This window comes from Schistocerca americana, chromosome 1, assembly GCF_021461395.2.
Source record: "Schistocerca americana isolate TAMUIC-IGC-003095 chromosome 1, iqSchAmer2.1, whole genome shotgun sequence".
Lineage (NCBI taxonomy): Eukaryota > Metazoa > Arthropoda > Insecta > Orthoptera > Acrididae > Schistocerca > Schistocerca americana.
The window spans coordinates 139,849,846-139,983,811 of record NC_060119.1 but is presented as its reverse complement, the minus strand read 5'-3'; the positions used below and the strand labels follow the sequence as shown (position 1 = coordinate 139,983,811).

Here is a 133,966-nt window from a genome sequence, read left to right as displayed (position 1 = left end):
TTCGTTTGCATTTTAAGCGCAAAAAAACGTTTTTCTGGAAGGTTTTTGAAGCGTACCACTTCTGTACTTTAAACTTGTGCGAATGGGTTCAAACTTTGCATGTGGGTAGACAAATCGATAAAGTCATAACGAATTTTTTTTCTATCCAATAATCTTTATCCATTGTCGAGATAGGATGATTAAAGGTTGATCTAATTGTAGCACCAAAATTAGTTCTTGCGTGAATTGAATGTGCTGAAATTGTTTAAAGAGAATCAAAGAAATAAAAATTGTATTCCTACGATAAACCTGAAAACTCGCTTTCAAAAATCTAGCTTGTTGTGGGTGAACTTAGGATATAATTTTATAGCAAGAACACAACACTTTTAATAATAGCGATCTTCTTCCTGTAATATCTAAAAGATGATTCATAGCAACAACAAAATATTCATAGAGTAAAATCATGGAGAATAAAAGAAACTCTTAGGAGCAAAGAAATTCACAACAGAGAACCAAGGACCACCATAGGAGAGGAGAGGAAACACAGTTCCGATTTTTTACTTTAACACTTCCCCCCAATCAAACTGTGGTGCACGGAACAACTTTTAAATCAAAATAAGAAGTCAAAACACATTAGTTACGAAGTCCTACCTTGGTACACACTTCTTTAATTTTTTTTGATTTTAAAGGCTTTGTAAACATGTTACCAAGTTGATTTTCAGAACATACACATTGAATATTGATATCCCCGTTATTATAATTCCCACACAAAATAATACCGTACTTCGAGGTGCTTAGAATGTGTGTGAAACTCTACGTTTTTTCACTAATTTAATGGCACTTGCATTGCCAATGAGCAATAGAGTCGCATTTCTTTTTTCATTGATCTCCAACAGCAGTCTGTTGAGCCATACTAACTCCTTGGCATCTTCACTTGCAACAATGATCTCCATTACAATGGTGGATAGTGCAACAGATTTCTGCAGTTAAGATGTCCGTGATACAGCCGCATCGCCAATCATTGCAACAAAACCATTTGTTGATCATCTTTTTTTAGTGTTGCCAGCAAAGTCAGCATCAACACAGGCACAAAGTTTACCGCCAGATGAAGTATAGAAGAGACATAAGTCTGAAGAACCACGACGATTTCTGAAAATACGTTTTACACCGTTCCAGTCAAAAGAAGTGGGTTTAGCCATAGATTGAGCAACTTTTGAAACAGCATAAGCGAGATCTGGACGAGTAGAGCATGCCAGGTACATTAATGATCCCACAGCCGAACAATAAGGAACGTTGTTGTCAAGAGTATTGCTATATTCATTGTCTAATTGTTCGTTATCGCATGGAGTCTTTTGTGGTTTTGAATCAGCCATGTTAAAACGATGTAGACTCTTCTCTGTGTACGCTCGCTGTGAAATAAACAAGCCAGACTCGCGTTGCTCTATTTGCATACCTAAAAATGAGTCTAAGGATCCCGCTGTTATTTTAAAATCAGACTTTAACGTATCTAAAAATGAATTCACTGCACTTTCAGTTGTTTCTGCCATAAGTCCATCATCGACATAAATAACAATCAGCAATTTTCTGTGTTGCTTTGTCGAACTAATAAAGTCATTTTTTGTCATGAATGAATTAAAGTTATTACTCCAGCAATGAGGTGACTGCTTCAGTCCATACAATGATTTCTTGAGGCGACAAACACGACCTGACCTGTCACCGAAACCTCCTGGCTGCACCATGTATATTTCTGTATCCAAGTCACCAAAATAAATGTTCTAACGTCGAATTGATCAAGTTTCAAATTATCTTCTGTTGCAATCGCTATTACAGCACGAATAGCATCATAACGAGCAACTGGACTAAAAGTTCCATCATACTCAAGTCCCGCAAGTGAAACATTCCGCACACAACCAAACGATCAATCGATCCATCAGGTTTATATTTAATACGAATTACTCATAGATTAACAATAACACGTTTTCCTGTAGGCAGTTCTACCAAGTCCCAGGTATCATTTTCTTCAAATGCCTTCATTTCTTCTTTCATCGGATTAAACCATTCATTGAAATTACTGCTTTCCATAGCTTCGTTGAAGTTTGTTGGTGCAAGCTCGTCATGGATGCTTTTGTCAGGTAAACTAATGCATCTGCTTCTTGAGAGTGGTGAGGCTGGTATCCTAATTCGTAGTCACTAAATTTTACTAGGGAACGTATTTCACGAACTGGACGTCGATTTCGTAACTCATTCGAATATTCTTGGGCACTAGTTTCAATCTGATCAACAGTAGATTCACTTTTCTCTCCTGTTTCTTCAAGTACGGAATTAAACTCCAATTCAAACGAATTTCTAGTTGTACATAGCTTTTCTGGTTGAAAATCAACATTGCGTGATTTCGTTACACGATGTTTTGATGGAATCCACACTTTGTAACCATCTTTGTCATTTACGTAGCCAATTAAATGACCAGGTATAGCCTTTTCATCAAACTTAGAACAAAATTTCTTTGACAAATTTTGACCCAAATATTCGTAGAAGCTAAAACTGTTCAACACTTTGCCAGTCCCCAATTTGAAAGATGTTTTACCTCCAAAACTTGACTTCCCAGTACGAATGAGTAGAAAAACGGCTGTGTCACATGCATGAGCCCAAAATGATTTAAGTAACTTGCTAGACGTTGACATTGAGCGAGCTACTTCAACTATATGTCGATTTGCTTGTTCAGCAACACCATTTTGCTCAGGAGTGACTGGTCACGTAAAGCGAAACTCAATACCACGGTCCCGTAGCACAGCAACTACCGTGTTACAATTAAACCCTCCTCCACCGTCAGACCGAAATACTTTTACCTTATGACCAACAGCATCACTCTTGTTCATAAATGTTTTCGAATTGTTAGTCACTTCAGATTTATTTCGCATGAAATCTATCCGAACGAAACGAGAAAAATCTCTTTGAAAATCACATAGCAACGAAAACCATTTGTAGAGTTAACAAACATGACTCCATTAACATTTGCATTGATCAACTGGCGACAGTTTGTGGCCGATCTCTGCGGTGGCTAAATGGTTCACAGTGGGATTTGCCAAGTACACATCCATCACAAAACGATGTAGTATCAGGGCAGGTAAGTGATGTGTCGAAACGAGAGAGCACATCTCGTACACGACGTTTATCTAGATGACCGAGTCTCTCATGCCAATATTGTAGTTGTTCTTCTGAAGTTAAGTTAATCATTACTTGTGAATCCGGAGGACAAACTCGCATGTTCATAATGTATACTGAACCAACTAGTCTGCCTGTTGCGACTATTTCACTACGTCGCCGAATGATAACACTTTTGTCGTCATAAGTCACATTCTATCCACGTTGTGTAGCTTGACGGACAGAGAAAAAGTTGGTGTCTTACATCAGGTACATTCCAGACATCTTCAAGCAAAGCAGGTGTCCTTCTTTTGTTTATGAATATTTCAATGTGAATAGTGCCAGTCCCATGTGCAAAAATAACTTCTTTGCCAGCTGTCTGCACACATTTTTTAATCAGAAACTTTTCGAATGTAGCGATATGTCGTTTATTTGGTGAAATATGATGTGTAGTGCCATAGTCCGAAATACAGGCATCTGCACTATCAGAATTGTCATGAGACAACAAACTAGTGGCTAGAAATGAATTTGGTTTGTTGCTCACTTTTAAAGTGGAATTCGAATTACAGGGTGTCCGAAAAGACTTTCCCTGATTACATAAATTGATAACTCAGGCAAGAAGTAAGTTACAAATATGAAACTTGTGTCGAATTGTTTACAACTATCAAAGTTTTTTTCTGTTTTAGGTTCGCAGTACGTAAGTAGTGGATGAGGTGCAGTGCCCAAGAACCCATGTTAACCAATCAGGAGAAGGCACAGTGTGTCCTGTGGTACTATGAGACATGATCACCAACCGCAATGCAGAGACACTTCCAGACAACATTTGGAAGGAATTCACCTGATGTCAAGAGCATTAAAGCCTGGTAAGAGAAGTTCAAGATCACAGGATCGGTTGCTGACCTTCTGAGGTTTGGTCGACCAAGAACCTCAGCAGACAGGGTGGAAGCTGTAAGGCAGTCTTTTCTGCGAAGTCCGAAGAAATAGGTGCACAGGGCCCCACGTGAATTACAGATGCCAAAAAGCTCTCTCCCTGACATTTTACACAAACGTTTATTGTTTCGTGCATACAAAGTGCAAATCGTTCAGGTCATGTTGCCATTACACGTCGATATGACTTTGCGGTCGAAATGCTACCACGTATTGAGGACGATGATGGTTATCTCAAACGAATCGCCTTTTCCGACGAAGCGACCTTTTTTGTCAGTGGAGTAGTGAATCGCCATAATGTGCGCATTTGGGTTCACAACCCCCTGGCGAGGTCATGGAGTGCACCAGAGGCAGTCCAAAGATGAATGTTTTGTGCGCGCTATTGCACGATCGAATTATCGGGCCATTCTTCTTCGCTGAGGCTACCATCACATCTACAGTGTATCTGGACATGTTGCAACTGTATGCTGTTCCTCAGCTGCTTCAGTATCACTCCGATGTCTTGTTTCAGCAAGACGGTGCACCACCTCATTGGGGCTTGGACGTCCGTGCCTATCTCGATATGATCTTTTCTGGGCGATGGATTGGTCGTGATGGGCCAACGGTTTGGCCTCCACGCTCTCCTGATATAACCCCATTAGACTTCTTCTTATGGGGTTATGTCAAGGACGAGGTCTGCAGAACACGTGTACCAGATCTTGAAACCCTGCGGCAACGGATAACCACAGTCATTGAATCAATCCCTCCAGTGATGTTGGCTAATGTGTGGACAGAAATTGAATATCGCCTAGATGTGCTACATGCTACCAAGGGTGCTCATGTGGAAGTTTACTGATGTGTGAAAAAAACTTTGATAGTTTGTAAACTATTAAACACCAGTTTCATATTTGTATCTTACATCTAGCCTGAGTTATCAATTTATGGAATCAGGGAAAGACTTTTCGGACACCCTGTATTATTGTTGGTAGCTGTGGCTTTTGCTTCTTCTGCGACCATGCGCTTTCGGCAGTTTGCTATATGTCCAGCTTTCATGCAATATGGATACATACGAGTTTCCTTCTTCTTTGACTTACTCCCCTCTGTTTTTGATGTTGCTCCTTCGATTTTGATTTTGCATAGAAAGCACCAGCTGCCTGTATAGCTATCGAATTCTCAATAGAACGCAGATTCTCAATTAGAAGCTGTGTCATCTGCTCAAGTTCAGGGCCACAATACCAGATCGACATGTAAAACTGATATTCGGGTCCTAATGTTTTGAAAATACGATGGTGGAGCAGCGATAGTGGCAAGATAGCAATTGGATTAATTTTGTTCAGTTCACTGCACAAGTCATGGGAAATGTTCGCAGGTAGCGGCGTGTGTTTTGTAATAAACGTGACATCATCTTTTGACGTTTCAGAGAAACAATTGAACAACGTATATAATCGCTGCAATGAAGATTGTTCATACACTGACATAAGGGTATCCCAAAAAATTTTTGCGTCAGTCTTCTTTCTCACATAAATAGCAGGTTCCTCATCAAGCGCCGTTCCTATGATATGAGCTGTGCAGACATTGTCCCGTTGCCAGCGCCGATATGCGTCGGACGGTTCTTCTCCTTCCGCTAATGACGGACACTGACGTGTACCACCTATAATCGGATAAATAGAATGTTCCTTTAAATAAAGTTGAATCTGCCATTTCCGTATTTCCCACTGATTTTCATTTGACAATTGAATGTTTGTGCGACTAATATTGTCACTCAACTGAAGCGCTGTGATCGCCATTCCAAAAATTTTGCATTCTCACGAATATCCTAGTAAATGGAAACATAGACTGGCGAACGAATACTATAATTCTCAGAGCGTGAAGCGTTCAAACCTGTTGTGGGTGAACTTATTATACAATTTTATAGCAAGAACACAACACTTTTAGGAATAGTGATATTCTTCCTTTAATATCTAAAAGATGACTCATAGCAACAACAGAGACTTCACAGAGTAAAATCATGGTGAATAAATGAAACTCTTAGAAGCAAAGAAATTCACAACACAGAACCAAGCACCACCGTAGGAGAGGAGAGGAAACACAGTTCTGATTTTTTACTTTAACATAACTTCCTTCGGATTTTACGTGCAAAAGATACGTTTTTTATGAGGTTTTTACATGCGTCACTTCTATGTTTCACACTTGTGCAAATCGGTTCAAATTCTGTAAAAATGTGGACAAATACAGATAATTAATGGTCGTCCTGTTGTTTTGTGAAAGCTTTATCCATTCCCACGATATAGCGGTCTATAGTTGCACATAAAATGCATTTAAAATCCGGTTTACGCGAATCCCACATGCTGAGACGGTTTAAAGTAATACAGTTGATAGCAAAAAATATTCCTACAGTAGTTATAAGAAGCATTTGCAAAAATGTTTCACAGTCCACATTTTATGTGCAAAAAATCACGCATTTCCATATTAAACTATGTTTCGTTAAATGTGCTGCTTTTTAAGTTCTGCATGTGGGTAGAATTTAAAAAAACGGTTATTGCAGTTGATTATCGTTTAGTTGGTTATACATTAAATATTTTATTTGCCAGTGGCTCAAAAGCATCGCGAAATCTTTGGACTTGCAAAACAATGCATGTACCAAACCAGAATTATGCCCAGCCCTGAACAAAATTATATACTATCTAACTGATCATTTAAAGCTTTATCTATAACCATACAGAAAACTAAATAGCCCAAAAATCGCTATAAAAATAACTCTCGGAAAGAGGGTATCTTATTTCCAATCAATAAAAAAATGTTTTACTGTGTTTTCTTCAGAAACTAACATGCTATCTTGTAGAAAATTTATTTTCAGAAAAACATGCTTAAATACTCCACTTCTCGTACAGGACTAAAAATTTGATAGCATTTTGTCATGCATACATTGACTCACAGCTGTTCTGCTTATTTTAGCTAATTACACTCATACTTAGTTCGGGCTTGTTGTTGCAGTATTTTGTGCCAAAACTGTTCACATCAGTTTTTTTACCAGTAGTTTCTTAATTTTCAATTTTTATTATAGAATACTTTAAACAAACAATACAAGAATTTTAAATTAAGAAATAATAACAAGGTATACGACTTGCATGAGTTTATAACTAAATGTATTCCAAAACTAAGGTCTGGTGAGCAGTATTTAACTGATGGAAGTCCTGAATGAAGTTTCAGATATGCAGTGCTGTCTATCGAATCTTTAGAAAATTTGATTCAGTAGTCATTAGGAAAGTTGATTAAGTAGTCGTTTGCCAGCAGGTCACAATGGCCAAGACAATCATAGCTCCCACCAGCTATGAAGTATGTGGTGTGATTAGATTTTTACTGGCAAAAGGACCTTCAGTTGCTGAAAGCCATCGTGAGTTATGCCTAGTGTATGAACCCAAAATAGTGGGTGACTAACAAGTTCGAAAATGGTGTCGAGAATTTCAAAATTGCTGCACAAATGTTCACGATGAATAGAAAAGTGGCAGGCTCAGTAGTTAGACTTACAACATTGTTGATCAAGTGAACGAAAAATGGCTAATGAATTCCAAAATTTTGCTCGAACCTCAGTTTCCAGGATTTTCACTGAACAGCTTGGACATGCTGGATTCCAAAAATGCTCACTGATCGGCACAAAGGGCAAAGAATGCATAGTCCATGACAATTTTTGGAATGCTCTAGACAAGAAGGAGATGATTTGTTTTCTCACATTGTTAAAAGTGACGGGACGTGGATATTGTACACCAGCACAGAATCGAAATAACAGTCGACATCTACTAACACCATTCAAGTTCACCCAAACCAAAAAAAATTTAAGCCAGCTCCGTTCTCGAATCGATAAATGATGGCGACTGGTTTGTGGAATGAATATGATGTCCTTTTGATTGATTTCATGGACTGAGGGTCAACAATTACAGCTGACTTATAATTATAAGTGAAACATTTACCAAACTGAGGTGTAAAAAAGAAGTTTTTCTGAGGGCACATAATTTCTAGGGTTTGATTTGCTACTGGAGCGACACAAAACCAATTTTTTGATTTCTAGGTGGGTGGGGCTTGATTTTTTCCCACAAGGGGACCATTTCTCCCCCCAGATTCACCTCCTGTTACATGTATTATGAGGGGTGTAAGAACAAACAGACACAAATTTATATGCTTATAGAGTATGGGATGCATCTATAATACAGAGTATCTGAGTGGTGGAGTAAATCTATGACAGGAAGAAACCTACAGTGTGGATCCATGCATGCTAAACTTTAATGACACATTGTGTAAGATTGCCATACTGGATGACATGTGCATGGATACAACATGACATCATGTATCACATTAAATTATTTCCCTAGTGCCTTATATCAAAAGACAACAAGCAAAAAAAGAATGAAAATGCCTATGTGTCAAAATACTTTGATCTAAATGTCTTTGAAGCTGCCAGATCCACATCTACATCTACATCTATACTTTGCAAACCACGGAGAGGTGCATAGCAGAGGGATGTCCTATTGTATCAGATATTAGGATTTCTTCCCATTCCATTCATGCATGGAGTGTGGGAAGAATGCTTATATGGGCCCAAAACACTTGAGCAATATTCTAGAACCGATCACATTAGTGATTTGTAAGCAATCTTCTTTGTAGACTGATTGCACTTCCCCAATATTTTACCAATAAGCCTACCACTTGGTTTACCCAGATAAATCGAAAAGCTATTTCCTTCTTTTACATCCCTAACTCTCTGCAAGAGAAGCATTTTTCATTCTGGTCTTATATATTTAATCAAATTATGACACCATAGGAGTAACAGATCTTTATGGAAAGTTAAGTACAGGATATACAACAATCAAAGGACTGAGGACGAAATTGGAGAAGCAATGCCAGAGGAAATGGAATATGGGATACCACAGCTGTAACATATTTGCATGAGTGATTCTTAAAGAGAGGTACCTGGGTCACTTTTTATAGTTTTGTGAAAAACAAAATAAACTTATTTTTTCTTATGTGGTATTAAATACTGTTTTGGTAAAATTACAAATTAAAAATGTACATAGGCCTACAATTAGGCACATTTTCGACGTGTAATGCCCAACAGGAAATCTTATTAACTTAGCGACCTTTCAACACTCAACTAAATTTAAAGTATGGTTTTGCTGCAAATAATGCAGGTTTTTATTAAATAATAAGTAATATCTGCTATCTGTTACCTCATAATATAGACGCAAATCTTTAACAGTCGATGGATATTATTACTTTACAAAGACTTGTTTTACTGAACATAATTCATTATTGTCAAGAGAAACTGAAACTACTGGCCACTGTGAAAGTTAATCAAAAAAGCCTTTCAGTTTTCTATAGACATAACTTTCTTTTGCTATTTTAGATGGGCATTCTTCCTTGTGTATAATCTTTGTAACTGGGTAAAGATAATACACTAGTGTTCTTCAGAGTAAAGGTATTCAGGGTTAGAAAACCACCTAATCTATGTCTTCACTTGTTTTTATAAGACCTTTATGTTTATAATATCTTTATATTTTTATGTCCACGAGAGTACTCCAGATAATGATATTTGTAAATACTAAATTGCAATCTTTCATTTCTTGGAAGGTATCTGGCTACAATGAATAGATCTCCAAGTAGAAGACCTGATGATCAAGTCAGTCTTGGCTGGCGTTATTGTCCCTGGATTTTTTTTCAGCATTAGTTATAAGATCACTACTTCATGAGGAGTGTAGATAGTGTCACATTTCCTAATGGGACATTCTATTATGCTGAATTTGTAAACATGTCCATTTAAAGGGAAAAACTGTTTAATCGTCTTAAACCCACAAATATCAGTAAGATCAACACAAACTCTTGACAATGTATGGTACTTGCTTTGTCCAGGACAATTATCTGAAAATAGGTGTTACTAAGTAAATGTCTGAGGCACATGGTTTTTATGAACTCCAACAAGAATAAAGCAAATTCAACAGGTCCTTTGTGGACCTGACTGTCATGGTAGATGTACTAATGGGCTAAATCTGTTTTAGTGTTGAAAAGACAACAAAAAAAGTCACTAAGTAATAAATTTCCTGAACAGGAATCTTCAACAAACTTACATGTTGCATATAATCAAATACAAGACCTAAGATATTTTCATTTTCTTTACTCTTTTTAGTCATTTCATTAAGGGCATATTTGAAATGTTTAACTCACATCTTTGCAAAATAAATTTTGTAGTCTCAATTCTTTTTGCAGTATCCCGAAAACGAGGACTATGCATTCACACCCTTTTTTCCTTAAAAAAACCAACATGTGGCAGTTTGTGGTTTTTGATCTTTAAGTTAAAATTTTCTTTGAAATATACACTCCTGGAAATTGAAATAAGAACACCGTGAATTCATTGTCCCAGGAAGGGGAAACTTTATTGACACATTCCTGGGGTCAGATACATCACATGATCACACTGACAGAACCACAGGCACATAGACACAGGCAACAGAGCATGCACAATGTCGGCACTAGTACAGTGTATATCCACCTTTCGCAGCAATGCAGGCTGCTATTCTCCCATGGAGACGATCGTAGAGATGCTGGATGTAGTCCTGTGGAACGGCTTGCCATGCCATTTCCACCTGGCGCCTCAGTTGGACCAGCGTTCGTGCTGGACGTGCAGACCGCGTGAGACGACGCTTCATCCAGTCCCAAACATGCTCAATGGGGGACAGATCCGGAGATCTTGCTGGCCAGGGTAGTTGACTTACACCTTCTAGATCACGTTGGGTGGCACGGGATACATGCGGACGTGCATTGTCCTGTTGGAACAGCAAGTTCCCTTGCCGGTCTAGGAATGGTAGAACGATGGGTTCGATGACGGTTTGGATGTACCGTGCACTATTCAGTGTCCCCTCGACGATCACCAGTGGTGTACGGCCAGTGTAGGAGATCGCTCCCCACACCATGATGCCGGGTGTTGGCCCTGTGTGCCTCGGTCGTATACAGTCCTGATTGTGGCGCTCACCTGCACGGCGCCAAACACGCATACGACCATCATTGGCACCAAGGCAGAAGCGACTCTCATCGCTGAAGACGACACGTCTCCATTCGTCCCTCCATTCACGCCTGTCGCGACACCACTGGAGGCGGGCTGCACGATGTTGGGGCGTGAGCGGAAGACGGCCTAACGGTGTGCGGGACCGTAGCCCAGCTTCATGGAGACGGTTGCGAATGGTCCTCGCCGATACCCCAGGAGCAACAGTGTCCCTAATTTGCTGGGAAGTGGCGGTGCGGTCCCCTACGGCACTGCGTAGGATCCTACGGTCTTGGCGTGCATCCGTGCGTCGCTGCGGTCCAGTCCTAGGTCGACGGGCACGTGCACCTTCCGCCGACCACTGGCGACAACATCGATGTACTGTGGAGACCTCACGCCCCACGTGTTGAGCAATTCGGCGGTACGTCCACCCGGCCTCCCGCATGCCCACTATACGCCCTCGCTCAAAGTCCGTCAACTGCACGTACGGTTCACGTCCACGCTGTCGCAGCATGCTACCAGTGTTAAAGACTGCGATGGAGCTCCGTATGCCACGGCAAACTGGCTGACACTGACGGCGGCGGTGCACAAATGCTGCGCAGCTAGCGCCATTCGACGGCCAATACCGCGGTTCCAGGTGTGTCCGCTGTGCAGTGCGTGTGATCATTGCTTGTACAGCCCTCTCGCAGTGTCCGGAGCAAGTATGGTGGGTCTGACACACCGGTGTCAATGTGTTCTTTTTTCCATTTCCAGGAGTGTACATTAAAAAACTCATACTTGGTATCTGAAACAGGATGTTTTACCTCATACAAGTCATACGTTTTTTGACAGTCAGTTCAGATGACAAACATGTAAAGTTTGTATAAGATTCATAGTGCATTTTGTACCCAGGAAATGAGCTTATATATTCACATATCCTCAAAAGTTCATTTGGGCCAATTTTTCTTGCATGGGAATGACTGTCATAATTGTCATGTGGTAACGTCCTCCCAGACATAACTGTCTCATATGTTTAATACGAGTCTCAGTCACATCATAGAGCTTAAAAAAAGCCCGCCCCACTCAACAAACTTTTATCTTTGTTTCATGAAGAATTAAGGGAGGATAGTACACAGTAACAAAAAATTACATTACTGATAATTTTGTAGAAATTATTTCTTATGGTACAAAATGTTTGTCTTTGTTTAAAAGAACAGTTTGCTGCCTACATTTTTGAATAAAAAATACTTTGGCAACTAATTAACAAATGAATTTATCGTTTTAGTAAATGATGCTGCATAGTACACAGTGAAACAGTTATGATTTCTTACATTATCAATATCTGAATGGCTTAGATCACACACTAAACAATAATATAAATATTAAATGTAATTATGACCATTAGGATACAATACATTTTGCTGAGCGAAAATATCAAATTTACCAAAAGTGATTGGACATAATTTCGTCATCTCTTGGTAACCATAGGCAACACTGAAGGCAAAATCATCATAATGTTCTTGTGTGATATACAAACTATTTCTTCTGCTTCTGGGAACACAGAAACAGTTATGTCTTTTACTTTTTTGAATTATGAGACTTCATATTTATCACCAGCAAGTAGCTTCAACACTTTAGCAACAAAAATAGAATCAACTATACTCACCTCTCACATTATGGTTCAAATACAAAAGATGTAGTGATAAATTCTCCTCTGATTCATTGGATGACACATCATCCCAATTTCTTTGTTCATCACTTTTGTTGGAGCCCCTTTCACTTTCACATTGCTTAGTTTTCTGCTTGTTGGCTCTCTTCACATTTCTTTTCTCTTTTCCTTCTAACTTTATCCTTTCCCTTAAAGCTTGTTTTCCTTCATTTGCAGCCTTCTCATGTGTTAAAGTCAATATGATGCTTCCTCCTTGTGGAGTTCCCAATTGTTTTCTTAGCTGGAGCTTTTGGGAAATCATGAAACTCCATCAGTCAGATATATGATTTGCTGGTGCTAGTATTATCAGAGTATAAACTTTTACTGAGTGATTCAGCATTTTGCACATCATTTTCCTGAGTGTTTGTCAGGGCACATGACTATCTAAATCCAATAGTTCTACTGGATTAGACACACAATCAGAATGTAGAGCGTTGTCTGAAACTGCAATATAAGGAAAACCAACTCACTGAAAAAATGGCTCTGAGCACTATGGGACTTAACTTCTGAGGTCATCAGTCCCCTAGAACTAAGAACTACTTAAACCTAACTAACCTAAGGACATCACACACATCCATGCCCGAGGCAGGATTGGAACCTGCGACTGTAGCAGCACCGCGGTTCCAGACTGAAGAACTCACTGAAGATCTTGGCATAAATGGATAAATTCCACATTTTCTAAACCCAGAAGTTTCATTTGTTGGTGTCACTGCCTTAAGATAGTTTTCGCCAGCACATTTTTTTAACTTCATAAACTGTCATAAGCCTGAATTTCTCAGTGTCCATGACTGTGCACTGTTTCACTGTGTATTGTAGCAAACAAGTGTTTCACTGTGTACTAAAAACACTGTAAACTAAAAAAATTTGTTGAGATTCATAACCTACATATCTACCGCATCTAAAACTCATTAGTATATAATTAAATGCGTATATTTGGACCCAATAGAGAAAATCCCTCTTTGCTGCAAGTATTATGGAAAATATAAAACTTTTAAAGGACGTTAACAATAATTTCTGACTGGCAGAAAGATACAATAACATACACACCATTACAATCAAAGATGTCTCTCATAAACGTTAACACCAAGGAGGTGTGGTCAACACATTGTGATACCAACATGAAGCAAAAATATTACTAGAAGCAGCTTAAACGGGATTTCACTGTGTAACATGTTTCACTGTGCACTACTCTCCCCTACATGGTTTTAAAGAAGCACCATAATTCCTCATATGATGTAGCTTGACATGTGTTACTTCTGTCATCCATCCAAAACTTGTTTATCTTTAGATTGCGAATCAGCATGTAAAGAGTTGTATACCAAGGCTTTATCTATGTCTGAAACTTTGTAAATCAGTTTCTTTTTCCTCTAAAACGAAATAAAGAGATATTTAAGTTTAGGTAATGAATAAGATGTAAGTGAGATGTGATTATTTTTGTTCCCAGTAGTAAACAAACACCCACATAGCTATAGACATTTACCACAAAAGACAATTTTCTGTCTCCATACTAACCTGTTTATTGGGATAAACCACCTATTAGCCTATCACCCAATCATTTATCGCCACAACAAACAAAAGAAGCAAAAAGAACCAGCAGCAAAAAACAATTTGCATTGTAACCAACTCTTGAGAGTTGAAAGGGACCAGAGTCACTGACAGTTGTTGCTTATGAAACTTACTTCAGAAAACCCCGTGGATGTAGCATGTAAAAAGAAAGCTTGACTGAGGAGCGTTTCGACAGTCGAACGTGTGTAAACCCCAACAGATAGCGAAAATGATCTCAAAAAAAGTATGACTTAGTTATCTTTTAACAAATACCCACTCATTTGTCTGTCTCCATGACCATTCCCAAATATCTACATCTACATTTATACTCGGCAAGCCACCCAATGGTATGTGTCGCCAGTCGTTATGCCCTGTAACCTGCAAAGTAAATTAATATGTGAAAACTACCATCGCTTAACGAGCTACTGTCTCGACCATTTGGATCGTTTTTCCTGCCCCTTACAGAATGTTTGCAGTTTTCTTTTGCAAGGCTTATGGTGAACACAGGTCACGGAATAAGTCTCTACGATGAGTTAATGTGCTGAGCTCAAATATTCTTTGAGCGACCGAAGCCGCTTGTCGCTAAAATTTCTTTCCTAGTCCGATCTATGGCGGGTCAGCAGTGAATAGAAACTGTGTCGGGCGAAGGCACGAGATTTAGTTGAGTTATTGCATACACGGACATTTGCGCCAATGCTTAGATAGTTTCCTCAGCAGGGTTAAGGCCGACTGCCTGTCGTGTCGTCGTAAAAACATACTTAAATGTTCTGCGTGTATTTGAGGTACTGGTAAATATTGTCATTGTATTATGATGAAAAATCTTGTAACATTGTAAGATGATCCCTGGTTAATTCAATAAGATATCTGTGCAGACAGATCGTTGCGCGTGGACCGGCTCCACTTTACACCATCCCACACATACGTTTACATTCTGAGGACGAAGGATTTAATGCCCGTATAATGACTTCCTAAACGGGTAGTCGTAGACAAATTGTTACTTTAAAAAAGTTCGTTTAAAGAGTGTTAGCGTGGGTAACACCATTCCTTTCCTCTCATGTAACATATTTTATAGTGATTCTATCCGTTTCCCAGCTTTCACATGACAACTTACAATTTGCCAGGGTGGTATTATCTAATTCGTTGCCTGTGACCAAGATTGGCTGCCCTGCATAAGCAAAACAAAAGCGAAAATGTCATCGAAGTACTTGAAAGGCAAAAATCTCTGAAGGACCTGTGGGATATGACGGCGTAACAATATGAGAATTGTTTATTTACGGTAGTTCTTGAACAGTTACTGAAAATGAAGACCAGATTTAGTACGTTCGATATCGTATCAATTGCCACTGAACTTCAAAGGTAGTTTCGTCGTTTTGTGTATTAATTTGTGTGTGACAGTATTCCAGTTTAGGACGTATTGATACAGTTTTATCCGCAAATTTTGTGTTTTAGGTTGATTGGCATGCGTGTGGCACAGGTATATGATATAGATAACAAGACATTTCTTATCAAGCTGCAAAGACCCGAGGAAAAATGTGTTCTGCTTTTGGAATCTGGGAACCGTATACATACGACGGGCTTCGAGTGGCCAAAAAATGTAGCTCCTTCGGGTTTCAGCATGAAGGTAGTGTTCACTTTAAATTACTTTGTTCCTTCACGCCCCGCCTCCCTCTCTCTTCCCAATAAACAAGTGAAATGGCTTAATTTTTCTTCAGATGCGCAAGCACCTGCGCAACAAGAGACTAGAACATTTGAAACAACTTGGCATGGACAGAATACTGGATCTTCAGTTTGGAACAGAACAAGCAGCGTACCATATCATACTTGAAATGTATGACCGAGGCAATATCGTGTTAACAGACTGCGACATGACAATTTTGTACATTCTACGACGTCATGTGGAGAATGAAGATGTGAAGTAAGAGTTATATCTGAACTACCACTTCTTTTAGAATCATAGATAGTTTTACTTTTAAGATATTCATATTAAGCTAGACCCTTTACACTCTGAAGGCGGCTTTTGGATATGTTTTAGCAGTATTTTTATACCTGTGTATAAGCGTTTTTCACAGTGCATTTGATATACTAAAACCAGTTTGTGTATGCTTGGTTAGCATTTATTACTGAGTTTTTCTCAAATCGAAGTAAGATGTGTAATTCATGAGAATTATTTCAGTAGAAAATCACAACGATTGTTTTAATTTCTGTAAGACTTTTACACAAAACTAATGAATGCTATAGAAGAGTTGTTATAAATTCTGTTGTACATTGTGTAGCAGTGGGTTCAGATCGGATACATTTTGGATTAGACTGTAGAATTGGCTCTTTCCTCATTTGTTGCCCCTAGACTACACTAGTTCATGCCAGAACACATCACTTTGTTGTATGCTTGTTGTGCTTGTTTGATGATTTAAGGCATCATTACTACTAACAAACTATAACTTGACATCTCATTTGTGGGGAGAGGCGAGGGTGCATAGAATTTCCTGTGGGAAGAGGGAGAGGTAGGTAATAAGCTCTGCCTCCATGCACTCCAGGTACGCAGTGTAGATAACATAAAGATGTGTTTGGAGCTTCCACAAGCTCCTGTAAATCGCCATTCTTTTCCAAACCGGAGTAGGAGGTAACCCCTCGTTGGACCAGCAACCACATCACCACCACTCACTTTCGAAGAAATCACAATGAAAATATCGCCATGAAACGCAGACAGCACAGCTCAGCAGCAAATATGATGACACTGCTGTCAACACTGGCTAAATGTGCTGCACAGTTGGCAACGAACATCTGCAAATACCTACAGCACCAAGTCTCCCAACATCTACTGTTGGGAGTCCATATGCCAATTTATAGTTCCCACATAGTGCTCTTATGTATTGTGATTACTATCTTTGCTCACTTTTGTGTTGTCGCTCATTGTTTACATTCTGTGTAGTATTATACGCAACCCATGCTCGAGTATTAATGTAAAGGCTCATTTGAAGAATGTGGATGAACCACCTATTGTACTGATAAAAAGTGTTTCGTGAGGTGTAGTAAATACTGTAGGTGCTAACAGTATAGACAAACTTGAATAGAAGATCCCATGTAACATACGTCCAATTTTTGTTAGAATGTACCCAAACAATTACAGAAGGTGTTAAGGAGAGGAAAATTATTAAGTTCAAAATTGTTTTTCTTAAATTTCACATCTAATTTCAATGCACTATAGATTTCTCATAACAACTCCACGTGTGTCCGCGGCTCGTGGTCTAGTGGCTAGTGTCACTGCCTCTGTATCACGGGGTCCCAGGTTCGATTCCCGGCCGGGTTGGGGATTTTCTCTCCCCGGGGACTGGGTGTTTGTCTTATCCTCATCATTTCATCCTCATCATCATCATTTGTGACAGTGGCAGATTGGAGTGTGTAAAATTTGATACTCTTTACGGGCGCTAATGATCTCGCATGCGAGCGCCTCGCGAACCAGATATCATCACAACTCCATGTATAGCTCATCTGAAGTCATTTGATGTTCTTTTATGAAGGCACCACTATTAATAATCTGAATGATCAGTTCTTCTCTTGTTTTATTTTTTCTTTGTAGACTTCACTTTTCAGCCACCTCCACTGGCAAATCCCTCTAGAGGGTTGAGGTACAGGACCTTAGTGGTCAAGAAAAGTGACCATTTCTGCCAATCTCTCTCTCAGAGAATGTTAGAAGTACATGATATGTCACTTGATGACTAGAATATGCAGGGCCCCCAGATTTTAGATTAGATTAAATTCAGTTTTCATTCCATAGACCCAAAAAAAAAATGAAATGATTCTCATAGGTGTGGAACATATTGGACAGGATAACATAAAAACATAAAACACTTGAATATAATACTTGATACCCTGATCATTTGTCATTAGATTGTCGAAATAGGTGAATACAATGAGGTAAACTGGAACAGCTAATATTTGTGGAACTAACATGCTGTCAGAATGAAACACTGTTACACACTATTAATAAATTTATCATACGCAAAATACCTGCTCTTGACTGTTGTGACCAAGTGCTGTCATCAAAAAGTCTTTTGAACTCCGTCTAAACCACACTTTATCTTTTACTGAAAGAGCATATCCATACTTGTAGCCAAAAAGAACTCTTCCAATAGCCTGTAAGAATGTGGTAGCTAAAAGGGTCCCCTGTAATATGATGCAGTAACATAGCAGGTCCAATGGACTGATGGTGTATCACACCACTCTAAACCTTTACTAGGAACCATTATTGAAAAAGTTTTATGGGTTTTTGTCAGACCACCAATGTGATCTATTAGTGTTACTGATTCAGTCACAACTGATTGTCGCTTCATTAGTAAATAATATTAATGACATTACTCAGTGATTTGCATTTAGACAACAACAAAATTACAATGGTGCACTTGCATCTTCTTTGGTAGGTGTTGAATATTCTGTAAATGACAAGGGAGAGGGGAAATACGGAAGTGTCCGATCCCGCCCGTCTGCTTTGACCCATGACGTCACAAATATGGTGGAAACAAAAACACTAACGGGACAAGCGCGGGAAATGGGGTGTTTTGGGTGGGGGGCAAACGAAATATAAACAAATTTAGACGCCTTGCGTAGCTACAACGTGTAAGTGAAGACAGCCATGCATGAATACCCACCCACCTCCCCAGGGGTCATAACCCCTGCAACCCATAGAAGATAAAGGTGCTTCAGTAGCTGATTAGTGTTTTTTGTCTTTAAAAAAATCTCACGGTATAGAACGAACAGATCAGAAAGATAAATTTAATAAACTAAAACAGAAATTGGAGGAAACAGATAATTAAAATAAGTAATAAGTGTTTTTAAATTAAAAAAAGAAATCTCACGAGATAGAACGAACAGATCAGAAAAGTAAATAAAATAAAACAGAACTGGAGACAGCCACACTCAAACCAAACTCCGCGCCGTCATGACGTCACACACGACAGCACCCTTACGTCACGGGTCAAAGCCGATGCGTGGGATCGGACGCTTCTGTCGACCCGGGAGAGGACCATGCACATGTTACATAATCTATGTTCTTGTATGTGAAACACAGATACCTGTAGAAATTCTGCATGTGTTTGTTGAAGAAATGAGTCCTACCAACTGAATAATGTCTTCTACTTCATTCATACTCTATTCATTTGCATGTGCAGATGAAATGTCTGCTGGGTACTGCACTAGCCACACAATTTAATGAAAACACCGGCTTACACTCTTGAATCTGGTACTCTGTGGTTAGGAAATTGTCTACCATATTGTATATAAGCAGCTACATAGTTTCCATTACAAACCCTATACAGAAATACTATTTCTGCATTTGTAAATATGTGTGGCACACTTAAATGATACAGCATATTGGCCAGCAAACCGCGATCACAGTTGATAAATTCAGCTATGTAAACTCCATCACAACTTCACTGCTTGAACTTCAGAACAAAAATGACAGTTGATAAGTACACCCATAACAACTGAAATGAAAATATCTCTCTTACCAGTAAAATGATATGCTATGTGGAGTCTTTTATTTAAATTAGCATTTACTACCATATCCTAAAATATTTAATTTTTCTACTGAAACACACTGTATATGTTTAAGAATGATCGCTAGATACATCATTCAATTTAAATCATAATTCACTTCTCTGAGATTTATGAGGCTGTCAACATCATTTGAAATTTTGATCATAGTATTAACTTTTATTTATTTATTTATTTTTAATCTTTCTACATATTTATATAAGGTCAACTCTGTGTCTATATGCACTATTACTGATACACAATTTTGTAGAGAATTTTTATCATGTGATTACCATTATTCAATATATTCCGATGTTATGATTGCAAAGTGTGGAAGAAATGAGCTCTTCGCAGCTCACAAACTGCTATGCAGAGAAAAGCAGTGTGGGTTGGAGGGGGAAGGAGTGGCGGCGGCAGGAATAAGCTCTGCTCACCTCAGACAGTGCTGATTCTACTGTTGGGCTGTGTGTTTCATACACATTTCACTCTGCAAACCATTGTGAAGTGCCTGGCAGAATGTACTTTCCATTGTACTATTTATTAAGCCTTTTTGCCATTCCATTTACATATAGAGCACAAGAACAATGATTGCCTTTGTTGCATGCTGTTAGTTTAATATGGTCTTCACAGTCCCTATGGCAGCAATGTAGGGGGTCGTACAAAAGTAGAATTGATACACAGTAGTGATGAATGACTGTTGACATGCTTATTCTACATGATGATACTAACTATGTAGGGAAAAGATAAATCACTACTTACCATAAAGATGACACATTAAGTTGCAGACACCACAGTTAAGACACTTACACATAAGCTTTTGGCCACAGCTTTTGTCATAAAAAGAAAGTGAAACAAACACCATTCATTCACACGACCGAGCACAGCTCATGCACACATGACCAGCAACTCCTGGTAGCTTGGGCCCAGGCTGCTGGAGATAGCTGTCGTGTGTGTGTGTGTGTGTGTGTGTGTGTGTGTGTGTGTGTGTGTGTATGTGTATGTGTGTGTGTGTGTGTTCCCCTGTTGAAGACTGTAGTGTGTGTAAGAGTCTTTTAATTGTGCCTGTCTGCAACTTAACATGTTACCTTTATAGCATGTGACAATCTGTCTTTTTCCTACAGTGCTGATATTTCTGCCAGGAATTTCGATTGTTTAATGGTACTAATTGTTGGAGATTTCATGTCCTCATAAACAGCATTTGGTTGCATTGTTAATTATTTGGGTCTTGTGAACAACCCCAGTAGTCAGTATGTTCTTTGAAATTTGGCGTCATATTTTACACAGAGGGAGCTGAGATATTTTTTGTTTCTAAGTTTCAGATGTAGATGTTGGTCTGATGTTATGTTTATAATATTTCTTTTATGTCTTGTAGGCAGTAGCTTAGATGGTTGTGTTTACTAGATAAATATAGCTCAATGGAGATGATGATCCATTGAGGAGGAACATTCTTTTGAATAGTGTGGTATACTAGACCTATACGTGTTGGTCCTTTTTTTTGTGAGGTTGTGGAGACAGACTGAACTGTAGCATTGCCCAAGATCTAAGTAGGATTGGAAGGAAGTAGGTTTGGAAGTTGGTTATGAATTTGCAACACCAGTGAATGTGTTATGACTGCATTTTATATACATCGCACATTTCAGTTACATTTGTATCCTTGAAAAACCTCATTTTCACACTGTGATCTGATCTTCAAAAGTTTTTAATATGTTTGAGGCATTAATAACAACAAAATTCCCATCTCAAAATCCACTAATCCCTTGGGGGCCATATTAAGAAGTTATCAGACATTATTTTGCTAATATTTTTGTGTGGTTTGTGACATCATCCGTTGGTCATTTCTTAAGGCTAATATCTCCACCGTGATCATGAGATCATTACTCTATCAGCATGGTGTCAAGTTATTGCTTATCCCAATTATTTTCATAGCTTCGGTGATGTATCTTTACTTCTAACTCTGCCTTATCTCTCTACTGAAAGTAGGTAGTTTTTATCAATGTACAATTACTGATCTACTCTCTCTGATGTCCCCCTTCGTCTTCGTCTAACCTCATCCTAGTTACACGTTGATCTCTATCATTCTGAGTGACTTGCCCTTCATTTTTAACTTTACCCAATCTATCCCTCTCTGCTCCATGATGAAGAAACTGTTAGTTTCAAAAAAAAGATAATCTGTATCTTTTACATGGAGCTATCAGTAGTAGTACATGTTTCACCTCCTGAAAGTATGTGTCGCCACTAAAACTGTTTCATAATTTACTTACTGATCTTTCCTCCTCTTTTGTTCAAGCATCTTACCCCATTACCCCCATTTCTGATTTCGTTAAATATAAGTGTTGCCATTTCCTTACGTAAGTACACCAGAAAAACAGTTTTTTTCTGGAAGCTGAGTGTGTGATATTATGCATGAAATATTTGCTCTCATGTACAATTTACACTGGTCAAAGCAATTAGGCAAGCACTCAGGAGTTCATCAAATGTTTTGGGAAGAATAGTAGAGTCACTTTGTATGAAAAACACAGAGCTGGTCACCAAAATAAGTGGCTTGTGAGAGTTTGTTGATTACTGGTGATTAAAATGATGACGACTTTTGACAGTTCTGCACAGAGGAAGCGTTGGGAGGCACTTAAGCTGGCACATGCCAAAGGTTCCTCACTGACTTTTGGTGCATAGTGGTTAATGGATCATCAGTGAAGCATTGTTAAATAGTAAATGAATGACAATACTGACCAGAGCACTGCAGTCAGTAACTATTTTTATAAATGCTCAAGTTAATGCCATAAGTGGCATGATTCCTAGGTAAGGGTTATCGGGTCTACGGAAGCGTCCGATTCCACCCATCTGCTTTGGCCCATGACATAATGGTGTTGTGGTGTGTGACGTCATTACGGCGCAGAGTTTACGAGTTGCTTGTGTTTGTAAATGTTGTCTTGTTGTGTTTGATGATGACCCCTTTCTCTCTCTCTCTCTCTCTCTCTCTCTCTCTCTCTCTCTCTCTCTCTCTCTGTGTGCGTGTGTGTGTGTGTGTGTGTGTGTGTGTGTGTGTGTGTGTGTGTGTGTGTGTGTGTGTTTGTTTTGTTTTCCGTAGTTGTAGGTGTTAGTTTTTTCGTATCAATAATTATGGTTGACCTGTACAGGTCAAGGAAAATGACCGATTCCAGTTTTTGTAGTTTTATATGTAAGTATTGGTGTCCATAGGCGCCATATTGGAGACACTTAGAATAGCCATTTCTGCCATATTGACGTCGTCATGGGTCAAAGCTGACAGTTGGAATTGGACACTTCCATAATCCTGGATCATCACTAACCTCTTGTTCGGAGACAAACCTGGCCGGTGCTGGAGCTGGTGTTGACATTCACGGATACATGTTTCATCAACTGTGTTCTTTGTATGGCTACTATGAGGCATCGTATGTAATAGCTTCTTCCATCAGCATTTCCTCCTCATTAACATTAAACTGCATGTTTAGTTATTGTTCTTTGCCACATAACTTTTCACCAAGGCCCATCTAATAGGACTGAAATGGGTGTGGTATGGAGGAAGCCTGATTATGCTACATTCCTTTGCTGTAACCAGTTCGTCAACGTATAACGTGGCGTTTTTGGCTTGTACAGCTTTACGAGTTGCATCACTTCTGCCTTATTCGTATGACCTTCAGTTTTCTCAAGTGGAATATTTCTGTGTATATAGAGAAAAATACCTGCTTTCCTCCTGTGCATTATCAGAACTTTGTTCAGCACAACACTGTGGTATAGCACATTGTCTATTACTATTGTTGAATTTGGATAAATATTTTGTAGCAGCAAATTGGAAAACAACCCTGTGAAATCTGTGGTGTTTATTCCCTCATGACAGTAACTCTTTCTTCTGGAATGAAACAGCAATAAAGAGCTTGGAACAATGACACGAGCCGAGCCAGCGTGAAGGACGATTATGCTGCCATCCTTTCATATCGTTGCTTTTGTTTTGTCTTCGGCTGTGTGGTCTTTCCAGACTTTTGACAATGTGACTTGCATTAGCTCATGTCTCCAAAAGCCACACAATGTCATTTGATTTAAATGCAGATATCGATGTCTGCAGGCCATTGTGTCACTTCTTTTGATGATAAGCATCTGAGATGAGTACTTTTCATGCCGGATGTCAAGCTTGTAGAGACAGTTTCAAAGAGACAACTTACTGTCATGAAATAAATCTTCTTTGATACTAGCAATATGATATGCCTCTAAATGAGATTTGTCATAAAAATGGTCATATGAGAACACATTCAGTGCTTTAAAGGTATCAATGGTTGGAATGGGAATTTCAATTTGCAGACAAGGCCACAATTTGTGGCTTTCTGTCTGTTGTAACTTCTTTTCTTTCCATTTCCAGGAAAGAATAACTTGATGCTGCTTCATCATTCTTGTCTTCCTTCTTTTCTTTCTCCTTTCCATTTTACAGCACCTTAGACCTAACAATTTTAAATGTAGTGGCTTTTCTATCCATCACTCTTGAAACATCTAAACCTTTGCACTCCATGTCAAAGCACTGTGTACAGAGCACACAAATTGTGGCCTTGTCTGCAAATTGAAATTCCCCTTCCAACCATTGATACCTTTAAAGCACTGAATGTGTTCTCATATGACCACTATTGTGACAAATCTCATTTAGAGGCATATCATATTGCTACTACAGAAACTCTAATACACACATTCACAGAAAGCTTTGACAAGGTTGAAACACCCCAACAAACAAAGAAGAAAATAAAAAAGAAAAGAACCACCACACTTCACAACAAGAGGAGAGGAAAACAGAAGCAACTGATGTTTAACTTCACAGAATGCACTATATATGCCGATCTGTTACTAGCATAGGAGGGAAAATGGGCTCATCATTGGTGTCAACTGGGCAACAGCTTTGTGTCGCTTCCACCAGACCAAACTGCCACAAGTCACTAGTTATTTTAGTCAACAATAACTATGGCTTGTCTACTGCATCACATTACCCCTTCATTGACAGCGTTATAAACTGATTTCAATCATCTTGTATTCTGTAACATCATGAGCCATTAGTTGGTTAAATACTGGTCAGTTACCATGTGGCATGGAAAATGGCATTTGACAGTATCATAGCATGATTTCATGAATGTAGACTTGATTTCAAGAAAACTGAGGTAAAAAAAGGTAGAATCTGTGAGCAACTTCTTGAAATAAAGGACTGAGTTCAGGATGTTACATCTGATCATCAGTTGAGATCAAGTACAACTTTGTATAAGACAGGAATGTTATAGAATTTTTGTCAGAGCCTATTAGAAGACATCCTTCATTGAAAAAAAAAGATTTACTAAGTTTAGCTCAACATGGGTTCAGAAGCAACAAATCTACTGAAACTGCAGTATATGATTGCATAAATACGCTATTAGAACTGTTAGATAGAAAACAACCCATAACAGGCATATTTCTGGATCTGTCAAAGGCTTTTGACACTGTTGATCACAAAATATTACTGGAAAAATTAGAACACTATGGTATCAGAGGAATTGCAAACAACTGGATTGCTACATTCCTAGCCAATCGGATGCAGGGAGTCAGCATGAAATATACTGATAGACAAAGCAACTCAATAACCGAAATACTATCAAGTAATAAAACTGTAAAGCAAGGTGTTCCACAGGGCTCAGTATTGGGACCCCTACTTTCCCTCCTGTATATTAATGACTTGAGCCTGAATGTTGATGCACACAAAACAATAATATTTGCTGGTGACACAACTGTACTGCTCAAAGGGGAGAATACAGAGGCTGTCCAAAAAGCTGTGAACTTGGCCACTGAACAACTCAGCAACTGGGCTAAAATCAACAGATTAACTATCAACACCAAAAAGACAGCTTCCATGAACTTTCACACAACACAAAATGCAAATTCCTCTCAGCCATTTGTCACTGTAAATAACCAGTCAATAGATACCGACACTGTTTTCAAATTCCTGGGTCTGTGGGTTCAAGATAACCTTAAATGGAATTCACATACAGGAAAGGTAAATACCAGGATTTGTACTGGCTGTTATGCATTGAGTGTACTGAAAACATGTGCTAGCCTGAAAACATTAACCAGTGCGTACTACGCTTACATACAAGCCCACCTAAAATATGGTGTAATATTCTGGGGAAATTCTCCAACTGCTCTGAGCACATTCAGAATCCAGAAGAGAGCAATGAGGATTGTTACTGGGAGCAAACCCAGAGACTCCTGCAAACCCATCTTCAGAAAGTTGGAAATCCTAACACTGCTTTGCCTCTACATTCTTGAGACTCTAAAATTTTTCAGAAACCACACAGTGCCAACTGACCCCAGAGTTGTAAAAAATAATGAAATACGTGAACACACCACCAGGAAAAATGCAAACCTGCATGTTATATGTACAAACACTCAACTGTGTAAAAAGGGAGCGTTCCACATAGGCCTCCAACTGTTCAACAATCTTCCCACCAGTATTAAGTCCATCGAAGACAACATAAAATCTAGCAAAGCCGTGAAGTCATATTTGTTGTCACTGTTTTTACTCTGTAAATGAATACTTAGAACAGTAATCTTGCTGTTTGTGTTAAATTGAAAACATTGAGCAATATAATACATTAGGATACTATAGGCCTATGTTAATATATGTTAACAATGATAAATGATATTTTCCGATATCTGCAACACACTGTGTACCATCATATCACATGGAATAAATAAATAAATTAAATAAATAAATCCTCCTGACTCATCTTATATGATTAGATTAGATTCAGTTTTCGTTCCATAGACCCAAGAAATGAGATGATTCTCGTGGTGTGGAACATGTCAGAAAGTATAACATAAAACATTTCAATATAATACTTACTCCATTGCTCTGTTCACCGAACCTGATAACCCCAAGATGTTAGTAACAGAAATGAAGTAGTTGTTTAAGAGGTTTGCAACACTAACTGTACTTGTTACCAAAGTTTCATTTATTTTTAGAGCTATCTGTTACTCTTCCTTTTTGGCCCCACTTGTCTCTGTCTTCACAATATCCCATACAGTTTTTACTTTGTTACCTGATGTAATTACATTTTTCTCATAATAAAACTGCTTCGATTTCTGAATTGCTTGCTTCAATATTTTACAGTAGTGTTTGTAATGCATTACAATTCTAACCTCAGAGCTGTTCCTAGATAGTAAATAGTCTCCTTTTTGTCCCACGTGATATCTTTATTCCTTGTATAATCCACAGTTAATTTTTTGACTTGTGTGTGAGTTGAGTTACCTATAGGGGAAAACAATTCTCAAAAGTGGAGGCAACTTTATTAAAGAATGCTTTGTATTTTCCATTTGAGTCAGATGTATTGTAAACAACTATCCAGTCCATGTCTTTGAGCAATTTCCTGAATCTCTTAATTTTTGACTTATTTATTACCCTCCTGTACTCAGATTTAATAGATTTTTTTATCCTGATAAGTTTCAACATTTAACGCAAGATGCTGCATGTCATGATCAAATAGCCCATTTACTATTGGTTTTGTGATATGACTTTTTTCCCTAGATTTGTCTACAAAGATATTATCAGTAGCAGTCTCAGAGCATTTACATATTGTTATAACGTCAAGTTTAACACACACATTTCAGAACGACACAACACATAGCCTATAAGTCACTGAGAAAGTTGACAGAGCAAGACATGTGAACAAGGTAACATTCGAATGAACACTGAGTCCCAGTCTAGCGGCCGCTGCTCGGCTGGCCGCTTAGGTGGCGCAGCTGCTGCATGGCTGGTCGACAGGGCCACACATAGAGGATGCGCGTAATTGCGCAGCGGCGCTTTGGATGATCGGCGAGTCACAACACTTTTCCCCCCCTTTGAAATTGTTGCACTGGTCTTGATGGAGGTGTCCTGGAGATGGCTAATGTCCATGGGCGTTGTTTGACTCACCGTAAAGTCTCGAGGAGGAGGCTTCCCGTACGGACGGAAGTGTCCCCGATGATAACGGGTCGAGATGACAGGAGACGTAGGGGTCGAATCTGCTGGGGCCCCATGCACCAATCTGCCCATTGCGGCAAGTCCAGTTGATATGACAGGAGACATGGGCGATGTGTCGGCGTCCGTTGGAGGAGGAGGCGAGTAGATTTGCTCTGACAGAGGATGGTCATCTGGTTCCTGCATGGGCACGTCTCCTGGTGGCGTCCGTTCTTGTGCTGGCATCGCAATGACGGTGAGAGGGCTGCGTTGTGAGTATTGAGAGATACCAAGATCACGAGCGTCAGGTAGAGCCAAAGGTGGTGTAGCGGCATTTGGAACAGGTGTTGCTGGCACACGAGGCCGAAGCTGGTCCAAATGACGCACTGCAACACCCGTGTCCATCTGGATTTCATACAGGCATCTGCAACGGTGTCTTAAGATGCGGCCCGGGCTCCATTTTGGCCACCTGCCATATCCCCGTACCCAGACGAGGTCGTCGGCAGTGAACCGGCCACGTGAAGGCACCTGCGGCTGTGAGGTGGAAGGCCGCAGAAGATAAAGTAGCGTGCGGGGCTGTCGGCCATGTAAGAGCTCAGCCGGGCTGTGATCGCCCATGGGGGTGAAACGGTAAGATGCCAGAAACTGGAGAAGCGTGTCATCAGCAGCAGAAGAAGTCAGAAGTTTCCGCATCTGAGCCTTAAATGTGCGGACCAGTCGTTCAGCCTCACCGTTGGATTGTGGATGGAACGGCGGGGCCGTGACATGCCTAACACCGTGACGAGCACAAAAATCTGCAAATTCGGAAGAGGCAAATTGCGGACCATTATCAGTAACAAGAGTAGAGGGGAGGCCTTCCAAAGGAAAATGCGGGCGAGAGCACTGGTGGTTGCCGCGGTGGTAGGCGACGTGCAACGGACAATGAAAGGAAAGTTAGAGTAGGCGTCAATTACGAGGAGCCAATAAGGACCTAAAAAGGGTCCCGCAAAGTCATCATGAATGCGCTCCCAGGGCTTCTCAGGCGAAGGCCACGGTGACAAAGATGACTTCGGGGCAGCGGCCTGTGGCGCACAAGGGCCACAGGCAGCGACCATGTGTGCTATTTCAGAGTCGATACCAGGCCAGTACACATGACGGCGCGCCAGAGATTTTGTGCGAGACACACCCCAGTGCCCTTGGTGAAGGAGGCGCAAGACCGAAGCACGCAAAGATGCGGGTACCACAACACGCGGCGAAGCATTGTCAGTGGAGAGGAGGATAACACCATCCCTAGCCGTGATGTGGTAGCGCAAAGCGTAGTAGTTCCGCAACGGATCAGAAGTCTTAGCGGACGGGCGATCTGGCCAACCCTTCTGAATACAGCGTAAAACCTAGGAGAGGGTAGGGTCAGAACCCGTAGCAGCCGCCAGCCTGTCCCCAGTGATGGGGATCCCGTCCACAACCCGCTGCTTGGCAACCTCCAGGTGGAAACACAAAAGTTCGTCCCTATCAAATGCCTGATCAAGACCCATGGGAAGGCGAGACAGAGCATCAGCATTTGCATGTTGAGCCGTTGGCCGGAAATGAATCTCATAATTGAAACGAGACAAGTAAAGAGCCCAACGCTGGAGGCGGTGTGCAGCCTTGTCGGGAAGTGACGTTGATGGATGAAACAAGGAAACAAGTGGTTTGTGATCCGTAACAAGATGAAATTTTGAACCATAGAGAAAAACAAACTTATGAAGAGGATAAATAATGGCCAAAGCTTCTTTCTCAATTTGAGAATACTTTTGTTGGGCATCCGTGAGCGTTTTGGAGGCATAAGCAATGGGTTGTTCCAAACCGTCAGAAAAACGGTGCGCAAGGACTGCATCGACCCCGTATTGAGAGGCGTCTGTGGCAAGAACAAGATGCTGGCCAGGTCGATAAGTAGCCTGGCACGGGACCTGTTTCAGCAGAGTCTTCAATTTCTGGAAACCCGCTTCGCATGACGCGGACCAGTGAAAAGGCACGTTTTTATGCAACAGGCGATGCAACGGCTGAGCCACTGAAGCTGCAGATGGTAAAAACTTTTGATAGTATGCTATTTTCCCGAAGAAGGCCTGCAGTTCCTTAACAGATGTAGGGCAAGGAAGGGCATCGATCACAGCGACAGTTTGCTGAAGTGGACCAATACCATCCCGAGAGAGTTGAAACTCCAAGTATGTGATAGATGCCTGAAAAAATTGTGATTTCTGAAGATTACACTTAAGATCGGCAGTCTGTAAGACATGAAAAAGTGTGCGGAGATTTTGAAGATGTTCTTCAGTGGTGGAGCCAGTGACAACAATGTCGTCCATGTAATTGATACACCCAGGGACAGGGAGCAATAATCGCTGAATCGCTGAAAGAGAGCAGGGGCACTAGCAACCCCGAATGGCAAGCGTTGGTATTGATAGAGGCCGAAAGGCGTGTTAAGGACCAGAAACTGCCGGGAAGCAGCGTCGAGAGGAAGTTGATGATAAGCTTCTGACAGGTCAATTTTAGAAAAATACTGGCCTTCAGCAAGTTTAGTGAACAGTTCTTCAGGACGGGGCATAGGGTAAGTGTCGATGAGGCATTGAGCATTTACAGTGGCTTCGAAATCGCCACAGAGACGAATATCGCCATTTGGCTTAGTAACGACAACGACAGGAGAGGACCACTCACTGGAAGTGACAGGAAGCAAGACCCCTGAAGTAGTGAGACAATCCAACTCCTGTTTTACCCGATCACGAAGGGCCACAGGAATGGGCCGAGCCCGAAAAAACTTAGGCCGAGCAGTGGGTTTGAGCGTGATATGAGCTTCAAAGTCCTTTGCACGGCCTAACCCAGGAGAAAAAAGGGACGAAAATGTCGTCGACAAGGAATCCAGTTGAGCATAAGGAATAGCATCAGAGACAATATTGACAGTCATATCTATGGAGAACCCAAAAACGCGAAAGGCATCGAAACCAAAAAGATTTTCTGCGTTGCTCTGGTCGACCACAAATATGGGAACAGTGGGAACGACGGATTTGTAAGATACCTCAGCATTAAACTGTCCCAAGAGAGAAATCTTCTGTTTATTGTACGTCCGTAATTGCCGAGTGACAGGTGACAGGAGCGGAGAACCCAACTAAAGATATGTCTGAGAATTAATTATAGTGGCAGCAGAACCGGTATCCACTTGCATGCGAACATCTCGACCAAGGATTTGGACAGTGAGGAATAACTTTCCTGAAAGTGAAGAAGTGCAATTGACAGACAACACAGAATCAGAATCAGCGTCATGTTCAGGAACATCATGTATGCGGTCGGATTTGCAAACGGAAGACACATGACCTTTCTTTTTGCAATTGTGACACACAGCCCAACGTTGGGGACAATCCTCTCGTGAATGTTTCGTAAAACACCGCGGACGTGAAGGAAGTTGCCGGGGGTTTTGCTGCAGTTTCTTAGCGGGTTGTTTACGCTAGGCCGAGGCTGCACGTGGGAGCGGGCGACGTCGGCCGGCGGGGACGCGCCGCACGCGTCGTCAACAGTGCACAGAGGTTGTATTTCCCCGACATCACCCCACGCCTCTATTTGCATCCCAGCGGTGCGAGAAATTTCAAAAGACTGCGCAATGGAAAGAACTTCATGTAGAGTCGGATTCGCCAACTGAAGGTCACGTTGCCAAACTTCTTTGTCGGGCACCGACCGATAATAGCATCCCATACCGTGGAATCAGCATAGGATTCTTTGTGAACGTCAGTAACAAATTGACCCTTTCGACTGAGGCCGTGAAGTTCAGCAGCCCAAGTGTGATAGGATTGATTCGGTTGTTTGTGACAACGATAAAAGGCAACACGAGAGGCTACCACATGCGTTTGCTTTTGAAAATAGACAGACAGAAGTGAGCACATTTCAGCAAAGGACAAAGACGCAGGATCCTTCAAAGGAGCCAATTGCGACAACAACCGATACCTTTGAGGTGAAATCCAGGAAAGGAACAGAGACTTACATGGTTGTTCGTCCGTGACATGAAATGCCAAGAAGTGCTGTCGAAGACGTTTTTCATAATCAGACCAGTCTTCCGCTGTCTCGTCGTAAGGAGGAAAAGGGGGTATAGCCAACAACGAGAAATGCCCCGCATTTGATTTTGCAATAGTTGCCCGACAGTAGCCATGGAACCCTGTGGGTCAACGGTGAAAAGGAAAAATTCACTACCTCATCGCCAATTGTTATAACGTCAAGTTTAACACATATATTTCAGAACAACACAACACATATAAGTCACTGAGCAAGTTGACAGAGCAAGACATGTGAACAAGGTAACATTCGAATGAACACAGAGTCCCAGTCTAGCGGCCGCTGCTCGGCTGGCCGCTTAGGTGGCGCAGCTGCTGCGTGGCTGGCCGACAGCGCCGCACGTAGAGAACGCGCATAATTGCGTGGCGGCGCTTTGAATGATCGGCGATTCACAACACATATCCTAGTAGCAAAGTTCACAGTAGGAACTAAATTGAATGATAGTGTTACTGACTGCAATAATTGTTCACTGGCAGAGCTTGTCAATAAATCTACATTAAAATCCCCAGCAAGTACTATTTCCTTGTTTTTTGCTACGAGATGGGGCAGCAGAGCTTCTAGACTTTTTATAAAGAGGTTAAAATTCCCTGAAGGAGATGTGCATATACCTACTATTATAAAGGACTTATTATGAAATACTACTTCTGTAGCACAAGCTTCTAAGTGCTGCTCTGAGCAAAATTTATTAATATCAATATTCTTGAAACCAAAACAGTTTCTGACAAATACAGGAACTCCTCCTTTCTCCATATTTCCTCTACAGAAATAAGAAGCTAACTTGAATCCTGTAACATTTAACATATCTATACCAGTGGTCACGTGATGTTCAGAGAGGCAGATTATATCAGCTCGTTTGCTCAACTCCAATTCTTCAACGCAAATAAGCACCTCATTAAGCTTACCACTTAGTCCTCAGATATTCTGATGCAATAGTGATAGCTGATTTTGTGCACTGGCTTAATTACAACTGGATGAACCTACAGCAGGCCTAAATGTGGATGACAGAGGTACATTTGAACACATTTCTTTCCCCATATGAATCATTTTTCGTGGCCACCATGCCACATAAACTGTAATGTACAGAAATAATTTATCACATTTATGGTAATATAGATCTTGAATCTTTTTCACACCCCTGTATGAGAGTACCCCTTCATTTTAGGATCTGCAAAACTCAGTATGTGAATGACTGAATGAAATGTGCTGCACTTAGTGACACAAAAGGATCAGTGCTTAATATTTTTAAATATTGTTTGGAAAAAATAATAAATATTTATTTTGATGTCTTCAGATATTTATATTAAATTTCCAACTATCCTATTTACCTACATTGACAAAAAGAAAAGGTAGAATCGCCTGTGAGCAGCTTTTTGAAATAATGGACTAAGTTTAAGATGTTACATCTCATCACAATTCGAGATCACGTAGAACCTTGTATAAGACAGGTGATTTGGTGTGGCTATAACAAAGGTGCCTACCACTGACATGCCGCTCACAGTCAAGTAGACAATTGCTAGGGATCCTGTTCTCATAGAGGAGACAGCATCTGTGGCAGAGGATAGTATTTGAGGTACCTTTAGTGAATGTGGTATGTGTATACAGGTAGCTCTCCCAGCACACTCATTCGCTGCAGCTCTCTGTCGTTTGGCAGCAGTCCAGATGATTTCCAGCTGCATGCAGACAGCATATAACTCATTTGTAGTGATATGAAATGAAGTCATAAGTACAGCAGGTAGTAGACCAGTTCATTGGTAAGGTACAGGAAAAATAAAATAAGTCTCCAAAATATACTGCTTTCCTCAAGTGTGTGAGACTCATACCAAATAGGACTATAGTACTCTGCACATAAGAAAGCAGATAATGGGGCGATGCACAGTGCAAGGACCAGTGCATCACGTAATGATCCAGCCAGTAGCATCATTCTGCCACATCTGTCCATAGCATTTACTTCGGGGTGTGTGTAGAGTATTAGCATTGATTTTAGTTTGGGTGTGTCTATAACAAAGGTTATTAAATGTATAAAAAAGGGCAGCACAAATGGTCACTGGTTTGACCTAAGGAGAGGGTGTGCTACTACATTTGGGAATCCACGGAGGGAAGATGGCACTCTTTTCATGGGACACTGTGAAGAAAATTTAGAGAACTGGCATTTGAAACTGACTGCAGAGCGATTCTACTGCTGCCAGTGCACATTTCATGCAAGGAACACCAAGATAAGAGAAATTAGGACTAGTATGGAGCCATAAAGATAGTTGTTTTTCTCTTGCTCTGTTTGTGAGTGGAAAAGAAAAGAAAATGACTATTAGTTGTATAAGGTACCATCCACCGTGCTCCATAAGGTGGCTTGTGGAGTATGTATGCAGATGTAGGTACATCAAACGCCACTGATATTTTCTGCGACGTGAATTGTGGGGTCCTGCCCACTCGTCTCGTGTAGGGTGCCTAAAGGATGCTGTGCACTCGGAATGCTGTACAACAATTCAAGCAAATCACGTTAATAGTTTTTATTACAATAAAGAAGATAGGCCTAGACAATACTTAACTCTGTATTACAAGAACGTGTCGCAAGCGATGGGCGACAGGCAGACAGACAGTGTCTTTCTCGGTATACTGTGTTCATACAAGCAATGGATATCAATAAGTAATAACTGCTATTGTAGTGCTCTCCTAGTGCAGGTCTAGTAGTGTGCAGCCGATGCTGGCACTAGCGGTGCTCATATTCCCTTCTTGTAGAGGCCGCTCCTGTCGTGGTGCGGCCCTTGTAAGCGGGCTACTGGCTGACGTCGTCTCACAGCCTTCTCTGCTCTTGCATTCTTCGTCATTGTGCAGGCGCTTGTGGTTACACCGGTACATGAATAACAATGCCATTTTAAGAAAACTGTAATGTAGTCACAAGTAATGATGCAAAATGATTCAAGTCAAGTTGCTCTAACAGGAAACAAAGAGTAATAGTATGGAAAACCCATGAACGAAGCTGTCAGCAGTTGTCAGTCAGTTCAAAATGGTATTGTTGCATCAAACAATGAAAACTATAGGACGGAAAGTTAACAATGTAGAAAAAAGATAGGTTGCTATTTAGCATAAAGATGAGACATTAAGTTGCAGGCAGGCACAATTAAAAGACACTTACATGTAAACTTTAGGCCACAGAAAGAGAAAGAAAGGAGATGCATCAATTTATCTTAACCTATGTTAAAGATTTTCCGAGGTCACAAATGTTTTTGTCCCCCCTCATTGAATTAAATAGTTAATAACACATGCACCAAATACTGGGAAGTGCTGTTTGACTTAATAGTTTTAGAAGTTTTATGTGATGACCAACATTTGATGTGACACACACATTACACCCAAAGTGTTTCCTTAAATGACTCAAAAGACTTTTGTGGGCATTTCCTGCATACTTTAAAGCAAACAGCACATTGTGTATACCAATACTGTTCTTATACGTAGAACAGTTAGATGAAACAGCAAAGAAGGTACAAGAGGAATTTTGTTGCAGATGATGATTTCAGAATATAAAGAAATGTAAGCACTGAGTGACTTAGGTATAAAAAAACGTTAAATCTGGAGATGCTCTTTTCAGTAACTGACACATCACAGCAGTTTGAACTAACAGTATTTCCTCTGGAAAGTTTTACTAGGAGGGGGAATGTTCTTTGCAGTTGACAAACATTTTCTCTCTATTGAGGTCGAAGTGGGAGTGTGACAATGAAGTTATCGCGTCGTGTATAACAGTTTGAGGTGAAACTAAGTTAATTGTTGGATATTTTTACCTGCCACCTGATTCTGCTGTGACAATTCTAAAGTCATTCAAAGGAAGTCTGTGGTCAGTAGCATGTAAATGTCCAGATCATGCACTACTAGTTGGCGGCTACTTTAACCTATCTAGTATAGACTGGAATATCTGTAGATACATTGCAGGAGCAGATAGTCGTGCAAAGTACTTTTGAACACGTTTTCTTATAGCTGTCTTGAGCAGCTAGTTCAGCAGCCCACATGCAATGGAAATATCTGAGACCTCGTCGCTTTCAATAGGCCAGATCTTATCGACAAAGTCAGTATAGAAATGGGAATTAGCAATCATGGTGTCATTATTGCAACTATTGTTACAAAAGTTAATGAATCAGTTAAGAAGGCTAGGACAGTGTTTCTGCTAGAAAGAACAGATAAGCAGTCGTTAGCATCCCACTTAGACAGTGAATTGACATTACTTAGTTCCAGTAAGGTGAACATAGAGGAACTGTGGGCAAAGTTTAAGGAGCATTATGTGCCTAGTAAGTGAATTAAGGACAGAAAAGATCCACCATGGCTTAATAAAGTGAGGAAGCAAAGGCTACTGCAGTCTCAGTTCAAAAGAGAACACGCAGATGACAAGCAGCAAAGATTAGTAGAGATTCATGCATCTGTGAAATGATGTGTACGAAGCATACAACTGCTACCACCATCATACCTTAGCAAAAGATGTGGCAGAAAACACGAGAAAATTCTGGTCCTATGTAAGATTGCTAATTGAGTCTAAGGCTTCCATCTAGTTACTTGTTGACCAGTCTAGCGTGGTAACTGAAGGTAGTAAAACAAAAGCTGAAGTTTCAAATTTCACATTCAAGAAATTGTTTACACGGGAGAAGCATACAAACAAACCGTTGTTAGACCATAAAACAGACTCCTGTATGGACGACATAGTAATAAGCATCCCTGGTGTAGAGAAACAGCTGGAGAAGTTGAAAACAAATGTCATCAGGTCCAGATGGCATCTAAGTTCAGTTTTTCAAAGAGTAATGTATAGCACTGGACCCTTGTTTAGCTTGCATTTATCATGAATGTCTCACCCAGCACAAAGTCCCAAGCAACTGGAAAAAAAAAAAAGCGCACGGACTCTTGTGTGTAAGAAGGATGAAAGAACACACCCACAAAATTACAGACCAATATCTGTAACATTGGTTTGCAGCAGTATTCTTGAACATATTCCAGTTCGATTGTAATAAATTTTTGTGAGATTTAGAAACTTACATCCACAAATCAACATGGTTTTAGAAAACATTGCTCATGCAAAACTCAGCTTTCCCTTTTCTCACCTGATATACTGTGAACTGTGGATGAAGGATAACAGGCAGATTCCATATTTCTAGATTTCTGGATAGTGATTGACACTGTGCCCTATTGCAGGCTTTTAAAGAAGGTACGAGCATATGGAATAGGTTCACAGATATGTGAGTGGCCCGAAGACTTCTTAAGTTATAGAATTCAGTATGTTGTCCTTGATGGCAAGTGTTCATCAGAGACAAGGGTATTGTTAAGAGTGCCCCAAGGAAGTGTGATAGGACCACTGTTTTTCTCTACATACATAAATGATTTGACAGACAGGGTGGACAGCAATCTGGGGTTATTTGCCGATGATGCTGTGGTGTACGGTAAGATGTCAAAGTTGTGTGACTGTTGGAGTATACAACATGATTTGGACACAATTTCTAGTTGGTATGATGAGTGGTAGTTAGCTCTAAATGTAGAAAACTAAGTTAATGCAACTGAGGAGGAAAAACAAACCCATAATGGTTGGATATAGCATTAGTAGTGTCTTGCTTGACACAATCACATCGTTTAAATATCTGCATGTAACATTGCATAGTGGTATGAAATGGAACGAGTGTGTGAGGATTGTGGTAGGAAAGGTGAATGGTCGACTTTGGTTTATTGGGAGGATTCTAGGAAAGTAGGCTCATTATGGCTCGATTGTTTGGGATCCGTACCAGGTCAGATTAAAGAAAGACATCAAAGCAGTTCAGAGGCAGGCTGCTAGATTTGTTAATGGTATGTTCAAACGACATGCAAGTGTTATGAAGAAGCTTTGAGGAATCCCCGGAAGAAAGACGATATCCTTTTCAAGGAACACTATTGAGAAAATGTAGGTAACCCAGCATTTGAAGCTGACTACAAAACAATTCTGTTGGCTCCACCATACATTGCACATAAGGACCACAAAGATAAGATACGAGAAATCAGGGCTATATAGACAGGCATATAGATAGTTGTTATTGCCTCATTCTATTTGCTAGTGGGACAGGAAAGAAAATGACTAATAGTGGTATGGGGTACCATTTTCCATGCTTCGTAAGGTGCATTGCAGAATATTGATGTAGATGTACCCTTGTGGATAAACAGCAGTGATTTCCTACCAAACCAATTCTTTGAAATTAACTCATGCTGCTGGCACTGTTCATAATTTTGATTTGAAATGTGCACCTATAAACTCCTGCAAATATTAGATATTTGGTGGCCTGATCATCTGACAATAAATTCTAAATTAATTTATCATCATCGTAAATTCTTTTGATTATTTGAATTAGTGTTAGTTTCTGTACTCACTTCTGCAATTTCATACTCTTGGTTGGCCTCTTAGGGACTTCACTATCATGTATGTTTGTATCTTAACTATGTAATTGTTTTCATGCACTTTCAACTTTTACTTTTTCTCAAACATTTTGCAGATTTGCGATAAAGGAAAAATACCCAATGAACAGGGCACGAACTCATGAAGGAGCACCATCTCTAGAAAAACTTCAGTCAGTATTTGCATCAGCCAAAGAGGGTGATAATCTAAAAAAGATATTGAACACAAACCTTGGTAAGTATTACATAAATGTGGTAATGATTCTATAATGAGGGTGTTGGTAGGAACTATCAGTTCCAAAATTTTGTTATATGTTTATGTGAAAGAAATATAATTTTGACAAGTTTCAGACACTTGCAAAGATTTTTGCAATTTAATAGTGTTTCACATTACATATTTCATAATAAATTAGTGTTATGATTTACAGTTACTGTAAATAAGTAACATATCCTGTCATATTAGTTCTCTTATTTATTTGGATTGCGTATTGTTTGCTTTTATCATAAATTAATGCTACTCTCAAATTTTCTTTGTGACTATAACCTGAAAAATGCTAAGGAGAAACAGTAAAACTTGTACCAACTTTTTGCCATCATAATAGATATCTCATTTTTGGTTATAAATCACTTACATTCCAAAAAACTACTGGTAATATTTGAAGCATATCAAACTAGTAAATTTAAAGAGAATCAGCAAACTCAGTATAAAGGTATTTGTTTTTTGTTGTGTTAAATACTGTTCCAGGCATAAGTTGTTTGTTGACTGATATGTAAAATATTGTACCAGTTATAATGCAGCCCCAGTGTGTTTGCTGTTCTCAGGCAGGAGATGAGTTGGTTGCTGTTTGTGAGCAGCTAGAAATCGCCCTGACTTCCTATCATGCAACTTTCTGGCAGATTAAAACTGTGTGCCGGACCGAGACTCGAACTCGGGACCTTTGCCTTTCGCGGGCAAGTGCTCTACCAACTGAGCTACCCAAGCACGACTCACGCCCCGTCCTCACAGCTTTAATTCCGCCAGTACCTCGTCTCCTACCTTCCAGACATGCAGTTTAGAGACTGTTGTGAATGGGTGTGTTGGTAGTGAAAATGGCAACATTAAGTTTCTCAATAAGATCCTGAATGTGGGCTTTCCACAACAGTCTTCTGTGATCTGGACACCTAGAAATTTGAACTGTTCAGTTTCACTAAGCACATGACCATTCTGTGAAATTAAAACATCGGGTTTTGTTGAATTGTGTGTTAGAAACTGTAAAAACTGGGTCTTATTATGATTTAGCATTAGTTTATTTTCTACAGGCTATGAACTTATGTCCTGAACAGCACTATTTGAAACAGTACCATTGTTGTGCCCAACATCCTTTACTACCAAGCTAGTGTCATCGGCAAACAGAAATAGTTTAGAATCACCTGTAATACTAGAGGGCATATCATTTATATAAATAAGGAAGAGGAGTTGCCCCAGCACTGATCTCGGGGGCACCCCCCCCCCCCCCCCCCCCATTTGACTGTGCCCCACTCAGACCTCACATAATAGCCATTCTCAACACTGTGAATAATGACCTTTTGCTGTCTGTTGTTAAAGTAAGAGGCAAACCAATTGTGAGTTACTCCCCGTATTCTACAATGGTCCAACAACAAGATGCTTAGCATTTGAAACCTTTTGTTTAATCCACCCAGTACCTCACAGAGAAAAGAGAATATAGCATTTTCAATTGTTAAACCACTTTTAAAACCGAACTGTACAGTTGATAGCAAATTATGTGACATAAAATGATCGATTATCCTAACATACACAGCCTTTAGCAAACACTGATGGCATAGAAATAGGTCTAAAATTGTCTACATTATCCCTTTTTCCCTTTTTATAAAGCAGCTTTACTACTGTGTACTTTAGTTGTTCAGGAAACTGACCATTCTTAAAGGAAAAATTACAAATATGGTCAAGTAAGGGCAAACATGTGCAGCATAGTACTTTAATATTCTGCTAGGCTCTCCATCATATGAATGAGAGTCTGTAGTCTCCAGTGATTTAATTATTGACGCAGTCTCCTCCTTTTTTGTATCAAAGAGGAGTATTTCAGACATCAATCTCAGAAAGGCTTTTCCAAGAGAGTTGTACGATTTCCTGTAGAAACAAAGTTTTTGTTTAATTCACCAGCAATGCTCAGAAAGTGATTGTTAAATACTATACATGTATCTGACTTATCAGTAACAGAAATATATTTACTACAAGCTGACTTTATATCGCCGGCCAGGGTGGCCGAGTGGTTCTAGGCGCTTCAGTCTGGAACAGCGCGACCACCACGGTCGCAGGTTCGAATCCTGCCTCGGGCGTGGATGTGTGTGATGTCCTAAGGTTAGTTAGCTTTAAGTAGCTCTAAGTTCTAGGGGACTGATGACCTGAGATGTTAAGTCTCATAGTGCTCAGAGCCATTTGAACCATTTTTGACTTAATATCGTCAACTTTGTGGTGCAGACCAGACACTTCCCCCACGACTGACCATACAGCCATAAGTTTCCTAATCGTATTGTAATCATTGGAAGAGACTTTAATCATGCAATGATCAATTGAGATTATTATAATTTTGTTAGTGGTGGGTATGACAGGACATCCTGTGGAACAGTACTAAATGCCTTAAGAAAACTACCTATTACAGGTAGTTCCGAACCCCACTCATGATGGAAATATAGTAAATCTAATGGCAACAAACAGACCTGACCTCTTAGCAGAAGTCCACATCGAAACTGTTATCAGTGATGGTGAGTCAGTTGTAGCTACAATGAATACCACAGTACAAAGGGGCAACTAAAACAAACAGAAATGTGTATATTTTCAGCAAACTAGACCGAGAAGCAGAAATGTCATATCTCACTGAGGGACTTGAAACTTTTAGCTTATGACAGGAGCTTGTAGAGGAACTATGGCTCAAAAGGGGGGGGGGGGGGGGGATCAAGGTCATTAGTAGAAACGGAGCCCGGAGCCGGAGCCCAACCTTAGATTCAGTAAAGATGGAGAAGGAAATCAGCCACGTCTTCTCAAAGAAACCATCCCAGCATTTACCATAAGTGATTTAGAGAAATCGTGGGAAGCCTAAATCAGGATGGCTGGATGTGGGTTTGAACTGTCATCTTCCCGAACATGAGTCCAGTGAGCTACCCACTGCACTACCCTGCTTAAAGAAACAGAAACTACTGCATAATAGATATAAAACAAAACATAGAGCAGTAGCTAGACAGATGGTGAATGAAATGCATGTGGCAGCCAAGGGAACAATGTGTGAAACTTTCAATGACTTCTGTATACATTAGTGTCAAAAGATCTTCCACAAGAACCAAAGAAATTCTGCACATATGTAAAGGCTGCTAGTTGCTCCAAATTTAGTGTCCAGTCACTCATGGACAAGGTAGTAACTCAAAATTGAGAGCAGTAAAGCAAAAGTAGAAATGCTTAACATTTTTTTTAAATGTTCCTTTACAAAGGAAAACCCAGGAGTACTGCTGCAGATTAATTCTCGTGCCACTAAAAGGTGAATGAAATAGAAATTAGTGTCAGTGAGAAATATCTGAAATCATAAAAACTGAACAAAGCCCCAAAGCCCGATGGACGCCCTATTGGATATTACACCCAATTTGCAGCTGAGTTAGCCCCTTTGTTAACTATGATCTACTGTAAATCCTTCAAACAGAAAACCATGCTCAGTTGCTGGAAGAAAGCACAGGTCACACTTGCCTATAAGAAGGGTAGCAGAAGGGATCAAATATCCTTGACATCCGTTTGTTGTTGAATCTTAGAACATATTCTGAACTAAAACAAAATGAGAAATATCAGACAGAATGACCTCCATGCCAACCAGCATGGTTTTCAAAAGTATAGGTCATGTGTAACCCAACTCATGTTTTTCTAACATGATTTCCTGAAAGTCATCAATCAAGGAAGTCAGGTAGATGCAGAGTTTCTCAGTTTCCGAAAATCATTTGACTTAGTACCACACCAACACTGATTATCAAAAGTGCGATAGTATGGGGTATCAAATGAAACTTGTGATTGGTTTGAGCATTTATTGGTAGGATGCAGCATGTTATCCTGGATGGAGGGTCACCGACAGATGTTGACGTAACTGTCCCCAGGGATGTGTGTTGGGTCCCCCTGCTGTTCGTGTTGTATATTATTGATCTTGTGGACAATATTAATAGTAACGCCAGACTTCTCGCAGATGATGCAGTTATCTACAATGAAATGCAGTCTGAATGAAATGGTACAGATATTCATTCAGATTTTGATAAGATTTCAAAGAGCTGCAAAGATTGGCAACTTGCTTTAAATATTCAGAAATGTAAAATTCTCCATTTCAGAAAATAAAAGAAACATGGTATCCTAAGAATGTAGTATGTGAGTCGCAGTTGGAATCTTTAAACTCATTCAAATACCTGGGTATAACACTTTATAGGGATATGAAATGGAATTAGCATGTAGGCTCAGTCTTCCGTAAAGCAGGTATCAAACTTCAGTTTATTGATAGAATATTACGGAAATGCAATCAGTCTATAAAGGAAAACTAAACTCCGTCTGAACAGGCCATGAAGGCCCAATGGTACCGGCCAGCCGGTGTGCCATTCCCTCAGCACACAGGTGTCACTGGATGCGGATATGGGATGGGGGGGGGGGGGAGTGGGCACGTGGTCACGTGGTCAGCATACTGCTCTCCTAGCTGTATGTCAGTTTACGAGACTGGAGCCACTACTTCTCAATCAAGTAGTTCTTCAGTTTGCCTCACAAGTGTTGAGTGCACCCCACTTGCCATCAGCTCTAGGCAGACCAGATGGTCACCCATCGAAGTGCTAGCCCAGCCCAACAGCACTTAACTTCAGTGATCCGACAGCAAGGTCGTAGGCAATTTATACACAAGATTGCTTACAAACCACTCGTGTGACCCACGATAGACTATTGCTCAAGTATGTGGGACCTGTACCAAATAGTACTAGCAGGGGATTTTGAATGTATACAGAAAAGGGCATCACAGGTTTGTTTGACCTGCAAGAGAGTGTCATAGAGATGATGAAGAAAGTGAACTGGCAGGCTCTTGAAGATGGATGGAAACTATCCCGAACAAAATTTCAAGAATTTGCTTTAAATGAGTAGGAATATACTACAACCCTCTCCATATCACTCCCATAGGGACCATGAGGAAAAGATTGGATTACTTACGGCATATACAGTCGTCGAACAATGATTCTTTCTGTGCTCCAAATGTGAATGGAATGGGAAAAAGCCCTAAAAACTAGTAAAGAGGGACATAACCTCTGCCATGCACTTCACAGTGTGTGGATATAGTTGTAGATGGCAATATTTGCAGAAACTAACTTCATTTCCTTTTTGTGACCATTAAAGTAAACATAACATGAGATTGAACTGGGGAAGGTGATAAACCAAATGAAAACCCATCTTCTAGTGCAGTGCTCAGATATTATCTTCAATTTATGCAATGTTAGTGGTGATATTCACCCTAGCTTTTGTTATTCAGCTGCCTTGTGATGGTTGTGCATTGGCACATTCAGTATTGATAGAAAGTGTTGTTGACAGTGTTCACTATGTGTATGATATCCATATGACTTTTCTTTCTAGAGGTTTTTGTGTGTCATGTAAGTTGTACTGAATAATAGGAAATTTAAAACATCTGTGAGACTTGCTTCTGCTCTTACAACCCAGTATTAAGTGGCTCACCAACACATACTGGTCTGTTAGCAGAGAACAAGGTGACACATAGGCTAGGGCACTGGATTGACATTTGGAAGGAGCAGTGTTAACACCATGGCCATTTGATTATTTAGATTTAGGTTTTCCTGGGTTTACTTAAACTGATGTAGGTGAATTCAGCATATTTCTTTGGAAAACAGCCTTGCCGATTACCTCCCAATTCGTTCTTATCTGAGATTGTGTGTCATCTGTAGAAGACTGCACAACATTAAAACGTAGTCTTTTTTCCTTTTTAGCCTGTTACCTTCCACTTGGTTTTAATTGATGCTCCTCTTTGTTCGTGGTTTCTCTTCCACAGCATTTCTGCCCCCAGTGTTCTGTAAGGATTCTGCATTATAAATCTCTCCCTCCCTCCATGCGTGTGTGGAGGAGGGACGCTGCGCATTATAATCTGCTATTTTATCCCTTTTTTAACCCTAATTTCTTTTTATGTCCTTTTTACCCCTAACTATCTATCAATGTTCCCCAAATTTTTACAGTTTTCTATTGTTTTTATTTCTACCTGTCTGCCTCCATAGCCAAGTGGTCACTGTGACAGACTGTCTTGTGGGGGACCCAAATTTGATTCCTAGTACTGCCAGGGATTTTTCCTTTGTGAAAGGACTGGACTGGGCTGAACTTAGCCTCGTGATGCCAATTGAGGCCCTACCTGATTGAGAGGTAACAGCCCACCTTTTTTTTCCTATCTTCTTGAACTACAGACCTTCCCACATCCAATTAACAGTCTCTGCACCATGTCAAGCCACACATTCAGGGATATATGGCATATACAAGTGGAGATGCAATGTCTCCGTATCCTGTACTTCTCTCCCAACCCTCCTGAGTGAGCCAACAGAAAGAATCAAATTTATTTCAAATGGTTCATCTGCATAGAGGCTTACAGATTTGGGCATTCCAACAGATGTACCCTGGATGTTATACAAATTTAGCTCCATTGCTATCAGTGTCATTGTGAAGCAGAAATACAAAACACAAAAAAATATTAAAGCTCACTCATCCACTTGGTTAGTCTAAAACATGCTGTAAAGTATACTGACATCAGGCATCCTTCTCATTCATTATACCGTACTTCTGCTCCATATGTAGATCAGAACTATTCACAGAGAGGTGATAGCATGAGATTTGCTGTCCAAAAGCTCCTTGCTAATAGAACAATACGTGTTGGTGAACCAGTTCACATCTCGTAAATTCGAATGCTAAAAGTGCATATATACCCTCACAAAATTTGTCATTAGCACTTCTGTCAAGGCAGTTTGCAGTACCACGTAGGAAATTATGTCCAGTCTTCAGTGCATCAGCAAATTGTGTTACAGAAGTAAATTGTGCAGCTGCAGCTATCTGGCTACGTACTTGTTAAAGTGATAGTAAAAATAATTTAAAAGTAATAATTTCACATCACTTTAGCTCGATAGATGTATTCAGTACCTGTATAGAAGTTAAAATTAAATACATTTGCATGTTTCTCAAAGTAAGTTTGATCTTGTCATTAAGACAATTCCTGTGTCAGTCTTTTCTTTGATAATAGAATCCATATGATTGAAGTAGTGTTTGTTTGAACTATAACTTTCAAAATAATCATCATGTATTTGTTTAGAATATGGACCAGCAGTCATTGAGCATGTACTACTTAGAGGTGGCTTTCCCAGTGGATGTAAATTTGGGAAAAATTTCAGTGTGACAGAGGATTTGCCAAAGCTTTGTGAAGCACTCACTGAAGCTGAAAAGCTTATGGAAAATGCTGCTAGGCAAGTTTCAAAGGTAGAACTGATTTTTCATTCTTGCTTTGATTATTTTGAATTCACAGAATTTTCAAAATTTGTTTTTCCATGAAGTGGTGTTTCTATATGTATTATTTACAACTGTGCAGGGATACATTCTTCAAAAGAAAGAAAAACGTCCACTACCAGATGGAGGCGAAGAGGACTTTTTTACAAATATAGAATTTCATCCAGTGATATTTGAGCAGCATAGTAATCAGCTGCATAAGGAATTTCCTACCTTTGATGCTGCAGTTGATGAATTTTTCTCTACACTGGAAGGTCAAAAGATTGATATGAAAGCTTTGCAGATGGTGAGAATGTTGTCTGAATCTTATTAGTGTTTTTTGAAATTATTTAAGTTTGCACAATAAACATGAAACAATTTGTTGATGCTATAACCCTGTATGTAAATACTTGGCTAAGTACAGTTGTACCAGGTCCCCAACACACTACACTTCAAATATTTTACAAATGGCATTTGCACAGGCTAGCCACCAGAGGCGTCCTGTGTGGGCCACTTGACTTGTGCACACAGCACATCATCTGCTACACCATCTACCGGAGGTCTCCTCTTTATAAGCACAGTGCAGCAGGCACTCGTTCTTATATTGTGTTCACACTTATTGTCAGCAACTGCTTGTATCAGTACTGTGATTGTTTCTGTGTTTGTATTCTGAGCTGCAGTTTGCTTGTAAGTGGAAGAAGAATAAACTTAGATTCTTTGTGGTCATGCTGTTGTTTGTGACTTACAGTATGATAATGTTGATAGGAGAATATGACTGCATACCTTACCATGAAGTAAGCTGGGTATTATGTGAATACTGTTAAATTTTATGCACTGTTCTGAGGTTGAGTATTTAAGAAATTCATAGTTATATTGATACTCATAGTGCTCTTTTGAACCCCAAAGCAAATTGGTATATCTGATGCAGGTTGGTAATTGTGTGAGTGTATTATTCTGTCTTTATGTTTCTACTTTAATTCTCTTGCAACTTTTTTTTTTTAATGTATATTATTGTTCACAGTAATTGATACACCACTTCTGTACCCCCGTTACCCACTCCTGCTGACGTGACTACTTAGGCCAATAGGAGAGAGTTGGAGAGAACGGTGACTGTGTGTGTGTGTGTGTGTGTGTGTGTGTGTGTGTGTGTGTGTGTGTGTAGGTGGGGGGGGGGGGGGGGGGATTTTTTTTATTTCTTCTGACAAAGGACTTTAGAACCTTCTCCTAAAGCTAAACATCCAATAATCTACTATTAAATGTGCCTGTCTACTGCTCAGTGCTACCTCTATGTGCTGAGTAATATTCTATCCTAATTCATCACAAGTTATTCCTCCTTGGGTTTCCATTGTTTTATTTTGCCTAGTAGTTTCTCTACCATCTTACAACCCAGTACTCTTTCCCTTTATTTCTGTTCGCTGTTCTGTTACATTACTCATTGTCTGTCTTTTATTAGTTGTAATTTTTAAGACAGTTCTAAGTGTTTTTTATCCTCCACTATAAATCCCTGCTCCTGCCATCTGTGGCAATACTGATCCTGCATTATTGCCTCACTTGTGGAATCCCTCCCAAATAGCCTTACCACAAAATTACCCAGCTCCATCTGCAATCCATCCTTCCATGATGACCACAACCTTTTTAAATTCCATCAGACTATAACCCTCACCAACCTGGTCATGCAAAACCAATTACTAGAACCCAGCCTTCTTGCACTACCCCTGCTCCATCTGTAAAATCCTCCTCTGATCACTGCCTCCATCCAACCTCCCTCACACTCCTTCATAGTCACCAAATGCTGTGTTACTGACCTCCTACATTTGCCACACTCTCAGAAACTTCTTCCTGTCACACTACAAAACCCAGAGCCCAAACTGATCCATAAACAATTATGAACCTGTCTTCCAAAAGCCTAAGTATCAGTCCTTTCCAAAGGCCTCAACCTTTTCTGCCCCTGCTCCAAAGTCCAATCATAATGGGCATATTAAAGATCCTCTCTTCTTCTCCTGATCTCTGCAATGGAAACACTTTTCCGTCACCAATCCTACCATTCAGATTCGTCCCAAAACCAGCCCTGCTGTAATCAGTTTATTCCATCAGCCAACTGTGATCCACCCTGCTGCCACTGAACCATCAATTGATAACTTTCCAGAATTTCCAAACCTCAAATATTACCTTGTCATCATTCCCCCAAAACCCTCAACATGAAAACTAGCCTCACACCCACAGAAAGAACCACAATCCACCACATTAAAACTTATTACAACCTTACAATCCTTCCTGCTAACAAAGGCTCCACCACTGTTGCGAACTGCAGGGATTACATAGTTGAGCCCCCCTGCGGGTTCGGGGGTAAGAATAGGCCCGCGGTATTCCTGCCTGTCGTAAGAGGCGACTAAAAGGAGTCTCAAACGTTTTGGCCTTAATGTGATGGTCCCAATTAGGGTTGGACCTCCATTTTTCCAAATTCCACAGAAGTACGAGCCTTTTGGGGAAGGACACCTTACGTGGTGCACCATCAGTCCTCTGTGCCCTACGACCTTGGCACTCTTGATCGTCTTGGCGTCGTACCTGCACCCTCCATCCCTCATTTTGGGCATAGACGCCTGATGTATTGTGTAAGTACCGCCCTTAGTGCGTCACCACCAGCACCCACGATCACTATGGACTACCCATGGCACCCAAAATCCAGCACGGTAGCCAGCCCGTTGTGGTGGGGTCGTCATGTCCCCTCTAGGTTGTAGCCCCCTGACAACACAGGGATCGTACTGCCGATGCCTGAGTTGACACCTCCCCACGTAAGCCAAGGAGTAGATGCTCGTCTCTCTGGGGCATCGTGACTCCCGGCAACGGCCATCCTGCCAGGTGGCCTTTGCTGTGGCTGGGTGGCGCCCGTGGGGAGAGCCCCTGGTCGGAGTGGGTGGCATCGGGGCGGATGCCCCGCAATGAAGCGGGTGAAATCTCAATCTGGTGGTCGTCCGACTGCCACTGTCTCTAAGCGTGGTAAGGTGGAATTTAATGCTGTGACATATAACCCGAAGTCGTTCCCTTCCCTAGCCACACCATGGGAGGAACGTAGGGCTGCAGACAGACAGGAGCCGTATTCGCCACGATACCTTGTATGCAGCAGAACTGATGGGGATTCGTTTTTGGGGACTAAGCCTCTTTTCTTCGTGCACAATCTCGAAGATAAGTTTGGGGAAGTGGCGTCTCTTTCCAAAATGGGGAGCGGGGCCATTTTGATACAAGCAGCTTCATCTGCGCAGTCCCAGGCGTTACTCGCCTGTGAGAAGCTCGGTGACATCCCCGTTACTGTCACTCCCCATAAGTCCTTAAATTTGGTCCAGGGGATTATTTTTCATAAAGATCTTCTGCTACAGTCTGATGACGAGCTCCGTGAGAACCTGGCACGACGAGGTGTACACTTTGTCCGTCGTGTCTTTAGGGGGCCGAAGGATAATAGGGTCGCTACCGGTGCTTTCATCCTGGCCTTTGAGGGCGACTGCTTGCCTGAGAAAGTCAAGGTCATGATATACCGGTGCGATGTCAAGCCGTATGTCCTGCCCCCTATGCGATGCTTCCAGTGCTGGAAATTCGGACACATGTCCTCCAGGTGCACTTCCAGCCCCACGTGTCGTGATTGTGGACAACCTCCACATCCTAATGCTCCATGTGCTCCGCCTCCCACCTGCGTTAACTGTGGGGAGCATCATTCTCCCTGCTCACCAGACTGTACAGTCTATCAACGAGAGCGGAAGATACAAGAAATTAAGACCTTGGACCGTTTAAGTTACCAAGAGGCAAAGAAGAAATTGGAACGACTCACCCCTACACCTCTGTTGAGGAGTTATGCTACCGTCACACTGCCGCCACCAGCTCCTGCACAGACTACCTTCTCTGTTGGCCCACAGAGAAATCAAGTAACGTCTGCCCCACCGTTGGGACAAGCCGCTCTCTCTTCCACTGCTCCCAAAACACCGAGTTTGGGAGCAGTGCGCCCCAAGCAACCGGGGACGTTAGTCCCCAACTCTCAGCCGGAGCGGCGACAGCCCTCTCCAGCTCCTCAGCCGGGGAAGCGACAGCTGTCTCCGGCTGCTCAGCCGGAGACGCAACAGCCTCCTCCGGCCTCACTTGTTCGGAAGGGATCCCTTGGGGGAGTCCCTTCCAAGGACTTCCCCAGTGCCTCACAAGACACTAGCCAGTGGCTGAAGAAGCCACCAGCTGCTGGTCGAAGGGCTTCACACTCTTCCTCTGTTCCTGATAATGCATCAGGAAAGGCCTCCCAGCATGCCAACCCTCCTCCCAAAGACAAGAGAGAGAAGAGGAAGCTCTCCAAGAAGAATAAGGACCCAGTGGTTCCCGCACCAACGCTCCCTGTCAGCTCGGCCTCTGAGGACGAGGTCGAGCTCTTTGCGTCCCCTGATGACCTGGATCTCGCCGTCTCCTCGGAAACGATGGCCGTAGTGACGTCCGTCGCTCAGTTGGTGGCAGCATGTGACCCTGCCAAGTAATTTGCCTTTTCAGTGCCTGAATGCCCCTACCAGACACGCTTTGCACAATCCTCCAGTGGAATTGTGGCGGTTATTTTAGCCATCTCCCTGAGCTACGGCAGCTTCTAAGCCTGACACCTGCTTTCTGCATTGCCCTCCAGGAAACCTGGTTCCCGGCAATGCGGACCCCTGTCCTTCGTGGATACAGGGGCTATTACTGCAACCGTAGCACTTACAATTGTGTGTCAGGTGGAGCCTGCGTGTATGTCCTTACCTCTGTATATAGTGCTCCTGTGCACCTTCGAACATCATTGGAAGCTGTGGCTGTCCGTGTAAGGACTACCCAAGACATAACCGTCTGCAGTGTCTATCTCCCTCCAGGTGGTACAGTCTCCCTGACCGAATTGGCTGCACTTGTCGCCCAACTCCCCACGCCTTTCCTTCTCCTGGGGGATTTTAACGCCCACAATCCCCTGTGGGGTGGAACGAAGGTTACTGGCCGAGGCAGGGAGGTCGAGAATCTCATCTCCCAACTCGACCTCTGCCTCTTAAACACTGGCGCTGCCACACATTTCAGTGTGGGGCATGGCACGTTCTCGGCCATAGATCTGTCGTTGTGCAGCCCAGGGCTTGTACCATCGGTCCACTGGAGAGTCCACGAGGACTTGTGTGGTAGTGACCATTTTCCGATCTTCCTTTCACTACCACAGCGTCGCTCCCTTGCGCGCTCGCCTAGATGGGCATTTAGCAAGGCAAACTGGGACACGTTCTCCTCTGCTGCCACTGTTGACTCTCTCCCCCATGGTACCATCGATGTGGCTGTTGAGACACTGACTGCAGCGATTGTTTCCACTGCGGAACGTACCATTCCTCGTTCGTTAGGCTGCCCCCGGCGAAAGTCGGTGCCTTGGTGGTCTCCAGAGGTCGCTGACGCCATTAAAGAACGTCGGCGGGCGCTTCAGCGACATAAGCGGCACCCGTCTTTGGAGAACCTCATTTTATTCAAACGTCTCCGTGCTCAGGTACGGAGGCTTATCAAACGGCGGAAACAGGAGTGTTGGCAGAGGTACATTTCCGACATTGGTTCCCGTACTTCCCCCACCCAGGTGTGGCTGAAGATTCGGCGCATCTTTGGATTGCAGTACTCTACAGGTGTCACAGGGCTTACTATAAATGGGGCGCTATCCACCGATGCCGATGCAATCGCCGAGCATTTCGCACAGCACTATGTTCGGGCCTCTGCGTCGGGGAATTACCCGCCTGCGTTTCGCGCGCTCAAACGCCGGGAGGAATGCAAACGGCTTTCTTTTGCTTCTCGCTGCCCTGAGGCGTATAACACCCCATTTAGTTTGTGGGAACTCCAAAGCGCCCTGGCAGAGTGCCCCGATACAGCCTCTGGGCCAGATGGCGTCCACAATCGGATGCTCAAACACCTGTCCCCGGACTGTCAGCGATGTGTTCTTGCCATCTTCAACCGCCTATGGGGTGATGGTGTCTTTCCGTCGCAGTGGCGAGAAAGTACCATCATTCCGGTGCTGAAGCCTGGTAAGGACCCGCTTACTGTGGATAGTTATCGGCCCATCAGCTTAACAAATACTCTGTGTAAGCTGCTGGAACGCATGGTGAGTCGACGGCTGTGTTGGCTGCTCGAGTCTCGGGGTCTTCTGGCTCCATGCCAGAGCGGCTTCCGTCAGGGCCGTTCCACCGCCGATACTTTGGTCTTCCTTGAGTCTGCAATCCGCACTGCTTTTTCCAGGCGCCAACACCTCGTCTCCGTCTTTTTCGACCTCTCCAGAGCATATGACACGACGTGGCGGCACCATATTCTCGCCACGTTGCACGGGTGGGGTCTCCGGGGCTCTCTCCCCATTTTTATTCAGAATTTTTTATCTGTTCGGACATTCCGCGTTTTAATTGGCACATCCCATAGTTCACTTCATATCCAGGAGAACGGCGTTCCACAGGGCTCTGTATTGAGCGTGCCACTTTTCCTTGTGGCCATTAATGGCCTTGCAGCAGCAGTAGAGTCGTCTGTCTCACCCACGTTATATGCTGACGATTTCTGCATCTTTTTCAGCTCCTCCACCATTGGTGTTGCAGAACGTCGGTTGCAGGGAGCCATACGCAAGGCGCAGGCGTGGGCCCTAGCCCATGGGTTTCAGTTTTCTCCTGCGAAGACTTGTGTTATGCACTTTTGTCGGCGTCGCACTGTCCATCCCCACCCTGAGCTCTATCTTCAGGATGCTAAGCTCAGGGTTGTTGACACTTACCGTTTTCTGGGATTGCTATTCGATGCCCGGCTTACTTGGCTTCCACATATTCGTGAGCTCAAGCGTCAGTGCTGGCAGCATCTGAATGCCCTCCGCTGCCTCAGCAACACAACTTGGGGTGCAGACCGTAACACGCTGCTGCAGCTCTACAAAGCCCTTGTGCTGTCCCGACTGGATTATGGGAGTGTGGCGTATGGCTCAGCGTCGCCCTCAGCGTTGCAACTGCTGGACCCCGTTCACCACTGTGGGGTTCGACAGGCGACAGGAGCATTCCGCACCAGTCCTGTTAATAGCCTACTTGCTGAGGCTGGGGTTCCTCCGCTCCACATTCGGCGTCAACAACTCTTAGCCAACTATGCTGCCCATGTCCGTTGTTCTCCCCATCACCCTAACTACCGTCTCCTTTTCGCCGATGCGGCAGTCCATCTTCCACGCCGGCGGCCACGATCAGGCCACGCAATTGGGATCCGTGTTCGGTCACTCCTTAGTGAACTCGAGTCTTTGCCTCTTCCATCTACTTTTCAGGTCCGCCCACATACACCACCTTGGTGTATCCGTCGGCCGCAGCTTCAGCTGGACCTCTCCCAATGGCAAAAAGATTCAGTTCCTCCTGCAGTCTTGCGCCGCCAATTTCTTGCTCTCCTCGACGCATCCCGTGACTCGGAGGTTATCTATACCGATGGCTCGATGGTTGATGGCCGTGTGGGGTACGCTTACGCTCATGCGGACTATGTCGACCAGCGCTCCTTGCCGGACGGCTGCAGTGTTTACACCGCAGAGCTAACAGCTATTTTTCGTGCCCTTGAGCGTGTTCGTACCAGCACTGGCGAATCTTTTGTCATTTGCAGTGACTCTCTCAGTAGTCTCCAGGCTCTTGACCAGTGCTACCCACGCCATCCCATTGTTGTTGCCATCCAGGAGTCCGTTCATGCTCTTGAACAACGTGGCCGTTCAGTGGTGTTGATATGGACCCCGGGACACGTTGGGATCGCGGGAAACGAACTCGCCGACAAGTTAGCCAAAGAGGCTACCCGCAAACTGCCATTGGAAATCGGCCTCCCGGAAACTGATCTCAGAACCGTTTTGCACCGTCGGGTCTTTGGGTTGTGGGGAGACGAATGGCGCACTCTGTCTGCACCCAACAAGCTGCGGCAGGTAAAGGAGACAACGACTGTGTGGGGTTCCTCCATGCGGGCCTCTCGCAGGGATTCTGTTGTTCTGTGTAGGCTCCGCATTGGCCACTCTTGGCTGACGCATGGTCATCTGCTGCGTCGAGAGGACCCCCCTCATTGTCGCTGTGGTGCAAATATGACGGTGGCCCATATATTGTTGGACTGTCCTCTTTTAACAGCCCTCAGGCGAACTTTTAATCTCCAGGGTGCTTTATCACCTCTTTTAGGTGACAATGTCTCTATGGCAGATCGGGTTTTAAGTTTTATTCGCGCAAGTGGCTTTTATAGGTCCATTTAACTTTTGTAACATCACCCTCTTTTGAGCTGTCTCTTTTAGTTAGTTTTGTGTTGTAATTCGACTCCACCCTACACTGTTAGGCTGGAGGTTTTAACGTGTTGCAGTGTGGCTGGCTCATCCTATTATTTTCGTGATCGGCCAGCCACAGTCCTCTGCTGTGCAGCTTTCGTTCCTTCTGCCTTTGTTCTCTATGTTGTTTTTGTTGCTGTGCTCTGTTTTCCGTGTTGTCTTACAATGGACCATGGGGCTTTTCTCCCCCTGGAGTTTTTCTTTTAGTGCTTCGCTTGACTGGTGGATAGTTTCCCTGTGCTCTGTGTTTTTATGAAACAAGGGACCTTTGTAGTTTGGTCCCTTTAATCTTTAACCCAACCAACCAACATAGTTGAGGACCCACATCAGCTGTTGGACAGATCCACCTACGTGCCCTCCTATAGTGGCCCCATTCCGGAAATCCAGCATAATATCCAGTCCCTCTTCAAAACTGTAAGTCCCCTCTCCCATGATTTTCTCCCACTCCTCATCCCTGCTCTCATGCTTCCTAAAATACACAAACCCAACCACCCAGCATACCCCATTACAGATGGGTAGTACCCCTACAGAGAGAATCTTTGTGTTGTGGATCAGCACCTTCAGCCTATTAACTATAGCCATTCTGCTGTATAAAAGATACCAACAATTTACTGTACTGACTCTCCACAGTTCCTGTTCCTTTACCACTTGGCACTCTGCTCACCACTCTCTATGCCCCCTCCTGGTTCTACGGAAGAGTGTTGAAAACTATGTGGAATGATAAGGTAGAGAAATGAAGTAGTACTCCAGAGAATTGGCGAGGAAAGGAATATATGGAAAAAACTGGCAAGAAGGTTAGTAGGTACAGAATAACTTCCATCGTACGAGAGGGAACTGTAGAGGGTAAAAACTGTAGAGGAAGATAGAAAATCCAGCAAATAATTGAGGAAGTGTTGCATGGCCTCACCACCATTGAACACTATCTTTCTCAGTGCCCGACAGAGTCCAAACCAACTTGCTGGTCATCATGGCCAGCTATGTCTTCACCCATAATTACTTCTTCCTTGAAGGCATCACCTACAAACATTTGGGAACCCGCTTGACACCATCCTGTCCCAACTTATTTATGGACCATTTAGAGGAAACCTTCCTAGCCACACAGAATCCCAGACCCCCACACATGCTTCGGGCACACTGATATGTTCATTATCTGCACCTAGGGCAAGGATGGCCTATCCATATTCCTCCAAAATCTCAGTACCTTCTCTCCCAGTCATTTCACCTGGGCCTTGTCAGCTTAATAATCCACCTTTCTCACTGTCGATATACATGTTTCGGAGGGCTCCATCTATACCGCTATCCACATCAAACTTAACAACCACCTACAATACCTCCTTTTCGACAAATTCTAACAATTCCACGCCAAGAAGACCCTTCCATACAGCCCCACCCATCATCATCAATGACCAGTCACAAAGGCAAAGGAGTACCCCTTCATGACTTGGCGTCACCCAGGGCTGGAGCAACTGAATCACATTCTCTGCTAGTGTTTTGACTACCTCTCTTTGTGCCCCGAAATGAGGCATGTGCTCCCACAGTGTTGTTCTGCCATGCACTGTGAACCTACACAGTATTCTGGTTCTGGTCCATCCCTGTTTCATTCTTCCTGCCAACCCCTTTAACTATGGCCCTTGTCCTTACAAAAGACCGAAATACAAGACCTTAGCAATACATCCTCACACTACCATCTATTACATTCCTGTCCTAGAAATTTCCTACAAGGCAAAGTCACTTGTGAAAGCAGGCACTTAGTCTACCAACTTATCTGCAGACACTGTGCAGTTTTCTCTTGGACATGAAGAAGAGGCTGTGTGTTCTCATGAATGGCCAATGCCAAACAGTGGCAAAAAAACAGCTTGACCACCAGTTGCCGAGCATGCCATGCAACACGATGTGGTTGAGTTCAATGACTGCATCACATCTGAAGCCATCACCTTTTCTAAATGGCAGGAGTTCTCTCTGGAATGTATCCTTTGTTCCCATGACCCCCTGGCCTCAACCTTCGCAAATGATGATAGAGTTTAGGCTCATTCTGTGCACCTAAATCGCATATTCTGCAACAGTCAGCGAACATTCAGTATTATTCTGAGCAGTCTGCTCAAATGAAGCCAGTGCAAGCATTAAGCTTGATAATTGAGAGTTACATTGTGAATTTTTATTCCATTTGTAGCAACTTGTCATTGCTGATGGTGATAGTAAGTGACAAATTGTACATAAGTAAGCAAGAGATGTAATTTGGAAGATACATGCTTTCTTCAAGTGCAAAGCATTTGTATTTGTGTACTGCAACTGTCATTTGTAGCTGGCAACACTGTATCCCCATCTGTGCCTTGGCCTGTGTAAACCACCATTGTTTGTGAAACTGGCTATAGTCCCTCTTCTCCACTCTGCCAGCCTCTATCCCCTTCCCTGCTTCTGCTTCAGCCTTAATCAAGCCTCCTATTCACCTCCCCCCCCCCCCTCCCACCCCAGTGCACCTCCATTGCCCTTCTCCCTTCCTCCTTCTCTGCTTGTCTTTTCTGCTCCCCCCCCCCCCCCCTGCCCCCTCCATAGCCAAGCACAGCCTCATGATGCTGAAACTAACAGCTTACTATCCTGCCCCAATCACGTTACCTCTTCCCTGCATGCTCCTACAGGCAGCACTGTGCGCGTGCGTGCATGTGTTCATCTGACAAAAGACTTTGTGTCAAAGCCAAATAACATCCAAAGCCTATTTTCAAATATGTTTGTCACTACTCGGCGCCTCATCAGTGTGGTTGGTAATAATCTGTCCCAATTCATATTAAAAGTTGATTAAGGAAGGACTATTCATGTTTACTAAACTTCTAATCAGCATTGTCTAGGATATAGATAACATTGCTGACACATCCCTCCTGTCCCTTCCCCCCTCCCCCCACCCAACCCCATACCATCACACACCCCCACTGCTATTCTTTCCAGTTTTTGCAATATTCTGAAAGTTTAGATTTTTTTATTCCATAGGGTCATTATAACAAAGTCATATTATAACAGATTGTATAAAAACATTAGATGAAAAACGATGTAATACACTTAATATATAATACACCAAATGCAAATTGCTGATAATGAGTAAGGAATGGAAATGTGACACCCATAGCTTGTCATAAAGAACCATTGCAGTATTTAGGAAAACTAAATTTGGGTTGGGTGGATCAGGTAACAATTCTGAGTCACTGCTGTATGTATGATCCTTCTGAAATCTCAGTTAAATAAATCTTAAGAATCCCTGCAGACAATAGAAGGGGTATGGCAGGGGAAAACCATGTAATTGTCCTTGAAAATACAAGGTTTCTTTCTGACTATCTTCAGTTCTTTGCAAAAACCTCATAAAATACTTTTCAGAGTAATAGAGAAGAGAGTGTTACTCACAGGTAGATGATTTCTGTGTCTTGTGTTCACTGAGTGCCGCAGCTGCTTGTTAAATAGTGGTTTACACCACGTTTTTCATAAAGGAAGACTGTTGATGGCATTGTTTTTGAGGAGGCTGCAAACAACATAAGTGGGAACTTCCTGGCAGATTAAAACTGTGACCGAGTGAGGTGGCGCAGTGGTTAGCACACTGGACTCGCATTCGGGAGGACAACGGTTCAATCCCGCCTCCGGCCATCCTGATTTAGGTTTTCCGTGATTTCCCTAAATCGCTTCAGGCAAATGCCGGGATGGTTCCTTTGAAAGGGCACGGCCAATTTCCTTCCCCATCCTTCCCTCACCAGAGCTTGCACTCCGTCTCTAATGACCTCGTTGTCGATGGGACGTTAAACACTAATCACCTCCTCCTCCTTAAAACTGTGTGTCGGACCGAGACTTGAACTCGGGACCTTTGCCTTTCGCGGGCAAGTGCTCTGCCAACTGAGCTACCCAAGCATGGCCCAGGACTTGTCTTCACAGCTTTACTTCCGCCAGTACCTCATCTCCTATTTTGCGAACTTTCTTCCAGGAGTACTAGTTCTGCAAGATTCGCAGGAGAGCTTATGTGAAGTTTGGAAGGTAGGAGATGAGTTAGTGGTAGAAGTAAAGCTGTGACAATGGGTCGTGAGTCGTGCTTGGGTAGCTCAGTTGGCAGAGCACTTGCCCGCAAAGGCAAAGGTCCCAAGTTCGATTCTTGGTCCAGAACACAGTTTTAATTTGCCAGGAAGTTTCATATCAGAACACACACTGCTGCAGAGTGAAAATTTTGTTCTGGAACATAAGTGGGATCTGTTTTTTGGTTTTATGCTAACACCTTTCCATGTTAAGTAGGAGACAGAGTTGATAAGTGCTTTACATTATGGAAACTGAAATTTCTTCTGCAAGGAACAGCTGTCTGTAGTGTCTGTAATGGAGCAGAACTCACTTTCATGTAACTCACTACAAACCAGCACAGAACATTGTGTTCAATAATTACGCTTTGTCAGCCTCATTTACACTATACTACTGTTGAATAATTTGGTGGCAGTAATGCTTATGGTCCAAAGTCTTTTTAATTTTTTACTCCAGAAAGAAGGAATGCAAAAAAGTGAGTAGATGGTGCATACTATGTTAATAAATTGTGCTGTAAATGCAACACACTTTCTCATTTGAGCTTAAAATTTATGAGGGTATCAATTGCAGGAGCGAGAAGCTATGAAGAAACTAGCAAATGTAAGAAAGGACCATGATCAGAGACTTCAAGCGCTTGAGCAAACACAAGAACTTGATAAGCAGCGGGCTGAGCTGATAACCCGCAACCAACAGTTGGTTGATGATGCTATCATGGCTATTCGTGCCGCACTGGCCAATCAGATGTCGTGGCCAGACATACAGGCCATGGTAACAGAACTCCAAAACCGTCAGCATCCTGTTGCATGTGCAATTAAAGGACTCAAACTTCAAATTAATCATATCACACTGCATCTCAGGTAAACTAAAAATATTTCAATATATTTATTGTTTTTCTGTTACTGTTGAATATGGTCCATAAAAATTAAACATTTTGCCAGTGAACTTTTTTTAAATATCTGTTCTAATGTCCTTTAAATTTTTAATTCTGTTGACATTGTGCTTTCAGTGATCCGTATGCAGATGAGGATTACTCAGATGATGAAAGTAGGGATGAAGTTCTTAAACCAATGACAATTGATGTTGATTTGGATCTGTCTGCGTATTCCAATGCAAGGAGGTGACAATAAACATTCTTATGGTTTGTAACAGATATGTAAGATGAAACTGCTTATTTGAATCACAAAATTCCCATTTTACAGGTACTACGAACAGAAAAGAAATGCTGCCAAAAAGCAACAGAAAACCATTGAGTCTCATAGCAAGGCCCTGAAGTCTGCTGAGAGGAAAACAAAACAAACTCTTAAGGAAGTTCAAGCAATGGTAAACATCAGTAAAGCACGAAAAGTGTATTGGTTTGAAAAATTCCACTGGTTTATTAGCTCCGAGAACTATTTGGGTAAGTGACGTAGAGGGAATATTACAATAAGAGAAATTCCAGGCCAGAAACAATAAAGAAAAATGAGGAAAGACAACACTTACTTGTAGGTGACTGATGTTCATCATGCAGATACACTTAAGGTAGAAAATCTGTAACATTCTTGTAATATCTTAAATGACAAAAAAGCATCAAAATTAGTGTGTAACATACATCTTCAGTATTTTTCCAAGACTTACTTTAGTACTGTAATTGTTTTGGGTGGTACTGTTTGACTGCAGTTCTTATAAAGTACAGGATGAGTCGCTAACTATTGTCACCAAGAATAACTCTGAAAGTATGATAGGAACTGAAAAGTTGTGGGACAAAAGTTGCATGGGACAATGGGGGCCACAATATGATGTTGGTTTTTTGTTGGTAGGTGGGGTCACTTCAGAGATATGAAGGTCAACTTTGTTTTTTTAAACGAGGTGCTATAGTTTGGTACTTATTTTCTGATAACAGCTATCGAGATGAACCCAATGATGTGTCTTGGAAGGTCATCGAAGGTCACAAAGGGGGTATGAATGTCCATGTACAGAAATTGTTCGAAGTGATGACCATTGGTATGAATGCAGTGCTGCAATCTTCTTATTATGGATTGAGTGGTATTCCTTATCACATCGGCACTTATCAAAGCACATGCTCTGACAATTGTCTCTCGCATATCTTCAGGTGTAGTTGGAACGTCTTTATAAACAATGTCTTTTATGAATCCCCACTAGAAAAATTCCAGAGGCATCAAGTCTGGCGAACGAGCCGGCCACGACAAATCTCCTCCATGTCCAATCCAACGATTTGGGAATTGTCTTTGCAATCATTTCTAGTCATCAGTGAAAAAGGTGCTGGACACCCATTGTGTTGATACCACATTCTGTTCCTTGTTCCTAAAGGTATTTCTTCCAATGACAGATCTAATGTTTCTTGCAGTAATGTGGTGTACTTCCTACCATTAAGATTTCCTTCGATGAAATAGGGACCTATAATTCTATCCTCCAGAATCCCACACCATACATTCACCAACGACGGTTTTTGGTGTGCAACTTGCTGCAACCAACATGGATTTTCAGTTGCCCAATAATGCATGTTATGCAAATAAACATTTCCATGGTTCGTGAATGTAGCCTCGCCAGTAAATAAAATCAAATTAATAAATGTGTCACCCCTCTGAATCTGAAGTTGAGCCCATCAGCGGAATTCAGTGTGACACATACAATCCATACCAGTTAATAGTAGGTGGAGACTGATATGGTAAAGAATATATATGGGGTACAGAATATGAACAACACTACTCTGGCTCATGCCAGATTCCCTTGCGATTTGATGCGAACTAACTCAAGGATATTGAACCAAGTGGCAAGAGTACCAATTTCTGTTTCCTTGTTAGTAACTTTCCTTTGCCGGATGTGTTTCCAATGTGTTAAAGATCCAGTTGTTCTCAATTTATTGTACACATATTTTATGTGTAGGGTGAGTATGTTGAGGATATCTTTCAGCTTATGAGTTTCTAGCTCTCACTGAATTTCATTGGCATTCTCCATAAACGAGAAGCATGTCGACCTGCTCCTCGAAGGAATACATCATTCACATTCGCCTGATTCAACAATACTAGTCCTACTGTTCCTATTAGTGTTGTATTGCAAAACCGCCAAATGAAGTTTACATGTCAATGGCACATTAGATGGATATGCCGTATTCAGCAAATATTTACTATTCGCATGATATACAAGAGAGAATTGTCTGAGCATGTGCTTTGACAAGTGCCGATGTGATAAGGAGTACCACTCAATCCATGATAGGAAAATTGCAGCACTGCATCGATACCAATAGTCATCACTTCGAACACCTTCTGTAAATGGACATTCATGCCACCTTTTTGACCTTTGTTGACCTTGAAAGATCTTACTGCTACACATCATTGGACTCACCTCTATAGCTGCTATCAGAAAATTAAAAAAAAAAAAAAAAGTTGACCTTCATATCTCTGATGCGACCCCACCTAGCAACAAAAACCGTCATATTATAGCCCCCATTGTCCCATACAACATTTGTGCCACAAATTTTTCAGTTACTATGATACTTTCGGAGATGTCCTAGGTGGCAATAGTTAGTGACTCACCCTGTATAGCAACACCCTGAAGAACTAGATATAGTAAGAATGTGCTTCAGCCTCCTGGTTATCTGGTTATCCAGTTCTTGTGTTTGCTCATGCACACAGCATCTCTAATTGTGGTACTTTTTTGCTAATTTCTTCATAGCTTCTTGCTCCTGCAAGATATAATAAGAGAGTGCCAACTTAGATGTAGTTACACTGACAAGGCCATCTAGTAGTAATCTTAGTCAAATAAAGTGAAGCTCCTTCGCTGTTGCCACCAGAAAATTACATAAAAGACGGTGATTTATGGTTCCAGCAGAATCCTTTAAAACATCTATCTTGGCATAACCCACTAAACAAAAGAAAGGTCTTGCAACTGTGGGAGGAATAAAATCTCGAAGGTACTGGAGAGAGATGTACCCATTGTCACTGTGTGACAATTATGAGGAACTTTGGATGGACAGGGGAAACTGGAGGAGACTCATATATGAGGTCTGTTCAAAAAATACTGGAAAATTCGTAATTTCGTGCCAATGGAGTGTTGGAGTGAAATGCGGTTTGCATCCCTGCACACGCCTGTGTTTGATAAATAACTGCCAGAAGTTTCATTGTTGTATGTGTGTGAGTTATTGTTCAGTGCTGTATTGAGTAGGACGTTGCATTACACAGCAAATTTCGAGATGGCGGAGGTTGAGGAGCAACGCTTGTGCGTTAAATTTTGTGTGAAACTCAAAAAAACCTTTAAGAGACACACCAAATTATGCAGGGAGTTTATGGTGATGAGTGCTGAAGCCATACTTGTTGTAACAAATGGTTCACACAGTTTAAAAATGGCCAGATGGAAGTTAAAGATGATTCTCGTTCAGGATGCCCTTCGACATCTACTGCCAATGCTCATGTCTGCAACATCATCAAAACTGTGTGTACCAATTGAAGACTGACTGACTGAGAGATTGCAGATGAATGTAACTTTTCAGTTGGATCACGTCATGAAATCTTGACACAGCATCTTGAAATGCATCGTGTTGCCGCCAAGTTCATCCCATGGCTCATGAGTCAGAACCAGAAAGACCCTTGCCTCACATTCTGTGGAGAGCTTTTGGATCACGCAAATGAGAATGAGATGTTCCTTAAGAGAATCATAACTGGTGATGAGATGTGGGTCTACGCTTATGATGTTGAGACCAAGGTTCAATCTTTACAGTGGGTCGGGAAAGGTTCTCCAAGACTGGAAAATGCTCGTCAAGTCAGGTCAAATGTCAAGGCCATGCTGATAGTTTTCTTTCACTTTGAAAGATTAGTTCATCATGAATTAGTGCCACAGGGACAAACTGTTAAACGATGGTACTATCGGGATGTGTTTCAATGCCTGCAGGAAAATGGTCTAGAATGTGGTGAAACAATTCATTCCTCTTGCACCATGATAATACATCCATACATTCCTCCCTCTTGGTTCATGACTACTGCACAAAAATTGAAATCACTGTGCTGCCTCATCCTCCGTACTCTCCAGACCTGGCCCCAGTGAATTCTTTTTATGTCCAGAGTTAAAAATGCCATTGAAAGAGCAAAGATTTGCAATGATAGATGAGATAAAAGAAAATTGGCAGATGGCACTTTGCACAAACCGGCAAGAGGTGTACCAAGATTGCTTCCAGAAGAGGAAATAGTGTTGAGAGTGGTGTGTCAATTGTGGAGGAGAGTATTTTTAAAGAGACCATGCACAAGAAGTAAAAGGTAGCCATAGAAATATTTTGTGATCAAAGTTCCAGAATTTTTACAATAGACCTCATACATCATCTCCCAGTTTTCTGGGGGTGTAGACTGATGATAAACAACATAGTGGAAACGAGGGTTCTGCGAAGTATACGGACAGTTGTATTAGTTTTTCTGACATCTTCCACATCCTAGATAATTTCCACTCTTCGGATCTGTGAAACAGTGTACCTAATCTAAAAGAACTACTGTAGAGTACCATATGGATCTGCAGATCAGTTTATACACAAATCTTGCCTTGACACGGTATCAATACTGCCTAAAATCCTTCTAACTTCAGGTACACTTGATAGACCTTAAAATATCCTTAATGGTATCAAAGTTCCCAGTGGCTTTAATGCATATAAGCCAGTCCACACTGTAAATATGGTGCTCTGCACAATACCAGATAGCCCAACCCGAATTCACTGAAAAGCATATGGTTTCATGGGAAGGGCTACCTTTGACAGCATTTGAGTGATATTTTTAAAGGCCTGTGTGTTTTGTGTGCCAGGTGAGGTGGCTCAATGGTTAAGGCATTGGACATGCATTCAGGAGACTCAGAGTTCAAATCCTCCACCTGGCCATACGGTACACATTTTCTGTGGTTTCCTGAAACTGATTAAGGAAAATGTTGGGATGGTTCCTTTGGAAAGGCCACCACATTTTCCTTCACCAATTCAAGTTTTTGTTCTGTCACTAAAGACCTTTATCCCCTTTCCCCCCTCTGTGTGTGTGTGTGTGTGGGGGGGGGGGTTACATTTACTGTGGGGACTGTGCCAGAATGAAGTGTTACCTCGTGTGAACTGTGGGTGTACTTGGATAAAATTTCACCATCACTGTTAATCCTTATTAATGCTGACTTTCAGCCTTTTTTTTGTGAGTGATCTGAATGACTGTGCATTTCCTTTTCATTGCAAACATCTTGACTTTTGCATTTTCTTCTGTGCTAGTTGATGAGATGTTTTCTTCATCTGCTAAATGATCTAAACCATTTCTCCAGAAACATTCATTTATTGACTCTTATTTATAACCAGAAAATATTTCATAACAATTCTTGTTAATAGATGAACTCTGTAGTTCCCATGACATGATGCCGATTGTCACGGTACTTATTGCTCTGTGGCAAACAACGCATCTGCGAAGTGGGACACACTGCACAGTATAAATCAGCAGCTACAGCAAAGCTTGATAAAGCAGCTATCGTCATCCTGTCTTTCAGAAATGCTGCATCCATCTGCACAAGATTTTGTGCACAAATGAGATAAGATTCCCAAATAGTAGGCAAGTGTAAATTGACTATTTAAACTAAAGAATCATCATTTTTTTGTTACAATATACGTTGTGCAACATGTCAGTTTACCAGAGTGATAAGTTACACCGCAGTGTGTTGTGTGTTGTGTGTGTGTGTGTGTGTGTGTGTGTGTGTGTGTGTGTGTGTGTGTGTGTGAGAGAGAGAGAGAGAGAGAGAGAGAGAGAGAGATTGTTGGAAGCACCGCTGGAGTTAAAACATTGTCATTGCAACTACAGTCTCCTTTTTTGCCAATATTAGTGACTTGCCCTGGCTTTGCAAGGGTGGCACTAAGAAACAGTGGCCTGATGACGTGTAAAAATAATAATTGTTATTATTGTAAATTATATATACAAACCTTCCCTTTGAATCTAACTGTCTACCCGGAAAAATAGTTGAAAATCCCTACAGTTGTTCCTGAGGTTAGTCTTCACATAGACAAACAAAAGCAGCAGGGGACTTTAGCAAAGTGTATAGATACCATAATTGTACGCAGGTGAGTAGGATGGGTAAATAAACAATGACCATGTTTCTTCACCCACTGGACAATAGTATCTTCTTTTGAGAAGATTGCTGCTTCATTGTAGGATCGGAACAATACATCCACATTTCTTTGGCTGTTCTGATTCTGCACATTAAGTTTGACTCACTTTGAATTACTTGTTGTGCTCTTCAAAAGAAAGGATATACTTTTTCTCATGCTCTTTTTATGTACTTGAAACCATTGACATCTACCATACGATAGTTCAAAGATACTATGTATTTCACAGACTGCCTGCCCTAAGTCTTCACAGGTAACTTCTATTGTGATTATTGCGCCCTGTGCATATTTGTTTGAAAATTTTTTTGAAGTGGTTAATCTACATATATGTTATCCCTTGACCTAAAGATGCCTCACCAAGATCCAACAGTAGTTATCTTCAGCTTGAACACCTTCTTCAGCTTGAACACCTTCAGCTTGAACACCTTTAGTACAGATCCATTTCTTAGGTGAAGCAACACTTGGCGACAGGTGCCTATTGGCAAAAGTTAGTACCACCACCAGTTGAGGCATATTATTTAGATTCACGTAAATGCCTAATAACACCTGTTTAATGCAGCCAGTCATCACCACCTACTTTAATATTGTCGTAATACAAGCTGTTACTTGTGCCTCTACTCCCTTCCTGTTTCATTCATGGCGTCCCACTGATCTTTGACACCATTTTGATGGCTGCCTCTTTCTCCTTCACCTCTTCCTGTGCACAGTTGTCTAGGTATATGTTACTTTTTTACTTTTCAACCATTCCTAAAAAGCGGAATTTTGTGTGTATATCCCACAAAAAACTCCTTTATGTGGAAAGTACAGAAAGTGAGACATTTAGCTGTCACATTAGGAAAGATTTATTTGTTATAGCATTAACCTGCTCATAAAAATGTCATTGTCCTTTTGATTTTACAGTTGGAAAACTACTTATAAAGTTTATTTAATTACGACAAAAAGTTCTCTTTCTCAATCCTGTATGGCAGAAAACTCTGCACAAGCAGACAAAAAGAATAATTTGACTGAAAACTAAGATAATCCAGTTTCTTTTCTCTTTCTCTCTTATTTCAGTCATTGGAGGTCGTGATCCAAAGCAGAATGAACTGATTGTGAAACGTTATATGAGACAAGGTGACATATATGTTCATGCAGATGTGCAGGGAGCAAGTAGTATTGTTATCAAAAATCCATCTGGACAGCCAGTGCCCCCGAAAACCCTCAATGAGGCTGGCGTCATGGCAATGTGCTACAGGTAAGTGGACAGTCCTGTCATAGTTTATTTTGTTGTAATTTCAGAATAAGAATAGTAAATCAATACAGCTTGTCACACATTATGGATAATGTTGTAAAAATGAACATTTTATATGTCAAATAATAGTTGTAATGTTTTAAATATTTAATAAGGAAACATACACATTTATGATTTCTACTAGGGAAGCATTGACCCAGCAATCAAAAATGTGTAGCAATGTGACTGTCAGAATTGGAGAAAGAAATGTAGTTTTTTTTTCTTAATCTTCAAAATTGTTACTGTAGAAAATTGAGCCTTGATTGTATACATGATAAGAAAACTTAATATGAAGCTAGGGGACAAAAGTTGGTTGTTCAGTTCTGTGGAAAGCACAGTTGTTTGCCTACCAAAAGTATGGGAATAAATAAAATCTTGAAATAAAAAATAATTGTATGCAAACAGTTTCAGAGCCAGCGTAGCAGTTTTTCAATGCAGTACATGACAGAAAAGAAACTTAGGTAACAAGACAATGTTCATCCATTCACTACAGAAATTGTTCTACTCAAAAATTGTTCACCTTCGTTGGTTTTATACTGCAATAAGTGCTGGCAGATCTCCACACTTTTGTATTTGTTCTCTGCTGTGAACTCAGAACTAAAGATTCAATCATGAATCCATAGAAAACAGCATATTCACTTTGAACTTTATTGATTCATATGCACCATCTATCAAGCTTGTTGAATCTTCCTATTAGCATGGGATGTTGACGACCATCCTAGTACATTGTCATTTATAAAGTGACTTTTTAGTTTCTTTTTTCTTTTCCACTCATTCACAGTTCTGTGAAATAGAACAAAGTTCCTGTATTGTTTAAAGCTTTGAAAGCATTTGTCTTAATTTTTTAGTAACATAGGAATCAGTTTTTACCTTAAATTTATATTTCACTATAGACTTATACTAGGGTTATGATTTTCTCTCTCCGTTGTAATATTTTTTCATTTACTTATCTTCCTATGTTGTCTCAGGTAATTCTTCTAGGTCATTATTTATTTAAAATCAAAGATGATGTAACTTAGCAAACGAAAGCGTTGGTATGTTGATATACACACAAATAAACACAAACACACACACAAAATTCAAGCTTTCGCAACCAAGGGTTGCTTCATCAGGAAAGAGGAAAGGAGAGGGAAAGACAAAAGGATGTGGGTTTTAAGGAGAGGGTAAGGAGTCATTCCAATCCCGGGAACGGAAAGACTTACCTTAGAGGGAAAAAGGGACAGGTATACACTCGCGCGCACACACACATATCCATCCGCACATATACAGACACCGATGGATATGTGTGTGTGTGTGTGTGTGTGTGTGTGTGTGTGTGTGTGTGTGTGTGTGTGTGTGTGTGCGTGTGTGCGCGAGTGTATACCTGTCCCTTTTTCCCTCTAAGGTAAGTCTTTCCGCTCCCAGGATTGGAATGACTCCTTACCCTCTCCCTTAAAACCCACATCCTTTCGTCTTTCCCTCTCCTTTCCTCTTTCCTGATGAAACAACCTTTGGTTGCGAAAGCTTGAATTTTGTGTGTGTGTTTGTGTTTATTTGTGTGTCTGTCAACATACCAATGCTTTCATGTGGTAAGTTACATCATCTTTGATTTTAGATATATTTTCCCCACGTGGAATGTTTCCCTCTATTATATTCATTGTTTATTTATTTATTTATTTTGAATAATCCTTTTGGGGGGTACGATAAATCAGCGTTGTTTCTACTTTTGTTTTTAGCTGCAGTTGGGCTTTTATTATACTTACGCTTATGATGTGCTTAATATTTCTCCATTATATGTGATTGTATTTTGCTTTTAAGAGGGGGACGGGGGGCTCTTTGCCCACTTATATTGTTTTCAATGTAGCCTGGCAGTGACCTATTCTGTTTCTCTTATAGTAAACTTATGCACATTTGTTAGTATGCACTTATTGAGTGTATGGGGAGGTATTATTCGTAACATGATGTACCGTATCTGTTATATTCCTTTTGGTTTCAAATATGTGCTAAGATTCATCTACTTTGAGAAAGATTTTGACTCAGTTTATACAAAATTGGTGCTAATATACTAACAGTCCATGAAAAATAAGGTACGGATTCAACCTTTGTTAGTATAGTGAAGAACAAAATTGGTGCTAATATACTAACAGTCCATGAAAAATAAGGTACTGATTCAACCTTTGTTAGTATAGTGAAGAACATACACATCAGTGGTACATTACAACTTGTCTTATACTTAATCGGCTTAGTGAGACATTAGTAATCTAAAGACGACTGAGGCAAGAAGGTTTGGTATCACCAGAACTATTCTCAGTGGTCCTAGAGAAATTTTTGGATGCTTAAACTGGAAACAAGAATGTATAAACTCCCGTGCAGTGTCAGGGATCAGAGTGGACCCACAGTTATTCCTTGGATGTCATGGGACGTGACTAAAAGGAGTCTTCTGCATAGTCAAGCTCTTACATTGATGACTTGGCTGTTTTAGGACACCTGTCAGCCTTAGCTCACCTTGCAACTTTTCCCTCAACCTTGTTGGCTATTCTACTTATGGACCACTTTAGATGTCTGACCTCCATTTTTCTAAATATTACATAAGTGCAGGCTGTTCAGGGAAGGGCACTTTCTGGTACACAGTCTATCCGTTGTGTGCTGTGATCTTCTGCACTTACTACAAGAGTGGATTTATGTTCACACTCTGAATCCAATGCAGTTGCCAATCCATCATTGAGGGGTTGTCATGTACCATGATGATGGTAGCTCTCTGACAGTGCAGGTATCAAACTATTGAAGGAATTTGATGATGATGATTTTCGGTTGTGGGGTGTTCATCGACCTGGTTATCAGCACCCATACAAATTCCCAGTCTTGTCACTGTCCAGTCGTGCCATTTTCCCATGATAATGAAATGATGAGGACAACACAAACACCCAGTCCCCAGGATGAGAAAATCTCCAACCCGACTGGGAATTAAACTTGGTACCCCGTAATCGAAAGGCAGCAACACTAACCACTATAACACAAGCTGCAGAAGGAATAGGTGCCTGTCCAATCTGGGGCTCAGGCCAACAGCTATTATCCCAGGTACCCGTTGCCATGGTGGGGCATTGCCCACGGGGAGAGCGTTCAGTTGGAGTGGGGACATCAGGGGTGACAGTCCGCAATGAAATGGATTAAACTCACCCATACTAGTGGCCTTGCCAACATGCCCATCTCATTAGGCAGAAAGCAAGATTTTGATGCAGAAGCTTATAACCTGTGAAGTTCCACTGCACCTGAATTGTGATATTGACTAGCGAGGTAAATCCTGCTTGATAGCAGTGATTTCCTGTTATCCAGTTTTGCTCACCTTGTTATTTCTTCACAGTCCCTATATCTCATCATCAGACCTTTTCTTGAAATGCAGCACTTTCTGCTGGAAGGTAAGACTACAGTCCAACATCTAGATTTTCAAAATAAATATGGTGCTTCTCATAAACTAAGTGTCATATATTGTACTCTCATTTACAATGACCTGTGTAATGAAGTTGTTTCTTTATTCAAAGCATCACAAATACATTAATACAGATTATGCCCAAAACAGTCGTAGTTAAGTTACCAATTGAATATACAGATAGCAGTTTTTCTCTTGGCCCTGTAACATCATTGGAATTGCTATGACAATTTTTTGTCCATGGCTTGCATCATACCTCTAGGGCAGAGCCATCAATTTTACAATCAGCAGCCTGAGCATCTCTCTCCCTCTCCTCTTTTCCACCTCCCCTCCCTCCCTCCCCGCCCCCAACCTACCACCTAATGGAACATAAACCACATTGGTCACTTTGGAAGGCCAACTGTTTTCACTTTCAAAACAACTTTTGAAATCAGTCAAGAGAAGGACATTGGAGGAGTGGTATGAGATGATATTGACGCTATTATAAATACTGTGGCAGCAATGATATCATTTTGTTCGGGTCCTTCGCATTGAATACATGTGCCATGATGGTCTGAAGTAATACTGCAGCTATCAGAGAGCGTAAAAGGGCACTTCAGTCACACAAACATTATCCTTCTGCAGAGCATTTAACAGCATTGAAGATGTGGTTTCAATAGCTACAATGCCACAACGTAGGTGCACTCTGCTAGGTTGACACTACGACACCGACGACAGCGCCCTCTAGCCGTCGCTGTGCAGCTCTATGAGTGCCTCTCCAGATTCAGCCCATTTGATTCCAAGTAGACGACCAAGCAACATTGTTTCTATTTCATAGTTGGCGAGCCACTACAGATTTTGCTTTTGTAACTTGATGTACAGCTTTGCACCTATGTGCTCATCTCAGCCAAAGTTAAGTACAATTGATGTATTCAAATTATTGTGTGGTGATACAGTAAAACCACTTTTAATTGCAGTACCAAGTGTTCTACCTCACCTGCTCCTCCTAGCTTCCTACATTCGGCCTACCCTTCAGTTTTCAGGAGCAGACCCATGCGCCGCCTCCAGGCGGGATGCAAAACAAGAAACTTTGAGGGAATGCACAGATTTTAATAAAGAAAAGGAAGCAGAAGAGTGAGAAGAGTACATACCATCTTTGAGAGTGCTCACCCCATCATCTCAAATATGGACTAAACTCTGCTGCATTTTGTCCACATTAGCTTCTGACACATCCCTCATTGGCAACATCTGTTCTTTTCCCACGGTCATTGGTAAATGTTTTACAGTACACTTCACCAAAGTATCTGCATTCAGTAACTGCCATACTAATTTCCTGAGGCACACACACCTCGTGGAGTGAAACTACTTATCGTTCTACGTACAAGGCCCTGAATCTTGCAGTGTTCCATTAAGTGAATGGGAATTTCACAACACTTCAGCAGAGTACCACAAGACTGCCCCTGGTCTCTGTAAAATCCGTAATCAAATGCTTAAACACCTTAACAAGAACAGCATACAACACATCCTTTGGTTTTTCAATCTCATTTGGCAGGAAGGGGAGTCCTCCTCCTCCTCCCTCCCCCCCCCACCCCCACCCCCCCCCCACCCCATGCCCAATGGTAGGAGTGTATTATTATTCTTACCAGAAACCAGGAGAAAACACACATATTGATTAATTGTAAACTGTGTAAATTATTTGAGAGAATGGTTAACAGATGACTTTATTGGGGCCTGGAAGCCAGAGGATATTATTGAAATTTCAACATGGCTTTCAGGCATTTCGATGCAACTCAAACCCGTTAATTCATCTAGGATCTGCAATATGCAATGCTTTTGCACATCGTCATCATCTGATTGCCATGTTCTTTGATCTGTAAAAGGTGTACGATAACACTTGACGCCAATACATTTTGTCTATTCTGCGCAAGTAGGGCTTCCAGTGCTGCTTACCGATTTTTATCCAGAATTTCCCATCTCCCTATGACTGTTTTGGGTCCAGATAGGTTCAGCCCTCAGCAGCCAATGCATACAGGAAATTGGGGTCTCTCGGGGCTCAGTTTTGAGTGCTACCTTCTATGCCCTCACTATGATTTGGTATCGTAACTGTAGTGGGATCCACAGTTTCACTATCACTACATGTGGGCAATCTTTGCCTGTTATGGCCCTACATTGTTGTGCACTGCAGAATGTCAACTTCAGGGGGCCGTACAAAAAGCAAATAACTGGGTCCTGAATCAAGAATATCAGTTTTCTCCCACTAAGACTCGCATCATGCACTTTTGTAGACTGAGGATTCTGCACTCACACCCAAAACTTTATCTCTGTAACAAGTTTGGGTCACTTATTTGACAATAAGTTAACATGAATACCACAGATACGCCAGCTCAAGACTTCTTGCGCGAGGAAATTTAATGCCCTCAGATTTCTCAGCAGCACCTTCTGGGCACAGACCACACAGATATTCAGTGATTCTACAAAGCTTTGATTTTATCCTGCCTAGGCTAAGGATTTGTCACTTATGTGTCAGCAGCACTATCAGTATTGAGCTTGTGCTCTACAGTGGTGAGTGGTCAGCAACTGGAAATTTCCATGTTAGTTCTGTATACAGCCTACTGGTGGAAGCTTGTACCCCACCACTGGGGGTCAAATACCAGCAACTCTTGACGAACTACGTGGTCACAGTCTGTCACGGGTTTACCCATGTGTTGTTACACGATTCTGTTTCACAACCAATTGCTCAGACTGTTCATAAATCTCCCAGAAATTGTTAGACCAGCTGGGATATGGTTGAAACTCTGTACAAGGGCCTCCAACTGCCCACTTCTTCCTGTGTTCATGGAGTTCCCTTTAAGTACCTTCCCCCTCCCTCTCTCCCCCCTACCCAGTCCAATAATTCAGTTGGACCGCTTCTGTAGCACTAAGAAAAATGCTGATCCCACTATTATCAGACACATGTTCTGTTCAGTTCTCCATGACTACCCATATTCCACATGCGTCTACATAGGCGGATCAGTGACATAGTTGGTTATGCATTTGCACACACGAGGGGCACGAACACTGCAGAGTTGGTGACCTTATCACAGCCTTTCCAGTACATTAATCTCACCGCAAACATATTCCTGGTTTGTAGCGACTCCATGAGCTGCTTACAGGGTATATCTCAGTGCTACCCCATAAATGTTTTGGTTTCTGACATCCAAGACTTCTTAGTTGACCTCCACAGCTCTGGTATGGCAGAAACATTCATCTGGACACTGAGCCACTTGAGTATTCTGAGTAATGAACTTTCTGACAAATTTAGCTAAAGAAGCAACCACAGGAAACAAACATGAACATGGAGTGCAGTGTGCAGACCTATGATTTCAACTGTGGCATCAAATTTGAAAACCTCGGATACTGAATGGTAGGCTACACAAACCTTATCAAGCTGAGAGCTATTAAATGGACCAAGAAGGCCTTCTCTCCAGGTCTGTTAGGAAGATGCCAGCGTACCGTGCTGTATGCGTATCGGCCACTCTAGACATACCCACGAGTTTCTTGTGCGTCAAGAGGAGTCCAGTTAATGCATCTGTGGTGATCAACTCATGACAGCCCATCTTCTTACAGAGAGCACCCAGCTGGCTTACCTTAGACAAGTCACCAACCAGTCTACCTCCCCACCCAGATACTTGCAGACAGTGAGACAGCAGCTAACAAAGTCATATGTTTCTTGAGGGAAAGTGGATTTACCAATAAAATTTAATGCCTCTCAATATTCAATATCGGGGGTGGATGTGGAGGGACATCTGTCTTTCCTGCATGTGTCCTGAGCGGCCTCTAACTACGTCCTACCCATGCACTGTCATGCATCCTAAAATTTTTCTGTACTTATTTTATTTATCTCACTGTTTGAAGACTGTACAGATTAGAGAACTAATTAGCTTATGTTCCCCATCCACTTTTAGTAGTACGGACTTTAGTGACCTTCCTTGGGGTGTCCTCGCAACGACCGGCTTCAATTTTTAGCTGTCTGGGTTTTATCTCACTTTTAACCATCTGACTTCAGCAACTGTCAAGCTAATTTTTAATCATGGCAATATGGTCACCAGCCCTGGAGCTGTCAGTTCTCCTTTTCTTGTTCCACACAATTTCATGTGCAATGAGAGACTGACAACAAAGATGTTTAATCCCTTTAAATCCATATCATCATTATTATCTGAAAGATATCATATTAGTGATGTTGTAACTTTCTTTGCACACTTTGTGGTTCTTTAGTGGATACAGGAGTGAGAAACAGATCCAGTTCATTGACAGAGAATGCAAATATTAATTTAATCTACATCTAATATCAAATTGTGAAAGTAATAACTAACTTTGTTTGCTTTAGTTGTAACGTCAGTTGTTAACAGTAGATTTGAATGTTGAAATATATACAGATACGAAGGTTTACAATTCAGTCAGTATTCAATACAATGAATATTCCATAGATGATGAACGCTGACCGCAATGAAAGTCTGTAACTGTTATGAAATGGCAAACACACAAAAAAAGAGATCTTTGCATCGATGTTTGAACTTAAGTAGACCCACTGCTAGAGCTCAGAAGAGGGGATGCTTGCACATTATTTGTAGCAGTGCAAGCGTTCATAGCAGCACCCCATGCTGTGGTGGCAGCCGTAGAAAACATGGCGGCCTGACTGGCGGTGGGCGTTTTAAAGTGCAGCCGATGGATGGTGGCTGATACTGCAAATGGAACAATTTAACTGCCTTTGTTATACCCTAGTGCAGATGAACTTTGCAAACAAATTGAAGAATTTAATACAGCAAGTTTGAAAGACGGACTAAAAATAAATTATAAAATAATCTGCAATCAAAACATCAGAAAGAAAACAGCGTGCATTGGCACTGAAGTCATAGAATCAGTTGAGAGTTTTTGTATTTAGGGCAGTTAAAGGCAACTGAATGGACAGTAGAGTAAAAAAGACCAAGGGTGAGTACGGTTAACTAAACAGGGTTTTTAAAATTAAGCGTCCAGTGTCTCTGAAACAAAGTTCATTACAATCAGCGTAGATTCCAGCACCAGTATCCATTTTTGGCAGTGAGACATGAACACACTGTTTGTTCAGTTATCATTCAAGAGATGTGAATTGAAAATTACTAGAAGAGACAGGAAAACAGTCAAATGGATCAGGGAGCAATCTGGAATGCAAGCAGTAATAGCATAACAACTGTAACAAAAATTAAACAGAAATATTTGGAACAAGTACTTAGATGAATGGATGGAAAATAGTCCAAGGAAATACTTTACTGGGTTCGAAGAGACAAGGGAAGACAGAGACAGTGATATGATGAAAGGTATGTAAATGTTATAATAATAATAATAATAATAATAATTCAGAATTAATGTGACTGAGTGTAACTGAAAACTACAATGTATGGAAAAATCCAGTGGAGTCATTTATTTAGCAGTATACATCAAATGGCTGATGATGATAAATACAATGATGCTATTAATTTAAAAGCAAATACTATTTGCATTGATATTTCAGTGAATGACAACAATGTTTGGCAATGAAATTTACCTGCAGTCCCACCTCCCAAAATGTTTATGCCATTCCTGTGACAATGAACTCTAGTGCTCTCACTGTTAAGTGCTAAACAATAGTCAGATAAATTATATTTAAAATAGGAAGTAGCTGCAGTGGAAAGGAGAGAAACTATTTTTAGCTGTGGATCACTCATGCCTTTGTGTAGGTACATCTGAATTGTTTTATCATCCATTTTGTTAAAGACGTAAGGTCATGCCCTAAGTTTTATTTCTTGTTCTTTAGTGTAGCATGGGATGCAAAGGTTGTGACCAGTGCTTGGTGGGTACATAGTGACCAAGTTTCTAAAACAGCACCAACTGGAGAATATCTGACGACTGGAGCCTTCATGATACGTGGAAAGAAGAACTTCTTGCCACCTTCCCATCTTATCATGGGCTTTAGCTTCCTTTTTAAACTTGAAGACGATTCCATACAACGGTACAGTATAAAATAATTAATATTTTATTCAACTTTTGAATCTGATGTTAATAATTGGAATGTGTAGTTTACTCTTCAGTTGTGTAAGATGTTTGTTGTAGTAATATACAAAAATGAGGAAAACCAACCATTCATGCACATTATTATGCACACACAAAGATAATACAGGGTGAGTCAGTTGCTCCTACTGTTTTATGCAATGCACAATACTACATCTGGCCTTCAGAAACCAGGCACGAGATTTTCATATTCTTTCGCTTGCTACATCCAGCCCATGTCCTACAGAAAAAAATGAACAGGACCTTATTCTTTGGGGGTTGTAATGGGATACGTTTTCTCTAGGGGCTATAGTTTTCGAGTTATTCAAGCCTTATAACAAACCCCTATTCCCATAGTCAGCCCCCACCAGTCGGCATTTCTAGCATGCTGTTCACGGCATTCCCTCCTACCACTGTACAAAAATTTGTTACTGCATTAATTATTTCCCACCTTCAACCTCTTTTGCTCTTCATAGATTGGCCTTATTATGACACCAGCCTAGTCAAGCACTTACAAACTGTAAAACTGACATTTGTGTAAATTTTGCCCAACAGTTTTGTGAATTTTAACAGAATAAAATACATAATTACCTCATTGTATTCATGAGGCCTTCTGGCTACAAAACTACTGCGCTTGTAAGATTTAAGTTTGGATAAAATTATCATTGTGATTAGTTTTAGCATAACATTTACAAAAGTTGTTTTTCTTTCATTACCTTAGGGGCATATTTAAATTAATTATGTTAACAAAATAGCTGGCTGTGCAGGGCAGCATAATAGCCCAATCAGTTAGAGACAAAAAAATGTCATATATCGGGAATAGTTCGTGTAGTTGAAAATTTTTGTGCTGTGGTTGGAGGGAGTGCTACAAACAACATACTAGAAATCCTGACTGATGAGGGATGATTGTGGGAATGGAGATATGTTTGAAGGTCATTTTTATATTTTTTTCCTGAATAATTCGAAAACTGTGGCCTGCAGCAAAAACATATCTCAGTATAAAATTTAACTAAATTGCATTTCGTACAAAAATATCCTGCTCTTTTTTTCTGTAGGACTAGTAGTTTGGGCGTAGTGAGCAAGAAAATATGAAAATTACGAACGTCAAGTTTCAGTGCCAAGTACAACATTACAGGTTGCATAAAACCTGTAGGGGTAGCTAAGTCACCCAGCGTAAGCCAACTGGCTTTCAAGTTTTTGTTTAGTTTTGCTCCCCCCCCCCCCCCCCCCCCCCCCACACACACATACATATGAGTTGGCGTAGCACTGATTGTTGTTGTACATATTGCCACAGCAGACAGTAGGAAGAGGAGAAGGAGAAAGGGGTTGTGGCAAGGTTAGGGGGATGTATGCAGTGACAGAATGAGAGGGAGTCTTTGTGTAAAATGCAAGAGGGAAAAGAATGATTGCAAAGTAGAGTGGTGGGGTTATGGAACAGAGAAGCAGGTGACCAAGAATTAAGGCCAGCATTGGTTTATGCCAAGGGCCACTCATTATTTATCTACACATGAATGTTTGCCGTGCCTCATTTTTCTTACATTGGAATTTTCATGATTGTAGTTTTTTGTGGTATGTTATTTTCCTTCTCCCATTTCTTCTTGACTAGTACAGTTTCAATCATATGTTAATTTCATTTGAAAGTATCCATTACTTGATGTAGAAATACTTCCACAGTAGAGGCAGGCGACCATTCAGATTTGGAACAACTTTGAAATATAGAAAGGTCTTGATCGCACAATTCTTTACTAAGCGCTGTGCATTTCAAAATATAATCATCAGACAGATGCTGTGGAATGAAGTATACAAGAAATTAATGACAGAAGTGTACATCTAAGTATTCCAATATACAGCAATTCCAAATAGTATCGTACACTACTGGCCATTAAAATTGCCACACCACAAAGATGACGTGCTACAGACGCGAAATTTAACCGACAGGTAGAAGATGCTGTGATATGCAAATGATTAGCTTAGCTTTTCAGAGCATTCACACAAGGTTGGCGCCGGTGGCGACACCTACAACGTGCTGACATGAGGAAAGTTTCCAACCGATTTCTCATACACAGATAGCAGTTGACCAGCGTTGCCTGGTGAAACATTGTTGTGATGCCTCATGTAAGGAGGAGAAATGCGTACCATCATGTTTCTGGCTTTGATAAAGGTCGGATTGTAGCCTATCGCGATTGCAGTTTATTGTATCGCGACATTGCTGCTCGCGTTGGTCGAGGTCCAAAGACTGTTAGCAGAATATGAAATCGGTGGGCTCAGGAGGGTAATACGGAACGCCGTGCTGGATCCGAACGGCCTCGTATCACTAGCAGTCGAGATGACAGTCATCTTATCCGCATGGCTGTAACGGATCGTGCAGCCGCGTCTCGATCCCTGAGTCAACAGATGGGGACGTTTGCAAGACGACAACCATCTGCAAGAACAGTTCGACGACATTTGCAGCAGCATGAACTATCAGCTCGGAGACCATGGCTGCGGTTACCCTTGAAGCTGCATCACAGACAGGAGCACCTACGATGGTGTACTCAACGACGAACCTGGGTGCACGAATGGCGTAACGTCATTTTTTCAGATGAATCCAGATTCTGTTTACAGCATCATGATGGTCGCATCCGTGTTTTGCATCATCGTCGTGAACGCACATTGGAAGCTTGTATTCATCATCGCCATACTTACGTATCATCCTGCGTGATGGTATGGGGTGCCATTGGTTACACGTCTTGGTCACCTCTTGTTTGCATTCACGACACTTTGAACAGTGGACATTGCATTTCAGATGTGTTACGCCCCGTGGCTCTACCCTTCATTCGATCCCTGTGAAATCCTACATTTCAGCAGGATAATGCACAGCCGCATGTTGCAGGTCCTGTACAGGTCTTTCTGGATACAGAAAATGTTCGACTGCTGCCCTGGCCAGCACATTCTCCAGATCTCTCACCAATTGAAAACGTCTGGTGAATGGTGGCCGAGCAACTGGCTCGTCACAATATGCCAGTCACTACTCTTGAAGAACCGTGGTATCGTGTTAAAGCTGCATGGGCAGCTGTACCTGTACATGCCATCCAAGCTCTGTTTGACTCAATGCCCAGGCGTATAAGGCCATTATTACAGCCAGAGGTGGTTGTTCTGGGTACTGATTTCTCAGGATCTATGCACCCAAATGCGTGAAAATGTTATCACATGACGGTTCTAGTATAATATATTTGTCCAATTGATACCCGTTTATCATCTGCATTTCTTCTTTCTGTAGCAATTTTAATGGTCAGTAGTGTACTTACATAAAAATCAAACTTTAGTACAAAGCAGTATTCGATAGCTGACAGAATTGTCAAACATGCCTACATGAGAAGAGGTTTGTATTGTATTCAGTTTATGTGCTCACATTCGTGAGCTTGGTACTAAAATTTTATTTTTATGTAATTATGATACCATTTCGAATTACTATATATTAAAATACTTAGGTGCACACTTATGTATATCTTCTGTCATTAATTTCTTGAACACTTCATTCCGCCGCTTATGTCTGCTGAAATTTTGCAACGCATAACACTTAATAAAGAATTGTGCGATAGAGACCTGGTTATATTTCAGAGTTGTGTCAAATTTGAAAATACATTTGTTATTAGAATGAAACAAACTGTTGCTTCTGTATATGAAAAAAAGAAATGTGTTCAGTGTATTCGTTGCTCTTACTGTCATTCAGTACTGTTGTTTAATCTCCCTTTACCTTAATAAGTACTGACCTCATGTGTTCTTGTATTTCTTCCTATTTCCTCAAACATTCCATACTATTTTTAGCTAATATGTCTCGTGTCTCTATCTGTCCTAACTGTGTATGTTGTCAGCATACGAATATTTGAAAATTACTGGTGGATGTTTCTTCTCATTTGTGCAGCCTGTCGCGTGGTGCCCCCCCCCCCCCCCCTTCTCCGGCTGCCCTTCTTGGGGCTTACAGAAATGTATATGTGGCATTTCTTGATGCCTTCTTCACTTCTTACGAGCTTATCTCAACAGTAGGCCAACCGCCATTCAGCATTTATGTTACTTTTCATAGTGATTGCTCATAAAGACTTTTTTTAGATGAATGTCCAAGAAACTCATTTCTAAGCTCTGAGCAAAACAGAACTTGTTCATGGTTACATTATTTATGTGAGCTTCTACATCATACAATGTGAAAATAATAGAAACTGTAGACAAATCTGTCTGTGTGTATTCATTTGCCAAGCTTAAAAATAACATTGTTTATGGAAGCAGCAGTTTGTCTCAGATCTATAAAAATCAGTTTTCATAAATTAACATATGTTTTATGGCTGTGCAGTTAGCATGATGTTTTATTACTTAATAACAGCATCTGTCATAACAGCACAGTTTTATTTGATAATGATATCTCAGATAAAGATTTATGCATGTGATGTTCATTTTATCAGGTTAATTAATAAAATATACTGCTTTTCATAGGCATAAAGATGAAAGGAAAGTCCGAAATGTTGAAGACGATGCTATATCAGCAGTAACAGATATCTCAGCAGAGCAGGACCAAGAGATAGAACTGGTTGATAGCGATGATGAAGGTATGAGTGGGATTTCTATCCTCTCAAAACTGATGTACTTATTTGTGAAAGTTAAAGCTGCTGCTTCCACATAATTTTCTCTTTTCTTTCTTTTTTTTTATATTCTTCAACCTCCTTTCTTTACATATTTATTCCATTAATTCGTTTCTTTCCCTTTATAGTTATTGCATCAGTAGTCAGTTACTTGACTATAATTTTGCCTGTGACTCTTTTTTTCACTCTTATTGCTACCCTCTTTAAAGAAAATAAATAACTGTTTTTATAGTCCATAATGTACTATTTATATGTTGAACATTGTTTATTTCAAAAGTTACTTCCATAGACTGTACTTGATTTGAGATTCTGAAGAACTAGCTCTACTTAACAACTGTTCCCTCTTTCCATATCTTTTCTGGTTGCTCACTTCTTCGTAGTTTCCTTGAAACGCAAGTCCTAGTACCAGCTTTTGTGTGTTTTTGTTACGTATTCATGAGCAATTGAATAGAGACATACACAAAGCAATGACAACCACAGTACATTGTCAAATGAACTCCATAAGATACCAAATGCGTTGGGGAACTGTCCTGTTATATACAAGCTCTACCATGTCCTTTGTGCGGCTCAACATAAAATACCAAACTACAGATCCAGAGGTCTCAGGTTCGATCCCTGGTCACTCTGATAGTGTTTCTATTTTTACTTTTTTTGTCTGGCAGTATTTGTTGAGGTAAAAAATGCTGAGTTGCCCTGCGGTTTAGAGTCCACATTAAACCATAGGTTCACTTATAACGGGCTGGGTAAATCAGTTCAAAACTTGAACGAAGGCAAGGTTATGCCACCTTCAAAAGGACATGCCTAGTAAAGCACTGTGGTGTTTAAACCAACCTTTCAGTTGATGACAACTTTACCTTTTTATCGCACCCAAGGACTGTTCCTTAAACATTTCTAACACAATTTGGGAATGATGTGGTGGTGCATTTCCTGCTGAAGGTACAGAGATGATGCTAGACTTCTCAGTTCCCTATCTAAATCTTAGGTGGTCATGCCAATTTTTATAGCACGAGTAGGGGCGTGGTGTACTTTGTACGCCACTTGTAGCCTTTATGTTACCAAGGTAAACATGTATGAGCAAAAATGTTGTGTACTTATAGTTTAATTAAACAATGATACAATAAACTTATGTTATTGAGTTGAATCATTGTTTAATCAAACAAAAATAAAATAAACTTTCATTGCTCCACTCTGTTGCCATGTACAAGTGTTACCCCACAGTAATGACCCCCTCGGAATATTAAACAGTGTAGTTGCATCAGATGCCTGCACAATGCTTATTCAGTTACTAATTATCTAGTAGACAACTAGTCATTGTGGGATTGTGCTGCTAGTTTGGAATCTGGTCATTTTCTTGCGCATTGCAAAATGTTTCTCACCAATCTCTCTGTTTGTTTTATACTACTGCAGCTCAATTGTACATATGACAACATAACGTATCATTGTGTTAGCTGAAGCAATGGGAAGGAGTAGATATGGGCTTTCAGTTGTAAAACAACAGTGGAACAGTACATAACAGTGTTGTTTGTGGTTGGTACACTTTATACATCAGTGCGCCCGCTTGAGGGTTAATCCCACATAACATTCTCCATGTGAGAATAATTCAACCATTTACCAGGACAGTGCCTGTTAGTGTGGAAGACACATTGTTTCATTTGTTTTGAAGTGCTTGTACCCTGCCATTATTATGTACCATGACTCATTGTTATAGATGACCTATGCTTTGAGTGTTTAATGGCAGTGCTCCTGCATCCACACTAATCTCTGTGCCTGTCATACATGACAAACAGAGATATAAATCTGGGGTACTGCACATTCAGAAAGATGGAGTGTCCCGAGTGACCGAACACCCTCAAAGTGGCTATGGCCAGATGTCCTGATGTTCATTCCCTACCTACTGCCACAAGGATTTGAAGTCATCCCAGCCCAGTTATGCTTCTTTGCAAACTGCCCTGTTCACTGGAGTTATAATGGTGTCTCTCTCTCTCTCTCTCTCTCTCTCTCTCTCTCTCTATCTATCTATCTCTGTCTCTATCTACCTACCTATCTATCTTTTCATGTGGGAAAAATATATCTAAAAAGATGATGTAACTTACCAAACGAAAGCGTTGGTATGTTGAAGACACACAAACACACACACAAAATTCAAGCTTTTGCAACCAACGATTGCTTCATCAGGAAAGAGGGAAGGAGAGGGAAAGACGAAAGGATGTGGGTTTTAAGGGAGAGGGTAAGGAGTCATTCCAATCCCGGGAGCGGAAAGACTTACCTTAGGGGGAAAAAAGGATTAACAATGCCTGCTTGTGTCTGTATATGTGCGGATGGATATGTGTGAGTGCACGAGTGTATACCTGTCCTTTTTTCCCCCTAAGGTAAGTCTTTCCGCTCCCAGGATTGGAATGACTCCTTACCCTCTCCCTTAAAACCCACATCCTTTTGTCTTTCCCTCTCCTTCCCTCTTTCCCGATGAAGCAACCGTTGGTTGCGAAAGCTTGAATTTTGTGTGAGTGTTTGTGTTTGTTTGTGTGTCTATCAACATAACAACACTTTCGTTTGGTAAGTTACATCATCTTTTTAGATATATTTTTCCCACGTGGAATGTTTCCCTCTATTATATTCGTATCTATCTTTTCAGTTGCTCATGGATGTACATCTGAGCCATCAAAATTTTAGGCAAACATAGGTAATTCAGTTAAGTTACTCCTGATACCATGGCATGATGAGAATTTTTAATTCTATAGTCTGCATGGTTGAGCATGCTTGTTCTTCTGTTAAAGAACAGTGCCATGCATGAAATAATTCCCAAAGAATTATAACTTTGGAAATTCCAAGATTGATGCAATAAACAAACTTGAGGAGTGGCAGCTACTCACCAGAAGCTGATCAGTGTGTGGTGTATAGGCAAATGTAATTGCACAATGATGTTGCTAGCCTTTACACTGTCTCTCTTCTTCCAATTTAAACATGCATCCTCCAACACTGCAAGAACCCCCTACTCATACTAAATCTCCAGAAATGCCTCCATTTAGCTGCTGAGTCTGTAGATTGTGGTATAAGGAGTGTATAGCATAACTGGCAACGCTTTCCCACCCGAGTTATACAATAATTAAGCCAGTCTGTCCATGAACTGACTCAGTGAAATGCCATGCAGGAGGTCTTCCTTCCTGTAGGGGGAGATGCTCTTGTAGTTTTATGTCTTCCTGCACAGCCATGGCAGGACCATCAGATTCTGAAAGTGCAATATTACTGTCTATGTTTTACTCAGTGAAGTGGAAAGAAGTTTTTTGTGCAAATAATTTTTACGTGGGATGCCATTAAGCTGCGTTTATTTAAGAAACACACTAAAATGAGCTTGTTTGAACTGGTAATAGGCTAACTATTAACAGTAAGAGAGCACGGCATACCGTATGACTAGATCACTCGACTATTGTGCCCAGCTTGTAATTTGAGTGTACAATTGATATAGTTTATAAGATCGTATATCGTCAGTTATGCCAAACCGATTCATTTATTTAATAATATCAACATTTCCTGGTATTGTAAAATTACTGAAAGATAATTTTTATGACCCGTAGACTACTCATAATGTCTGAGTGGCAAAAAAAAAACTTTTGTTAGCAAGTATTTATTAATAACAATTACTTAATTCTCATCAGAATAAAAGTACTCTCCCTACGCATCTCTTTGCTGACATGAACGATTTCATCATTGACATCTCATTCCACTGTCTCTGAAAGCGGCAGATGGTCAACTGCCTCAGCTAGCCAGCACGGGAATCTACCACTCGCTACTTATTCTGTACGTACTGCAGTGCTGATACATTCACTTCACATATGTGAAATAGCAAAACTGGAAATAAAGTAAAATGAATCTTATCTGCAGAGAAGGGGCACCTTACAACTTGACCACATGTACAAGCAAACATACTCACCGGCAGGTGTGGAAACAGCTTCAAGTAAATGATAATCTCTCCTTAGTTTTGTTTATACTTCGCTAAATTATTCGTGAACTGTAAGATCCGCGTGAATCATTTGCTTAAAATTATATAGCTTTTTTGTGTTATCAGCTATTTGATGTTATTGGTTATTGGTCAACATCAGATGCTTGATAAAAACATTGAATGATCTAGTTCCTGGTGACCGCATAAGAAACCTTATTTAAAAGTATGAAAACTTTGCTAGCTTTTGCATGAATTGTTTAACAAGCTAGAGTTACAGCTGAGAAAAATGATTCAAGTCCCCATACATTTAAAATATTTGGTAACAATTTTGGCAGAAGAGTAAGTCTCAGATATTCATTGAATCTCCTTTGTCATATCAAATGAACAGTTTTCTGTAGTTATAATCCAAGTAATAGAATTAAAGATTAGTTGGCCACACTCAGCAAATTTCTGCAACAAGCCAGAACTACTTGCCAGTTCCACAGATATTTTTGATTAATGACAATCGCAGGGCTGTTGTTTTCCACTAACATGCAAACCGGGCAGTCAGATCTAGTCTCTCAGCTCTGGCCAGATGCCAAGTCCCTTGGTATGTTGGGTAAATTGGCAGATATCTGCGATTTGTCTGCAGTCACAGGATTGCAGTGCATGTTCTACAGGCCAGAGGCAACAGGCAATTGATTTCACAAGTTGTGACTGTATCTCACTGAAAATTCATTGTACAGAGCGGCATTTTTAGCCATTATTTTACTGTAGTGCATTTTCACTGCTTGCGTATGGTTTTCTGTCTGCTTTTGTTTCTTTCCTTCTTCATTTTCTCTGTTGGAAATGGTTGATAAACATCAACATCAAATCCCTCATTGTTTTCTCCACACCAGCTGTTGTCTTTGTATTGTGAAGGTTTGATGTGCTAGGAAGAGGTTATTCTTGGTCCTAAAATAACAACTTGTAATACTTGTAAAATAATAGACCTAACATAGTTAAACTTAAGACAGTAGTAAAAGTAGTACAAGTAACATTTGATTATTACCCACTATAGTGTTGCTTTGTACATTTCGTCCTCCTTTTCTCCACTTCTTCGAAGGTATGCACTTTTCTGAGCTATTTTCTGAAGCTTGATCTCAAATTTTGTAGTTTTGTTACACATGTTTGTAGTTTTCTTTTGTTCACAGTTGGGATATTGTATAGAAATATTTAAACCATCTGTTAGTTGCCCTCATTTTTTTTTTACTGTCTGAGCCATGCCCGGCTTGCGTTGATGCCGTTTGTTCTTTGGCATTTTGTCACAATCGATTGACGTCTTATTTCTCCCTGAGTTACTACCACAACGAGTTACTGATTTGCCTCCATCAGTGGCAGCAGCAGCACTTATCGATACTAGTACTGCAGTACCATCTTTAGTGTGACCACTATATTTCCGTGTGGTGGTGTGTGTGGCAGTCGGTCGGTTGTGGCAGAGCAGTGAGGAAGTCTCCGCAGTGCAAGGTCAGGCCGCAACTGCTGGCAGCATGCATGCGCGGTCGGATTGTGAGGCGCCAGCTGCGAGAGCTACAAAGTTCGTTGCCCACCAAACCTGGACACTGAAGTTGAGTGATCAGTTAACATGTTATAAAACCTCAACTGCTGTGACATCTCTTCGTTCATTGTCAGTTGTTGCTTTCTGGGATGTTCCGGCTAGCAGCAACGTATGGTGTGTTGAAGTTGGCCAAATTTTGCAGCCGTCTTCCTGTATGGTCTTTAACTATTAAATTGGTTGTTACTTACCAATGAAGTGCACCAGTGGTATTTTCTGCCTTGTGGCCGTTAACGCCCCAGTTACCTGCCTTGGTCATTAGCGTAGTTTTCTGGCAGTGTGTTTTTCCTCGCCGTGTTAATGCTGTCCGGCACGGCGTGTAGTTTGACAGCCTTTTAGTTGTTTTTCATTTTTTTCTTAACAGTGGTTTTGTGCCTAGGCTGTTCTTAGACGCCAATTTGGAAGACGTAGTGCTGCTGTTATCTTCATCCTTGGCTCATATTTTCCATTGTCGGTCCTTCAGCCGTCCCTGGGTCGGGTTGCCATCCGACTATTTAACCTTACTCTTGGCTGCCTGTCTCACTCCACCTTACGCTAGAGCTACCTCCTCAGGCCGACCCTCGGAACACTTCTGAGCACCACTGTTCTGTTGATTTTAGATTGTGATTATCCTTTTAGTTTGAGGTACTGTGCGAGGCCTTCAACCAACTTAAATTAAAAATTTGAAGATTGATTTGCTTTATAACTAAAATTTTGAAAGTTTGTTCCATCTGAAATTCTTGTTATCCAGGCCCTAAACCCCTGAGTTGTTCAATGTTTTTTGTGTGGCCTTCAGCCGAGTATTTACATGAAATATTTTTTTAAAATAAGGTCTTCAGCTAAGCAATTTTTTTATAATTTGTGTTCAGGCCTTCAGCCATTCTTGTTTTTGGTGTGGTTTTGGGCCTTCAGCCGAGGAGGTATCCCAAGTTTTCTTAACTAGGCCTTCAGGCATATTGTTTTAATTTGATCCTTTTAAGGCAATGTGTAATTAAGTGGCTCTTAGGAAAATAAAAGTTTGTGTGTTTTGTGCCACTAACAGTAACTGATTATGGCCCCCTCCACAACCATAACCTGATCCACTCCATCGTGCGAAACCAAATTTCACTGTCATTAATATTCCGGGATCAGTGGCACAAAAAAGATCTTTTTTGGTACAATTTCACAAATTTTTAAGTATGGTCGTTAGTACAGTACTTTACAATAATTGACGCAGTTAAAATCTTCTGTCAGGTGAGAACAATGGGAAAGCTCTTGGAGTCTCTGAACATAGCATATCACAGAAATCTGTTCATATTTGCCCAGTTGGGGAGGTGGGATTACTGGTTTCAAGAACTGCAAGTAACAGTCTGAAGGTCATGTCTCCGCTAATACACAGGTGTGGCCTGTGGGTTTTGCAGAATACAGTGGAAGCATCAATGGCCCATCATTAAAATACAATCCTGTGTAGCCATCTATTTCCTTATTTCCTCAAGAAACTAATCCAATTATTGTAATGTGCAGGCATCCAGTAACTTACAAATGAAATACCTTTCCCCTTCCCCATGTTTTCATTTGTCCAGAAGTGATCTAAATGCTGTTTTACTGTCTTTAATTTATTTAAACAAATGTTCATCATGAACCATACATATTAATCATGGAGCTAACAGAGATTTCAACTGCATGCAAAGGGATGTGTCACTTATGTTGGACAAAAATTGAATTTTAAACTGAACAATTTAAAACAATATACAAACTGTTTAAGTTGATAGTCTTATACAGTATATGCAGAACCATTCACTGGTTTCCAACAAACTTTCAAAACATACAGTTCTCCCTCAACTGATTTGAATTTTCAGATCATTTAACATAAAATGTGAAAGTGGTGGCAGTTTTCTTTGTAAAAATCAAGGCCAAATCAAACAACCACATTTACATTCATATGAAATTATAATTTGCTGTAATATAAATTGACTACTTATGTCTGTTCTAAAAATGATCCATGATACTGAAAGAAAAGTCAAGAAGAAACCAGAAGTTTATTTAAAATTAGGTTAACACTCTAACATGCATTTGATTTTCCTGTACTACTCCCTTTCTTAGTACTGTCTCCTTACTGGAGGTTGCTGACCACCATGGAGTATGTCTTCTCTCTTCTTGGCCATTCTAATCAGTGTGGTAGTATCTGGGCCATTGAGCCACTCACCGGGATTCTACTGTCAAAATATTTTTCTCTGACCAGATTCACATTTTTAGTTTTCTTTGATGGTGATTTTTTTTTTTTTTTTAATTGGACCTCTCATTTCCAAAAAATGTGTCCGAAACCCCTGATTTCCTGCATTTTATTGTGACTGACTTCAAATTGTTCAGCTGTTTGGTGTAGTACATCTTGACTGGTCACATGATCTACAGTGCCCACATTCATTTCGAATACCTTGAGCTCATTCATGGGTGAAGTTTCAGTTGAAGCTTTCTGGCAGATTAAAACTGTGTGCCGGACCGACACTCAAATTCAGGACCTTTGCCTTTCACGGGCAAGTGCTCAACCAACTGGGCTACCGAAGCACAATTTACGACCCATCCTCACAGCTTCATTCTGCCAGTATCTCATCTCCTACCTGCCAGACTAAGCAGAAGCTCTCCTGCAAACCTTACAGAACTAGCACTCCTGGAAGGAAGGATAGTGCAGAGACATGGCTTAGCCACAGCCTGGCAGAGGTTTCGATAATGAATTTTCACTCTGCCGTGTAATATGCACTCATATGAAACTTCCTGGCAGATTAAAACTGTGTGCTGGACCAAGACTTGAACTCAGGACCTTTCCTTTTGTGGAGTGATCTACCAAAGTACACAGCTTTATTTCTGCCAGTACCTCGTCTCCTATCTTCCCAGGAGCTCTCCTGTGGATCTTGCAGAACTAGCAGTCCTGGAAGGAAGGTTAGTGCGGAGACATGGCTTAGCCACAGCCTGGGGGATGTTTCCAGAATTAACTTTCACCTTGCAGCAGAGTGTGTGCTGATATAAAACTTCCTGCCAAATTAAAACTGTGTGCCGGAGTGAGACTCGAACTCAGGACCTTTGCCTTTTGTGGGCAAGTGCTCTATTGGCATAGTGTATTATCAACAAGTCCGAGGATCAGTAAAAGCCCTGTGTGTGGCTGAGATGTTAGAATAACTCTGTCAGAAAAGATACACTCAGTACTTATGTATTTCATGTGCACCTACATGATGGCATTATGTGAACTATAAATATGTACCAATCTATGGATGTATTACTTTATTTACACTAGTGGGATTAATAAATGATACAATAGAGAAAATGTTGAAGGTATTGATTGAAGTACTTACACGGATTTTCAAAGAATTATGCGTGCCTTCTGTGCTGTACATGTGTGCATTCAAAACATCACATGGCAGCTGTTTGTTGACGGACATATTTCTGACAATGACGAAGCTTGTTTAAAGTCATAGGGTATCACTCTGGGTTTTCTGTGGCCTTCTGGCCCAAGAAATTCACATATGAAATGATAGAAATATGAATGGTGTATTTATAAGTTTCTCTCTCACTGTATTTAATGATGCTCTACATATAGTGGTGACGCCGAGTTGCAGATAGGCACAACGAAAAGACTTTCACAATGAGGCCTTCGCCAACAATAGATGATACACACACACACACACACACACACACACACACACACACACACACACACGAGACTGCAGTCTCAGGCAACAGAAATCACCACTGGTTTCAGTTGCCTGCGACTGCAGTCATGTGTGTGTGTGTGTGTGTGTGTGTGTGTGTGTGTGTGTGGTCTATTGTTGACAAAGGCCTTAATGGCCAAAAGCTTTATTTGTGACAGTTTTTTTGTTGTCCTATCTGTAACTCAGTATCTCCACTATGTGATGTGAAGCAACCTTCTTTTTCATAATATTGTTCCATTCCTTCCTGGATTTTCCATTGTATGATTTAATGACACTCCTCTATAGATTATCACTTGCTATCAAGCTCAGTGTTTTTTTCCCCCCCTCCACATTACACTATACTTGTGTTCAATAGGAGTGGCGTCCAAAGCCCTGTCTGGCCATCTAGATTTAGGTTTACCTAGATCACCTAAAGCCTGTGCCAGGATGTTTCCTTTGAAGCAGCAACTGCCAATTACCTTCCCCAATCTGAATATGAGCTCATACTCAAATGTCTTCATTGTTGATGGGGCATTAAACCCTAATCTTTCATGCATTAACATTGTATTCATTTGAAACTTCCTGGCAGAATAAAATTGTGTGTTGGACCAGAACTTGAACCCGGGAACTTTGTCTTTTGCAGGCAATTGCTCAACTGACAGCTATGTGAACATGGTTCATGTCCCCATGCCACATCTTTACTTCTGTCAGTACCTCATTTCCTACTTCCAAACTAAACAAAAGTTCCCCGCAGTATCTTGTGGGATTCATTTCATTCAGAAATATGACTTTGCATCTTCAGAACATTCTTGGTTATCCTTGTTTTCCCCCCTCCAACTCTCTCCTGTCTTTAGTCAAATGAAGGACTCCCTAGTTCTGAAAGTCGGAATTCCCCCTCCCCCCCCCCTCTCTCTCTCTCTCTCTCTCTCTCGCGCTCTCTCTCTCTCTCTCTCTCTCTCTCTCTCTCTCTCTCTCTTTTGTGTTATTGATGGAAGCATATCTGTTCTCCACTCCATAAGTAGAATTTTTTTCTCATCAAGATTTTAGTGGTCTTTTTTTTCTCTTTGTGATTTCTGCATGTTGTGTGTTATTTTAGGAGATGGAGACAATTCTCATGAGAAACATGATGAAGCAGTTTCCCAGGAAAACAATGAAGATGCAGAAGACCTACAGGCTGATGAAAGTACAAAAGAGATTGAAGCTGTTGAAGCAGCCAAAGGAGATATGAATGATAGTGATGCACCAAATGAGGAAGATAATGCAGAGGGGCAACCAATGTTTCCTGATGTGGAACTCAAAATTGAGCACAGTCTTAACAGGCAAGCAAAAGGGATTAACACGATGAAAATATCATAGTTATCAGCAAAGTTGACTTTAATTACTTTAATCACTATTTCAGATTGAGTCTTCATGTAGTAAATAAACCCCAGAATGGTGTAAATGATACGGATGATCAGAAAATGGCTAGCAGGCATCAAAACAGAAAGCAGAAACCAACACAACAGAAAAATGAAGGTAAAGCAAAAACTAAAAAATGCAACTGTTCTTTCTTTTGTACAACTACTAAGATGGTATGGCTCATCCCTATGAAAATAAAGTAGTATTATTATGTACAAGTGCAGTATCAATAGTTATCATTAATCTCTATAATTTTTGTCACAAGTTAGTTGCATTTGATCCATGTAATGTTGAAGTAATAATCATTATTGTGTAGTTGCTGAAGATTCTGACTCAAAATCTGGTAACAAGTCTCAGCAACAGTTGAAACGAGGACAGAGAGCAAAACTAAAGAAAATTAAAGAAAAGTATAAGGATCAAGATGAAGAAGAAAGAAAGCTACGCATGGAAATTTTGCAAGTAAGTATTATCCTACTTCCAGAATTACATTAGTGATTTACAGTGATGTATCTTTTACACACATTCTGCACATGAATTCTCTGAATATTTTTTCAGTCAGCGGGCTCTCCAAAGGACAGCAAAAAGGGTAAAAAATCTGCAAAGGATGCTAAAGGAAAGAATCAGAAAAGTAAAGGCACTAATGGAGTTGTAGCTTCTGCTGAACGGCAGCAAGCCGAACAGAAGAGTCGGCCGCGCCCGGCACCAAAGCCTAGCAATCAGGAGCATGGTGGGGATGAATCTGATGGTGGAGGTGGAGGTGCAGCGGAAGAAGTGGAAGTGACAGCGGCAGCTGAAGTGGACATGTTGGATTCTCTCACTGGTTTCCCCCTTCCAGAAGATGAACTACTATTTGCAGTACCTGTTGTAGCGCCGTACACTACACTACTGAACTACAAGTCAGTATCTATTAAGCATTTTATTCAAAACTAAAATAAAAAATTAATATTAAAAATATTTTCAACAGAGGAGAACTTCTTATAAGCTTCCAAAACAGAACAGTACTACAGGCTTGTAACTTAAAGAAACACAGTTGAACCTGTACCTTTCACCCTGCATAAAAAGTAGGGGCTAGATATGAAACAGAAAAGTAGCATGGGGAAACAAAGAGGGGAGTGATTAATGTGTTTTTAAGTTTGAGAAGGTAGTATGAGCCAAAAGCGTGTTGGAGCCAATCTCTGTTTTTAGAGTTAAGGAACTTAAATATATAGATGACTTGAATGGTGAGAGACCTCAACTGTTTAGTACAGATCATCAACAACAGAGTATTAATTGTTGTCAGTACAGATTATTTGTGTTGTGGGAGTGCTACAGTTAAACTACGACGACTTTGACCATGCTTGGTCGTACAGTACTCTCATACAGTTCTTGACCCGTAGTACACTACAAAATAGTTGCTTATCCCATTGACTGAAATCAATAGACTTGAAGTTAGCATTGTCAAAATTTATTGCCAGCCTTGGGCACACAATGAATGATGTCTCATAAGAGACTATAGTAAGACATTTTTTTGAAAAACTGAAGACTGACTAATCATAAATTCAAGATCGATGATCGATGTTCTCTTTTTCTCCTTTGTTAATTTGATTTCACAGTTTCTTCCATGTAGCTGTGGGTGGCAATGAGGACACACTGTTGCACCACCGCTGAAGTCATAGCATTGGCTGCTGTGCCTCCAAAACTGCCCACAGTTCAACGAATGCCTGAAACAGAAGAAACAAAAATACAAGCAGAGAAAATGTACACAATACATAATTAAAACATGGGTTTGCAGAATAACATCTTTTATAACATTAATCAGTACAAGAATAACACCGTAACACAACATGTTTACTCATTCATACACAACACTGAGGGAACATAAATTTTAAAGTTTCTTCACCCTTTCTGTGTGACTACTTATTGAACTTTTTGTGTCTCCAGGTCCAAAGTTTATAGTAGCTTTTCTCACTCTTCAACAGATGTACTTCCTTTGTTTCTTATCCCTTTTTTCTAATGCATGATTTTACATTGGCCAGACACATTACGTGGTTAAAGACAAGTACTATGAACATGGCTGTGGCTGCTGTTAAGCAACCTGTTGTCATAACACTGCCAACACTGATACTGTGTATCCCTGTTGATTACTTTGTTCTCTACATGTATTTCAACTGCTTCTTTAATTAATGCTAAAGGATCTTGATATCTAAGAATTCATACTCTACTCTGTATCCAAGCAAGGGTTGGCAAAAGCAGATTTTTTTGTGGCTGATCTAGTCTGGCATGTTGTCTTTATTCCTAGCATTCTTCTTAAAAGGTATAACATGTTTGGCCAGTGCTTGATTCCCCATTCTGACAAAGTGTCATATACTAGTGGCCCCCCTTAGTCCAAGATTGCAAGATTGTCTTTTACAGAATTTGGTAACAGGAGACACATTTAATTCCGCATTTCTTGGAGAAAAACACACACACACACACACACACACACACACACACACACACACAAATACAAAGCAGGGAGGCTATTCTAGTTGAGTTTTCCATGTTATGTGACTGCCTACAATGTTTGATACTTTTGAATTGAAATGCACAGTGAATTTTCCTTCTCAGAATAGTCATCTGATCAAGTCTAGAACACGATAAGACCTCAGGATATTTTGTTATGTAGTTCCAGTAGAGCTGGGGCTTGTACCCCAACAGTATTTTCAGTGCCTTGTGTAATTTTCCATAATTTATGCATTACAGTGAGACAGATAAGATGAAAAATTGGTCAGTAAAATTACACTGTTTTATTTATAGTCTTAACTATATTTGCAGGTTCAAAGTAAAAATAACACCAGGAACAGGCAAGAGAGGAAAGGCTGCCAAAACTGCACTCAACGTGTTTCTCAAAGATCATACCACAACTGCAAGAGAGAAGGACTTAATAAAAAGTGTTAAGGATGAAGACCTGTCCAGGAACATACCAGGAAAAGTTAAGATTTCAGCACCACAGTTGCAAAAACTGCGTAAATGATATTTTGTGAACTCTTTTCTGTATGTACATTGTACACGATCATATAGGAGAAAATTCTGATTTTACATGTTAGAATTGTACAAGGAAAATGAGATTATGACACTAAAATTGTTGTGCGTACTGTTGGAGAGGAATAATGTCTTTCATCAGGTATAAGTTTTGGAAAACTTGAGCTTATATATATATATATATATATGCTGTGCTTCATAATGAAAATAAAGATTTTTTTTCTAATGTGTGTTTCACTGTTGTTTTTCTTACATAGTAATATTTCAAGCACTATGACAAAGCCCTTTGCTGTACAGATAATAAATTTGAAACACCAAGCAAGAACAACATTACTTCCCCCACTTACTTGATATCAGCTAAATGATAGAAATGGAGCATAAGAAAAGTTAGCTACCCTAAAAGACTAATGACTTAAATTGTCTGACAGTGCTTTACCACTGAGCAGTGGGCATGTGACTTTATGCCCTGTTGGTGGGGAAGCAGTCCTGACTGCAACCTTATCTACACAGTAAAATATGCAATAAGGCACATACCCGAAAATTCTGCAGAGATTGTGCCACTCTTTCAGAAAGAAACAAGATATGAATGAAGTGTTATGTCAAACATTTAAGTATAGAGCTTGAAGAGCCACTCAACAAGACGGGGGTCGTTACAGTGCATCACCCCTCACATGGTAGGGTCTACCCCTGAATATTCCATGTAAGAGGTTACCTGCATGAAGAATTCAGGGTAGCCAGGGCATTGTCTATTTAATCCCTGTGATTTTCAATATTTCCATTATCCCCTTCTTAAGGTAAATGTCTCCTAGAGACAGCTGCCAAAGCACTATATACATAGTTGCAATAATGAGTGGAGGAACAGAAAACAGCAGATTGGGCAGCTACACAGGGTGAAAAAATCAAAATGCTTGTGACTTTTTCATCAGAAGATGAGTAACCTGTTAAATGAGAAAGATGATCTTCTCGTGTAACTACAAGAAATTAAAGAATCGAAAGGTAATTCTACAGATGTGTTACCCGTAGCATAAGATAAATTATAGGACACAGAAATTGGACAGCTGCACCTGTGTGTATCCAAGTTAGTATTACATTATTGTAGACATAATATAAGGAAAAGAGGAGTGGCTATACACACACAAAGTGGAACCAAGTTCAAAGCCATAGCTTGAAATGAGTACAATATTGAAAAGCACTTGGATTGCTGTGCTTCAATAGCAGAGAGAGTACCAGTAGGATATAGTAAAAGTAACCAGGGATGTTACTGCGCCCAAGATAGTACTGGTTGTGGGCACTTGTAGTTACAGAGGCCCAGCTTTATTTTCTCCTCCATGGTAACATAATTAATAGGAGGAGGTGGCAACATCAATTTATAATTTGTTTCTAAATCAAACAATCTTTCGTGAAATACACAGGAGCCCATTAATACAGGGTTTTTCTGTCCATTTCAGCAACAAATCACCATAGTCTATTCGGTTTGGCTAAAAAGCCGAAAAGCAATCTTCATAGAATTAGAAAAGGTCATGCAGCCATCATTTTCAGAGACAAATTACTGGACAAACAATGGGAAGAAGTACACCAAGGACACACAGTAGAACAGAAATTTATAATTACACTCCTGGAAATTGAAATAAGAACACCGTGAATTCATTGTCCCAGGAAGGGGAAACTTTATTGACACATTCCTAGGGTCAGATACATCACATGATCACACTGACAGAACCACAGGCACATAGACACAGGCAACAGAGCATGCACAATGTCGGCACTAGTACAGTGTATATCCACCTTTCGCAGCAATGCAGGCTGCTATTGTCCCATGGAGACGATCGTAGAGATGCTGGATGTAGTCCTGTCGAACGGCTTGCCATGCCATTTCCACCTGGCGCCTCAGTTGGACCAGCGTTCGTGCTGGACGTGCAGACCGCGTGAGACGACGCTTCATCCAGTCCCAAACATGCTCAATGGGGGACAGATCCGGAGATCTTGCTGGCCAGGGTAGTTGACTTACACCTTCTAGAGCACGTTGGGTGGCACGGGATACATGCAGACGTGCATTGTCCTGTTGGAACAGCAAGTTCCCTTGCCGGTCTAGGAATGGTAGAACGATGGGTTCGATGACGGTTTGGATGTACCGTGCACTATTCAGTGTCCCCTCGACGATCACCAGTGGTGTACGGCCAGTGTAGGAGATCGCTCCCCACACCATGATGCCGGGTGTTGGCCCTGTGTGCCTCGGTCGTATGCAGTCCTGGTTGTGGCGCTCACCTGCACGGCGCCAAACACGCATACGACCATCATTGGCACCAAGGCAGAAGCGACTCTCATCGCTGAAGATGACACGTCTCCATTCGTCCCTCCATTCACGCCTGTCGCGACACTACTGGAGGCGGGCTGCACGATGTTGGGGCGTGAGCGGAAGACGGCCTAACGGTGTGTGGGACCGTAGCACAGCTTCATGGAGACAGTTGCGAATGGTCCTCGCCGATACCCCAGGAGCTACAGTGTCCCTAATTTGCTGGGAAGTGGTGGTGCGGTCCCCTACGGCACTGCGTAGGATCCTACGGTCTTGGCGTGCATCCGTGCGTCCCTGCGGTCCGGGCCCAGGTCGACGGGCACGTGCACCTTCCGCCGACCACTGGCGACAACATCGATGTACTGTGGAGACCTCACGCCCCACGTGTTGAGCAATTCTGCGGTACGTCCACCCGGCCTCCCGCATGCTCACTATACGCCCTCGCTCAAAGTCCGTCAACTGCACATACGGTTCACGTCCGCGCTGTCGCGGCATGCTACCAGTGTTAAAGACTGCGATGGAGCTCCGTATGCCACGGCAAACTGGCTGACACTGACGGTGGCGGTGCACAAATGCTGCGCAGCTAGCGCCATTCGACGGCCAACACCGCGGTTCCTGGTGTGTCCGCTGTGCCGTGCGTGTGATCATTGCTTGTACAGCCCTCTCGCAGTGTCCGGAGCAAGTATGGTGGGTCTGACACACCGGTGTCAATGTGTTCTTTTTTCCATTTCCAGGAGTGTATTTCCTTAAATATTCTTGCATCACTGAATCCGTCAAAACAAGTCACAATCCTATTGAGGCTCTGTACATTATTTCAAAATTGTGTTACCGACATGGTATTTGTAGTACATTGATTTTGTAAGGTGATAGAATAGCAAGGGATTGTCACGGTCTCTGTGCTTGGATGTGACAGTACATACAAGTACAAAGTACATAGAGTTATTGCCAGTTGTATATTTCATCCATTAGAGTAGTGATCCTATTTAGTCAATTTTAACAGCAAGATTTTACTCATTCATCTGTTATACTCCAGTCACCTTCCCATCGTTTTTCTATGCCACACTAGTGTATTCCTCAAGAAAATTTAAAACAGCTAATCAAGACAGCCAGAAGGGTGATTTTTCTTTCATCACAATTTCTGCAAATCCCATTGCTTGGTACGTGCCAATGCTAATTTATCACACCTTCCCTCGGGATTGGCATAATAAGATCTGAAGTAAGCTAAAGATGCAATACCTATAAAAATGAAATACATAAGAGAGAGAATCTCGGTATACTGAAATTTTGAATAAATTAATGTTTCGTCTTGTTCTTGAAAACTACACTGCTCTTGAAATCCACCACCTTTTGACAATGTGATCTCCCTGAAGGGAAAAAATGAAACACTTCAGATTATTCTATATTGAGAAGTTTATAGACACCAGCCTGCCAAAATGTGTAATAACAGGTTTAGAAAATTTGATGCTTTTTTAAAGCTACAGTGATTAATTTTGTGTTGACTAAAAAATAGTGTCACTCAGGTAAACTTTACAATAACTACAACTGGCAGCTAGGGCATGGAATATAGCACAGCATGTAGCTATGCAGGGAGTGACAGTGTTAGTGGTGCATGGCCATCGCACAGCAGGGGAAGTGCTGTTATTCATTCGCCTACTCTGACATAACATTTTGCAGAAGTCAACACAGATTCCATAAACAGTGACCTTGTGCAACTTGAGTCTCTATCCGTGAGATCCAGCGCAGCTTTGACCACACCCCAAGAAAGTATTATAGGGCAGTAACTCTGCTCAGCATAATAAGTGACATGGTGGATGATATAGCAAGCTGTAAGAGGTTGTTTTTGTGTGGTGCTCTCATACTGAAGGTTGTCAACACAAGGAATTTTTTGCAGAAGGCAAGAAAACCTGCAGAGGTGCAGCACTTGGTGCAAGGACTGGGAGCTGATCTTCAAAACGAACTAATGTAAATAGTAATAATGATCCATCATTGTTTGATTCCATGATTGGCACTAAATCACTGAAAATAATCTGATTTGATTTAAAGTGCACCAAAGAGAGCCACTTGTATGAATATCAAGAGCTCAGATGGAAACGCACTTCTAAGCAAAGAAGGGAAAGCAGAAAGGTGGAAGGAGTATATAGAGGGTCTATACAAGGGCAATGTACTTGAGGACAATATTATGGAAATGGAAGAGGATGTAGATGAAGATGAAATGGGAGATACAATACTGCGTGAAGAGTTTGACAGAGCACTGAAAGACCTGAGTCGAAACAAGGCCCCGGGACTAGACAACATTCCATCGGAACTACTGACGGCCTTGGGAGAGCCAGTCCTGACAAAACTCTTCCATCTGGTGAGCAAGATGTATGAGACAGGCGAAATACCCTCAGACTTCAAGAAGAATATAATAATTCCAATCCCAGAGAAAGCAGGTGTTGACAGATGTGATAATTACCGAACTATCAGTTTAATAAGTCACAGCTGCAAAATACTAACGCAAATTCTTTACAGACGAATGGAAAAACTGGTAGAAGCCGACCTCGGCGAAGATCAGTTTGGATTCCGCAGAAATGTTGGAACACGTGAGGCAATACTGACCCTACGACTTATCTTAGAAAATAGATTAAGGAAAGGCAAACCTACATTTCTAGCATTTGTAGACTTAGAGAAAGCTTTTGACAATGTTGACTGGAATACTCTCTTTCAAATTCTAAAGGTGGCAGGGGTAAAATACAGGGAGCGAAAGGCTATTTACAATTTTTACAGAAAGCAGATGGCAGTTACAAGAGTCGAGGGGCATGAAAGGGAAGCAGCGGTTGGGAAGGGAGTGAGACAGGGTTGTAGCCTGTCCCCGATGTTATTCAATCTGTATATTGAGCAAGCAGTAAAGGAAACGAAAGAAAAATTCGGAGTAGGTATTGAAGTCCATGGAAAAGAAATAAAGACGTTGAGGTTCGCCAATGACATTGTAATTCTGTCAGAGACAGCAAAGGACTTGGAAGAGCAGTTGAACGGAATGGACAGTGTCTTGAAAGGGGGATATAAGATGAACAACAACAAAAGCAAAACGAGGATAATGGAATGTAGTCGAATTAAGTCGGGTGATGCTGAGGGAATTAGATTAGGAAATGAGACACTTAAAGTAGTAAAGGAGTTTTGCTATTTGGGGAGCAAGATAACTGATGATGGTCGAAGAAGAGAGGATATCAAATGTAGACTGGCAATGGCAAGGAAAGCGTTTCTGAAGAAGAGAAATTTGTTAACATCGAGAATAGATTTAAGCGTTAGGAAGTCGTTTCTAAAAGTATTTGTATGGAGTGTAGCCATGTATGGAAGTGAAACATGGACGATAAATAGTTTGGACAAGAATAGAATAGAAGCTTTTGAAATGTGGTGCTACAGAAGAATGCTGAAGATAAGATGGGTAGATCACGTAACTAGTGAGGAGGTATTGAATAGAATTGGGGAGAAGAGGAGTTTGTGGCACAACTTGACAAGAAGAAGGGACCGGTTGGTAGGACATGTTCTGAGGCATCAAGGGATCACAAATTTAGCATTGGAGGCAGCGTGGAGGGTAAAAATCGTAGAGGGAGACGAAGAGATGAATACACTAAGCAGATTAAGAAGGATGTAGGTTGCAGTAAGTACTGGGAGATGAAGAAGCTTGCACAGGATAGAGTAGCATGGAGAGCTGCATCAAATCAGTCTCAGGACTGAAGACAACAACAACAACAAACAAAAAAGTTGGAAAGACTTGCTAGACTGAAGTGCAATGGTGAATCCAAAGGTAATGTGGTTCACTCATTCAACCAGTTCTTGAGTATTGCTCATAAGCTTGAGAGCATCACAGAAACACTCATCACCTCCATTGGCAGTGTAGTGTCACCGCCAGACACCACACTTGCTAGGTGGTAGCCTTTAAATTGGCCATGGTCCGTTAGTATACATCGGATCCGCGTGTCGCCACTATCAGTGATTGCAGACCGAGCGCCGCCACACGGCAGGTCTAGAGAGACTTCCTAGCACTAGCCCCAGTTGTACAACCGGCTTTGCTAGCGATGGTTCACTGACAAAATACGCTCTCATTTGCCAAGACGATAGTTAGCATAGCCTTCAGCTACGTCATTTGCTACAACCTAGCAAGGCGCCATTATCAGTTGCTATTGATCTTGTTAATCATGTACCGTCAGACCAACGTTCACCATTAATGGATTAAAGTTAAGTATTCCACCAGCTTCATCCGTTTTTTTTAAAGTCTAATTTCCTTGACCTGTTCCAGACCTCACGCCAGCCTGCGTGAGCTAAAACGCGTGCCTTTTGGCTTCCTCTAAAAGGGTGTTGGCTCTCCTGCCAACCCACAACATTTGGCAACGAGGATGGGATTTCGGGATCGGTGCTGTGCTTGCGCACAAAGATGGATCGCACGATCGCCCTATTGCCTTTGCGTCCAAATTGCTCTCGTCTATGCAAAGAAATTATTCACAGATCGAGAAAGAAGTATTAGCTCTCGTATTTGGTGTTACAAAGTTTCATGATTTCTTGTATGGTCATCACTTTACCATAATCACAGACCACAAACCTTTGACATCGCTTTTTCATCCGGACAAGCCTGTACCTCCACGTACAGCGCAGAAATTCATTCGCTGGTCTATTTTCCTCTCGCAGTACCGCTACGATATCTTGTATCGGTCCACTGCTACGCATGGAAACGCCGATGCGTTGTCCCGTTTGCCTGTTGCTGAGGATAGGGCAATCGATTCCTCCGAACTTGCTTGCATGTTCATTGATGCGGAAACCGATGACGTGGTCGAATCGTTTCTGGTTGATTTTCGTCATGTAGCTACAACCACAGCTGCTGACCCTGTCCTTGCTACCGTTCTGCATTTTGTTGCTATGCAATGGCCCTTGTCAAAGTCACGGATTGGGGATCCGTTGGTTCGCCGATTTTTTGCTCACACGGAGAGACTTTTTGTTCAACGTGGTGTTTTGCTGTTGCGTTCTGATAATGATCAGTCCAGGGTCGTGGTCCCATGTTTGTTACAGTCCTCTGTCTTACAGCTTGTCCACCAAGGATGTTGGGGTATAGTGAGAATGAAACAACTTGCTCGTCAGCACTGTACTTGGTTCGGAATCGATGCCGCGATTACGAGTATGTGCTCTTCTTGCAAGGTGTGTGCCAAACAATAATCAGCACCGCCGCGGAAATTCTTTGCATGGCCAAAAGCCACTTCCCCTTGGCAACGCTTACACATCGATTTTGCTGGTCCATTCTGGAATGCTCGATGGTTGGTTGTGGTTGATTCATTCAGTAATTTTCCTTTTGTTGTCCGGATGTCTTCCACGACATCATCTGCCACCATCCAAGCGTTATCTGCTATTTTTTGCATTGAAGGTCTTCCACAGACTATTGTTTCCGACAATGCCCCACAATTGATGTCCGCAGAATTTCAGTCATTCTGCAAGGCCAATGGCTTTCAACATCTGACGTCCGCGCCGTTTTCGTCACAGTCGAATGGTGCCGCTGAACGATTGGTCAGGACTTTCAAGTCACAGATGTTGGAGTTAAGAGAGTTGCATTCTCGGGAGGATGCGTTATTGCTCTTTTTGTCCTCATATCGCTCTCAGCCCCGAGGTGGTCGCTCGCCGGCTGAGTTGCTCCACGGTCGTCATCATCGAACCTTGATGTCTTTGCTACATCCGCCGCATCAGGTTCCTGTGCAGCGGCAGACACCTGCTTTTGCTCCAGGCGACGTTGTCTACTATCGTCACTACTGAGGTTCACGGCGTTGGCTCGTAGAGTGCATTCTTCGCTGCCTCGGCCGCACTATGTATCTGGTTTTGGGGGCCTCTGGTGAGGTGCGGCGGCATCTCAACCAGCTGCACCTCTGTCGTCACACGGGATCTGCCGCTCCCCGTCTGCTTTCAGCGATGGTGCCGTCCGGTCAGCCCTATGGGGACCCATCTACTGGCTTGCCGCAGCCCCAGGTGTTACCTAAACTGCCTTCCAATTTGCCCCATGGCGGCGTGCCGCCGCCGCCTGTTCTCCCGCCGGCGACGCCCGCAGTGGACGCTTCGGTGCAACCGCCGGGCACCTCCCTGGGTCACGCGCCGCCGATCGCTTCCCGTGACCAGTTGTCCTCCGACATGGAACTCTTGCCCGCTCCGGACCATATGTCGTCTTCGCCCGTCGGGTGCCCAGGTCCGATGGAGGTTGACCCTTCGGCCCCTCCTGTCTCTCTGCGGGCGCATACACCGCATGTTGGCGTGCACCCTGGAGCAGGTTTTCAGGCGTTTCCTAGCTCCCCACGGACCGAATGGCAGGGTGCGGATGGCACAGCCTCGCCTGTTGTTAGGCTCCCCACCTCGTCATATACGTCAACATGGGGTCCTCCCCACGGCAGGCGGAAGCCTTATAACACAACCGTACGCCGATTTGCGGGGGAGGAATGTGGTGTCACCGCCAGACACCACACTTGCTAGGTGGTAGCCTTTAAATCAGCCGCGGTCCGTTAGTATACGTCGGACCCGCGTGTCGCCACTATCATTGATTGCAGACCGAGCGCTGCCACACGGCAGGTCTAGAGAGACTTCCTAGCACTAGCCCCAGTTGTACAACCGACTTTGCTAGCGATGGTTCACTGACAAAATACGCTCTCATTTGCCGAGACGATAGTTAGCATAGCCTTCAGCTACGTCATTTGCTACAACCTAGCAAGGCGCCATTATCAGTTGCTATTGATCTTGTTAATCATGTACCGTCAGACCGACATTCACCATTAATGGATTAAAGTTAAGTATTCCACCAGCTTCGTCCGTTTTTTTTTAAAGCCTAATTTCTTTGTCCTGTTCCAGACCTCACGCCAGCCTGCGTGAGCTAAAACACGTGCCTTTTGGCTTCCTCTAATAGGGTGTTGGCTCTCCTGCCAACCCACAACAGGCAGAAATTACAAGATGGTCATTGTGCATCTCAGCCAGGGCTACTTTTAAAGTTCTGAGAAAACACATCCTGAGGACAATAAAGCAACACATTAATTCATCCCAGATTTACCCCATGAATTGTTCATGATTGTTGGATCAGAAAAATTTTGAACTCATACTGAGGCTACAGTCAGTCATTCCTGAGCACCATTTGTAAACATATCTGGAAAGGTACCCAGAGTAACACACGACACATTGTAAGGTGGCTGTGCAATAGTACTGTAGATGTAAGTGCATATACCTTAATTACAGCCTCACATGCCTTACAAAATACTCTGTCTATGCCTGTCATGCTTGAAGACTGCAATGTCACTTAGAGGACAGAAGAAGCAATGTTAATACTCGAAGTGCACTGGTCAACAGGCATCTGAAACAGCCAACCCTTTTAAAAAGTGTTGAGGGTTTGGGTATGCTCTGGTGGAGAAGTGAATCAGAATGAGTCAGAAGCAACTCAAGGGTAATAGAATCCCTTTATTAATTTATTACAAGCTAGCCTCAATCAATGGGCCCTGTGGCAGCGAAGTATTGCAGTAAGACAGTGGCTGCTGGTACGCTCAGTGTGGCCCAGGTACGGATGAGGAAAATGGACATCTTAAAACCGATGAAGTATTTTAGTTCTGAATAACTGGTGTCTGTTTGGTCTCAGTTACAACTGATGTTTTTTACTTTTTACTAATAACTGGGAGAAAAAAAACAAAATATCAATTAGCCATAGCAATGGTGCTAAAGTATTGGTTTTTAAATAAATCTTTTTTAAAAATGCGTAATTTTAATTCATGAAATTTCCATTGTGTTACTAGGGAAAATAGGAAAAGTGATCAGTGATACTTTAATACCAATGCTGACAGAAATGGCATAAGAATTGGTACAGCATTGCTGAGACAATAATGTACCTGTTACCATGTGGCGTAGCCTATTGGATGGTGTGTGTGTATACATACAGAGTGCCATATTTGTTCCACCTGGTCTATATGGTAGTTTCTCCCTGTTGTTTTAAGACATTAATTGCATTACAGAATGGCACCATCCACACTTCGTAAGCATTTTATGAAGTGCGGTATCAATGAAGTACAATACCTCATTTGCTTTAAAAGATTAAGAATGGGTGGAGTCACAACAAACTTGCAACACCATATAAGGAGAAAACTTAAAACTGCACAATTCATTCGTAGTTTACAATAAAAATAGAAAGTAGCTGATCTGTTGCCTGTATCTACATAATATGTCTATATCTGCTTGTAGGTTTTGAAACTGGACACATTAACATCAAAAATAGAGTTCTTCAAACTCAGTTTTCATCCTTTGGCACAGGATCAATAGGAGAATACTGGGGTGTTTTTGTAGTATTCAACCACTTAGCATTTTTCAAGAAAAGCAGCAAATGGTGGATGGGCTAAGTTTCTTTTATTTGCCTAGTTAATTTAGTGTTTTGATTGCATTTGTCTTGAAACTGAGGGACTCAAAATTTTTCAATTTTTGCTCAATTTCTGCATTTATTACAGGAAATAACAGGAATAAAAAACTGAAAATTGGTTATTTCAGAAACCCATTATCTTGAGAAGTTTTAACACTCAGTTTAAACTGCCCGTGAAAAAAAGATATAACCAGCATCCGTAGGCCCAGGCATGGCACAACCTTGCGTTGTTGACAGTCTCGGCTGAGCTGCATTGGGACTGATGAGACAGGCTGTCACCGCTTGCTGAATGAGGAACGCTCTCCCGCACACCTGTGTCAAGTGTCGGACACAGGTGTCCAGGGAGTGACCACTGGACCAAGGGCTGGCTGGTGATGCCTAGCGCTGATCAGGGCCCCAGTACCTCAATGTCCAGGAGAGCTTCAGTTCGACCTGTGGCCCATCGGGCAGTGGCTGGACCCCGTTGGCAGGCGGTCCTGTTAGGATGATAGTATATTGGCAGTGTTCTTTAGCAGAAGCTAACACTGTGACATTTGACGACTCACTGCTGTGACACATCCTAGCCTGGCTGAATGGTCAGTATTTATTTGCACTGAAACAAGATTGTTGTGGTGTCACAGCTACTGAAGTCACATATGCAACGTGCCAGAGTGTCCACGATTTCTGTGATCATCGAGGGACTGACCTGCAGGTAGATGGCAATGCCCGGTGAGTTCTGTGATACACTACTAGGTCAGCATATTGCCGTAAGTGGCCTGCTTCACAGTATCGAGCCCATCTGCCTAGCGTCGTGTCATTACAAAAGGAATGGGGTTACCCAGTGCTCAGGGTGAGACTGTCTCTTCTGTTTATGGACCATATAAACCTTTACCAGCTACTCAGAGAAAATTTGTACCATTTGTAAATCACCTTGAGTGCTAATTGTGGCAGAGGTGGGAGGGGGGTGAAGGGGGGGGGGGGGGAAGAGTTGGAGACCAAAGTAAGCAAGTAAGTAAGTAAGCTAGTTATGCTGTACCACATAGGCTGCCATAGGGAGTGGTCTGATGTGGAAGGAGTAAATGTAGTGCAGCATTTGTACTTGTGCTTTGTACTTCATACTGAACAGCTACATAAGTACACGCATAGATATAATGAATACAGAAATGTTTAGTGTAATCAAAACTGAATCTGCTTTATTGTAATGGTGCTTTTTTGTATAAATCATCTATCAGTTCTCGAAAAGGTGGCATTCTTTGATGGTTAAGGTTGGCAGTGGCTGTAAATAAATCAACAGTGACTAAAAGTCATCTGACTTGTACTGGTTCATAACTAGAGATCCGAGCACTCATTCATTTATTATTCATTCATTCATCCTCTCTTGCAGGTCCCTTCATTTTAAGCAGACTTATAACTGGTAAACTACTGCACCCCATGTCTGTTCCACGCGGTTGCAGGTGGACAAAGTTTCCTACCTGTGCACGCTACTGCATCTGGGATGCTTCTTAGGTGCCAGCAAGCTTTTCCACTACTTGTGCCACCCTCTCAGCCTTGCTGACTGGTTCCACAGGTGCAACAACATGTGACATGTGGAGTCAGATTTGCTGTGGGCATTTGCCAGTCACTTCCGGTTGCCCTGTACTTATGTCTAACAAAATTCTCAATTCCAGGATTTGGTACAAAGTTGTCCTTCCCTTATACAAATTTTATACTTGTACAAACAAAGTCCATATATCTGAAGTAAAGGGAAGGATCAGCGTAGGAAATGATAATGAGGAAAGAAAGGGCATTGTGAGAAAGGCTTTGTTTGACTCTTCCATCAAGACCTATTGGGCTTGGGTGCCTCTACCAGTAGCTATGGTACCGAAATGGCTATACGCATCACAGTAGCACACAGGAACTCTCGCCCACACATACAGTGCTAGTATGCCAGGAAGACGATGGCATTGTTTGCTTGATTTGACAATTCTTGTGTAGGTATTGTATTTTTACTGGTCCTGATGTCACCAAGGTAACTTATGCATAAAACATAGAACAAATCAATTTACTTGTATGCAGGGGAATGTAATTTCTATGCATACTATTTAAAATTACAAATGATACACTTCATACATTTAAATATTTGTGTAATACACTACTTACATCTAATTGGATTGGTAAAAATATCCATGCACCAAGTGGCAGCAGGAGAAAATACATATAAAGGTATTGAAATTTGCAATCTCTTGGAGCCAGTAGCTTCTTCTAATGGCAGAACAGTTGAAGGGAAAGAAAGAGAGATGAAGGAAAAGGACTGGTGAGGTTTAAGAAATAGGGAGAGTTCGGAAAAGTCACCCAGAATCCCAGCTCAGGGGACACTTATGGAAGGAATGAGAAGGGCAGACTGATTGTTGGGGACTATTGGATGAGATTTGGAAACCTGAGAGCTTAAAGGTGAAAGATAGGGTAATACGCAAGACAGAAGTTACTGACAAAACATTGTGCATTAATTAATAAGAGTGGAAAACTAAAGATTTTCCAAAGGTTTCTGACCTCAGTATTTGCCTTTACATTTTTGTCAAGTTTGTTGTAAAGTTTAACTCTCCATACATTCTCTGCAAGCCCTCATTTGGTGTGAGAGAGGGTACCTTGCACCACTACTAGTCATTTCCTTTCCTGTTCCACTCACAAATAGACCAAGGAAAAAATGACTGTTTGTATGCCTCCATACAAGCCCTAATTTCTCCTATCTTATCTTTTTGATCTTTACGCAAATTGTGCATTGGCAGTAGTAGAATCATTCTGCAGTCATCTTCAAATGCCACTTCCTAAACTTTCTCAGTACTGTTCCTCAAAAGAACATCGCCTTCCCTCCAAGGATTCCCATTTGGGTTCACTAAGCATTTCCTTAATACTTGCGTGTTGATCAAATCTACTGGTAATGAATCTAGCAGTCTGCCCCTGAATTGCTTCAACATCTTCCTTTAATCTAACTTAGTGGTGATCCGAAACACTCAAAAAGTACTCACGATTGGGTCATATAGTGTTCTATATGTCGTCTCCTTTACAGGTGACCCGCAGTTTCCTAAAATCTTCCCAATAAACTGGTGTCAACCACTTGCATTCGGTACTACTATCTTAACTTGCTCATTCCATTTTGCATCACATTGCAATGTTATGACAAGGTATTTAATCGATGTGACAGAGTCAAGCAGCACACTACTAATGCTTTATTCAAATTTTATGAGATTGTTTTTCTTACTCATCCACATTAATATACTTTTTTCTGCTTTTAGAGCAAGCTGCCATTTATCACACCAACTAGAAATTTTATCTAAGTCATCATGTATCCTCTTTCAGTCATTTAATGATGACACCTTCCCATAAAACACAGCGTCATCAGCAAACAGCCACACATTGTTCCTCACCCTGTCAGTCAGTTCATTTACGTATACAGAGAATAACAGCATTCCTATCACATTTCCTTGGGGCACTCATGACGACATACTTGTCTCTGATGACATTCACCATTGAGGACGAAGTAATGGATTCTAATACTTAATAAATCTTCCAGCCACTCACGTATCTGGGAACCTATTCTGTATACTCATACTTTCATTAACAGTCTGTAGTTGGACAACATGTCAAATGCTTTTTGGAAATCTCGGAATATGAAATTTGCTTGTTGTGCTTCATCCATAGTTTGTAGTATTTCATGTGAGAAAAGGGCAAACTGAGTTTTGCATGAGTGATGCTTTCTAAAACCGCTCTGATTTATGGACAGAAGCTTTGTGTCTCAAGGAAATTTATTATATTTGAACTGAGAATATGTTCAAGAATTCTGTAGCAAACTGATACTGATGCTAGAACTGCCAGATTTTTTCGAGCCCCTAGAACCAGCGTCAGGACAAAAATGTCTTCCCTCTAATTGATGTGTTTGAAGCTTGTTCTTAGAGGTGTTTATCTTCATTCACATTGCCACAGGAAAACTCAATTCAAACCAGAGACAGAGGTGAAAGCAGGTAGCAAGCAAGTATGTCACAAGTGGGTCAGGTCGCCAACACATTACGACACCATTTGTTGAGTGAGGATACACATTCAGCAGTAGAAGAATGTGACAGAAAACTGAAGGAAGTAAGACAAACATATATGTAAGCTTGTAAGACATGTAGCAAGAAACTCCTATCTCTTTCAAAGAGCACATAGCAAGGAACTGACACAGCAGTTACCATTCTGTTAAGTGAAAAAAACATAACAGAATATGGAGGAAACATGCAGTCCTTACGAATCAAGACCCACATCATAGCCTCACGCCAGCCCGCTTTAAGTAGCCCATCTCTCCAGATCTCATGATGAGTTGATCATTGAGGTTGATGGCATTCAAAATAATAGCACTTGATGCCATGATTATGGTACTTTAGTGAATCTATGTCCTAGTTGCTCCAGTACAGTCTATGAACTAGCCAAAATGTACTTGAGATGATGGACTTCATCTGATGAACTTCATGCTGCTCACCACCTCTGATAGAAGAACTGGCTGTCTTCCAACAACACCACATAGCAGGGTGATGTCAGCACTAAACTTCAATGGAAGCCAACAACAGGGCCTCTTGTGGTCCACATACCCATCAACACTCAGTGCCTCTGGGTGCTGAAACTCCCTGCTGATAGGGAGAAGATCAACCAACCACACAACTATTGATACAAGGTACAGTGTGGATGGCTCATCAAGGGTCATCAAAGAATTTGGAGTGGGGCAAAGGACACTCCAACAGCCAGACCGGTACTGCTTTACCTGCACCTGCTTGTTGACAACCCGCCCTGGCACAGGGGTCAATATACCTTGCCTGAGTGTGCAACTGCTGAGGTAATTGGACAGATGTCAGCTAGAATGCATAACAATCTGAATGAGCAACAGCTGAGGATGTGTGGAAGAATGATGACTTGTAAACAATGAGAAAAGTAATTCAACTCTAATAATATTTTACTAGTGTTGTTGGCACTTCACAGGTTCCCAACAGCTACCCTGATGTGTCTCAGCTCTGTCCTATGTAAATTGTTGCCAGAAGTGAAGCATGCATTCCAACACCATCATCAGAGGATTTGGAAGTGTTCAATCCCAATGTCTGGAATATGGAGGCAGTGGTCTGCATCTACAATGTTCATACATTGCAGCAGTAACCGCAGTGCGGTCAAAACAAAAGACATTTTCTTTCTTTGGTTGTGATAGAGCAGGGTTTAGGTGTACTGATGGGCATATGTCCAAAATATCTTTTCTGAAACCTACAGAATCTGTTGATTTATCTTAACTCATAGGAAACTGTAAAGAGATGTATTTGGTACCATTGAGGTGTTCTTTGTGTAGACAGTATGGTCATGTAACACACGAGTGTAGTGAGTGTCGCTGGTGACGATCAGGCAAAAGAATTGGTTGAGTCTAGTTTTGTACATTGTAAGTTTTACTTTTTTTGTATGTTGCCCTGTTGGAATCACACATTTTAATTATAAATATAAGTTAATGGTAAATATCTAAAAACAAAGATGATTTGACTTACCAAATGAAAGTGCTGGCAGGTCGACAGACACACAAACAACCACAAACATACACACAAAATTCAAGCTTTCACAACAAACTGTTGCCTCATCAGGAAAGAGGGAAGGAGAGGGAAAGACGAAAGGAAGTGGGTTTTAAGGGAGAGGGTAAGGAGTCATTCCAATCCCGGGAGCGGAAAGACTTACCTCAGGGGGAAAAAAGGACGGGTATACACTCGCGCACACACACACACATATCCATCCACACATATACAGACACAAGCAGACATGTGTCTGTATATGTGTGGATGGATATGTGTGTGTGTGTGCGAGTGTATACCCGTCCTTTTTTCCCCCTGAGGTAAGTCTTTCCGCTCCCGGGATTGGAATGACTCCTTACCCTCTCCCTTAAAACCCACTTCCTTTCGTCTTTCCCTCTCCTTCCCTCTTTCCTGATGAGGCAACAGTTTGTTGCGAAAGCTTGAATTTTGTGTGTATGTTTGTGGTTGTTTGCATGTCTGTCGACCTGCCAGCACTTTCATTTGGTAAGTCAAATCATCTTTGTTTTTAGATATTTATTTCCTACGTGGGATGTTTCCCTCTATTATAAGTTAATGGTAAATTTCACAAAAAAAGGCTAGGCACAACATCAGATAGTATTAGTGATAGAATAGCCACTCTAACAGAGCAAGTATCTCAATCGTTAGGGTAAAATGCTCAACAGAAGATAAGCCATGATGAATTGATGGTTCAATTACAATCTCTGTGGGCTGTTCGATAGCCACAGTCTGGTTCGAGTGAAGTTAAGCCACCAGTAGCAATGCCTTTTCAGTAAATCCTTCAGCAGCTAACCTAATCACACCCTTTTCCAGAAAAACAACAGAGGGCATAACAGTATTTATTAAAGATGTGTTGGGTGCAGCTGGAATGAGTAATTGGTCAGATGAAACTACTCTGTGGATGGTTAAAGCAGGCCATATGGGTGGAACCAAGATATAAGTCTTGTGCCACAATATGCTGAGCAAGACGAGAACACTGTGATTAATTTAAACTCCATGGTCAGAAGAAGACTAAAGACTCCTAGGTATAAATTACGTGGACTGGGAAATAATGATTTGGTGCCATTGGGGACAACATAACTTGTTTTTAGGACCGGAGCATATGGAGGTGTTGCCAACTGTGGGACAAGGGTATTCCATGATTCTCATGCCTGAATTCCTGGATAGGGAACATACAAAAATTAATCTTGACAGTGCACAGCTGAACTTGATGGGAACTTGTTTCCGATGAGTCCAACAGTGGTAAATGTTTCAGTGCTGAGCAGTACATCGACTGCTAAGGTGTCACCAACTGAACTGCATACATATGCATTAGAGATAATTATGCATGGCAAAGTAGCTGCTGGTACAGGGAAGGTGGTTTGGGTATCTGTAGATACCAATGTGCCATATAAGAGATTACATGTGGTTGAGCCACTGCTGTGCAGTGAAGCATTAGATGAAATGCACTGTTTTCTATGGAGAAACATTGGCCACACAGCTGACATTAGTAGGGAACTGATGATTCTAGTAAGTTTTGACAACTTTGGGACAGATGAGGTGAAGCTCCCAAAAGGATTAATTATAGCAAGTTTAGGGATACTTGAGGATGAGGATATTGATGGACTACAAGATGACTAAAGCATCAAACAAAACGTCATTGCATCTGTACTGTGTGCCAAGGTTTGCCACTTGAAAGACAATGGACAGGAAACCTTGGAAACTTTGTCGTTACAATATTTAGATTTAATCAGTTCAGATAGTCAACTACCAGCAACCCCTATCACACAGCACCGTATACCAACGGGTGATAATCTACCAGTCTATAGGAAACCACACAGAATAAGGAAATACCTATACCCACTAGTAGACAAATTTATACATCAACAATTATGTGAGGGCATTATCGAACATAGTGATAACCCATGGCCAGCAAATATTGTTATTGTACCTAAAAAGTCAACTGACAGTACTCGAAAATATTGATTTTATTGTGACTTCAATTATCTGAATGCATGAACCACAACAGACGCATATTCACAAATACATTAGATAACCTAGGTGGTTGACTTTCGTTGCACATACCATGTACAATGTGAAATCTGACAGTTAACTCTTTGCCACTCATCACACACATCACACATTTTTAGTGACGTTACTCTGTTTTATTGATCTATAACAAAGGACACGACCATCTGATTCTTATTTTGACGTTGGCTTACCAATGATCTGAGCCTATTTCACTTCTGAAGGTGACAGTTTCAATTGTCAAAACCAGTAAAGTGAATGAAATAAAGGTTTTCTTGCACAGCTGGTTACTGAGTTTACCTTTGTTGAAATATTTTGCAGCTGCTAAACTACAGCTATGAACAAAATCACAATCTACAAAGATGTAAACATTTTTCAACAATTGGTCTTATAAGTGGTTATCACTAACTGGAAGTGTTTTGTAAAGACAGACTCAGACAGCTTTCACAACAACTTCAGGTCATTACCAATATCAAAGAATGGCATTTGGATTGAAAAATGCTCCAGTTACACTTACAGATGAGACACTTCCTGAATTAAAACCAAGAATCTATACGGTATGTCTTGACAATATAACCATGTATTTGAGAACAACAGAAGACCTTATTAAATGCGTGGATGAAGTATTCAGTAGACTGAGGGCAGCACACCTTACACTTAGTATGTAGAAACGCCATTTTGATCAGAACAAGTATTATCTTGGGCATATGATCAGTCAACATTGAGGGAGGATGGCTTCTTGACTTACTTCTGCTGTACCTGATTTTCCGACACAACAGACTAGCAAACAGTTACAATCATTTAATGGATTGTGCAATTATCATCATAAGTTTGTGATCGGATTTGCTGAAACTGCACAGTCGTTAACTAAGTTGCTATGAAAAGACGTTAGTTTTCAGTGGACAACACAGTCTCAAAAAGCATTCAGGCAACTCACGGAGATATTAATATCAGATCCTATCATAATATTCCCTGACTTTGAACAGAAATTCATGCTTTAATGTGATGCTTCCAACAATTCTTTGGGCTACATTTTAAGCCAGAATGTCAATGGGAAAGAACATCTGCTGGCATATACCTCCAGACAATTGAATAAGACTGAAACTAATTATTCAATAAATCAAAGAGCAATGTTATTCACAGAATCTATTATTTTCATTGCTATCTGTGTGGTCAGAAATTCAAAGTGATACAGACCACACGTCTTTAAAATGGTTATTAGGGTTGAGAGATCTATCAAGTCGATTAATAAGATGGATGTTAAAATTGAATTGGACTGCAAAGTAATTCATAAGCCAGGAGTCAAAGTATGAATGCGGATACCCTAAGCTGGAAGATAGCAGTTCTATAAGTAGTAGGTGGAAACCAGACAGATTCAATAAAGGTACAATCAGCTGACTGTGAGTGTCAGTTGTTTTCAACACAACCTCACTTTGAAACAAAAGAAGGTTTGCTATGCACGTCTATAAACACATTGTAGTTCCAGCAGTGCTGAGAATGGAAGTGTTACGTCAAGCACATGACCACATCTTATTAGGTTGTGGAAGGAAAAGAACAACTGATAGACATGTAGCTGATGATTTCCGTGGAAAATGTGTCACAATGGTGTAGAAAAGTATGTAGGAAACTGCATCCTGCGTGCACAAAGAGCAGATTGGAGGCATCAGGAAGTTCAGTTGCAGAGCTATCAGAAACTGACAAACCATTTTCTATTATAGGATTGGATATTTCAGGACCTTGTAATAGAACACAAGTGGGTAATAAATATGTTCTCACAATATTAGATCATTTTTCACAATATTTAGTTATGGTAGCCATCCCAGATCAGAAGGTGAGTATGGTAGCAAAGATCATGGTAAACAACTGGTTATCGAGATTTGGCATGCCAGAAACCATTATTACACACCATGGAACTAACTATGTACCTGAGCTAATGAAACAGTTAAGACACTTACTGAAAATTAAGAAGATACAAACCAGCCCATTCCATCCACAAATGAAGGACAGACAGAAAGATTCCACCATGCTTTAACCAAAATGTTAAACCATTACATAAATGCACAGCATTCAGATTGGGGTAAATATTTAAGTTTTGTCATCTGTGCATATAACTCAAATGGCTTCTCACTGTACTAGGCAATACATGAGCAAAAAAGTTGTCACCTTTTGATGTAGTTCAACCTGAACTGGTTCACAGTATGAACTAGTGAAAAATTTTGTGAAGAAATTGAGAGAAATTTGGTAAAAGGGTAAAAAAGCAAGCCAACATACAAGCTTTAGAGAATGAAGAACATATTGGGCAACGGGTGAGTAAACTGCCACAATACAGAATAGAACAGTGGATATTACTAGCTAATCCGTATACCCCAAAGGGAAAACTGAAAAAGTTTTTAACCAAGTATCATGGACATTACCAAGTTATAGAAATGATTTTGCCAGTCAACATAAAATTGCAGTTGCCAACAAGGGCTTCTATAGTCCATGTAAGTAGAATCAAACTGTTTACAGGTGAGATTGATGTATTGCCACAGATTTCTTCAACAGTTAGGAAAGAAGAAGAATTACCAAGGAAAAAGGAACATCAGAAAATGTGTTTATTTACTTGTATAAAGGAGGGAGAGGATTTGTACTGACCCTACTTCCTTTTCTCTCAGAAATTTGAGTTGCAACAGTTAACAGAAGTTTACCATGAATATTCATGCATAAGAAGTGAGGTTGGTTAGTTGCAGGAGGGAAGCTGTTAAAAACTACTTTTGGAACAGCAGATAGTGAAGATACCAAGAATTTAAACAGCATAATTGTAAATGTACAAGAGTTAGCAGAAAGTACAAAATCAAAAGCAGACTAGCTCACAACAAGCATAGGAAACATGGAGCAGGGAATACTGAATGTTACTTAACAACAGAATTAGAACAATATGCAGAACACCAGGAATTTCTTAAATAGTGATCTAGAGAAAATACAAATGCCATTATGTGAACTAGATGAGAAATTGGTAAGAGCTACATTGTTATGAACCTTAGCAGGCAGATTAGATGATGCAAGGATTGAGGTCAAAACTTTGCATGACACAGTCCATCACAGTACTCACAGACAGCTGTGTGCAACATTCATAAATCCACAACAAATTTTGATGGCATTACAGAAAGCATAGAGAGACATTCCAGAGGGACTACCACATCTCATGCCTATAAACAGTGTGCTATCTCCTGGCATACTTTTCATTGAGGATATACTGGAAAAAAGGACTTAATATTTTTTCTGTAATACTTGAAAATATTGACATTTTTTCATGTGATGTGCCTCGAGTGAAAAGGACATAGACAATAAGTACATTTATTATCTGTGTAGACAATGATTAAAGAAGACAATGTACTCATATACTCTGTTAATTTTCATTTGTCTCCTGCAGCTATTAAAAGTTTCATTAGTTACAATCTTACACTATTGTTGTCCGCCACTACGGTCGCTACAGCTTTCTTTGGTGATTATGGATCTCCTAGCCCAGTTATTACTGAGAAAACTGATTTAGACTATGTGTTTATGAAAATATTACAGTGTCTCTGCCATTATTTTCATTTAATGATGCAAATTTTGCCTTACTGGGCCACCAATATTGAGTATGTTATTTTTCACATAGGTACATGCATACAAATCCTAAAGTTTCACCACTCTTCAGCTGAGTGACATTACATTGAAATAAAAAGAGGAAACTATACATAAAAAAGGCGGAAATATGCAAAACACAATTTTTTTCATTGTATCAGCATCAAGCATAAATTTGGTTCCAGTGTTCATTTGTACAACTTCCTTTTGCATAAAGTGTAAGATATCTCATTCAAATAAGACAAAACATCCACCAAATACCTATGGAATGGATACAAATCAGTAATAAGTAAAGTGATTGTGAAGTGTACATAGTGTATGCAGCAAGGACACATTGACAAAATAGCTTAATTAAGCTAACTAATACTCAACGCTTAGGTTGAGAAGCAATACAGAAAACAGTTCTAGATTAACTTCTTTAAAAAAACATAAGTCAGGCATAGACTAGTTAATGGTAAATGACAGAAAGGGACAATTCAGGACAATTTTTTTTAAAGAGGGGGTACCTTTTATGGCACAGAATATTAAGAGGTAGAAATCAGGAAAAATTACTAAAACTCATTCACATTGCCACAGGCAAACTCAAGTCATGCCAAAGACAGAGGCAGAACCAGGAAGCAAGCCAATATTTTGCAAGTGGGTCAGGTCATTGACACATTATGACACTGTCTGTCAAGTGAGGATAAATATTCTGCGGAAGGGAGACTGCAACACAAAACCAAAGGAAGAGAGGAAAGCATATTCATTACATCATAAGACATATCACAAGAAACTCTATCTCTTTCACAAAAGCACATAGCGAGGAACTGCCACAGCATTAAGAGCATAAGGAGGACATTGTAAACCGAGCATTGCATCATGACCTCACACCAGCTCCCTTTAAATAACATGGCTCTCCAACTCTTGTGATATGTTGGTCACCGATATCGATGGCATTCACAGTAATGGCATTGATGCCGTGATTATGATACTGTAATGAATCTATGTCCTAGATGCTAAGGCACAGTCTGTGAACTAGCCACAGATGTACTCAAGATGATGACCTTCACCTGATGAACTTCATGCTGCTCACCACCTACCATCTACTGATGGAGGAACTGACTGCCTTCTGACAACACAATATAGCAGGGTGCTGCCAGCACAGAACTTCAAAAGAAGCCATCAACAGGGCTTCTTGAGGTCCATGTTCCCATTTAACAATCAGGCATCTCCGAGTGCTGAAACCTACCATCTGGTAGGGAGAAGATCAACCGATCATATGACTACCAACACGATGAACATCACAGATGAGTTATCAAGAGTCATAATAGAATTTAGAGTGAGACACTTGTAATATTACTCTCCCTGTTATTGTGTCTTGGGGTACATTTTTGCAACTGAAATTTTGATTTTGTAGTTTCTTGGTGACTAAATAACTGGTGAAAATTTGCCTGTTGCTATGAATATCTTTTTAATTTATCCCATTCTTCTATATCACACTGACTTCACAATTTCCATTTCAGAACACTAATTCACATTGTCGTTGAGAAACTTAGAAATATGCATGCATTTCCATCAGAAGCATGCCCACTACTGCTAACATTCTGCGGTACTCACAATATTCCAAATTTATTTATTTTATTTAGTGTATGGTGCTACACACATGGTTTACACTTATTACATTATGAAATTATATGATAACATACACTATAAAATACATAAGTGAAGGATACATATTCAGATAAAATATAATACATAAACACAATAAAAAGTAACATCACAGCAGATATTTTGCGTTACACAAGTCTTCAAATTATGACGTCCAAATTGGCAATCCATTCGAGGCAGGGTGGTGTGGCACTGAAAAAGTCAGCCTGACTACCCTGGTAGGCTCTTAATTCACAGTCCTGGGTGATGTGCTGTATTGTTTGATTAGGTGCCCCACAGTCAGAGCTAGGGCTGGGAAGCATTCCCTACTTGTATAGATTGTGTGCACATAGTCCATGTCCTGTTCGGATTCTGTTTAGGCTTTTCCATAGCTGTCATGGAAGTTCAAAGCCCTTAGGTTTCTCTGATGGACAGATAAGTTCACGGTTGTCAGGGGAGGCACTATCACTCCAGTTCTCGTGCCATTTAGTATCCATGCTGAAGTTGGCAGCTGACAGTTGTTGGGCCAGTCTTAAAGGGGGATTTCTGGAGTGGAGTCGTATTCTTTCCAAAGTTGGGACATCTTCATGGATAGGAAGTAAGGGGTTATTCATTATTTTTGTGTATTCCTTCATCACAGCTTCCTGTCTTCGCAGGGAGGGTGGAGCTATAATGACTAAGTGTTGGAAGCCAATATAGTGGGGTAGTCTTTATGCATCCAGTTATGGTTCTCACAGCAGCATTGAGCAGTGTGTCCACCTGGTTAACCATGCTGGTGTACATTACTCGGCTGCAGATTATTCCAAAGAGTTTACAAAACGAAAGAGCTTACAAACTTTCTTGACCAAAGAAGAATATTCGCTAAAATATATCATTGTTTTGTAAATGAATCCAGAAATAAATTTAATAATTAGTGTTAGATTGTGAAATTAATAATATGAATTTTGAATGTGACAGAAATTTCATAATTTCAAATATTTTTAATAGAAGAGTAATTTCAAATATTTTAAAAAGATGAGTAATTTTAACTGTACATACAGAGTACTAACAAATTAATTTCTTTTTACATATTTTAGCTTATTCAGTGTTCTTAGCACTGAATAGGGGATCATGGAAGAACTGTATAAGGGGGGCTATGCTCCAGACTGAACGCTGAAAGGCATAATCAGTCTTAAATGATGATGATGATGATGATGATGATGATGATGATGATGATGATGATATTTTAGCCTGAAAGATAACACATTGTATACAAAATCATACAAAGTTCATTCAGTTAAACAGCTGAGAATGTTCAGCTATACCAGATTCGAGAGTATACATGGTAACAGTTATTTCCATATTAAAAAAAGGTAATGTTAGAGCAAGGTGTCCCATAACAATATCCCCCTCACAAAATTTGGAAACAATATGATTACGATATTTTGTGACAGGCTATAAGGTTTGTCAAACAGTGTACAAACTGATGCCCAGGACAGAATATAGATGTATAGAAGTATCTGATACATAAGTTATTACAGAAAATATAAGAAAAATATTTACTATACAAATCATAATCTATAAATATATCACGATACGGTATTCAGATTTTCAGATCTGTGGAATATACTGTCACAAGACAAAAAAATCCAAAATCAAAACTATAACATTACACCACTAAACTATAGAAATAATTACAGAGACAATGTAAATTACTAGAACTATAAATTTTAAATTAGCACCCATACAATCAAACCTTCAAAATCTTCAAATGAGAAGAGAAAAATTTTAGAGCCTAAGTGTATGATGAGTGAGCTGCCTCGAAAAACTCGTGATGACAGGTACAGACCAGAAGAATATACTCAATCATGAGTAGGAATCAATCAGCCACATAAACCATAGTATTTAAAGATATGTTGATTCATGCAAGAACAAAATAATGGAAAAATATTAGGGCCTAAGTTTACAACAAGGGGATTGACCCCTGTAGCCAAAACACACCGGGTACATGCCAGCAAGAAATGTTTCAATAAAACAAAATGGATAAAGCTCATAATCATCTCAATAAGTTCAATCATATCCAAAGAGTAATTGTAAGAAGCATCTAGTCTCAATCAATGGTTGTACACTCTCCTTGAGTACAGCACACACAGTCACAGTTTTTTTTGGATTGTGGTTTTAGGGCACAAAACTTTTTAATCAGCTTCAGAAGAAGGTAATAGAACTGACCAAAACAAAACAAGCCATTCAGAACTTTGAAGTGGTAATGCAAAACATCAGAGATGACATTTACTCCATCCTTAATGTGATTAGTTTTGAAAATGCCAAAACGATGCCTGCCAAAATGGGCATAAAAAAATAAATGCTTTGGAAGTGTGCAATGTCATCCTTTCTGAAATAAAACTACGTTTCCATTTCACTGGTCACTTCATTGCAGGCAACTTATTTGATGTAAATCAGTTTCACAAACACATCGCAAGTTTTCTAGGCAAATATCTTGAAATTACAGACACACATACATTTCTGGAAAAAAGAAAGTTGAAGGGTGAGCTTTAAGTGTTCTATGCTAGGTCTGTGTTGAGAGCAGTTTCTGGTGCAGTTCATTTCTTTCGCTGATTCTAGAACTTTGTGATACATTCAGTGAGACTGTTAAAGTTTTGAAACTGCTGGTCACGATGCCTCTCTTGACATCAGAAGCTGAGCAGTGCTTTTCAATGCTCAAGAGAATTAAAATGTTCCTACGAAATGCCATGAAAGAAGAACTACTGAGTGCCTTAGGGATGCTATCCTGTGAAAAGTCATTCGTGTGTAAAATGGAAGATTTCAGTTTGAGAGTGACAGATTTGTTTGCCAATTAGAAGGAGCAACAAGTGAATTTCCAATACCATTCATAGTAAATATTTTGAAGCTGTCTTCCCAAATTCATGGAGTTGCTGCTTTTGGTGAATACAGTGTTTTTAGTTTTAAATGTCAGTAATTTGATTAAATTTGCTTCGCAAAATCCAGATTACAAGTTTGAATAATTTATATGGGTTCTATTACTTCTTGTACTAGCACTCATGTTGTAGTGGACACTTTTCTAGTAAGCGGCCGTGAAAGTAAAACAAACAGTGAGGTCTGGCTGTCTAGAGGAGAAGAGCAGAGTAGGGGGAAAAAATCACACCTCGCTCTCACAGGGCTAGCAGCCTATGTCAGTGTTGTGTGCTCCTGGGAAGGCAGAACCTACGTAATAATGGACATATGGGTCACTGATTCCATCTTGTATTGTGAGTGTCATATTCAAACCCTTTGACAGAGCAAGATTGCTCTCTGCACTCATTTCAAAATAAGAATAGGAAACAATCAGTAAGCACAACTCAAAGCAAAGTGGAGCACATAAATAATTTCGTAACAGCTAGAGCGCAATTGTTAGCTCAGGTTGACAATGTCATTAACATGGAAGTTCAGGGCCAATCTCCACCAGTATCTTAAGCAACCACACTTCAAAACACCCCCTACTTATGACTGCCACATAAGAGTGGTCACACTTATGCTGTGAGCAGTGAAGAACTGTGCTGTTGATGTGTGTGCGCGCGCATGCATTTGTCTGTGCGAGAGAGATTTTCAGAATTAGTGTTAGGTTTTATATCTTATGCAGACATGCAAAAAAGATAGCTAAAGCAACAGCTCTCTTTTTTCTCTCTTATACAAACGCTTGCTATCATATTCTCCAGGAATATATCAAAGTGTTACTGTGCATAAGAAGGGCGTTGTTGTAATAAGTGTTTATTTCTGATTCCCTGTAGTTTGATATAATATCTTATGAAATATTGATAAAATTCCATAATATGTTCGATACTACCAAACTAAGTTTTGTTTTGGCACCATCAATGAAATGAATCAGTGGTCACCACTGCCCAAGACAGAGCTTCACCTTCAAGACATCTTTAAACAAATTTAATTTTTTGATTGTCATTCATTCCTGACACAAAACTCTCTCTACAGTGGTGTAGAAAATCCAGTGGAGGTAAATGTCTGATGGAAAACTTGGGGTTGGAATTTTGGACCATGCAATACCATTATTTGAATACAGATTGTTGTGGATGCAATTTTCTGAACTACTGAAATTTTTTGATCTAAAACATTTACATTAGTTAGCATACTGTTTTCAACTTTAAAAATTTTTTGATCTAAACTACTACAGTTCTGTTCCATTTTTTCCTCTACGACCTTTTGTTGAACTCTGCCGTCATTAACATTCTTCTCCTGTTGTGAAGATTGTGCAATTAACTCATTTTCCAAAACAATAAATTTACTTTCTAATACATTGACTTTTTCATTCACACTTTTTAATCCATCTGACAACCATTCTTTAATTCTCAAACCTGATTATGTTATTGGTCTGTTTGGTATTATACTCTGTCCATTTTGTCATTGTTTTCAGTTTTCAGTTCATTTAATTGTCCTCATAATGAAGTAAATTTTTTGGTTAACTGATCATTAACTGCACTAAATTCACTATTGTTATCATTTTTATTTCTGTTAGCTGATCATTAACTACACTAAATTTGTTGTTGTTGTCTATTTTCATTTCCTCTAATTTTACTAAAATCAACTGCAAAATATCAGTTTTCACTGTTTCTTTGCTGACTATGCTTTCACTTGGCTCAAACATGTCTAGGCTACATCCTACAGCTTTCACTTCATCACCACTACCCTGGTCTCTATTTATTTTCCTAGCAGTCACACGAGTCAAAAAAAAAAAAAAAAAAAAAAAAAAAAAAATCACATATGGTTTGAACTTATCTTTTTTCTTATTGATGTCCCTTGTCATAGTTGTAAAGTACTCTTTCAATTCATCTGGTCCGTCATTGTGGATGTTATCTCATCACTGTTGATCTGACTTTGTAGGGCAGCTCTCGGGTCTTCTTTCGTCAAGTGATTGAAGTTTATTAACATAAAAATACACAAATAATTGTCGTTTCTTTTTCTGCAACAGACAAACTTCATTATCAGTCAACAGAACACAGAACACAGCTGACGCCCACACTTGTAATCTTACCCTCCTACACATCACCATTAATTTTCTCTGTTTCTAAAAGTTTCGAAAGCTTCAAGAGGCACAAGATACACAAAAGAAAAACTTTTTACTTATCTTCATTATCTCATTGTTGTTGGCCCCTGTTATTGTGTCTAGGGGTGTATTCTTGCAGCTGAAATTTTGATTTTGTAGGTTCTTTATACTAAATAACTGACGAAGATTTGCCTGTTGCTATGAATATCTTTTTAATTTATCCCATTCTTCTATATCACACTAACTTCACAATCTCCATTTCAGAACACTAATTCACATTGTTGTTGACAAATTTAGAAATATACACGCATTTCCATTAAAGGCATACCCACTACTACTAACATTCTGCGGTACTCACAATATTCCAAAGAGTTTACAAAATTAAAAACTTACAAACTTTCTTGACCAAAGAAGAATCTTCACTAAAATAATCATTATTTTGTAAATGAATCCAGAAATAAATTTAATAATTAGTGTTAGATTGTGATATTAATAATATGAATTTTAAATGTGACAGAAATTTCATAATTTCAAATATTTTTAAAAGAAGAGTAAGTATAACTGTACGTACACAGTATTAACAAGTTAATTTATTTTTATATATTTTAGCATGAAACATAACACATAGTATACAAAATCATATGAAGTTCATTCAGTTAAACAGTTGAGAATGTTCACCTATACCAGATTCGAGAGTATACATGGGATCGGTTATTTCTATATATAAAAAAGGTAATATTAGAGGGTGGTGTCCCATTACATACTCCACTCCAGCAGCCAGCCGGAGACCACTTCATGCTTAGCAATGGCCATGCCTGCTCTCCGGCATACAGCCATCCACCGGGGTCACTAAACCTTGCCTGGGCATGCAACCACAGAACTTACTGGACAGATGTCAGCTAGAATCCAACATGCAGCTGAATGAGCAAGAGCCGAGACTGGTGTGGAAAAACACTGACTTGTAAACATCAAGAATAATTGATTGGATTCTAATAATATTTTGCTAGCATCGTTGACATTTCACAGGTTCCCAACAGCTACGCTGACTTCACACAGAGGTTCACACAGCTCGGCTATCTGTAACTCTAATGGTCAGTTATTTCTTTTTAGTTCTAAACATTAAGTGCAGTCTTATATTCACCTCCAGGATGAGTTCTATCTTCACCTAGATGTGCGAAAGCATTCACTGTACATTGAGAATTTTTGTCAACAGCCAGCCCGTATTTCTGCCAATACTTATTATAAAACCATGAAATGAGTGAACTGACATATAAATTCAAACAGGAACTATTGCTTATCAACACAGATATATGGGTGATGAACACTTTGACAGTTTGTTATGACTCCCTACAATATATGTGACACGACAGTGAACGTTAATTTTTTAATTGCTCCATCTTTATGGATCATAAATCATACATGAGGAATATCAATATTTTTGTGAATCGATTAAGTGATATCACATGACGTGTAAAGTTTTCTCTTTTTCTCTAACCAAAGAAGATTCACTTCCACCCCTTTGGATTGAATGGTATTCCTAACATACAGAATAGCAAGAAATCCATGCAGCTATTCTAATGGAAATGACCATTTTGCGCATTCCAGTTTCCACTCCTTCCAGGAATTCCAACATTAATAGAAACTGTTTCCCCCTTTGTTCCATCAGGAGCTTCAGTCTCAGTACCAACAACCAAATTACTGAGAAAGCATTTTTTATCTGAATTACAGTGCTTTTTAGCATCTATGTACCTCAATTTTCCATAATTTAGCTGAAACTATACTCTGTTCATCATTGTTACCTTGAAAAATGCCAGCAAAAGCAGCTGTGGCTGTACAACCATGAACCATTGTGGCAGAATTGCTGCTGCTATCTTTTCTATTACCATAACAATATGGTTACCCTTTGGATGAGGCAGCCCATATAGCTAAGAGAAATGAGCATCATTCATGGAGTGTACACGTCTGCAATAAAAACTGGCCTCACCATTATGTAGCCACACTTCTGGCTGTGACACCACTGGCACTCTCATCCTCGCCAACTGTGGCAATGTTTTCATCCTACATCCTACATCTGTTGCACACACTTCAACCTTGCAATGGCCGTGTCCCAGGCTGTGCTGAGCTGCACACTGCCATCCTCATTGATTGTGTTTTTCAGATATTTTTGTTTCTACTGCTTCTTTTATAATGCTATTCCAAAATCCCTCTGTTGTCATAATGACAGATGTTTTGTCGAATAGAATTTGGTGTCGATTTTCTAAAGCATGTTCTGCCACATCTGATTTTTCAGGATTGCGTAGGTGTAAGCATCTCTTGTGTTCCATCTGGTGTTGCTCCACAGTGCATACTGTTTGACCAATGCAGTAGCAGCCACACTGATGTGCTATTTTACACAATCCAGGCATTCTAAGCCCTAGATTGTCCTTCACAGGCCTCATGAGCTGTCGTATTTTTGATGGGGACCTGAACACTGTTGATCTTTCCTGACACTGTGCCACAGAAAGTAAAAAATGCAAGTCTATTGTTCTCTTCTCCGGTGGCGTTCTTCCTGCATGTCTCACCAGAAATAGCCTGTGATACCTGGTGGTGATTGTAGCCATTTTTCTGGGAGACTTTTCAAAGGTGGCTTAGTTCTAGTTGCAGTTTATCAGTGTCTGATGCTTTAGCATGGTAGGCAAGGATGTTCAGAGTACCACATTTTTGTGACAGATGGTGGTGGCTAAGAGTATGTAGATACCAATTTGTATGTGTAGGTTTCCTGTAGCCCATAAAGTGTAGGTGGTCTCAGTGCTAAGAGAAGAAATTCTTAATAATGGCCTCTTCCAGTGATGACTGTTTTAGGAGCTCTGATGTCTTCCTCATTATTCCTGATGTCGGGTCCCATGACACTTTCTGGTAGGTATCGTCCTTGAAAATCTGCAGAATTTTAGTGTCATAGTCAGATTTACTCAGAATGATGGATGTTTGCCCTTGTCGGCTGGTAAAACCACAATAAGGAGGTCATTGTGAAGTGCTTGAAGTCGGTTGTGTACAGCTCTAGTCAAGTTAGATGGTGGTCGTTTATATTTTGAAATAATGCAACAAGTTTCAAGATGAATTTGTCTGCACTCTCACAAGGTATCTTGTGAGGAGGTTGTTCAGCTCCACTTATAATATTACAGATTGGGCACTAGTACAAAGTTAAGATCTTTTTAAGAGCTGATAGGGCACCCGCATTGATATCTCTCTCCATCATCTTGATGACAGTTCATCCTGTTGATTTTTGTTCTGCACCATGCTATTGTTGAGAGATTCAGATGAATTTTCCTTTTTGTTTCACTGGGGTCTCATTTTGCGACAATGCCTGTTGTGCTGTAGTAGCCACATTGTACTATTCTAGTACCAAGAGTATCTCTGTCAGTTGCAGGTGGACAGCCAGTAGCTTGCGACTGTTTGAATCCAGCTGTCTCCTAATGAAAAGTAATCTTTCCCATTGCAGGGTAGAGCTGGGACAATGATAAATTCTTCTGGCTGCCAAAGTGTTCATGTGGTGACTAACAATGGCAAATTGTGGAATTGCATTCTCATTGTGGCAGCCTAGCAGGCAGGCTACAGAGCTTAGTAGGTTAGCTTTCTTAACACGCAGCTTCCCCAGGCATTGCTGCACCACATTTCCTCTGTGTAGAGGTACAAAATACTTGAATGCACAGTCTTGTGGCAAGATGAATTAACAAAATCTTCTAGGGCTTCCAGCCACACCAGGTGGTTAAAATCCCTTGACCTTTCGACCGAGCTCTCCTTGGCCATTGTCAAGTGGTAAGTGACTTCTTTGTCACCATGGCCTCACCATTATATCCATGCTGATGGTTGTGGCATCACTGGCTCTCTCTTCTTCGCCAGCTGTGGCAATGTTTTTGTCCTGCATCCACCGCACCTGCTTCAGCCACACAATGGCTGGATTCCAGGCTGTGCTGAGCTGTAAACTGCTGTCCTTGTTGATGATGTTTTCAGATATTTTTATTTCTATCCTTCTTCTATGACACTTTTGCCTTTCTGTGGCACAGTGTCAAGAAAGATTAGCCAAGTCCTGAAGAGACACATCATCTCTTCAGTGTTCAAGCCCCCAGCAAAAATATGACAGCTCATGAGGCCTGTGAAGGACTATCTAGGTCTTAGGATGCCTGGAAAGTACAGAATAGCATGTCAGTGTGGCTACTATGTCAGCCAAACAGTACACACAGTGGAACAATGCCATATGGAACAGAAGAGGTGCTTATGCCCACACTATTCTGAAAAATCAGCTGTGGCAGAACATGCTTTAGAAAATCAACACTGAATTCCATCGAGCAAAACGTCTGTTGCTATGAGGATGGAGGGATTTTGGGACAGAATCATAACAAAGCAGCAGAAATAAACATATCTGAAAACATCATCACCAAGGATGGCTGCTTGCAACTCAACACGGCCTAAGACCTGGCCATTACAAGGTTGAAGCAGGCATGGTGGATGCAGGATGAAAACATTTCCTCAGTTGACAAGGAAGAGGGCAGCAGTGATGTCACAGCCAGTAGCGTGGCTATATAATGGCAAGGCCACAGTGACATAGCAGTCATTTACCACTTTGCAATGATGGAGGAGGGCTCAATCAAAACTAGTAGGATTTCAATAACCTGAAATGACTGGAAGCTTGAGAAGATTTCGTTAATTCATGTCACCATGAGACCATGCATTAATACAAAACATACAGTCTCAGAAACATATTATTTCTTACCATTTCCAGTTCTGTGTATACATGAAGATTTATTGGTTTCTTCGTCATTGCCTGCTGATCCACCCAAGCTCCCTGCTGTACTTAGTTTTATCCCACGTCAGAATCAGCTGAAATGTCCCTTTGTACTCTTCTTCAGATTCCACTTCTTCAGTATTATTTATCAAAGCCAACATCTGCTCATTTGTGAGACTGCGACAATGAGTGAAACTACACTACTTCACAGTACCTGCATGTTCTGTTTATATGAAGTTTTATTCCACTAAAAGATGTCATACAGTTTCAGATCTCCATTGCAGCAGCAGACCCAATAAAAATTGCCAAAAATGTCCAGCAGTTGGCACCACATAGTATACAAAATGGAATAAAAATGTCATGTTGGCGATTCTAGGTATTTCTTGTTTTTTCTCCAAACCTATGTAACTTCTGGTGTTTACTTTTAATTCAAAATGAACTAAGCTAAGAAACATTAAAAGTCATGAAACTTCATCCAACTCCTAAAACAACTGGAAAAAGGAGAGGGGTTTAAATTTTGCTATGGGACAAAAATGTCCCATCAGTGACTCTAGGGTTAAGGATATTCATCTGTAATTTTGCAGGTCACTTCTTTTACCATTTCTATACTCACGAATTACCTACACTTTTTTCCAGTTGCTTGAGACTTTGTGTGGGCAAGAGATTCACGATAAGTTCAAGCTAAGTAAAGGGCCAATGCAGTAGAGTACTTTTTGTAAAATTGAATTGGGATTCCACCAGGATCTGGTGATTTATTTGGTTTCAGCTCTTTTAGTTGTTTCTTTATGCCAGGGAAGCCTATTAGTACGTCCTCTATAGGGAAGTCTGAATGATGGTCAATTATTCCTACAATTCTCCTGCATGAACAGTTTCTTAAATGTGAAATTTAAAACTCCAGCTTTCGTTTTGCTATCTTCTGTTGCCACATTAGACTGGTCCATGAGGAACTGGACAGAATCCTTTGACTCGCTTAGAGATTTTACATGGACCAGAATTTTCTCATGTTCTCTGCACAATCTTTTGCTAAGGTATGACTGTGGTAGTTGTTGTATGCTTTACTCATTGATCTTTCTGCAGATGCATGAATCTCTGCTAACTTCTGCCTGTCGTCATTTGTGTGTTCTTTTTTAAACTGAGAGTGCATAAGTATTTTCTGAATTTTGTTGCTAAACCAAAATGGGTCTTTTCAAAGCTTAATCCATCTACTTGGTAAATACTTTTCCAGAGCAAGATTTATAGTCCATTTAAACTTTACCCATAATTCCTCTATGTTCATCATAAGGGAAATAAATAATGTCCATTCAGTGTCTATGTGAGATACTAACAACTGCTTATCTGCTCTTTCTAGCAAAAATACTATCCTAGCATCCTCAATTGATTTATTGACTTGAATAACCATTATCACACTGGTGACATCATGATCACTAATCACTGTCTATATTGAAACTATCAATAAGATCAGGCATCTTTGTAACTAAAATGTCTAGAATATTTCCGTTGTGTGTGGGATGTCAAACTAGCTGCTGAAGACAGTTTCTGTGGAAAGTACCATTCTGGAAGAGGGATGTGTTGACTTGGGTCATATATAAGTTTCTGTTTTGTCTAGTAAAGTTTTCATGAATATCACAGTATTTTTTTTAAAATCTACTGTCCTTATCTACTACTTTATTTAAAAGAATATAAAAGTTTTCATAATGCAGTAACATGGTACAAGAGGGATACTGAATGTCTTAAACAGTGCTTTACACAAGTCTCTGTTTGCATTCAAACATGATTTTACTTGCCGTTTTCTGTAATTTGAATATGCTGATAGCTGCTTTAGAGTTGTCCCATAATTTTAAGATGAGAATAAAATTAGGCATGATATGCTCTTTACTATTTTCCTATTACAGCAGGATATTAGTGAGCAAAGGAGGTCACAAGTCTAGCTGAATTTTGCCTTAAGCATTTCTTTATGCTTATTTTATTTTACACTGCTTTGTAGCCATAATCCAAAGAATTTGGTTTCTGTACTATCACCAACTGGTTCATTGTTGATAGAGAGCAATGAGGTGTACAAACAATTGTTCAGAAAATTCTGAAATTTGAGTGTGATATCTTTTTTTTCTCTCTAGCGATTGAAAGCTGGTTATTTTGTGCCCAGTTACGAAGTTGTTTTGTGGTAGTGTTTACTGACTGCTGTAATTCTTCCCCTTTTAATATAATTGTGATGCCATGTGCAAATACGATCATTTTAAGATCATCATCATGATGCTTACATCATTTATGTACAGGAGGAACAGAAGGGGTAGGGGACTAATGACCCCCGCAGTTGAGTCCCATAGTGCTCAGAGCCATTTGAACCATTTGAACAGAAGGGGTCTCATTACTGACCTTGGGGTACATTGTATTTAATTAGAGTATTGTCTGATTAGTATTCATAAATAGTTTAAAGGTTGACATTAATGTGCTTGATGCAAACTGGCTGCATACAATTGCTCAGAAAGGAACTGATACAACTGTTGGACAAACCTCACATACCATCATTTTCAAGCTTTGACAGCAGAATTTATGATTCACCGTGTCTAAAGCTTTTGCTATGCTATGCTATGCTGTTTCATGTCCATCAGGCTTAATGCACTCATAAATGGCAGTTATTGTTCACCCGTTGTTCCTGATTCTATGATGTTCATTACAGAGGATTTTATTTTTATTTACATATTCCGTTAGTTTTACATACATAACTTTATCTAAATTTTTGAAATGAAAGAGGAAATTGTGACAGGCCTGTAGCTATTTATATTATCTCTCCCGCCTTTTTTATGAATTGGAATTATCTTGGGTACTTCCACTACACCAATAAAAGTGCCTGCTTAAAGTGAGCAGTCACATAAGTTCTTTAAGAGTGTTGCAGGGACACAAACATGGGCTGCAAATTTGGAATTTTTTAATCCTTTCACTGCTTTCACTACATAACCTTGTGTGACAGTACTGACATGCACTATCTAGGTATTCTTATTTTTACCTCACTGTATCATATTATCCGCAATACTGGTGAAAAAGTTGTTAAATAAGTTGTCTAGATCTAAGGTTTTTTTTTTCATTTTCATGTGATAGTGTTATATTTTTGCATGGTGCTCGTTTCACTAGTTTCTTTTTTTTTTTTTATTATTATGCTCATAAATGACAATTAGCTAGACACCTACTAAATAACAACAAATAAATAAATGACAACTAACAAGCTGCAGATATACTTCTCGGGTTATGTACCGGATCGTACTGTGTAACTTGCACAATATTTCATTGATGCAACTGCTCGACATCATCAGCTGATGGTAGCTGCTGCTGTCATCACTGCAAGGCATGACTGATGATAATCGCATGGCACCGTCGAAATTTATCATGCTGGGGGCAGGGAATACGTGTGCGTAGGAAGACACTCGTAGTTGGAGGAAAGTGGTGCTCCTGGTGCCGCCCCCCCCCCCCCCTCCCCCCTGCTGGGAACTGCAGGAAAGCCATCCGCACATGGGCTATGAGCAAAGACTGTTCTGCTGGACCTCCTGTGGTTAAAAGCTGAATTACATCTTAGTAGTGCACTGCATGACGAATCAGAAGTTTTTGTTTTCCCTGTTTTGATTTAATGGCAGCCAGTGCTGGATTCTAGGCGGCTCTTAGTTGAAAGCCTGCACCCTTGTTGATCAGATTGCTCTCCATACGAATATGTATTGGCCTCCTTAACAACACAATCCCAGAAAGATGACACTGGGGATAAAATTTCAGTTTTTTCATAAAACATATGATGTTCCATGTCCAGATAATGCTCCGCTACTGCAAATTTATCAGGTTGCCCCAAACGTGTATGACAATGGTGTTCGACACAACATTCTTGCACAGTTCGGCATGTCTACCCAATATAAAATTTTCCACATTGTCATGGGATTTTCTGGCAAAACATCGTACTACACTGTTGGTACCTCTCATATTCAGAATTCAGAGGACTTCATAGGACACCTGAAGACACTTAAGCTACAAGCATCGGATATGTCGGTTAGCTTCAATGTTGTATCTTTATTTGTGAAATTACCTCTGCAAGACTCATGAGAGCTTATCAGCAGTCAGTTTGAGAAAGACATTGTGGCATTATTTAAACATGTGCTGATGCCAACTTATTACCAGTACTTTGAACATGTGGATGGTGTCACCATGAGACATCCTCTGCCTCCCACGGTGGCCAGCTATTTTATGGAAGACTTTGAGGAAAAAGCACTGCAATAGGCAAGTCTCGAACATTCCTGCTTCTGGCGGTACGTAGGCGATACTTTTGTGTTGTGACCCCACAGAGTAGAGACATTACCTGTGTTTCTCCGGCATCTGTACTCACTCCATCCTAATATACAATTCACAATGGAAATGGAAAAGGATGGCATTTTACCATTCCTGGAAGTCAAAGTCAGAAGAAAAGCTGATGTTACACTGGGATGTAGCGTCTATCACAAATCAACTCATACGGAACCATATTTGCAGGCCACAAGTTATCATTGGCCTGCACAACGCAATAGTGTCTTACACTCTTTGGTGCATAGAGCACATGTGGTCTCAGATGGCGACAGTCTGCCTGGTGAGCTACAGCACCTAAAAATGGTATCCCAACAGAATGGCTATTCCAATATGCAGATACACCATGCATTCTGTTCTAAGCAAATTTGAAGCAAGGATGTAAATTAAGATGTGGAGGCAGCCACTGCAACAGCATTCTTGGCCTATTTTGGTGGCATGTCTTCAAGAATAGAAAGAATTCTCAAAAGGCACGATATCAAGTGTGGTTTTTGGTCATTAGCAAAACTGAGGAATTAATCATGCTTGGTCAAAGATGACTTTGGCCTTAGGAAACATGATAAAATCCCATACCAATGTGGAAAATCTTATATTGGGCAGACATGCTGAACTGTGCAAGAACATTGTGTTGAACACCATTGTCACACATGCCTGGGGCTACATGACAAATCTGCAGTAGTGGAGCATTGCCTGGACACCGGACATCGTATGTTTTATGAAAAGACTGAAATTTTATCCCCAGCATCATATTTCTGGGACTGTCTTGTTAAGGAGGCCACACATATCCATATATCTTATCAACAGGGATGCAGGCTTTCACCTAAACGCTGCCTGGAATCCGGCACTGGCTGCCATTTAATCAAAACAGGGAACAAGAACTTCCGATTCATCATGCAACGCAATGCACTACTGAGATTTAATTCGGCCTTTAACCACGGGAGCGTCTGGCAGCACAGTCATTGCCCATAGCACACACACAGATGGCCTTTCCGCGGCTCCCAGCAGGGGGGCACCAGGAGCACTGCTTTCCTCCAACTACGAGTGTCTTCCCAAGCACATACATTGCCTCCTCCTGGCATGATAAATTTAGATGCCATCATGCAATTATCATCAGTCGTGCCTTTCAGCAGTGACAGCAGCAGCTATCACCACCTGATGATGTCGAGCAGTTGCATTGATGAAATATTGTGCAAGTTACACAATATGATCTGGCGGCAAACCTGAGAAGTGTATTTGCAACAGATCCATCGGGAAAGCATGAAAAGTCACAACTAACAAGCTGTCTGTCTGCACGAAAGGCCATTGCCGAACTGTGGCCAAGAGACAGCTGGACCACTCAGTTGTTGAACCTGGTGCCCAATACGATGTGCTTCATAGCCAATGACTGCTTCACAGCCTGATCCTTCCTACCAACAACAGCAGATGGGAACTCTCCGGACTATGTATTCTTCATCCAGTAACCACCACCCTGGCCTCAACCTTCACTAGTCCGAGCTCTCCATCTGCTTCCCTGCTCCCGTTCCAGCTCCTCGCATGCCTTCTATTCCACCAATGTGCCAACAAGTTGTTTCACCTTCTCTACCTCTCTCCTCTCCCTTTTCCCCTCCCCACTCTGCTCCTCTTCCCTCACTCCCCAAACACATTCTTCACCTAGCAGCTGTACCCTGTCCCAACCACGTTCCTGCATGCTCTTACAAACAGCAAACCACATTCCACCAACCCTAACCTGCTATTTCCCTCCCTCCATGCTGTCTCCTTACTCCCAAAACCCATCCCAGATTGCTGCTCACATAAGAAGCACTTGCAGTCCACAGTCAGGGCACACCAGCCATGTGTCTGAGAGTTGTGCTTGTGTGAAAGCATGTCTGCTTTCTTTTACCGAAGAAGGCCTTTTGGCTGAAAACTTATATGTTTAGTAGTTTTCTCATTGTGCTTGTCTGTGACTCAGGGCCTCCTCTATGTGGTGCGTAGCAATCTGTTCTTTTCATAATACTGTTCTTATTCCGTGCTGGATTTTCCATTGCATGATTTTCTCTAAATATGTCTGCTTTCCTCCCATAATTTCCTCTCCCTGCTGGATGAAAGAACCTCTAGTCTATACTTAGTTTCTTATTCCTATTCCTTTCCCCAGTTAAGCAGTATTTTTCCTTTCTATCCTTTATTGAATATCAGATGCAACCCCAGGTGTAACTGAAAATTTTAAAGAAATTTTCAGCTCACTAACAGATATGTTCCCCAACCATACAGTCATCATTGGAGAAGACATTAATCATCCAACAATCAATTGGTATAATTACAGTTCTGTAAGTGGTGGGCATGACAATACATGCTGTGAAAGAATGCTACGTGTTTTCTCCAAAAGTGACTTGGAA

General features: G+C 40.8%; 1 protein-coding gene across 1 annotated transcript; it reads left to right on the top strand.

The window, feature by feature from the left end:
* Positions 1-15,456: 15,456 nt before the first annotated feature.
* On the top strand, positions 15,457-94,250 carry LOC124550949 (nuclear export mediator factor NEMF). The gene is made up of 17 exons (XM_047125764.1): positions 15,457-15,641; positions 15,735-15,906; positions 15,998-16,200; positions 38,304-38,440; positions 45,558-45,721; positions 45,831-46,034; positions 58,632-58,918; positions 59,068-59,178; positions 59,261-59,457; positions 66,211-66,391; positions 75,622-75,816; positions 80,322-80,434; positions 90,715-90,937; positions 91,018-91,133; positions 91,333-91,475; positions 91,572-91,912; positions 93,810-94,250. The coding sequence occupies exons 1-17, from the start codon at positions 15,586-15,588 to the stop codon at positions 94,006-94,008; spliced, it is 3,042 nt and encodes a 1,013-aa protein (XP_046981720.1). The 5' UTR covers positions 15,457-15,585; the 3' UTR covers positions 94,009-94,250.
* Positions 94,251-133,966: the final 39,716 nt, after the last annotated feature.

What these genes read in the sequence shown, in the direction of transcription:
- LOC124550949 (XM_047125764.1), top strand. Translation starts at nt 15,586, where the DNA reads ATGAAGACCAGATTTAGTACGTTCGATATCGTATCAATTGCCACTGAA. An exon ending in CTTCGGGTTTCAGCATGAAG is followed by an intron (nt 15,907 to 15,997) that starts GTAGTGTTCACT and finishes ATTTTTCTTCAG; the next exon opens with ATGCGCAAGCACCTGCGCAA. An exon ending in GTGGAGAATGAAGATGTGAA is followed by an intron (nt 16,201 to 38,303) that starts GTAAGAGTTATA and finishes AACATTTTGCAG; the next exon opens with ATTTGCGATAAAGGAAAAAT.